We start from the raw sequence: 139,331 nt of genomic DNA, 5'->3' as shown, positions 1-139,331 counted from the left end.
ACAGGTTCGATCCCTGCTCCAGGAAGATCCCACATGCCACAGAGCAACTAAGCCCGTACACAACAACTATTGAACCTGTGCTTTAGAGTCCGTGAGCCACAACTACTGAGCCCATGTGCCACAACTACTGAAGCCCATGCACCTAGAGCCTGTGCTCCACAACAAGAGAAGCCACGTCAGTGAGGAGCCCACACACCGCAAAGAAGAGATGCCCCCACTCACCGCAACTAGAGAAAGCCCGTGTGCAGCAACGAAGACCCAACACGGCCAATAAATAAATAAATAAATAAATAAATAAATAAATAAATAAACTTATTTAAAAAAAAAGAAAATGTTAAAGGGCTCATCTAAGCAGACTCCTCCAGTTAATGACCGAGGTTCTGATAACAAGTGCAGTATGTTCCCTGCCCCCACCCACCGCATGCTGCCTCACATTGACTGGACAGGCCCTTAGGAGGCCAACTTCTGCATTCTGTGAGGAATAGTGTACACAAAATGTTAACATTTTACACTAATAGCTTCAAAAAAAGTCTTCATGCATTATGAAATTGGAAAAGCCAATTTGAATTTTCAAACAGGTAAGTGAAATTGTTCTAGAATAATCTAGACAAGTGTTTTTGATAAACTTCAGCTCATTTTTAGCCCTTAACTTTCCTGCCACTGTTCTTGTATATTTATACCATTCATTTTCCTCCTTGCTTGGTCAAGGCATAGACAAATGCTCCCTGAATTGGTCTCTTCCACCCATTCTGGCGTCTGACCCTTTTACTCATCAGGTTCTTGCTGCCCTAGGTAGTTAGCACTCAGCCCTTTGCTAGTTTCTAAACTGGTTACATACACCCTTGGGTGATGAAGCCCCAGCAGTTGCAGGTACCTTCCCTGGAGATTGCCACACACCTGTCCCTGTTACAACTTTCTCTTATTCCAAAGCCCTCATTCCCTCTGGGATCTCACACTGAGTTTCTCTATCTGATCTGAGAAACGCTTGTAATTCATTCATTTACAGAGCTGAAAGGATCGACTATCCTGAAATTAATGAATGACTGAGGCCTTCTCAGTTCACATACTCATTTCACCACGCCTCCATCACCCCTAAAATAGCCTAAATATGCAGCAGTAATATTTCCATCAAGAGAAGAAAAGCAAGGCATATCTATACTCTGTTGTCCCCTCCCTCACTTCCTCCGCCACCACTCTTTGCTGTTTTTTAAAAGCTAAAAAATTATTCTTTTATAGCCTCAGATCCTGGTTAGGATGGAGGTGGAAAATTTCAGGCGTGTTTAAATAAATCATTTCTTACTCCTAAAATGTTTTTCCTGCTCAACTTACAATTGATTTAAGATAGTTTTTGTCCGAAAAGTGTCCACAAGTAGTTTTGAATTAAATTCCTTATGCAATTGAATACTATAGGCCAATTTCAGACTTCCTTTTGCTGGTAGTTTAATAGCAATCTAAACAATAATGAATATTTAAACATCTTAACCTTGGTGCTTAGCTGCAAATGGCCTTCTTTTGCCACTATAATAATACCCTATTGGGTTTTTAGTGCTCCATCCATATTCTTTTGTCAAATTCTTATAATGAACTAAGGGTTAGGGGTTAGGGCAGATGTGGGCGGAAGTCTTGGGACTTTGCTAAGCCAACTGCCTTGACCTCATTCAAATCAAGTATCACAGACATAGCTCTGTAAAAAAGATGAGTTCTTTATGAAAATTGTAGTGATAATAGATTTTTTTTTAAACCTAGAAGATTAAAAAATATGGCTAACATTAAGAAAACTCGATGAATAGGAAATGCTTAAAGTTAGATATTTCATAAGACATACTAATATACATTATTATTATGCTAGAAAATTATTGCTGAATTCACGCTGGCAGTGTTTTCCCTTTATTTTGTGTGGCCCTCAGTATTTCCTAAAGCCAGAACCCCGTGTAGAATACCATGTGAATAAGCCTCTCCACTCCAGTCATATGGCAGAGTGCACTCTCTAAGAGATGCTACTGCAAAAAATGGGAAAGGAATTTTATACAGGTTAGAATACACAGGATACCAAAACAAAATCCAAATACCTTTGAGTGTTTTGCCTAGGATTAGTTTCTAAGGTCACAATGGAAATTACCAAATGCAAATGCAACATAAGAATCAAAGTCCACTGTCACATCTAGGATTAAAACCAGAGAAAGTTAACTAATAGGAAAGATCAGAGGAGTAACATCAGCAAGAGGGTAGACGGGAGGTTCCAGACCTTGTGCTCACCCCTCCCCCCCGCCCCCCACCACAGAAACATCAATTTAAAAACCATCCATGAATACCTTCATTAGAGTTCTGAAATCCAGTGAGAGGTCACAGCATCCTAGTGGCACACAGACAACAGGAAAGATGCACTGAGAGGGTGAGAATAACAGTTTCATTTCATGCATGTACCCCTCCCCCAGGCCAGCACAGCACAATACTGAAAGAGATCCCTTTGACTTGTGAGTCCACCATGGGGGAAAGAGAGCGCAAGGTGAGAGCCCAATTTCCCCTGCCTTTCAGGCTGCTACTTGGGAGGCCCTTTTCTGTCGTGCCTCACCCAGAATCCCGAGAGGATTGGCAAGGCTAGATCTTTGGGGTGTAGCTAAGAACAAAGAAAAGGGGTGGAATGATCTCATCAACCCCGTGCACAGATCTCAACAGCTGACTTGCAACCCCCAGGAGCAGACCACACTTGATTCCTTGGACCAGGCCCATCTGCCTGTGGACCCTGCCAGCTGGCCCACCTACGGACCCCATTAGCCAGCCCACGCAGAATCTCTGGCTGAGCTAACTGGTGGAGGGCTTTCCCAGACAACGTTAGTCTGTAAAGATTGGAAGAGGTGATGGCTTCTTTAAATACGCAGACACAAACGGAAGGCTGTAAGGATCATGAGCAAATACCACCAAAGGAACAAAATAAAGCTCCAGTAATTGACCTTAAAGAAATGGAGGTCTGTGAATCGCCTGACAGAGAATTCAAAACAATCCTAAAGAAGCTCAGTGAGCAAAAGAGAACACAGATAGACAACTAAATGAAATCTGTAAATCAATACATGAACAAAACAAAAAGTTAAACTAAGAGAAATCATAAAAAAGAATCAAACAGTAGTTCTAGAGCTGAAGAATACAATGGCTGAACTGAAAATTTCAATAGAGAGCTTCAACAGCAGACTCAATCAAGCAGAAGAAAGAATCAGAAAACTCAAAAACATGTCATTTGAAATTATCCAGTTAGAGGAACAAAAAGAAAAAAGAACAGAAAAGAGTGAGGAAAGCCTACAGGGCTCATGGCATATCTTTAAGTGAACCAATGTATGCATGGTGGAAGTCTCAGAAGGAAAAGAAAAAGAAAGGGGCAGAAAACTTATTTAATAAGAATAATGTCTGAGAACCCATTGATGAATGGATACAGAAAGGAGGGTATACATGTATGATGAAATATTATTCAGCTTTAAGCAAGAAAGAAATCCTGCCATTTCCTGCAACAATATGGATGAACTTTGAGGATATTATGCTATGTAAAATAAGCTGGACCTAGAGGACAAATACTACACAGTATTGGTAACATGAGGAGTCTAAAATAATCACTCATAGAAGCAGAGAGAATGGTGGTTTCTGGGGGCTGGTGAGGAGGGGGAGACAGGGAAGTATAAGTCAAAGGGTACAAAGTTTCATTTATATAAGATGAATAACTCCTAGAGATCTACTGTACAATTTAGAGCCTATATTAACAATACTTATTGTACTATATACTTACAATTTTGCTAAGAGGGTAAATGTTAAGGGTTCTTATCTCACACATACACAAATAATACTAAATAGGATGGGAGGAAACTTTTGGAGGTGATAGATGTATTTATGGCATAGATTGTGGTGTTGGTTTCATGGATGTATACTTACCTCTAAGATCATCAAGTTGTATTCATTACATATGCACAGCTTTTTGTATGTCAATCACACCTCATATTTTTTTTTTAAATAGGAAATATCCAATAGTTATCAGATCTAGTGATTCAGTGTGTTTGGGCTTCTTACAAAGATATGAAGTCCTAGCCCTGTGACTGTCTTTCACTGTTCGTAAGATCCAACTCTCCATGGTATGTGACACTGGCTTCCCACTATGGTGTTCTTTCCTGGAACTCTATGCCGGTTCTTCAGCCTAAGTAGTGGCTAGGCTTTGGACTTGTGGGAAGGTGGTAGTAGAAGAATCCCATATGTTTGAGGTATTGTACAAGTTGGCAGCAAATGTTCAGTTTCACTCTTTGCCCATTTTCCCAGCTCTCAATTCCCATCCACTAAATGCTGCAGTTGCTCTGATACTAGAGGGAGTCCTTGATCTCTTCACTATTCTGGATTATCTGCTTTTTGAGCCTAGTCTTTGGTAGATGAATATGTCATGAAACAAGGGCCACGTGTGGTACCAATAGACATAGTAGTGGGCCTTATGGGGCTCTTAATATGGGGCTAGAGGTAGGCAGGGGAGCATGTGTGGAGTGCTTGGTGCATGGATGTATAAACAGGGGCATGAGAAGTAGAGTGCTCTACAAAATAGCCATCAAATAGTGGTGACTTGCCTGCAAGACAATTGTTCTTCTGCCTACTTTATTTATTTTTAAAAAATATTTATTTAATTATTTGGCCACATTGGGTCTTAGTTGTGGCACGTGGGATCTTTGTTGCCACATGTGGAATCCTCATTGCGGAATGCAGGATCTTTTCATTGCAGCATGCAGGATCTTTTAGTTGCGGCATGCAGATTTCTTGGTTGCAGCATGAGGGATCTAGTTCCCTGACCAGGGATTGAACCCGGGTCTCCTGCATTAAATGTGAGTCTTAGCCACTGGACCACCAGGGAAGTCCCCTTCCACCTACTTTATTTTTTTATTTATTATTTTTTTGGGGGGTACACCAAGTTCAATCATCTGTTTTTATACACACATCCCCATATTCCCTCCCTCCCTCAACTACCCCCTCACCCTCCCTCGATTCCCCCCCACCTTCCCCATCCCAGTCCTCTAAGGCATCTTGCATCCTCGAGTTGGACTCCCTTTGTTATACAACAACTTCCCGCTGGCTATCTATTTAACAGTTGGTACTATATATATGTCTGTGCTACTCTCTCGCTTCATCTCAGCTTCCCCTTTACCCCCCGCCCCCCCCCCAACCTCGAGTTCTCCAGTCCATTCTCTGCACCTGCGTCCTTGTTCTTGTTACTGAGTTCATCAGTACCATTTTTAGATTCCGTATATGTGAGTTAGCATACAATATTTGTCTTTCTCTTTCTGACTTAGTTCACTCTGTATGACAGACTCTAGGTCTATCCACCTCATTACATATAGCTCCATCTCATCCCTTTTTATAGCTGAGAAATATTCCACTGTATATATATGCCACATCTTCTTTATCCAGTCATTTGTTGATGGGCATTTTGGTTGCTTCCATGTCCTGGCTATTGTAAATAGTGCTGCAATAAACATTATGGTACATGTTTCTTTTGGGATTATGGTTTTCTTTGGGTATATGCCCAGGAGTGGGATTACTGGATCATATGGTAGTTCTATTTGTAGTTTTTTAAGGAACCTCCAAATTGTTTTCCATAGTGGCTGTACCAACGTACATTCCCACCAACAGTGCAGGAGAGTTCCCTTTTCTCCACACCCTCTCCAACATTTGTTGTTTCCAGACTTTGTGATGATGGCCATTCTGATTGGTGTGAGGTGATACGTCATTGCCCTTCCACCTACTTTAAACAGAAATTGTTGCATCTGTTCATAGACTTGTACTTGGGCTTCTAGGAGGCAGCTGTTACAAATTCTAGACTTGTAGTCCAGAGGCCTGATCAAGTTCCAAGTCTCTTCTTTTAGTTGGAAACTAGACACACTGTGAATTAAAATCTGGGAGAATATCTGTTCTTCAGTGGCCTAATTTGCTGCCATGTGATTGGCTAGGAGTCTCCTTGAAAGAAATCCTCTGCTTCATAGCCAGGGATGGCAGGCAAAACACTGTGGTATACAAAATGGGATTCTGACTCTAGTGCATTTGCTAAACAGCTATTTCCCATTCTTTCTCAACCTTCTGAGTCTGGGCTAGTGGCTCGTCCTCCAGGAGCTCTCATAATACCTTGTGCTTCCCATGCCATATAATCTTTGTTCATTGGTCTGTGTGCCATTAGAGCAAAGCTCCTGAGAGCCTGGAGGTGTTCTTCATTTACACATAAAGATGTATGAACCAGCCTGTCGGAGTTTCCTCATATCTCGCAAGGTAAACATGGGTGGTGACGGTCATTTCTCATGTAACTATTGAACCATTCACCATTCCCCTTCTGAATGGCAATCTTTGGGCAGGTTGATGTGTTCTCATCCCCACCCTCACTGGCCCTCATGATCCAGCAGCCTGGTGGAGAATAATTGTTTAATGAATTTTGAACCTAACTTCAGGTTCCCTTGACACCCAGCTCTGCGTTTGCAGTACCAACAAAATTTGCGTGGCTGGAGCCCAAATTACGTTTTTTCAAGCAACAACACAAGACAAGACTCTTACCCCTACTTAGCTAAAATTACTTCCCGTTCAGGAAGGAGAACATATCCCTTATAATATGGAGAGGCACACAACTGAGGGGCCCCTCAGTGGACTTGGTGTCTGGTGACCAACCCCATCCCTCAGCCCCACTGCCACTTTTTAAGCAGCTCTGTCCCCAGTGTAAAAAGAAAAAGTAAATGATTCAAGGAGCTGATCATTCCTCAGGCCCCAAATTACTGGCACCTAATGATTAACTCCAGGCTGATTGTTATTAACCCCATCTGCTCTGGAAGGAATTCTTTAGAAACAGGAGAGTATGGAACTACGGGAATTGCATACAGCGTAGCTATTGTGTTTCAGGATTCCAGAAGAAACCTCTGATGGAGCTGATGACATAACAGTGCCTTTGACTGGGCTACAAAAATTTAACATGGTAGGATAGGCTTTTATACCTTGGCTCACCATGCTACTCCTACAGAGACTGGGCTTCTTCTGGAAAGACAGAAAACCTAGTTGATAGACTGCCTACCAAGCCCCAAGCTGCCTAGGAAGTTTGTTAGAAGATGTCATTCCTCCTCTTTAACTACTGAAATGTTTTGAAGTATAAGATATGTATAAAAAGCGTACAAATCATAAAAGTGCAATTCTGTGTTTTCATAGTGAACACGCCAACATCATAAAACAGAACCAAAACTCCAGAAGCCCTCTCCTTCTGCCTCAAAGAGCATCCACTATCCTGACCTCTAACTGCATAGACTAGGTTTGCCTGTTTTTAAACTCCATATACATGGAATCATGCAGAATGTATTCTTTTTTTTTTATCTCTGGTTTCTTTCCCTCAATATTATATTTGGGATTCATTGATGTTGACATAGGCAGCAGTACTTTATAATTCTTGTTGCAAATACATATGCATATAAGTTGCAAGTGTATAACATAATTTACTCATTTTATTTGTATTACTTTTGATGAACTTTTGGGTTACTTTCAGTTTGGGCTATATTAAATAATGCCTCTATGAACATTTGTGTACACCTCCTTTGGTAAACATCTCTCAACAGTGGAATTGCTGGATCTGAGAATGTCTGTGTTCACTTTTAGCACATACTACCAGTTTTCCAAAGTGGTTGTATCAATTTATACTCTGACCAGCAGTGTAAGAGAGTTCAAGTTGCTTAACATCTTCAGCCCGGCTTGGTATTTTATCTCTTTTTCATTTTAATGAGAATATAGTAGTATCTTGTAGTTTTAATTTGCATTTCCCGTGATGACTATTGAACTTGAGCACGTCTGCATATGTTTATTGGTAGTTTAGATAGGATATCCTCTTTTGTAAATTACCTGTTCAAGTTTTGACTCAGTTTTGTATTGAACTTAAAAAATACTGGTAGTCTTTTACTTATTAATTTATATGAGCTCTTTATATTTTCTGGGTAAGATTCCTGTGTTGGAGATAAACACATGTAGCAAGTATCTTCTTCCACTTTGTGCTTGCCTTGTTATTCTCTCAATAGTGCCTTTTGATAATTGGAAGTTCTTAATTTTAGTATAATCCTATTTATCAATTTTTTCTTTTCTACTTAGAGCTTTTTCTGAGAAGTGTATTTTTTTTTTGCCATGAATACATCTCACCTTGTTTATTGAATTTGTAATAAAGGAGGTGAGGGGAAGGAAGCACTTAAGAGTCAGGACCCACATTAGAGACTGGGGAGAGAAAAATTAAATTAAATCAACAAGGGGAACATGGCGGAGAGTCAGAGGGAGCCTTGCCCACCTTTCAACATCAAATCAAGAAATGTGGGGGAAAGCCAAAGGATTGGGAGAGAGGAGAGACAGACCTTGTCTTCAGTCCATCCTCCTCTCCCAGAGCTGGGAGTTGTGATGCTACTGAGGGAGCAGTTCGGAGCAAAGCGTCTCCCATCCTATGCACAGATGTCACTCCTCCTCCCCATACCCTCCTGGAAAGTGGCCAGGGTTGGCCTTAGCCAACAAAAATGGAGGGCTTGGAGGGGAGGGTCTGGGAGTAAGGAAGGGTCAGCAGAGACCCCCAATACTGATTCTCCTCTGGCTGGAGGTGGGCAGGAAGGAGACACAGCTCAAATACTGAGCAGCCAGAAAGAGAAGAAGATGGCGAGAAACAGGAAGAGGGAGTCCTGCCAGCTGGAGGCCGGGTGACCCTGTCCCAGATCCACACCCCTCTGCTCTCTGGAGCTGGTCGCTGGCCCTGGGGGCGGGGTGGGGTTTTGAATCTGGGATCCTGGGGCTCCCTCGCCCATAAAAGGGGACAACCTTTTCTCTGCTGATCCCAGCTTTACACGCTGGGCACTCTTGCCACTCTGACCATGTCTCCAGCCAAGGATGGAGACAGGGCCAACAGTACAGGTGGCCACACACACTGACCACAGCTTCCTGAGCAGTCTCCAGACATATATGACATTAGAAAGTCGTGCCTGCTCTTCCCCGCTTGTGGTATGGCCCTTCAGGGCCCGGTCCTCCTCCTCCGCCGCTGCCATGGCTGGTACTGTTTCGCCCCGCCCTCTCCCCCCCACCCCCCCCCCGCCCCCCCGCCCTTAATCCCGGAGAAAGTGTATTTTTAAATTAATTAATTAATTTATTTATTGGCTGTGTTGGGTCTTTGTTGCTGCACATAGGCTTTCATAGCTGCAGTGAGCAGAGGCTACTCTTCCTTGTGGTGCGTGGGCACCTCATTTTGGTGGCTTCTCTTGTTGCAGAGCACGTGGGCTCTGGGAACATGGGCTTCGGTAGTTATGTGACTCACATGGGCTCAACAGTTGGGGCGCAGGGGCTTAGTTGCTCCGAGGCATATGGGATCTTCCTGGAGCAGGGATCGACCCTGTGTCCCCTGCATTGGCAGGTGGATTCTTAACCACTGCGCCACCAGGGAAGCCCCTGAGAAGGTGTATTTTGAATAGCAAGTCCTTTCTGGTGCAACTTTCCACGCATCTGGGAGAGAGTTTTGTTTGGCTCTTGCCAAGCGTTAACATCAGTAGTTTTCCTGTGGCCGGTCAGCCACACCTCGTCACCCAGGAGTTTCTTCTTTCCTTGGCTTGACTTTTTTCACCCCATGTGCTTGCTCTGGTAATGTTTGACTTTGTTTCTGCTTAAGCCTGCTGACTAAACCTCATCTGGCCCTCAGGTTGGATTTCTTAGTCTCAGCTACAATCTGACTGACCAAACTTGCCAATTACTCGCTCTAATTAGCTAGTCTCAATATCCCTACCTCTAATTTTATCCTCAGTCTCTCTCCTGGTTATGGGTTTGCAACAGCTGTTGGCCTAGCTGTCCTCACCTCCGTCTGGTAGGGAATGTTCCCAGCTCTTCTTTAGAATGTGCCCTGGCTAGCTCTTCTTCTTTTTCTCCTCCTTCTCCTTTTTTTTTTTTTTTTTAACTTTGGCATGTCAAAGTTAGGTGAATTTAGAGGATTGGAGGCCCTGCCAAAGACTCTTCTGAACTGAACTAGTAGATTTCAGTGTAGATGACTTCTGGCTGAGAGAATGTGATAAGGGAACTCCCAGAAAACCTCAAGAACATGCCTTTGGTCAAAGCAGTAGCATCACCTTCATGTATTCAGGGAAGCATTATTGTTATTTTTATTTGGGCACAGGTTATTATTACTAGGTATAGTGCTAAAGAGAAGGAAATAAGAAGAAAAAACAGAACACAAAACCAAAAGTGAGAACAATAAAGGAGAAATGCCTATACCTGTTCTTGGAATGCTAAAGACAATTTTACTGAAATTTAGTAAGTCTGCATACTTTTCTTATTGCACACTGATCACGCTGTTTATTATTTAGGTCAATACACTAGAAAACAAATTTGAGTGCTTTTATGTGGTAGGTATTTTCTATGAAATTAGGTCCACATTGAATTCTATTCATGATAAGAGAAAATTAAAGTACTTATTCTGTTGGGCAAGTCAATTCTGAATAATAATAACTGACATTTATGAGATTTCTATGTGCTACGTACTGCTCTCTACGTGTCTCAACATATTTAATCCTCACAAAACACCATAAGGCCCAGTGTATTATTTTCACCACTTTTTAGAGCTGAGAAAACTGAGGCATAGAGAAACTTGTGCAAGGTAATTCATCGAGCAAGGGCCAGCGCCAGGATTTGACCCAGGACATCTGGCTTTAGCCGATGGTTTTAAAGGTTACACTCCGTTTATAGATATTACTAAATACTGGCCGTATTCCCCGTGTTGTACAGTATGTCCTTGCAGCCTCTCTTACACCCAGTAGCTTGGACTTCCTACTTCCTCACCCCTGTATTGTCCCTCCCCTCACTGGTAACCACTACTTTGTGCTCTATATCTGTGATATGCTCTCTTACTTTTGAAAACAACGCTGTGAAGTAAGTACTATTATTCCTAGATTAAAGATGAAGACACAGGCTTATAGAGATTTAGCAACTGCTTCCTGTAAGGGTACACAATAAGCCGAATGTCTGACTCTAGAGACTGTGCATTCTGTGTTACCACTATTGTATACCACCTCCCAAGATGAGAAAGTTTCTCAAATGAACTCTTTGGTATATAAACTCAAGAATATAATTTGATATGTTCTTTCTGGCTGGCTAAACCTGACAGAGAGGTAGCTGAAGAGGTGGAGGGACAGGCTTTGCTGTTATGATCTGATGGGCCCCATCTGAAAGATGAGATACATATTTATTGAGTGAATGAACATTATAAATAATCTGATAGTGCAGCTGACTGTAGTGGAGATAGGACAAGCTTTATACAAGGTTCTCAAGCTGGATTTCCAGTTCGTGAACTGTTTGGAGGGGGAAAAAAATAGATTTCCATGATTAAATACTTTGAAGAATTATCCCCTTCTAAGATAATTATAATGCCTAAAGAAGTTGTGCTAATATTAAAAATATTCTCTTTAGCTTCTTTTTTAACTAAGGAAACATTACTATTCTTTGTATGCAAAATTATAAGAATACTTGGCTTCACAGATAATAAATACTAAGATATTTTTACATTTTAGAGATTTTACATCTTTCACGACTTACACAGATTTACATACATTGAAGGAACATACAGTGATTGTTGCGGTCCCTGGAATATATGTTTTATCTATAGATACACGTACAATTCCATTAGATGCATATTGACTTAAAAAAATAGACCCAGGAGATATGTAATGTAGATACATTCTGTATGAAATCTGGACAACTTGGGGCTCAAGCAATGGAGTATGTATTTATTGTCAGTTGTCATATATGGACAACTTTACACTGAAATGATTTCCCTCCATGATTTTTATGGGTCAGAACCCACCTGCAACTGCATTTGCCTTCTCTATTTGTACTTATGGAACTCCCTGTTATTTGGACATATTTACGAATCTCTCGGCAGCTTAGATTCCTTTTGTTCGCCCCAAATCAGGTGCACATGTGTTCTTGTTGCTCATGTTTTGGTTTAATCAACTCATCTACACAGATCACTGACATTTTGTGAGTTCCTAGCCTTAGCTACATGCAGTTTCTTTTAAACCTCACTCATCAACCTTGTTTTTTGTTTTTTTTTAAAATGTCTTTCTTTTGCCTGCCTTTTGGTGTAACAAGATGTTAATTGGGATTTATTATCTTGGAATTCCAGGTGGAGCTCCAAAGACACAAGATGTTACCTTCACACTCTAAAGAGAGGAGCTAGGCTGTCTAAGTGGAACTTAATTAAAGATAACAGCCGGTCCAGAGAACTTCACCACCAACAGCCCAAGAGATTAAAAATTTGAAAGGAAATTCATAGAAGGGAATTCAAAATGTTAGAGTGCTTTGCTTTTCTACTCCTCTCTCTATGAGGAAGGAGGAGCTTCCCTTCCCAAAGCCAATTCAGGCTCCATTTGAACAGATAAAGGATTATTTTTTTTCTTACATAGCAGTAAGTCTGAGAGAGATAACTGATAACTTCAGTTATCTGCTATCTTCTTGACCCTTCTCCCATGGTCACAGGGCATGCCCCAGCTCAAGGTAGAAAAGAAGGAGAGGGCCTGTCTCAAGGGCATAATCACTTTAATAAGAGAAGCCACGTTGTTTTTACCCATGTATTTGTCTATTCTTTTACCAATACCACACTGTCTTGATTGCTATAGATGTATAGTAAGTCTTAAGATTGAGTAGTGGCAGTTCTTCAGCTTTGTTCTTCTTCATTTACTTATCTGAAGCATGTCAAACAGACTTCATTTTCACTTGCCAATATTCTAACACATGACCACCCGTTGATGAGAGGCTAGAAAAACATATTTAATGTTTTAACTCAACATGTAGAGTTGGATATGCCTTTTGGGTTAGCCATCTGATGGTATCTGCCATGACTGCAGGTGTTGGGAGACCTTGCTATGTAGAGGTCCATGGCATCATTGTGCAGCCTGCAAGCGTACCCCATAAATGAGTCAACATTGAGATCCTGCTGTAAAGAAGAATATCAATAGCAAAAAGAAAAACAAAAACTATAACAAACATTTGTGAACTAGAAGCCCTTTTGTTCTTTTTCTATAATTCTCCTACCTACTACCTTGACCCTGGAGGACACAGATGGTGCAAGGTGCAGAAGATGAGGAAATGTTGAAAGACCACCCCATGCCTCTTTCTCCTGCTGCAAGGCTCTGAACCAGGTAGACCTGAGCTGATGGAGTGGGAAAAGCTCTGAATTAGATGCAACATTGGCATTTTAACTGGATTGGACTTTTAATACTTTAGTATCTTAAATGAGGAGGAGGTAATGGGATCTGCTGAGATAAAGTTAAAGGATGGGAAGGGAAGATCTGACATAGGATCATAGTTGGGGACTTTGTCTGGAAGACGGTAAGTTCACTTCCTGACTGTGCCCCACTGAATTCAGCCTCTTCAACAAACTGGTTATGCTGGAAACTACAAACTCCTTTAATCCTGGCTGTTGACCCACAGCCCTGACTCCTAATAGGTCTGTCTGGCTCTCATCTGGTAGCCTTTTCATTGCTGTGGGGATGCTGGGTCTGTCAGTAAAAGGCAACTTTAGGAGAAATCTTCAGGTTGTGTGGGACTAGAGAAAGCCCAGTAGGGAGATTGATTGTAACAGGATAATAACACGTCCTGGTCTGTCACTGCCTGCCTTTGTGATCTCTCTCTAGCTCTGAGTTTCCTACTCTGAAATAAATGGTCTAAAGAAAATGATTGTAATAGACACCTCTTGTGATAGCTGCGTGGCTCCCTCCATTCTCAGGACATTGCCTCTGATACCTAGGGATGTGGCCCAGCATCTCTCCAGAGCTGATTAACCAGGAGAGGGAACCTGTCCCAGGCCAGGGCAGGCTCTCTTTCCTGGCAGTACTGAATAGGGGGACACAGAGACTGAACGATGTTAACAATCATTAGTAACTGAGAGCAGCCCATACCCACCTGCTGCCGCTGGGCTCAGAAATACCCAACTTCTTGCTCTTTTTGGGGATTGATGGCTGATTCCCTAGTAGCCTTACAGTAAATCCCTCACTTTGCTTAAGCTGCACAGAACTGTTTCATTTGATTTGCAATCCAAGTAACTTTTTTTTTTAAAGGGTCCATTCAACTTCCACAATTCTATTATTATTCCTTGATTTAATGGTAGCTGTTACTCTGGAACAGGGATGAATTGTAACTTTGAGTGTTGGTAACCATAGACACCTGGCAGCTGTGGTACTAGTGGGTGACTGCAGTTTTGGCAGTCCATATACTGATGAACACTAGACACATTCCTTTTAATAACTTCAGATTTTTAAGTAGGTAAGTTTGTACTTGTTACACATGGAGAATATTTTTAGTTTAATAGTTTATATTAGAGGTATAAGTGATGTTGATAGAAAAAGATTTTAGTTTCCAGTGCAAGAAATAAGTGAGCAAAGTTATATTTTCCAAGTCACCATATCAGTGTGTATTATTAGATACACACTGAGTCTAAAGAGTTGAGTATATAATTGAATTAGTTTATCACTTAAATCTCTTGTGCCAGCATCTCATTGTACTGATTGAATTCAGGGCAATTGATGCTCTTTAGTTAATCCTCTTTGATAACGCTGACCATTAAAAAGATAGGATTTAAATTAAACATTTTGTCTTAAATGTCATATATTACTACACTATAATTTGAAAAGGCATAGTTATCAAATCCCTATAAAAATAACTTTAGAATGAAAATGCCTAACCAGAATACTAAAGTTTAGAAGTGTTATTGGCTCCTCTAATATGAAACTTCCTCATCATGGACTCTTCCTGGTTTTTAAAAAGTTGTTATTGTTTTCCCAAAGTGAAAGGCGTGCCACTCAGTGGACAGAGAGCAGTACTGCAGAGAAGAAATAGCTAGGGTTACCTTTGTGGTACTGGGTTTTGGGATATTGCTAACTTGATCTAGGGGGGTGGATGATCAAGCTGAGACCAAGAAGGCTTATGTAGAATGAACTTGATGATTAGTATTAGATACATAATGATAATGTTTGTACAAATAGAGGAATATGCTGTCAAAAAATTTATTCATTTATAAAGTAGTTCTGAACTAGCGGCATTTCCCCCACCCCTGCCTCAGGAACATTTGGCAATGTTTGGAGACATTTTTGATTGTCATAATTGATGTGTGTGTGTGTGTGTGTGTGTGTGTGTGTGTGTGTGTATGTGCACACGGGTGTTACTGGCATCTAGTGGGTAGAGGCCAGGGATGCTGTTAAACATCCCATAACACATCCCATAAGACAACAAAGAACTGTTCAACCCAAAATGTCAATAGCATTGCTGTTGAAAAACCTGGTTTATAACAATTAGTTTCACATGTTTTTGTACTCAAAATGCTTTGAATATGTTCAGTCAAAACTCTTCCAGATGTTCATACAGTTAGACCAGCTTTGCTTTCTAATAGATAAGCAATACTTTATAATTTGATTTGTTTTATCTGCAATAATTATATAACTTTGTAAACCACTTCCAAAAGTTGGGGCAGGTTTTAATTTTCACACATAATTTCCCCAAATCTTGCCTTTCCCTGTTACCAATTCAAAGCCTTCCCTCCTTTCATTGCCCACTTCCCTCTGTTCGACCCATTTCATTAGACTAAACAACCGAAGCACTGACCAGAAGCAAATACAGTGAGCACAATTAACGTTTAGATAGCACTTGTCTTTTTGTGAGGTTATGATTTCATTTCCCTTAGATTAAAAAAAAATTCTTTAGGCTCTAGGCAGATGGGGATCCAGCTTATTTTCACAGTTTTGAAATGAAACAAATTTCAGATTATTTGTAGAATCTGAGATGATTAATTCTCTTCTGTTGGAATTAATATGTTTAGGGTAAGCAAAATGTTTGATTTATCTTTAAAAAAAAATTCTTATGCTTTTCACTATTGCCGTATTGGTGTTAACAATAATTTAATTATACCCCAGAATGATATTGGCATAGACTTATGATTTAGCAATGTTATAGGTTTTTTTTTTTTTTTTTAAGTCCAAGGACAAAACATATTTTGTGGTATCTAAGACTTTAAAACTGTAAAATCTTTTGGGAAATAACATCCAAGTTCTGCTCCTCAATTCACAAAGATAAAGAAATGTGTAAAAATTATGAAAGAATGAACTGAAACATCAAAGTATAAATATTCACGGGAGTTGCTTTTATTTATTTTTTTCTTTAGTTTGGCTAGAGGTCTAAAAGCCTTTCTCTCATAAGAGGTGCTTGCTTAGAAAACCACATATGAAATGTATCTTAGCAACTCTATTCTTTCTTGATAAGTAATGAAATGTAGAGATTTACTACAATTTTCCCCACATTTTGCACACTGAGTGTTTAGGGCAGGGCCTCTGACATCCAGCAAAATGCCTGGTACATAGCACGTATGCAAAAAGCACTTGTTAAGTGAATTAAAATGAACAGATAAATATTCAGATAAAAAAAAATCAGTGTACGTCTACCTTTGTAGTTCTTGCTCCCACGCAGCTCTTACCCATCTAGCAACTCATTATGCTATTTCCATTTTCCTGGTGTCAGCATGATCTGTTGACACATCAAATAAAAAATGTGCCAAACTAAGCTTGTTTTTTCTACCCAAGTCTTGTCATTCCTGTTGCCTATTTCTCTGAATGCAGCCATAATCCTCCTACTCACCCATTCCCCACATCCTTTTTTGACCGGTTGAGTTGACATCCAGACTGTTCTGGTTCTGCTGCGTCTCTCCCCATCCAGTTCCCTGCTCCTAGTGCCCTCAGCCTCCACTACCTTTTGTTTGGACCTGTGACTATCCTCCATTCTCACCTGTCTTTAGTCTCTTTTTTACCAAACTTTACTAGACTTGTTGCTTGACTACAACCCCCAGCTCCCCCCACCCCCCGCCCCCCCCAAAAAAGGAAAAGAAAAAAAGCACAGTTTAGCATAATGGTTAAGAGACTGAATTCCAGCTCTGATTTGTCTGAGCATAAAATGTAGTGATCAAGAACTTACACACTGGGGCCAAACTACTTGGTTTATGGTCTGCCATTCAAGTACTTCTTTTCTAAGCGAATTTCTCACTTTGTAGTCCAGCCAAAACACCTCCCTCCATCTTTCGCTTCGCTTTTAGAGATTAGTTTCCCTTACCACTTTCCTGAAATAGTCTTCCTCTCCTTGGAACTGCCCTACCACGGCACCTATACTCACTACTACCCGCTTTGTAATCTCCCTTGGGAAAAACACGTTTCTTGAGGGCAGGATATTATCATATTGTTTTTTATATCTCCAATAAGTCACGGTGTGATTTGCATACTGTGGTTCCTCGAGAAACATTAGGTGAATGACAGTTTACAGAAATAAATCCATCTCTGAGCGTCTCCCCTTGTACACTGCGTTTATCCAAAATCATAAAATGACGAATAAAATGTATGTAACTGAAACCTTTAAAAAAGCTGACTTGGAAAATTTCCTTGAGGATTCCAAAGAGTCCTGAAGACTTTAGGACTAATAGCATATTAGAAATAACTGAGAAACATTTAAAATAGTTCTTTATGTATTCGTGTTAAAAACAATAAATGCTCTATATGTTAAGAGAAATAATGCATTTTTTATTCATTATTTATGGTGTATTCATCTGCCCGTTCTCCGGGTCCCGCGCAGCTTGCAGCTTGGAGAAGATGCTCCGGCCCTGCGGGGGCAGCCGGCTCACCCCGCCCACCGGCCGACCGCTGGCGCGCCTGAGGCTCCCGGGACAGGCGGCCCCGCCCCTCCGCGCGCCGGCGCCGGGTGCCAGGGCGCACGCGCACAGCTCCTAGAGGCCCCGCTGGAGAGCGGGTGGCCGCGGCCGTCCCCTCCCCCACGCCTCGTCGCGCACGCGGGGAACCCGTCGCCGCAGCTGCTTCAGCTGCGGCGGTAGGTCGTCGCGATGGACTCTCCGTGGAATGAGCTGACCCTTGCCTTTTCTCGTACTTCCATGTTCCCCTTTTTTGACATCGCCCACTACCTGGTGTCGGTGATGGCGCTGAAGCGTCAGCCGGGTGAGTGCAGAGCGCCGAGGACCGGCCCCCTCAGTGGCCCCTCACCGCGAGGACGGCCTGAGCGGGGCAGCGGCCGAGCTGGCCCCCCGCCCCCCGCCCGGAGTCCTGGGGTCGAGCTGGGGGGGCCCCGAGAGGCGGCCCGTCCGACCCCGCGAGTACAGATGGGGACGATGAGGCTGGGGCGGTCCTGGCCCAGGGAGGCGCGGGGTCAGTGCGGGGGCGCCCCGCCGCCGCGGGCGGGACTCGCGGGACAGGTGGCGCGGCGGCCGCCCCCGCTGTCGGGAGCCCAGGACTGCCCGCGTCCGCCCGGTGAGCTGGGAACAAAGCTCCCGGAGACAGCACGTCTGGCTGCGTCGCTTGGGGCAGCGAATGGTTCTGGACAGCTCTCCGGTTGTGAAAGTTGTGTAAACACTGAAATAAAGAGCCTCAAGTGCGCACCCCCACATCCCCCTTCAGGCGGAGGTCTCCCACTTTGCTTAGCCTGTTGGACAGTGGGTGCTGGGAGTGCATTCCCATTTTGGGTCATATGAGTGACATCGTACAAGAAGAGCCATTTGGCGTAGTTTCCTTTAACTGTAGAATGGGGATGTGGTCTTAATACAGACTTTTGAGTTCTTTCGAGTATGCATACAAGGAGCAATATTTGTTTTTTCTTGTGTTTTATATTCAGGATTATGTTTGCTCCTGTATTGCTTTACTTTTGCAGTTATTCTACCTGCCTTTGCGTTTTCTGCTCTCTTCTTTTTTTGAGGTAAGGCATTTTCTTTGCCTTGCTTTCTCTACGTTCATGCTGCCTTTAATCTGCCTTGTTCTAGTCAGTGAGTGAGGGCTCAAGGATGATTCTGTACCTGTTATTTTTTTTTTTTTAAGCCCTTGGACCTCAGAAATATTTTTCATTTAAATTGAAATTTATAGCTCAGTGTAAATCATTGTTTGGTAGAAATTTTGACCTGGGTAAGTGTACTATTAGTGTATTAAGTCGGGACAGATAATCTGCATTGAGACTGCTTCCTTGATTTGAGAATAAGTACATTTTATTATTATGCCATATTCAGTATTTGGTATTTTCTTGTATAGGTTAAATCAGAGGTTCTCAAAGTGTGGTCCAGGAGCCCCTGGGGTTCCGGACACTTCCAGCTCAAAATTATTTTCATAGTAATATGCAGATGTTGTCTTTTTCACACTTATTTGCTCACAGGTATACAGTGGAGTTTTCCAGAGGCCACGTGACCAGGTTGAATGCAGAAGCAGATATGAGAATCTAGCTGTTTTCTATTTGAAGCAGACATAAAAGATATTTACTTGAAAAGTGTGTTTTCTCACTAAATATTTTTTGCTTTGGAAAATATTTTTCATGAAGAATATATTATTTGTTAACATTCAGTGCCTTTATTATTTAAAAAATGAATACCTAAAGAACTGTTTAAAAAATTTCTCATTTATTATTTCTAATATGCTAAACATTGATAACTTGTATAAACAAAAGCTCTTTAGAGGGTCTTCGAGAATTTTTTTAAGGACTTTTATTGAGATAAAATTGACATACAATAAACTGCATATATTTAAAGTGTACAATTTGATATTTTTTTCTTATTAGTAATGTATATATGGCAATCCCAATCTCCCAATTCATCCTGCCCCAACACCCATGCCCCTGCCCTCTCTGCTTTTCCCCCTTGGTGTCCATATGTTTGTTCTCTACATCTGTGTCTCTATTTCTGCATTGCAAAGCAGTTGATCTGTACCATTTTTTTTAGATTCCGTATATATGCGTTAATATATGATACTTGTTTTTCTCTTTCCGACTTAGTTCACTCTGTATGACAGTCTCTAGGTCCACCCATGTCTCTACAAATGTCTCAATTTCATTCCTTTTTATGGCTGAGTAATATTCCATTGTATATATGTACCACATCTTCTTTATCCATTCATCTGTTGATGGACATTTAGGTTGCTTCCATGTCCTGGCTGTTGTAAACAGTGGTGCAATGAACATTGGGATGCATGTGTCTTTTTGAATTATAGTGTTCTCTGGGTATATGCCCAGCAGTGGGATTGCTGGGTCATGTGGTAGTTCTATTTGTAGTTTTTCAAGGAACCTCCATACTGTTCTCCATAGTGGCTGTATGGATTTACATTCCTACCAACAGTGTAAGAGGGTTCCCTTTTCTCCACACCCTCTCCAGCATTTATTGTTTGTAGATTTTCTGATGATGCCCATTCTAACCCGTGTGAGATGATACCTCATTGTCGTTTTGATTTGCATTTCTCTAATAATTAGTGATGTTGAGCAGCTTTTCATTTGCCTCTTGGCCATCTATATATCTTCTTTGGAGAAGTGCCTATTTAGGTCTTCTGTGCATTTTTTGATTGGGTTGTTTGCTTTTTGATATTGAGCTGTGTGAACTGTTTATATATTTTGGAGGTTAATCCTTTGTCTCTTGATTTATTTGCAAATATTTTCTCCCATTCTGAAGGTTGTCTTTTTGTCTTGTTTATAGTTTGCTTTGCTGTGCAAAAGCTTTTAAGTTTCATTAGGTCCCACTTGTTTGTTTTTGTTTTTAAGAATTTTTTTTTTGGAGTCAGGCTTTTTAAAAGTTTAATTTACATGTATTATATTCACCCCTTTTTAGTATAAAGTTCTATGATTTTGGACAAACACAATCATGTGACTACCACCACAATCAAGATTTAGAAGAGTGTCATCACTCATTCCAAATTCCCTCCTACCCCTTTGTAGTCAGCCCTTCCTAAGCCCCTGGCAGCCATTCATCTGCTCACTAATTTTGGGAGGTGCAGAGGAGTACTGAGACCAAAAACCTTAAGAACCACTGGACTAATGGACTAGTACTTGTAAACATATAAAAATTATAGAGTTCACATGAAAGAGTGAATCTACTTTTACCAGAATTGTGTTAGACTGTCCTTCCACAGTATTGGCTGTTATCAGCCCTAAATAACCTGTCATTCTGGTGATGAGAAAACATAGTTTTCATTTGTATCTGTTGTAGTTACTAATGTTTACTGTCTGTTTGTATTTACACTTATATAAATCTGTTGAAATGATCATATTGTTTTTCCTATTTAAAATGTAATACATTTAAAAAAATGAATTATCCTTACCTTTTTGGAATAAGTTCTGCTTGTTTGATGTATTATTTTAATTCATTAGGGATTTTGATTTGCAAATACTTTACACAAAATTTTACTTAATTGGCCACTTTTTTCTATTCCCTAGGAACTGCTTCTATAGAATTCAGACCTGTGGTTCAATAAAACTACAATTCATATATGTACTACTGCCAGGCTTCTTCTTATCCTTCTCCCGTCAAGCATGTTACACCTTGAGACTCCTTGAGACTCTGACGTTTGTATTGTACTCTTATCACTGCCAGGTTCTCACTCCCCACTTTCTACAATTTGCATCTTATGACTTATAGAGTCTGCCTAGATCTTAAAAGACTCCTGGAGGCAAGAGACTAAAGGGGATTAACTCTTTCTGTCTGTGGTGTTGATAGGATGGCATCTTTTTTTTTTGTTTGGTTTAGGTTGTAGGCCTTCAAATCCAAGGAAGGGTGATTGTCCCCCCTTCCTTTTCCATGTGACTTGTGCTTCATAAGGGAGAACATCAGGAGGGTATTTAATACGTTGGATTCTTTTTTATTTCTTAGTTTACTTCCATGTGCCTCATATTTAACTTTAGTTCCTCCTGAACTACGGCATCTGATTGTCTGTAGCTTTTAGTTTTGGCTGGTAGTGTAGGGGTTTTTGTTCGTTCGTTTGTTTTCTTTTCCTGGGCATTTTCTTAGAAAGTTGGAAAATGCTGCTTTGGGAGCTGTTGGTCAGAAACCATTTTAAGAGAATGTTAATGTCATCAGTTTTAATCTCTACATTTTTAATCTGTGTTCTGTTTTTTTTCTTATTTAAAGCTTCATTAAAATGAACACAATTCTTCAATCCTGCATTCATATCTGATTGCCATTTTCTGTAAGACATCCTGAAAATGTAATCTACAGTGATCTCTACTTGGTTTTTGCACACAAAATCTGTTAATTTACTCTTAATTCTCTGACCACTATTTTGCTGACTTCCCTCAAATCATATGCAGTTCAATTAAGCAGATATTCACTATATTAGGTACTATATTAGATGTTGAGGTACCAAGATGAAAGATACTGTTATAGCCCTAAAAGAATACAACTGTATTATTGTCACTGTCATCTCCTCTGTCTCCCCCCTTCTCCTCCTCCTCTTTGCTTATAGTGTCACATAAGGGTGCACTGCCTTTCTTATACAACAATAATACTCATTCATTTCAGATACATGCAAAACATTTCACTGTCTTAATTCTCATCCTCATACATCTCTTTAGGTTGGTGTTATTGAACTCATTTTATAGATAAGGGATAAAATAACCTTACTTAAGTCACATAGTTTAGTAAATTATGCAGCTAGTTTTTGGGCTAATTTCAAAGTTCTCAACTATTCTCTACTCTCTCTTTGCAGATCCATTTAATATTCCTGGTTTCTCAGTATTTAGCAATTTTTCAATAAGTTATCATTTGAAATGGTTATTTTCTCCCATGATTTTGGTCATTTCCACATCACCAATCAGTTTCTTATTTGCTTTCAGGAATTAAATCCAGGAATAAAGTTTGTCATTGTTCCTTCCTCTAATCTGTGGGAGATGAAAGGATTAATAAGACAAGAATTTATCAGTTCTGGGGATTCTGGGAAGGTGGCAGCTTAATTTTGCTATCTTTATGAATTCCGACATAAACACATACAGAAAAGTGCAAAAATAATTGTAAATGTACAGCTCAATGAATTTTCAGAATGAGCACAACTATGTGAATCAACATCTAGATAGAAACAGAACATCCATGATACCCCCCAAAGCCTCCTTTGTTATAGCATGCTTTAAAAAGCCAGAGCAGATTCTGCCCAGTGTAGGGTGGAAAAGGATACCTCAGAAATGACAATCCGCAATTTATGTCAGTTCAGAGAATCTTACTTACATATCTTTAATATTTTTTTTAAGCTAAGGGAAAATTAGAATATTTGAGTGACCTGACAAAACATTGATTAGGGAGTGTGCTGTAGTAGAAAGAGTTCATAATGTCAGAAGTCGGAAGACCAGTGTTTAGTGCAAACTGTACCACTAACTAGGTGGCTTGGGATAAGAACTTAAAACTCAGTATTTATGCAGTGAGTGAAGTGGTCCAGAACACCAGCTGAGCAGTGCCCCCTCTTCAGGAGTCTCAGTCTTGACTCTAAAGAGCTCTTCCTCCAAGCTTGTAAGTTTTAGTAATTTCAACCTATCTTTTGTTTCCCCAGGAGCGGTCATAGCTTTCTGCAGTTGATACCTCTGTGACACCATAGCGTTTACTTTTTACCTTTTCAACAATCTAGTTAAGAATTTTATACCTTCTTACTTCTTTATATTAAATTCTCTCTGTTAATAAAACTTTGTATTTTCTGTTTCCTGACTGGACTCTGGTACAGAAACCTAGGAGTGGGGTTTAACTTCATGCTTTCTGCTTTTTGTATGTCATATTAAGATATCTAAAGTGCTGGCTACTTCCTATCCATAGATAGTCAGTATAATGCGTTCACTGTGGCAGGCCAGTGAGATGTTCTGTGGACTCTCAATATGATCAAAATCTCTGTGGACTTTTTTGGAGAGCAGGAGAGTTGACATAGATCTGAGACAAGACTGTGATAGTGTACTGTTAAACCTACCAGGTGAAAGCAAAGTGTTTCTGGGATTCTTTGCAAATTAATATGGAGAAAAAAGCATTTCTTTACCAGGTTACAGGGGTTAATGCTGATTTGTTCTAATAAAAATACTGTATTTTGAATACCAGCTGCAGTTGGAGGCACTACCAATCTACCTTTATGATAATCCACAGTTATTTTTCAAGATCCATCTGCTTTACATATAGCCGAGACAGGCAAGTTAAGTGGAATGTGATAGCTGTCATCATCTTTCATCTTTCATGTTTTTGGTTATGGCACTTATCTCTGTAATACTGCTTTTTAAAAATATTTTGCTGAGGAGGAGAAACTCTAGGGGCTTCTACTTGATCATGACCATAATGATTCATATTCCATGGATCAGAGAATCAGTATGGGGAGTGTGCCAGCTGCTAAGTATGTCTGTTCTAGTTATACATTAGGGAACTGGGGAAATAACCACAGGGTGGGTCTGTGAATTTACTTGACCTGCTATGATTCATGCTTGATCTAAAACTCCTTGAATTGTGTCACAGATAACTCTAAGCCTTTGTTGCCTACGTGATTATTTTAAAATAATTTTGATGAAAAAACACATTTGAGGCATATGAGATAGATTGTTGTTAATTTTTCTTTTTCTTTTTAAAGAGATAAATCTATAAATGGGAAAGACTAGGGCAAAAGTTTACTAATATGCATTTTTTTTTTTTGGCACACGGGCTTTGTTGCTCCTCGGCATGTGGGATCTTCCTGGAGCAGGGATTGAACCTGTGTCCTCTGCATTGGCAGATGGATTCTTAATCACTGCGCCACCTAGGAAGCCCAAAGATGCAATTTAAAAATACTTAACCTCTGGAGATGAGGCTTTAAGAAGGCTAGAGCATACCCTTGCTTCTTTCTGGAAGTCATATCAGCCACCAGCAAGCTGAATGCTAACTGTTTTGAAATAGCTACAGTGCAACTAGTTCTTAAAAGTAAATGGAGATACACCATAGAACTAAACTAGACTGAGTATACAAAATAAGAAGTCATGTGTGCAGTACTTTAAAAAATATCTTTCTAAACTTTAAGTCAATAAAACTGTTTTTAAACATAGTCTAATAATTCATTTGGTCAGAGAATGGGATTATTTTGTGGATGTGATTTTAAGTGAATTTAAGGGAGTAGAATGTGACTATTTCTCAGCTTTCATTTCGTAATGAATATATTTTGATGTTAAAGTCACCAGGTGATTATATGTACTTTAAATGTCTTAATACTTTGAATTAGATTCAGGTCTTGATGTGACAAATTTTGCTAAGAGTTTTGGGGGAAAGAATTCTATTGATAGCGTATCACAAGCATCTTAAAGTAGGACAGATAATTGTTTTTTTCTCTTTTAAATGTCAGTATGTTAAAAATAATGTATCTAAATTAACACAGCTTATTCATTAGCTAAAGGAATACACCTTTGTTTAAAACTGAAAAGAAGTTAAAGATGTCATATTAACCATTTTTTTCCTACTGAAAGTTACCAGGATGAGTCAAAAAGTATCCGCACTTTGGCTGTAGAATTTACAGAAGTTTTAATATAATTGGAGTGTGGATAATTTTGGACTCACCCTTGTATTTATATGCCCTGAAGATATACAGCTGTTTCTGGTTAATTTTCTCTCTCTCTGTGTGTGTGTGCGTGTGTGTGTGTGTGTATACATATATATATATGTATGTGTATGTATATATATTTTTAAATAAACTTTGAAAGCATCATACTTTTATTTTATTTATTTATTTATTGGCTACATCTCACCCATGCTGAATCTTAGTTCCCCAACCAGGCATCAAACCTGCACCCCCTGCAGTGGAAGCGCAGAATGTTAACCACAGGACCTCCAGGGAAGTCCCTGTGTTTTCATAGTTTAACTTCACATTAAACTAACTCTGGTGCCAGTATGATATATACAAAGGAACATAATACCCAAAGAACTTTGTCATAAGATTGCCTCATGCTGAAAAATGTATCCTAGGCTGTGTACTAAAGAAAGCTTTAAAGAAAGGCCTGTTTGAGTTAGAGAAATTTTTCTGGCTGACATAATTTTGAAAATTCGGCAAAAAAGACTGGTATGAGAGAGACCTTCCCTTCAACTCTGTTCTTTTCCTTTCTTTTTTGGTCTAATAAAATCTTAGTTTCATTGATTTAAGACTGTTGAGGTTATGAGTACCTTTTCAGTGTCATTCTCATCCCAGCCTTGCAGTAAGAACTAAAAAGAGTTATATGTTGGGCTCAGAGAATTGAGTCAGAAGCAGCCCAAGGGTTGCATTTTCTTTGCCTCTTTTCTCTCTTGTCAGTGGTCAATCCATTTAGCACGTAAATCAACAGAGTGTCTGACGTGTACTAGGTAGTAAATGTGTTTTTATGTATATTCTCTGATTTTAAATTCTTACAAGTTATGTATTATTCTCACTTTATGAAACTTGAAATTTAAGTCAAGAGAGGTTAGAGGTCCTACAAAGAGTCACAAAACTGTTATGCAATCACAGCTATCTCTGTGACTTGTGATAAAACTAAGGGATACTAATGGTAGTAAAATTGTCATACTTACACTCTTGAAATATTGCACATATATTTTTCTGTCGTACAATAAATATTTATAGAGCACCTACTTTATACTAAAGTTTCTTAGAGTCTCAAGGGGTAACAGTCTCATAGTGGAGCTAACACTTGTGAACAAAATCTAGAAAATATGTTTTAAGAGGAAAGGGTAAAATACTGTGACAGTTGAGGGAAAGGGAAGGTTATTTTGACAGACTTAAATAATTTGTGTGAAAGCATCAAATTTAGTACATTTGATTTGGATCGTTTTAATGGTCAAAGGAAAACTTTTTGGGTATATTTGCATTTGTCTGAGCCAACTTGTGTCAGACGGATGACAGTAATGCTCAGTCTTCCATTAGAAGAACACTAAGGGATACAGAGGATAGAGACATATTCCCTAATGGTGTGTTTTCGAGCAATAATCAGTTACCTTGGCATGTGCCTCCACAGTAACTGTGCAGTGATGGGCCTGTTGTAGCTCTCATTCAGTCAGAGCTCCCAGTTCCAGAATGTGGAAATTGCTACACTGGCGATTGACATCCTGTTTTTTAGTAAGTTTCTCAAAACTAGTTTTTCTTCCGTATTAGTACAGGTCTCCATTTCTTGAGGTGTCACCAGATGCATATCATTCAACCCTGCATCGCTTCACTTGATGATATGTATACACCGTCGAAAATTTACGTCCTCCAACTCACGTTCACTTCTGGGCACATTTTGTTGTGTGAAGTGGTGGGTTGCAATATTTAAATTTTCATCTCCCTCTTTTTTTTTTCCTCATGAGCATGTAGAGGTGGATTCCCATGTTAGTACAAGTATGATGATATTACTCTACTGAACTCACACATACATTTGTATAGTTTATTTTGTTGTTTGTTTTTGCATAAATGGGCCTCTGCCTAAGAGGTAACGACGGTTAACAATTTGGTTGGATATTCTTGCAGACCTTATCTTATGCATTAGCTGCCTGTGTACATCCCTATAGAAGTATATAGTTTTGTTTTCCCCCCATAAATAATTTCTTATTGTACGTATTGTTCATACACATATGGTTTTCTTTTTGTCATGTCAGTGCATGTAAAGCAGCTACATTGTTTTGAATAGATGCATTGTATTCCTCAGATTGGTTGTGACATAATTTGCTAAATTTTTAATTGTACAATTAATAAATATTTTATTTTAAAGAATTCAGATATAATTAAATAATATAATCAATATAATTAAGTAAATTTAAAGCCCCTTTGACCATCTTCCTTACTCCTAACCTTCTCTCAGGAGATAACAGTTAACATTTTGATGTATTGCAGACCCTTTTCTGTGCATTCCAGTAGATTTATGTACCTGTAGAAATGAATAGTGTTTGCATTTTTGCCCACAAATAATTACATGCTGTAATTTTTTTCAACATGATTGTATTTGGTTGTTTTTACTCAACAGCATGTCTTGGGGATCTTCCCATGTTGATGTTGATCTACCACACTCTTAAATTGCTCTTGTATAGTATTCTATAGTACACGTGATCATGGTTTAACTGTTCCTCTGATGATGGTCATTTAGATTGTTTTCATTTTTTTCACAGCATTATAAACAACACTGCTTTAATATTCTTGTCTGACACTCCTTGGGCACTTGAGTCAGTTTTAAATTTAAAATTTTAATTGATAACTGCCAAATTGTTTTTCAGAATGGCTTTACTTGTTTTTATTCTCACAAGAGTATGTGAATTTCTTCACACCTTTGCCAATTTATTAATATTAAGCTGTAATTTTTTTTTTGCCAATTGAAGGTATATGAAATAATATTTTTAAAATATGTTTTTCCTTGATTACTGATGAGGACTTTCCTTTGTTTATGTTTTTGGTATATTTGTAGTTTCTGCTTTGTGACTTGCCCATTTTTCTGTTGTGTTTGTTGTCTTTTTCTATTGATTTGCTGGAATTTGCCTTATTGGTTAAAAAAACACTTAATCTCAGTCCGTTGTTATATAGAAGTTTTAAATTTTGATGATGTTAGATTTGTAAATCTTTTCCTTCATGGCTTTTTTCCTATTCTTAGGTTGCTAGATTTTTTTAAAAGGAATGTTGAATTTTTATCAAGTGACCTTTTATTGCCTGTCTAAAGGAGTGATTATAATAATTTGTTAGTATAGTGAATGATTTTAGTGAATTTCTAAGTATTAAATCTTCCTTAAATTCTTTGGATAAAATCTACTTGGTTATGATATATTATCCTTTTGAAAAACTATTGATTTCAATTTGTTATTGATGTATTTGTGCACTATACTCATAAGTTAGAATTACTTCTTCCTCTCTTTTTCCTTTCCTCCCTCCTTTCCCTCCTCCCTTCCTCCTTGACTCTTTCCCTTCCTCCTTCCTCTCTCATTCTGTCTCTCTTCTTTCTTTTCTTTATAATTTTTTTGTTGTAGTTATGTTGTCTCATAGAATGATTTAAGTTTTTCTAAACTCTATAATGATTATATAACATAAAAATGAGGAATCAAAAATTATTTGGTAAGTGTTTTGCATCAATTTATCTGGGTCTAGCAACTTTCTTAGGATAGATCTTAGATTATCCTGTAATTTTTTTCCATAGTTATTTGTATGCTCATGTTTCTACCTGTTCTTAAGGGAATTTTGCTAATGTATATAGTTTTTTAGGAAAATTGTCCATTTCAACTATATCTTCACATTTATTAATTAAATACATGTTTTCTTATAATAAAAACTCTAAAATTATTTCCTTTTTTCCTTCTAATATTATGCATTATTTTCATTCTTTCCTTTCTCCCCTTCATTTTTCAGAGTTGCTGAACAATGTTCTGTTTTATTGGTCTTTTCCAAGAAAAGCTTTGGGTTGGCTTTATTGATTGCCTGTCTCTGTCTCCCTGTTTTAGCCTCTGATTAGTTTCTTTCATTTTTATAATTTGCTTCTATTTCTTTGGCTGCATTAAAAAAATTTTTTTTTTTACTTTTTCCTTTAGTAATTTCAGTTACAGAAAAGTTGCCAGATTAGGTCAAGGAACTTCCATATACTTTACCCAGAATCACCAACTACTGACATTTTGCCTCATTTATTTTTTTCCCCAGCTTTATTAACATATAATTGACAAAATTATATATATTTAAAGTGTACAATGTGATGATTTGGTATATATATACATTGTGAAGTGATTACCACAATCAAGTTAGTTAGCACATTCATCACCTCACAGTTACCGTGTGTGTGTGTGTGTGTGTGTCTGTGTGTGTGTGTGTGTGTGTGTGTGTGTGGTGACAACACTTAAAATCTACTCTCTTAGCAAATTTCAAGTATATAATGTAGTATTATACAGTATGATTAACTACAATCATTATGCTGTACATTAGATCCCAATAACATTCATCTTATAGCTAGAAGTTTGTACTTTACCATTTCTCTGAATGTTTTTGTCTATGCATAGTATTTTTTCAGAACCACTTCAGTGTAAATTGGAGACATTTTGCCCAGTTACTTCTGATCACTTAAGTGTGTTAATTTTAAGAACCATATGACAGTTATCAAAATCAGGAAGTTTAACAGTGATACAATACTGTTATCGAAGCCACAATCCATATTTAGATTTCGTCAGTTGTCCAGAAAGGTCTTTTATAAATATTCTTTCTCACTCCAGGATATGATCTAGGAAATGTATTGCATTTAGTTGCCCTTTAATGTCATTTAATCTGGAACATTTCATCAGACTTTTTTGTGTGTGTGTTCCTTGATATTGACATTGTTAAAATATAGGCTAGGTGTTTGTTGTTGTTTGTTTGTTTTTTCAGAATAACCCTCAATTTGAGTGTGTATAATTAAATTAGTTCAGGCTATACATTTTTGGTAGAAATACTACAGAAGTGATGATGTGTTCTTAGTGCATAATATCAGTAATCACCTGATATTGTTTGTTTACAGTGATGTCTGCAAGGTTCGTCCACTCTGAAGTTATTAATTCCCTCTGTAATTCATAAATAATTTGTTAGGAGAAATTTGAGACGATGTAACTACCTGTTCCTCATCAGCCTTTCACCTCTGGGTTTATTTTGTTATTCTGTTTCAAGCCTGTCATATTGAAATTCTGCTTTATTTATTTCAGGCTTTATTTTCTAAAGTACTTAAGATTATAAATTATTCTTAACATATAGCTTTGACATATTAACTGGCATACTTACACTAGGGTTGGGAATGAAAGGAGACAGTGGGTGGGGAGATTGTAACAATGTACTACTAGGAATCTGGCAATAAGACCTTGAACAGAGTATTTTAAAGGTGCCCCAAGTCACCCATGTCTTAACAAAATGTTTCCAGTGTTGATTTAAAGAGCAAGAGATATGGTTCATGAGGATCATGATTGTCATGCTTATAAATAGGTTCTAGGAAATTATGAAATTCAGAAGGGTGTTTCTTTAGTGCCAGTGGTACCTCAGGACTTGTTTAATATAGAACATCTCAGATGACATATTTACTTTGTCATTTCAGGAGCAGCGGCGTTGGCATGGAAGAATCCTCTGTCAAGCTGGTTTACTGCTATGCTGCACTGCTTTGGTGGAGGAATTTTATCCTGTGTACTGCTTGCAGAGCCTCCATTGAGGTTTCTTGCAAACAACACTAATGTATTACTGGCATCTTCAATCTGGTAAGCTGCCATTGCGGTGAACTATGAGACATTTAAAAAATTGTTCTGTAAATTGCTCGTAAATGGAATTTTTTTCTTTAAAAAATTCTTTATGTTCTTAAAAGTTAATGCATGTGCAAGAGAAGGAACCCAAATTTGCCAAAGATTTTAAGTGCGAAGTATGTCTCTTTCTCACCCTTCTCCCTTATCCTCTCCCAGAGGTAAGTATTGTTACCATTGTCTTATGTATCTTTAGTGGAAGCATTTTAAATATGAAAGGGCATCAAATATTTGACCCCTAACAGTTGATCTTGTGAACCTAACCTATACACACAGTTATACAACATGATAATCAAGACTGTGACCAACTACACAAAATGTCCAAGTGATTATGATATTTATGGTAATTGTTTTTGTCATACTCTTTGTTCAGTTTTTCAAAGCCTTATGAAATTTAACATTAATTTTATTTTGAATTTAGTTTTGAAGCGAAGAAAAAATTGTTAGTAGAAATTGCTTTGGATTCGTGCAAATTCAAGCTTCAGTTATCTTTAAGAGGAATGATACATCAAGTTAAAAAAAAGTATAATACAAATCAGAGAGCTTTGTTATACCCAAAGCAAAAACTGTGCTTGTGATTAAAAACCATATCAATGAAGTATGTAACATTAGGAGCACTTGAAGTTAATTTTTATTGTGATAATCTTTTTTTACATCTTTATTGGGTTATAATTGCTTTATAATGTTGTGTTAGTTTCTGTTGTACAACAAAGTGAATCAGCTATATGTATACATATGTCCCCTCCCTCTTGAGTCTCCCTCCCACCCTCCCCATCCCACCCCTCTAGGTCGTCACAGAGCACCGAGCTGATCTCCCTGTGCTGTACAGCAGCTTCCCACTAGCCATCTAAATTAACACATGGTGGTGTGTATCTGTCAGTGCTACTCTCTCCGTTCGTCCCAGCCTCCCCTTCCCTCCCTTGCTGTGATAACCATGAATGTACAAAAGGGAATATTATAAATGGTAGTAGCAATGGGGAGAAGAGCGGGAACCTGTGGCAGTAGGCACTGTTAGGAGCAGGACGGGACCTTTGATGGCTAGTATTTATTGAGTTGTTGCCGTATGGCAGCTCAGTTCTTTATATTCATTGTCATATTTAATCACAAGAGTCCAATGAAGTAGCTATTATTATTTCCACTTGAAAAGTGAGGAACTTTGCTAAAATTTTCATGTTTAGTAAGTGATTGAGCTAGGATCAAAACCAGGAATTTTGACTTTAGAGCCTTGACACTTAACAGCCACTGTCTCTCACTGATTTGTTTAACCATTTCTTAAAGTGTAGTCTTCCAGTTGCTATGTGTTTTAAAACACTTTCTCAAGGACTTTTATTTCTGTAGCAATATTTTAAAAGGATGTTAGCATTTGGGAGAATTTTTTTACATGTGTAGATGCCACAACTATATGAAAAGTAGGATATCCAGAATCTGACACTTTTCATCACTTCCATTTCTGCTCCTATATGCTAACTACGACTATTGCCTGGACTGTTGCAGTAGCTTCCTAAGTGGTCTAGCTGCTTCTTTCATTATCCCCCTGAGTCTTTTCTTCACATAGTAGGTAAAGTGATTATTTTAAAATAAGTTAGAACATATTACTCCTATGCTCAATAGTTTCTTATCTTACTAAGAGGAAAATTCAAAACTCTTAATGTAGCCTATAAGACCCTGTAAAATCTTCCCTTCCACTCTCTTTATGGTAATAGTCTTTCTACTGTACTCCTTCACAGTCTGAGCTAGCCACATTGGCTTTGCCATTTCTTGAACACAATGGTGTTCTTCTACCTCAGTGCCTTTGTGCTTGCTCTCTTTTCTCTTTTCCCAGAAGACTCACATTTTCTTTTTTTGGAGAGATATTCTCTGAAAAAAACACCTCCTCTCCCATGACTATGACATTATACTTCTTTTTCTTTTTTTTCCCTAGGTCTATTACTGTCTGATGTGTTGTCTGTTTCTTTTTATGTTGGTTTGTCTCACTCCACTAGAATCACAGCTTATCAGAGCAGGGACTTTGTTATGTTAACTGTATGCCAAATACTGTTCTAAGCTCAGTAAGTACATTGCTAAAGGAAAGGACTGCTTGTGTTATATTATATGGGAGTTCTCTAATTAGTAGCAAGAAGTTACAGATCTTGGTTAGTGATTCATTAAATGAAATAGAAGTGCTTGTCTATAAATATATACTTTCTTGGCTGCAATTAAAAGATATGATAGAAATGGAAAATAAGAAATGCATTTTTACGTAGTGAATTAATAGTATAGTATTTAATTATTTGTTAACTTGAGGTCTTTTATTACCCCCATTTTACATAAGAAGAAATTGAGGCTTGAAGAGTTGGTAAATGACAGAGTGTGGATTTCAACTTAGCATGATCTTAACCAAGAAGAGTTTTCATTATGAACAGTACGTGTTTTTGAATTTAAAAGTTTCAATTAATATTTGGTAGGTACAAAGGAATGTTTATAAAAATGTGCAGAGTATAAAGAATTGTGATATAATAAAAACTTCTATATCCATCATTTAGATTAAGAAAAAAATTGCCACTTACAAAAATATTTTATTATAAAATGAAAATTCAGAAAACCACAAAAACCAAATATATGGCCTAATGAATTATTGTTAGGTATATCCTTGAAACCATGACCCACGTCAAGAAATAAAGCTTTGCCATCTATCCCAGAAGTTGCTTCTGGGTGTCACATTCCAGCCACAGCCCCCTTCCCACCGTAAATAATCAGTATGATAACACAGCATTATCCTGACTTTCATGGTAATCACTTCTTTGTGTATTTTTATAATTTTATCATCCAGATGTTCATCCCAAGACAATATAATTTAGTTATGCCCATTAAAGAATTTTAATGTCTCTTAAGTCTCTCTTATTTTATAAGTTCCCCCTCCATCCCTTTTTTCCCTTATAGTTTATCTCTTGAAGAAGCAGAGCCATTTGACATGTAGACTCTTCCATAGTTGTGAGTTTGCTGATTGCATACTCAGTGGTGCAGATCATTATATTCCTCTATTCTCTGTGTTTCCTGACAATTGGCAGATTGATCCAGGATCCAAATCAGATTCAGGTTAGATCCCTTTATTTAGCAAGACCACAAGAGGCCCAAAATGTCTGATTAGCATTCTTTTTGTTGACATTAGCACTCTTTTACACTTGATGGCTCTCGTCTGTTAACTGAGAATTACAAAATGGCAATAGTCTGATTCTATCTTTTCTTATGTATTAGTTGGAATAGTATTATAAATAAATACTTCCCACTAATCATCTACTATTTGGTTACCCAGTCATATATTTCATATAGGAAAGGCAGGATAAATAGTTGATTCTTTCTCTTTATTTACCAGTTTTCAAGATTATGAATTGGTCCTCTGCTGTTCTCCAGAGGTGAACAGTTTTTTTTTTGTTTGTTTAAAAAAATTTTTTTAGTAAGTATAAACTCATGAATTTAAGCATACTTTATGGATTTTAATAAATTGGAATTTTCTCATTATTGAAGCTCAAATTGTTCCTTTGTTGGCCAGTGGGAATTTCTTCAGATTGGCTCTTGAGACTTTGATTAGCTTCCTTGCTACTTAATATAAGATTCATCTTATACTTTCTTCTGGAATTACTTATTTCTCTAAGAAGCTCTGGTTCCTTTTAGTGAGAAAAGGTATTTCAAGACCACAACCTAAGCACTAGACATGTTCATTATTCCTGAATTGGTTATTGTTTCTAGGTCTTTTCAGTGGACAGAGCTAGGGAAAATAAGGATAAAATAACTCATGAGTTCATTTGATATTTCTAATTCAAATTCAAGACCATAGAATTTTATTTAACTTTTCTCCATTACATATGTATCTTCTTTCTTCCACACTAAGAATTTTGATCCTTAAGGGCAGAAGACATGATAGAATTAGGATATTCCAACACTGCTCATTTATTCTGTATTGTTCATGAAATACACAATAGTTTTGAAGTAATAGTATGGATACCACCACTGATATGATTACTGAAAATATTGAGTTTTTTGCATATATACTTCTCATTCTCTTCCTATTTTTTAAATAGAGATACTGTTCTACACTGTCATAATAAGAGCTATTATGTACTGTACTCTTTCCTTTTTAATTCGCATTCAGTCTTAGTTTTATAGCTAACTGTATATTTAATGCTTATCACCAGTCGTTATGTCTGTGTCTAATAATTTTGGTTTTCTGAAGCTTTTTCTCTAGTAGATTCATCTGGAATAGTAGTTCCTGAATTCTCATATGTTGATAAGTTTGTTTGTGTCTTTTGTACTTGCAAGTCAGTTTTATTGATCATAATAAAGAGATCATACTTTCTATCTTTGAGTATTTTAAGTATGTTACTCAGTTTTCTTGTGTTATAAAGCATTGCTCTGAAAAAAATCTGATGATCATTTAATTTTCTTTCCCTTATAAGTCACATGTGCTTCTTTTCTAAATGCCCTCCAATTTTTTTTCATTGAAGTCTAGTAATTTAAATTAAATATTTCTAGGTTTTGGTCATTTGAGGTCAGTCTTCTTAGGTACATGGTCTGTTCTTTTTAGTAGCTACATGTGTTTTTTTATTTTTATTTTTTTAAGAACTTTTATTGAGATACAGTTAACATACAATAAACTGCATATATTTAGAGTGTACAATTTAGTATCCCAATCTCCCAATTCATTCCCCCCCCAACCCTCCCCGCTCTCCCCACTTGGTGTCCATATGTTTGTTCTCTACATCTGTGTCTCTATTTCCGCCTTGCAAACAGGTTGATTTATACCATTTTTCTGTATTCTGCATATATGTGTTAATATACAATATTTGTTTTTCTCTTTCTGACTCACTTCACTCTGTATGACAGTCTCCAGGTCCATCCATGTCTCTACAAATGTCGCAGTTTCATTGCTTTTTACAGCTGAGTAATATTCCATTGTACATATGTACCACATCTTTTTTATCCATTCATCTGTTGATGGACATTTAGGTTGCTTCCATGTCCTGGCTATTGTAAATAGTGCTGCAGTGAACATTGGGGTGCATGTGTCTTCTTGAATTATGGTATTCTCTGGGTATATGCCCAGCAGTGGGATTGCTGGGTCATATGGTAACTCTATTTGTAGTTTTTCAAGGAACCTCCATACTATTCATAGTGGCTGTACCAATTTACATTCCCACCAGAAGTGCAAGAGCATTCCCTTTTCTCCACACCCTCTCCAGCATTTACTGTTTATAGATTTTCTGATGATGCCCATTCTGACCGGTGTAGGTAATACCTCATTGTCATTTTGATTTGCATTTCTCTAATAATTAGTGATGTTGAACAGCTTTTCATGTGCCTCTTGGCCATCTGTATGTCTTCTTTGGAGAAATGCCTATTTTTTTTAAATTGAGAAAGTTATTTTAGTATTTGTACTCTTCTCTTGCTTTGGTTTTCTCCAGGAAACCTTTCTTCAAGAAACCTTTTTATGTCTTTTAAAAAAGTTTTAAATGTTTTACTTTTTACCTTTTTTTTTTGGCTGCACTGGGTCTTCCTTGCTGCCTGGGAGCTTTCTCTAGTTGTGGCAAGCGGGGGCTGCTCTTCGTTGCAGTGCATGGGCTTCTCATTGCAGTGGCTTCTCTTGTGATGTAGCATGGGCTCCAGGCTTGCGGGCTTCAATAGTTGCAGCACATGGGCTTGGTAGTTGTGGCTCGAGGGCTTAGTTATTCCACGGCACGTGGGATCTTCCCAGACCAGGGATTGAACCTGTGTCCCCAGCGTTGGTAGGTGGATTCTCAACCACTGCGACACCAGAGAAGTCCCTCCTTTTTAGCTTCTGTTTTTTTAGTTTGGTCTTCATTACTAAAATATTTTTTTCTTTATCTTTTTATTCTTCCTAAGTGTTGTATCTCAGTTTTTTAAATTCTTTTGTACATTGTTTGTTTATGTGTTGTATCACTTTTTTAATGTCTTTACCTTGTTTTGAAATAGGAGGTAGCAGTTTTGATCTGTTGTGTCACCCATTTTCCCGAGTGCTTTCATTGTAGGGACTGTTTTTCTCTTACAACAAATTCATATGGGGTTTGACCTTGATACTTTTCTGTTGGTCATTTTTATGTGGAATCAGGTTTCTTGAACTTTTATGGTAAAGTAGAATTCAGGAAAGATTTTCTGACTTTATAGAGCTCCTGTGTCTGTTGTTTTTAATGCAGTATCCAAAAGATGATAACCTGCTTTCTGAGATTTCCTGGGTCTTTTCCTCTTCCCCACTTTGGTCTGGACCTTCCCCTTCTTTTGTTGTTCTGTCCTGCTTAGTTTTGATTCTACATCAGCAGTTTCTTATTATGGGACTTGTTCTAGAAGGGCACCTGAGTGGATCACTTTTCAAAGTTCACGGGGACTGCATTGGTCCAACCCCTCTAGACCTTATGGTGGACCCTTTGTCTCACCTGGTATTGGAAATGTCAGAATCCTTCCAGTTTCAGCTGTTGTTTTCCAAACTGGCCTGCTGTGCTTTCTAGTGAATTCCTATTAGCTATTTTGAAGCTGTTTTGTTCTTAGGTCCATTAGTTGTCACTTTGCTGCTTTCTTCTTCCTGCCAAGCAGTTTAGTTCTGTGGTTGCTGGTGATTTGCCTCTACCTATTTGCATTTTGGGATTTGAAGGCTACCTTGTCACATACTTTTGTTGTAAGTGCTGTGGATGGGATTCTGGCTTTGCTATCCAGTTGCCCTGTCTGTTTTTATGTGGGGATTTGAAGAGATCAAAATTATGCAACTACTGCTACCACCAACTTCCCAGAACACTTGCTGTTAGTTTTGATGTCCCCTGTATGACCCTCCACCCCCAGCCCGATCCCATCTTCTCTCTTCCTTACTCACAGGTAACAGTTACCCTTAATTTTGTACCTTTCCTTCCTTTACTTTTCTGTGCACTTCTGGCATATATATTTCTAAACAATATAGTTTTTGAAAGTTTTATAAATGGAATCATATGTATATATTTTTCAGCGATTTGCCTTTTTTGTTCAGCCTCTGTTCCTGAGATTCAGTCTGATTGTGTATGGTTGTAATTTATTAATTTACTATTTTGTATAGCTTATCAGAATGAATTGTCATCATATATTCATCCATTTCTTTGTTGATATAGAGTTGTTTCTAGTTTTTTTTCTATTACAGTATTGCTAAGAACATGATGTACACGGGCACTATTTTCTCTTGATAGAGCTTGAGTAGATTTATTGAGTTAGAGGGAAACTGATTTTTAGGGCTCTAGTAGATAATGACAAATCGTTTCCCAAAATGGTTATACTAATTTACATCTCCACTGTATTGCACTTAACGTAAGAACTGGACTTTACCAATAACTTATATACTTATATTTCTCACTCCCATCCCATCTCTTTGCACTTTTTCCACAGATAACCTCTACCCTGTTTATGTTTATCTTTGTGTTTTTTTAGAAAGGTAAAAAAAAAAAAGGTGTATACCTTACATATGAATATATAAACAATAGTTTTTTTAGTTTTGTTTTTGGCCCTATTTTTTAAAAATACATTTCTTTTATTTATTATTATTAGTTTTTTGGCTGCGTTGGGTCTTCGTTGCTGTGCAGAGGCTACTCTTAGGTGCGGTGCATGGGCTTCTCATTGTTTTGGCTTCTCTTGTGGAGTATGGGCACTAGGGCAGGGGAATTTCAGTAGTTGCAGCACGTGGGCTCAGTAGTTGTGGCCCATGGGCTTACTTGCTCCGTGGCACGTGGGATCCTCCTGAACCAGGAATCTAACCCGTGTCCCCTGCATTGGCCAGCAGATTCTTAACCACTGCGGCATGTGTGATCTTCTCAGACTAGGGATCGAACCCGTATTCCCTGCACTGGCAGGTGGATTCTCAACCACCATGCCACCAGGGAAGTCCCTGGCCCAATTTTTTTTTTTTTTACTTTTATTTACTTTTTTTTCCCAATTTATTTTATTTTATTTTTCTTTTTAAGAACTTTTATTGAGGTACAGTTAACAGACAATAAAGTGCATATATTTAGAGTGTACAATTTGGTATTTTTTTTCTTATTAGTAATGTGTATATGGCAGTCCCAATCCCCCAATTCATTCCCCCCCAATCCTCCCCGCTTTCCCCACTTGGTGTCCATATGTTTGTTCTCTACATCTACGTCTCTGTTTCTGCCTTGCAAACTGGTTGATTTGTACCATTTTTCTATATTCCGCATATATATGTTAATATATGATATTTGTTTTTCTCTTTCTGACTCACCCTGGGGCTATTTTAAAATGGGGTATTATACTCTATATAGTTCTCTAGGACTTTTTTTCACTCAACATTATGCTACTAAGATTCATCTGTGTTTCCTTGTACCTGTAGTACATTCCTTCTCACTGCCTTATAATCTACAAGGGTGAGTCAAAAATTATCCGCACTCTGGTTATATTAAAACATCTGTTGACCGCACTATCTTATCAGCGCTTTCTGTTCAAGGCTACTGTCTTTCCAGTCGCTGCCATGAAGGTATGAACGTGTTACATCAGTTCATTTGTAGTTGCGGTGCAAGCAGAAATGGATGCCCCACTTGTGATTTGCACGAAAGAAGAGCAGCGTGCAGTGATTTGTTTATTGTGGTCTGAGGGTGTACCTGGTGCCATTATTTATTGAAGACTTTGTGTGCAGTATGGATAAAGTGTTTTGTTGCGAAGAAGTGTGTATGAATGGCTAGAGATGCTTATTGAAGAGCTGAAGCCTGAACTGGATTAAACGCAGAGGACTGCTGTCCAAGGGCGTTGTGATCTTGCATGACAATGCATGTCCACACATTTCTGCCCACACTGTTGACACTCTGCAAAAACTTCGTTTTGAGGTGTTTTTAAAGCATCCTCCCTATAGTCCTGATCTTGCTCCATCAGACTTTCCCCTGTTTGGTCCCCTGAAAACAGCACTATGAGGACAAAGATTCACTTCTGATGAAGAAGTGAAGACAGCAGTGCATTCGTGGTTTGCAGCTCAGCCTAAAACATTTTTAATGAGGGAATATGGGGAATGCTTGTTGACAGATGGACAAAGTGTATTGAAAAGCAAGGAGATTATGTTGAAAAATGATATATTTGTCTTTTCTAAAAGTTAATTAAAATAAATTCTATAGCCAGAATGCGGATAATTTTTGACTCACCCGCATATTATATTAATATATTAATATCTCTATATTATTTATTCTTCTAATGAGCATTTTTATTAATTCTAGTTGTTTTGTTGGGCATTACAAAACAACAAGAGCAGCCACTGATGTAGTACTTACTATGTTCCAGACACTTTTCTAAGTGCTTTACATTTATTATCTCATTTAACCTCACAAGAAACTGGTGAGGTAGGCTCTCTTTTATTTTCATTTAGTAGATGAGGGACCTGAGGCAAGAAAGGTTAAATAACTTGCCCAAAGAATCACAGATATCTAGGAGCTGGAGCCAGGATTCAAACCTAGGCCACCAAGTCATTTAGTCTGCACTTACGCAGTGCATTGTTTTGGACTTGGGAAATACTGACATTTTCTTTGTGCTCACAGACCCTTAAATATAAAAAATAATGCTTGCTTAAAGACAGCATATTTTACTCTTTTCTTTTTTAAGGTTTTAATGTTGAGAACAAATTGTGTATTCTTTGCTTCATTTGATTTTAATTTGGGAGATTAAAATGATGTTTGTAATGTACTTTAAACTCTAGCAAGCTAAACTAAGGGAGTATGTGAATGCATTTATTGGGAAATGTTCACATCTGGAGATTAGCACCATCTACTGGCAAAGGGAAACTATAACTTGGTATGTCCTGGTATGGTTAGTATTGTTTGGAAGACAGTGCACCCTTTCGTAGGATTTTTCTTTTTGAAAACTGTTTATGGAGGAGGAAATAAATATTTTGTAATTTTTCTGTACATTGCATTTTATGCCCCATTTTGTTTTCCTTTAACTTCAATTATCAGTTATATATTGCATATTTGCATAACTGAGACTGCATTTTTATGAGTAAAAATACAACAAAATGTGTAGCTTTATAGGTCTGTCATTCTGTAATAGTCATTTTCAAAGCTTATACATAAAATTATTAATTTGTTAGAGTAATAAGAACAGGAGCAAAGCTATTGTATTGGACTAATATGAACTGTATTTAGTTTATTGTTCTGTTTTGGCCTAGTTAAGTCATACTTTTCTGGTAGTTAGAGGAGGAAAATTAAGGGATGGTGGATACAGAGTTCTCAGTGACTGACTGTGGGAAGCTCAACTGTTGGTATTAACCTAAATTTTAATTTCTTCTTTCCTACTTAAATTGGTTTAGCTTTCATTTGTCAGTGGCCTTGCATCCTGCTTGTATCCAGCTTTAGACTGACTTCTGTTATTTAGCACTATTCTTTGTCATTTTTTTCTCTCTGTTAATCTAAGTGACTTAAAAATGTATGAGAAATAAATTGCCCTCTCATTCCATTTCATGTCTGTATGTTCCAGTCCTTCTTTTCTGATATGTTTTGTTTAAGCACTTTACAAGTTAAAAGTTTCTTAGATGTTACTGTTTTAGTTAAAGATGAAATTATAATCTTCACAGAAGGAGGGACATGATGATTTTTTAATTGATGAGTCATTAAAGGAATTTAAAAAAGCTAACTTGTGTTATAGAGCAGGAATGGCTATTTAGGGAGCCACTGGTCTGATTTGCTTACTTGTAAGTCTACTAAGCACAATAAACAATTGTTCTTTGGCCCTGTGGCTATTTAACACTTGAAACGAGAACTGTTTTGTGTTTAAAATATTAGCGTATTATAGGTATATTTTAGAAATACAGTAAGTCCCCTATATACAAACGAGTTCTGTTCTGAGAGCACGTTCGTAAGTCCAACTTGTTTGTAAGTCCAACACAGTTAGCCTAGGTACCCAACTAACAATTGGCTGTATAGTACTGTACTGTAATAGGTTTATAATACTTTTCACACAAATATTACATAAAAAACAAAAACAGAAAATAAAACATTTTTAATCTTAAGTACAGTACCTTGAAAAGTGCAGTAGTACAGTACAACAGCTGGCATGCAGGGGCTGGCATGGAGTGAACAGGCAAGAGGAGTTACTGACTGGAGGAGGGAGGGGAGGTGGGAGGTGGTCGAGCTGAAGGATTGTCAGCAATAGGAGATGGAGGGTGAGCTGCAGTTTCACTCACGCCTGGTGTTGATGGCGCAGGTTCTGGTTCCTTGCTGGATTCAGTTCTGTCTCTACCTCTTGAAAAAATGATCCAGTGATGTCTGGGTAGTAGCTCTTTTTTTTCTCACCGTGGATGACACAGTAGCACTGGATTGCATTCTGAACAGCGGCTGCAACCTTTGTGTGCTGTTCTGTGTTCGGGTCCTATGCCTCAGAAACTAACAGTGTCTCCTCAAATAAAGGAAGTCCACTTGCCATTTCCTTTGTCGTGAATCCCTTCAGTTCTTCAGTTACTGCTTCTTCTTTGTGTCTCTTTTGTCCTTTCTCTGGGCCTCCAGTTCCATCAGGTCTTCATTAGTAAGCTCCTCGTGTTGCACAGCAAGTAGTTCAACAAAGTCATCCACTTGCAGGTCTAGCTCCAGCTTCTCACGGAGGGTCACTAAGTTGCTGAAGACTTCTTTGGACTCCTTATCCACCTTCTCAAATCCACAAAAATTGTGAACAAACCGCAGGCAAAAGTTCTTCCAAACGCCCTTCATGGTGATGGCCATAACCTCAAGCCAAGCAAAGTCAGTGTTTTTTCATGGCCTCATAGATGTTATATAGTCCTTCCAAAATTGTTGCAGGGTTGTTCCTGATTCGTCACTCGCCTTTACTGCCAGATGAAAAGTGTGACGTAAATGTTATAATATTTCTTGAAAGTCACTATAGCTTCCTGGTCCACAGGTTGGATGAGTGACATGGTATTTGGTGGCAGATTCACTACTTTGACGTTGGGATGAAAGTCGTTCATGAATGGGGGGTGGCCTGGAGCATTTGGTTGAATGGGATGTCCTTTGCCAGGCAGTATTTCTCTACCTCCAGGATAAAGTGGTGGAAAAATCAGTCCTGGGAAATGGTCTGTGTAACTCAGGCTTTGGGGTTACCCTTCCACACAACAAGTAGAGATCCCTTGGCTATGTTTTTAAGGGCTTTTGGGTTCTCTGAGTGATAAGCTAAGAGAGGCTTCAGCTTTATGTATCGCCAGAAGCATTGCCACCAAACGACAGTGTTAGTCTATGTTTTGCTGCTTTATAGCCTGGCATTAACTTTTCCTCCTTAACTGTTGTAACTTCGGTCTGGCATCCTCTTCCAGTACAGTCCTGTCTCGTCCATATAAAAACCTTCTTGGGTAAATATGCGCCTTCATCAATAATTTCTCGAAGCATTTCAGGAAATTCCTGGGCAGCTACCATATCTGCACTTGCTGCCTCACCACTTACTTTTACGTTGTGAAGGTTGGCTCTACCTTAAACCGATGAAACCAGCCATGGCGGGCATTAAAAGGTGCGCCCTCTGATTCTTCTCTGTGTTTCTTCCTCAAGACTTCATAAAGGCTTTTAGCTTCTCTTGAATCAGCAGTAAGCTGAGTGGGACTCAACGCTGATGCTGATCCTGCATCCACACACTGAGAAGTCTCTCTGTCTTCTCCATCGCTTTTCCACGCTTCTTGCATATTATTGTCAACATCATCGGCACAGCAGAGTTCACATATTTCATGAGCTTGTCCTTATTCTTTAGAATCATGCCGTTGTTGAACAATTTGTGTTATAAGAATAAGCAGCGGAAGCAGAAAAGAAAAAAAAAAAAGAATAAGCAGCGTCTACCACCCTTTTGCCTCACTCTATTCTCAGTTTTTTTTACTTTTGTTTCCATCCTTATTGCTTGGCTCCTCTTAGGAGTACCAGCTACATCACTGCTGCTTTTACGCTTGCTTCTGGACATCCTGGGCTTGAAATAATAATACTGTACTACACTCTACAGTTCTGTACAGTAAAGTACACAAAAGCACAACCACTTGTAGAGGATGCACGGACATGACAGTGTACACCAGACACGTGAACTAACTTATGTGATTGGACATGGGAATACACATTTGCATCTTTAAAAGTTTGCAACTTGAAGCTTCATCTGTAGGGGACTTACTGTATCTGATTAAATGCAATAAAGATTTATTAGAAATAACAGTAATTACACATTTTAGACCATATGCCATAATGTCACACAGCTGAATATAAAAAGTCCAAGATTGGAACTTCCTTGGCGGTCCAGTGGTTAAGACTCCATGCATCCACTGCAGTGCGTGTAGGTTTGATCCCTAGTTGGGAAACTAAGATCCCACGTGCCCCGTGACACAGCCAAAAAAGAAAAAAAGAAAAAAAAAGTCCGAGATTGCTCTTGTAATAGTATAAGCTTTTAAGTCTTGGTGTAGAGAATGAAAATGGGATCATTTGTATTATTTTTGTTTTGTTGTTTTTTTGTTTGAGTGTTTTGAGCATACATTACTGCTAAAGTGAAACCAAATCACCCTATCTTAATCTAATCTACAAAGGATACCAGAATATTTTTATTTTACTTAAAAATACATTTAAAAATTGCTTACGTGTAACTCTTTTTTTTTTGCCCCTGGCACCTAAACAACTTCCTGGAAATTTGTTCCATATTTAAAGAGAGAATTATATTATAGAGGCTCTCAAAATATATTATGAACATGTAAAGTTTTTATATCATACCAGTTATTTTTGAAAAGCTTTTTGCTACTCTTGGATAATTTATTCTTTTTTTCAAACTCTTTTTTTTTAAAAAACAGAATTTATTTATTTATTTACTTATTTGTTGGCTGCACAGGCTTTCTCTAGTTGTGGCAAGCGGGGGCTACTCTTTGTAGAGGTGTGTGGGTTTCTCAGTGCAGTGGCTTCTTGTTGTGGAGCATGGGCTCTCAGTGTGTGGGCTTGAGTACTTGTGGCACTCAGGCTCAGTAGATGTGGTTCGAGTTGTGGCTCGCGTACTCTAGAGCACAGCCTCAGTAGCTGTGGTGCATGGGCTTAGTTGCTCCACAGCATGTGGGATCTTCCCGGACCAGGATCAAACCCGTGTTCTGTGCATTGGCAGGCAGATTCCTAACCACTGCACCACCAGGGAAGTCCCCTCAAACTCTTTAATTATCAAATGGTTCTTTGATTTGATATATTTTGTGTTTTGCCTCCTGCTAATTTATTAACTGCTAATAAATGATTTAACTCAGGGCTACTTTTTATTTTGCTGAGTTTTAGTTGAGGGGGGTAACAAGATGAATGTTTCCTGCCATATAAGGACTGTTACAATTTGAGTATTATAGCCTTTATGTATTATAAAGAAAAATATATAAAGAGCTATGTTGAAGTATAGGAAACAATTGTTTTAGTTGTATAGAACCATCAGAACTTAGTCTGAACTGAGAGTATTAAATAAAACAAAACTCACAAAGTCGTTGTATATGGTAGTATTTGAGTGGGATCTTGAAGAACAGGAATGAATTGGTAGGTGGAGCTGAAGAAGAGAGGGTGCTTCAGGCTGAACAAACCATTGTGTCTTGTATTGGGTCCCTGAAGCAGTGTTTTAGCAAACAGGTTTCATATTCCAAGAATACTTTTGGGAATTTGGACTTTATGAACCATGAATTACAATAAGATTAACAGCTTCTTTTAGAAGAGATAGAGTACTTGTTTTGTGTAGTGTATTCCGTATCAAGATAAATGTTCTGCTTTAAGCACAAAATTGTGTGCCAGAGAGTATTTTAGGAATGTGGGAAAACGTGCTGTTTTTTCCAGTCGACGCTACTGTTAAATTGTTGAACAGATGCTTAGAACAAATGAAACTTCAAAAAATAATTCACCTGAGGAGGAGTGAATTATTCTTAAATTAATGTCACAATTTAATTGGTTAAAACTTAAACTTACTCAACTAAACAAGAACAAGCTTCGTATTCTTTTAGCCATATGAAAATAAGTTTTTCCTTAACACGAAGGAATCAGTCTTCTTGAGAGCTGTGACTTGTCTCTGTATAGGTTGCAGGTTATGCACAGAGGGGCACAGAGGAAGATGTAAGTGGGGTGGGAATGCTGCCGCTTGCTCAGCTACCCAGGGCCCTTTTCTAATCCGTTTTCCAAAGACAAAGACACTCTACCAAGAGAAGCCCCAAACCAGAAGTGGTTATACATTTGCTTAATTTTGTTGGTAGATTCAGCACTTAGGTTCTAGAGTAGTGTAGGCACAAATTAGGCATTCACTGAATACTTTTTGCATATATAGAGTACTCAGAAGTCAAGAGTTGTATTCCCCTTTGATTATGACTTTTTGGTAGATTATTTTATGTGCTTCATGTGATTTAAAAAAATTGACTTTGGGACTTCCCCGGTGGTCTAGTGGTTAAGACTCTGCACGTCCACTGCATGGGTCACGGGTTCGATCCCTGGTCAGGGAACTAAGATCCCTCATGCTACACAGAGCAGCCAAAAAAAAAAAAAAAAAAGTCTTTACTCGATCTGTGGCCTTCTTGCAGTCAAATTCCATGTGTATATGGCTAATTCCATTTGTTGTTTTTATCAAATTGTTATTGCTGATATGCTGGATTTTTATTTTTGTTCTGATTTCACTCATATATTAAAATATTTAAATTTTAATTTCAGGTATATTATATTTTTTTGCCCATATGACCTAGTTTCCCAGGGATATTCATTTCTACCTGTTCGACTCTTGGCTGCGGGAATGAAGGAAGTGACCAGAACTTGGAAAATAGTAGGTGGAGTCACCCATGCTAGTAGCTATTACAAAAATGGCTGGATAGTCATGATAGCTGTTGGATGGGCCCGAGGTAATATTAACAGTATGTGTTCATAAATATTCTGTTATTGGTATACTACAACTACTCAACACTTCTCTAGTTAAATTAATGGGGACCATAAACTTTAATAACAGTCTTTTTGGAAGATGGAAGCCTTGTTTCTGTTGACTGGTGAAGAATTCAGAACTGGCATTATTCACTAGTACTAGTCATCAGCCATTATTTTGAACCTGATTGTCTTAAAAATAGAATATTTATTATTGGTTTGATTAGCAGCCATAACCAGAGGGGTTCATAGTTAATTAAGGTATAGCTGCCACCATAAATAAAACAAGTTTACATAAGAAATTATGTGGCACATGTAATTAAAAAAACTTTGCTCTGTTCCCCCCCACCCTGGGGGAACAGAGCAGTTTTTCACCCCGAATAACCTGAAATAGTAAATGTGGTTGATTATGGGTTCGTGTTCACTCTGCATTACCTACCTTTATTGTAAGTTGGAACTGAGTAAATTTCTCAGTCTGTTGTTATAGTGCACTGCAACTAAAACCAGAATCAGAGAAGGAAATGGTAAAGCAGAGGAGTTTATTTTTTCAGGTCAGAAACAAACCTCTCTGTCTGAGGCCTCAATTTTAACCTTAATTGTACTACAATAAACAGTTGCCATGAAAGTATTGCAGTTGTCTCAGTATCATAAATGTACATGGCAACTTTTTCTCCCTCCCAACTATCAGATTTTGGAGATCCTCTTGGAATTTTAAGTCAGGAGATAGAATTATGGCTTCATTTCATATACTTTCTCAAGAAAATTTGGTTAAGTATTCTTGTTTTATCTTGGTCTTTGTAGGTGCAGGCGGTACCATTATCACGAATTTTGAGCAGTTGGTCAAAGGATGTTGGAAACCGGAAGCTGATGAATGGCTGAAGATGTCCTAGTGAGTTGGTATAGACTATACTGAGACCTGGCTTTTTATCCTTAGATCTTACTAATTTATTTTTAAAAATGTTTTGGGGACTCTAAATGTGGATGAAACAAACAAATAAAATGATAATGGGAAGAAAACCAGGAAACCTAATTTTTTTCAAGAAGTCTGCTCTCTTAAATGTAGCTTTCAAAATAAATATGATTCCTTTTTCTACAGGTTCCTCCTCTTAGAAAATAAAACCAAACAAAAACTCTTGGATTGTTGTAGAATTGTAGGAAGAGTGTGTATTTATGGAGTGAGAACTACATAGGAACAGAATTCTCTGGAATCAATTGGAGGCTCTTGGCATTTTCATTAATTTTCACCCAGATTTCAAATTATTCATATTTCCTGGTAGTAAAATGTCAAGCTTTTGGGAACAGTCAATACATTATCACAAAGCCCTGTTAATTGCTTTAAAAATGAGAGTTGCATTTAACTATTGGGTTGGCCAAAAAGTGCCTTCAATTTTTAAGTAAAAATAAAAGATACATTTTTCAGTTTTACCAAGAACCTTATTGAACAAAATATTCACCCTTTTGTTCCACTACCTTCTGCCATTTTTCAGGCAACTTCATAATTCCATCCTCCCAAAACTTTTTATCTTTTTGAGCAAAGAACTGTTCCAGGTTCCTTTTACAGTCTTCCAGGGAACTGAAATTTTTTCCATTAAGAGAATTTTGTAAAGACCGAAATAAATTAAATCCAAAGGTGCAATGTCTGGTGAATGAGGTGGATGAATCAGAACTTCCCAGCCAACCTGTAACACTTTTTGCATGGTCATCAAAGAAGCGTGGTTTTGTGTTATCCTGATGGAAGATTATGTGTTTTCTGTTGACTGATTCTGGATGCTTTTCATTGAGTGCTGCTTTTAGTTCGTCTGCTTGGGAGCAGTACTTGTTGGAATTAATCATTTGGTCTTCCGGAAGAAGTTCATAATAGAGGACTCCCTTCCAATCCCACCATATACACAACATCACCTTCTTTGGATGAAGACCAGCCTTTGGTGTGATTGGTGGTGGTTCATGTTGCTTGCCCCATGATCTCTCCTGTTCCACATTATTGTACAGTATCCACTTTTCATCACCTGTCACAATTTGTTGTAAAAATGGAACCTTTTCATTATGTTTAAGTAGAGAATTGCATGTGGAAATACTGTCACTTCACTTATGTGGAACCCAAACACCAAAGCAATTAACATAACTAAGCTGGTGCAAATGATTTTTAACGCCTGATATGGATATTTTGAGTATGTCAGCTATCTACCGCGTGGTATAATGTTGGTTATTCTCAATTAATGTCTTGATTTGATCGCTGTCCACTTCAACTGGTCTGCCCGACTGTGGAGCATCGTCCAGCGAGAACTCTCCAGCACGAAACTTCGCAAACCACTTTTGACATGTTGAATCATTCACAGCACCTTCTCCATACACTGCACAAATCTTTTTTTGTGTGTTTTGGTTGCATTTTTACCTTTCTTGAAATAATAAAGCATAATATGCTGAAAACATTGATTTTTTTTCTTCCATCTTCAATATTAAAATGGGTACACAAAAATTCACCACTTTTGGTGGGTCTTTTTTTATTTTTTATTTTTATTTTTTATTTATTTATTTATTTTGGCACACGGGCTTAGTTGCTCTGCAGCATGTGGGATCTTCCTGGAGCAGGGATTGAACCCGTGTCCCCTGCATTGGCAAGCAGATTCTTAACCACTGTGCCACCTAGGAAGCCCAAGGTGGGTCTTTTTTTAAATGCACGCTGATACGACAACTGTCACATACAATCTAACAGAATTGTTTTGAATGAAGTTAAAGACAACTAAGTGCTACTAGAGCCATCTTATGGAAAAAGCCAAACCTTTTGGCCAACCCAATACATATGAAAATGAGAAAGAGATTAGAGGAAATAACCCATTCTGTGCTTGTACAATGCAGACTACCTTTTGCACCCGTTTAAGAGAATCTAATCATTAGATGGTCTCTAAAGACACTGACCCAATCTTAAGTCACAAATATATCCCTGATGCACCTGAAAATGAAATAGAGAAATATAGTTACTGTTCCCACAATTCAATAAGGAAAGACTTAGGATTTAGTGGCCATAATGAGCAAGGTGAGGAAGTCTTCTTGTGAAAATAAACTCATTAGAATGGATTTAAATTGGGGGTTGAGAAGCAGTATGAATGATGAAGTATATGTTTGAGTGGACCAGTAAATTTCAGGATGTTTAACTTGGAATGTACCCCTTAAAGCTTGAATGAGGTAGTTTAGAAATAGAACAAAGGAGGCTTTGATTGATAATAAGTTATAAATAAAGCATTAGTGATATTCAGGGGAAATTTTTCTCATTTCAAATATATGCCTTGGAACGTCTTCCATAAAACATTTCTTGGGGCTGTAAAGCTGAAGTGAAATTGTGATTCTTCTGTGTTCAGAACCTTGCAGTGACTCCTCCAAATGGTCTGTGTATGAGACCCTTCAAGATGTGCATCTCTTCCACACCCAATTTGCTTTGACTTCAGCTCTTACTATTCCCTCTCCCTTGCTCACTGCACTCTATCCTTGAATAAGCCAGGTGTTGTCTGGTTTAAAACTAACTTCTCTCTCTGCCTAGAATCTTTTTCCTCAGGTGGCCAACTGCCTTTTCTCAAAGGGATGCTCAAAGTATCTTCTCAAAGCTTACCTTCTCAATGACGACTACCCTGCTTAAAATTGCAGTACTTCCCTCTATTTCCCCCACAGTGTTTATCATATTTTATAATTTACTTATTCATTATGTTTCTCTCTCCCCTTGGCTTCCCCCCATGCTTCAAAGAATACAAGAGGCCAAATACAGGAATTTTGTCTTTTTTGATTGCTCTTATATCCCAAGCACCTACCACATACTAGATGGTCAGTAAATATTATGTGAGTGAATGAATGATTAACAATTTGTCAGGTGAGATCATTGGGGTCTGTTATGATATTTTGTGTGTGTGTGCGCACGCAGACACACACACACAGACACAGGTGAGTCAAAAATTATCCGCACTCTGGCTGTAGAATTTATTTTAATTAACTTTTAGAAAAGACAAATAACATCATTTTTCGACATAATCTCTTTGCTTTTCAATATACTTTGTCCATCTGTCAACAAGCTTTTGTATTCTCTCATTAAAAAATGTTTTAGGCTGAACTGTGAGCCATGAATGCACTGCTGTCTTCACTTCTTCATCAGAAGTGAATCTTCGTCCTCGTAGGGCTGCTTTCAGAGGACCAAACAGGTGAAAAGTCCAGTGGAGCAAGATCAAGACTATAGGTGACCTTCTTCATGACAAAACCTTCATCCGTACTGTGCACAAAGTCTTCGATGAATAACGGCAACCTCTGACCACAAAAAAGCAAATCACTGCACACTGCTCTTCTTTTGTGCAAGTCACTAGTGGGGCGTCCATTTTTGCTGCACCGCAGTTACAAATGAACTAATGTATCACTTTCACAACGGCACAGCAGGGACTGGGGAGACAGCAGCCTTGAACAGAAAGTGATGATAAGACGGTGTGACCAACAGAAGTATAACTGGAGTGCAGATAATTTTTGACTCACTCGTGTGTGTGTGTTTTCATATATTTATTACCAAATACTTTTGCATAGTGGAAAAAGCCTATATGGTCTTAGAGAATAGATATATTGTAATACACAGAATGTTGGTAGAAATATGAACATTAGAGGTTCTGGTGAGGTCTTAGAAGGGAATGAGAAACATGATACTGGAAACTGGAAGAAAGGTGATTTAGTTATATGTGCTATAGTTGTGTGGAAAGCATAATCTGTGAGCATTGAACTTGGATATTTAGTTGAGATTCAGAAGCAAAGTGTTCATGGTTTGAGTTGGTTTCTTGCTTCTTGCAATGAAGTGTGAGAGGAAGGAGTTGAATTGAGGGAATAACTGCTAAACAAAGAAACCAAGACTTGATGATTTGGGAAATTTTCAGCCTACCCAGATTGCAAAATAAAAATTAGGAGAGTCATTCTTAGGAAAAGCCTGCTGTGGAGAGACAGTTAAGGGTGTGACTGGACAACTTTTGCTAGTGTTAAAAGAGATTAGGTATGTGACGCATGGCTCCATTCCGCTATTATAGCAGAAGCCAGGAATAGAGATGAGATAATCCAGGAAAGATCTGTGGAGGACCACCTTGACTAATGGTGTGGATCTCCTGTGTCATGCATAGGAAACTCCCCAAAGTTTTGAAAATGTATCAGCAGAAACACCACCAGGTTGGACTGAAAGGGACAGAGACAAGATGAAATAAAAGAAGTCAGACTCCCAAAATTCTGCAGGTAGGAACAGGCTGATTAACACCTTTTAGCTGCAGACATGTAGTTCATGGAAAAAGAAGAATGGCTTTAAGGGGAGAGCTGTGGGCCTAGAAACCTGAGGACAGACCCATAGGCTAGAGTCACAGGTACAAAAGCCAGAGCCATGAAGGCAGAGATTAGAGCTGTAAACTCAGAGGATGGAGCCTCAGGCCACAGAGGATTATTCCTGGGCCTTGAAACCTAATGGAATTCACCCTGCTGAATTTTGAAATTCCGTAGGACTGTGATCACTTTCTTCCTTCCATTTTCTCCCTTTTGGGAGTGCCTATAGCTGTTATCCTGTGTTTAATCCACCATTGTAGTTTGGAAGCAGATATTTACTAGATCCACAGGAAACTAATATGATAAGTACAAGAACTTTCTAAATGCATTCTGATCTTCCTAACCAATCTCATTGACTTTCCCCTAAATCCTGGCCCTGCTCCAATCCCCTGCTTCAATTTATTGTTTACAGAATCCTTGCTCCTCAGATTCATTGCTTCTGAATTTATGCTCTAAGAGAGCAAAGTCGGAAGTAGAATGTGTATATGCTGAGATGCCCATGATGAGGCACTGTGGTTCAGAAACCAAACTATTATCAACTGAGTAGCAAAATGACATTAAGACAGTGTCTTAATGGAATTAACCATTTATTTTATTTTTATTTTTATTTTTAAGCTCTTTGTTGGAGTATAATTGCTTTACACTGTTGTGCCAGTTTTTGCTGTACAACAAAGTGAATCAGCTGTATTTATACATATATCCCCATATCCCCTCCCTCCCATGCCTCCTTCCCACCTTCCCTATCCCAGCCCTCTAAGTTATCACCCACAGTTGATCTCCCTGTGTTATGCAGCAGCTTCCCACTAGCTATCTGTTTTACATTTGGTAGTGTATATACGTCAGTGCTACTCTCTCACTTCATCCCAGCTTCCCCTTCGCCACCCCCCCCCGCCATTTGTCCTTAAGTCTGTTCTCTACATCTGCATCTAAAAAAAAAAGAACCATTTATTTTTTATCTCATCCTTTCAAAAGTCAGTTTGGTGTGCATTTTATGATACAGTTGTACATGTGCATAATTTATAAATTAATTGATAGATATTTATTAAGGAGTGTTTTAATACACTTTTACCACTAGAGATGCACAATCAAAAAGTTTGTGAACCACTGTTCTAAACAGGTACACTGCCCAGTTATTGGTAAGCGAGATCCAAACCCCTGTTACCCAAACCTAACTGTGTTTTAAACTCAATCCTTGGCTTGTACTAATTAAACAAACTACTTATTTTTCATAAAGTGGCTTATAAGGGCTTTTAAATTTGTCATATTTTGCACTATGACACTCTAAGAGTTTTATTATTTATCTTTCTCTAGTTGTAAGCATAAAGAGCTAGAAAATGATCTGAGTATACTGAAATATACTTTAAGTATATGGCAAATATATGACATGAAAGTAGTGCTTGTTATTTGTTAATAGATTAACATCTTATTATAGACTTTACATTTTAAGATATTGGCTAATGTTAATATTTTGTGCTGGAGTTAGCTAAGTAACATGCTGGAGCTGGCTCATACTGTTTTATGAGAGCCATTTCACACAGCAGCCTCAAGTGGGCTGTGGGAGTACAGTTGGCCCTCTGTTATCCATGGTTTCTGCATTTGTGAATTAACCAACTGTGGATCAAAAATATTAGAAAAAAAATTCCAGAAAGTTCCAGAAAGCAAATCTTGAATTTGCCATGTGCTGACTACTGTTTGCATAGTAGTTATATTGTATTTATACCTATTTACGTAGCATTTATATTATATTAGGTATTATAAATAATCTAGAGATAAAGTATGTGGGAAGATGTGCATAGGTTATATGCAAATACTGCATCATTTTATATAATGGACTTGAGTGGATTTTAGTAAATGTGGGGGGTCCTGGAACCAATTCCCTGTGAATACCGAGGGGTGACTGTATTTGCACCGTGGAAAAGAGGAAATGCTACACATCAGGGCTTTCTTTTCCATCCCCCATCCCACCCAAGGAGCTTGGTTAGCACTGTAAAGTTCTTTAGGACTAACATACTGTCCCCAAATCATGCTGTGGAATGTAGGACTTTCAAATCTTTTGTGAAAAAGTGTTGTATGGTCAATTCAGAAATATTATATATAGAAATGTACTCTCTTTATCAGAAAGTCACAGTATGTATGAACATTCTAAACTCTGATACTTTATGCTGTGAAGAAAGGTATTTAACTTTATGTAACTCAGCATTTCGAAAAATTTGTATTTACAGAACTCATTTTTGTGTTACATCTATTAATAACTCATTAAGTTAATATTTTGAGAATACTTTTTGAGAACTATAGAGATAAATCATGTTTATGACTTACTGAGTTGAAATGTATTTTATTTTCAGCCCTGCCAAGGTAACCCTGCTGGGGTCAGTTATCTTCACATTCCAGCAAACCAAGCATCTGGAAATATCAAGGCATAATCTTATGTTCCTCTATACTATGTTTCTTGTGGCCACAAAGGTAAGAGTTCAAAGTAGCAATAAATGAGTATTACAAATTTTGTATAACCAAAATTCTGCATAAGGCAAGTATCAGAAAAACTTATTTTTTATTATAGTCTAAAAATACCAGTTTGGGGGAGTTATTCAGCACATCCATGACTTACTGAAACATAGCTCTTATATGATTCCTCATTTAATTTATGCTGAGGCTCTCAGGAAAGATTTGCAGATAGCCTTGTAGTATTTACATTGGAGGCCAGAGAGTAGTGGAAATAGCCAAGGCTGATCAGAGACAACAAAGTATTGTATCATTTGTAAAATGAGGTACTTGGAGTAGATGTTCTCTGAGGTTCCTTTAAACTTAAAAATTTTGATATCTTTATATTAGGACATATTTGTGGTCAGTCTCTTTAATTACTATTGTCTGGTTAGATGCTTTATCCCTTCTTGAAGATAGGAAATAGTATAAGATGGTATAAGATCATAGGTTTAGAGACAGGCAGTCTTAAATTCAAATCTTAGCATTGCTGTCTAATCCTTGAATAGACAAATTACTTAATGTCTCTGAATCGTGATCTCCTCGTCTTCATTGTGCTGATTGTTGGTAGGATTGGAGATGACGTATATCATTCTATGACTGTGGCACAACTTATGAATTTTATTTGCAGCTGTATGATGAGACTAATTCTGATTATTCTTCCTCTTAAAATTTTCATATATTGTTCACTATTCTCAAGTAGACAATTCTAAAATATTATTATTTAAGCCTAGAGAAATTTTATAGATGACTCTATCTCAGCCTAAATATTTTTTGCTAAAAATTTGCCTATGAGATGCTTAGAAGGAAAACAATATGTATTATATAATTTTATATCTTAGAAAGAACCAGATCACTCCAGGAATCATTTACTTTTATTTCAGTAGTCTCTGCAGTGGAAGTGATCTGTGGTTGTTGTACTTCAGGTATCTGAGGCAAAATCTCTTCATATGTGCCCTCTTCTTCCAGTCATCATATTTTGAGCTGTATTTTTTTGTAACACCTTAACTAGGATATATTTTACACACCATGCAATTCATCCATTTAAAGTGTACAATTCAGTATTTTTTAGTATATTCACAGAGATGTGCAGCTGTTACCATAGTTGACATTAGAACATTTTCATCACCCCAAAATCAACCTCATACCCATTAGCAGTCACTTCACATTTTCCCTCAGTGCCCTCAACTGTAGGCAACCATTGATCTACTTGCCTATTGTAACATTTCATGTAAGTGGAATCATACAATATATGGCCTGTAACTGGTTTCTTTCACTTAGCATGATGTTTTTGATGTTCATCAATGTTGTAGTATGTATTAGTGCGTTATTCCTTTTATTGCCAAATGATATTCCATTGTATGGATATACCACATTTTATTTTTCTATCGGTTGATGGATTTGGGGCTGTTTTACTTTTTGGCTGATATGAATAATGAGCTATATGAACATTCACATACATGTTTTTGTGTGGACATATATTAATTTTTCTTAGGTGTATCATATAGGAATGGAATTATTAGATCATATAGTAATTCAACATTTAATCTTTTGAGGAACGAACAGACTGTTTTCCAAAGTGGTTTCATCATTTTACATTCCTGCCAGCAATGTGTGTGAGAGTTCTAATTTCACCACATCCCTAACCAATGCATATCTTTTTTATAGAGCCATCCTAGTGGGTGTGAGGAGGCAATTCATTGTGATTTTGATTTCTAGTTCCTTCATGGCTAATGATATTGAGCATTTTTTTCATGTGCTTGTTGGCCATTTGTATATTTTCTTTGGAAAAATATCTATTCAGATCATTTGCCCTTTTTAAATCATGTCATTTGTCTTTTTAATGTTGAATTGTAAGATTTCCTTATGTATTCTGGATACTGGACCCTTATTAGATTTCTGGTTTGCAAATGTTTTCTCCTATTCTGTGGGTTGTCTTTTCACTTTCTTGATAGTGTCTTTGGAAGCACAAAATTTAAAAATTTTGATAAAGTCCAATTTGCATATTTTCTCTTGCTGTATATGCTTTTGGTGTCATATGTAAGAAATCATTGCCAAATATAAGGTCAAAAAGATTTACTTCTGTGTGTTCTTCTAAGAGATTTATAGTTTTAGCTCTTATATTTAGCTCTGTGATTTGTTTTAATTTTTGTATGTGGGATATCTGGTTGTTCAAGCGCCATTTATTGAAGACTATTCTTTCCCTCATTGAATTGTTTTGGCAACCTTATAGCAAATCAGCTGACTGTAAATGTAAGAGTTTATTTCTGGACTCTCATTTTTATTCCATTCATCTATATGCCTATCTTTATGCTTGTACCATGCTATCTTAATTATTTTAGCTTTGTAGTAAGTTTTGAAGTGTGAGTCTTCCAGGTTTGTTCTTCTTTCTCAGGATTGTTTTGACCATTCTAGGTCATTTGAATTTCCATATGAATTTTAGAATTAACTTGACAATTTCTGCAAAGAAGGCAAGCTTATATTTTCATAGGACTTACATTGAATCTGCAAATCACCTTGGGAAGTACTGCCATCTTAACAATATTAGGTCTTATAATCCATCAACATGGATTTTAAAAATTTATTTAGGTCTTCCTTAATTTTTTTCAGTGATGTTTTCAGTGTATAAGCCTTATACTTCTGTTGTTAAATTTATTCCTAAGTATTTTACTCTTTTTGATACTATAGTAAATGGGATTTTTTTAAATTAATTTTTATTTTGTTATTTTTGGCTGCGTTGGTTCCTCGTTGCTGTGCGAGAGCTTCCTCTAGTTGTGGCGAGTGGGGGCTACTCTTCGTTGTGGTGTGCGGCCTTCTTGTTGTGGAGCATGGGCTCTAGGTGTGCGGACTTCAGTAGTTGCAGCAGGTGGGCTCTAGAGCACAGGCTCAGTAGTTGTGGCACACAGGCTTAGTTGCTACACGGCATGTGAGGTCTTCCTGGATCAGGGAATTGAACCCGTGTCCCTGGCATTGGCAGGCAGATTCTTAAATCACTGAGCCACCAGGGAAGTCCCTGGGATTGTTTTTTAAATATCATTTTCAGACTGTACATTGAAAATGTGTAGAAACAAAATTGATTTTTTTATATGATCTTGTATCCTGTAACCTAGCTGAACTTATTTATTAGCTCTAATAGTTTTTTTTTAATGGATTCCTTAGGGTTTTCTACAAGATCATGTCATTTGCAAATAGAAATAATTTTCTTTCTTCCTTTTCAATCTCCATGCCTTTTATCTGATTTTCTTGCCAAGTTGCCCTATCTAGAACCTCCAGTGTAATGTTGAATAGAAATAGAGAGAATGAACATCCTTATCTTCTCTTTGACCTTAGGGAGAAAGGATTCAGTCTTTCGCTAACAAGTATGATATTAGCTGAGAGTGTTTTGTAGATGCCCTTTATCGGATTGAGTAAGTTATTTCCCTTCTCCTCCTAGTTTGTTGAGTGTTTTTATCATGAAGGAGTGTTGGGATCTGTATAATTTTTGAGAGTTTCTAACTTTTTAAATTATTATTATTTTATTATTGTTTATTTTTGGCTGCATTGGGTCTTCGTTGCTACATGTGGGCTTTCTCTAGTTGTGGCAAGCAGGGGCTATTCTTTGTGGTGCACAGGCTTCTCAGTGTGGTGGCTTCTCTTGTTGTGGAGCGTGGGCTCTAGGCGTGTGGGCTTCAGTACTTAGGACACATGGGCTCAGTAGTTGTGGCTCGCGAGCTCTAGAGCACAGGCTCAGTAGTTGTGGCACACGGGCTTAGTTGCGCTGGGGCATGTGGGATCTTCCCGGCCCAGGGATTGAACCCGTGTCCACTGAATTGGCAGGTGGATTCTTAACCACTGCACCATCAGGGAAGTCCCGAGAGTTTCTAACTTTAATCCTTAGAGAAAATGAATGAGTATTGCAGGTTTAGTTAGATTAACTAGTACTGGTATCTGTTAAAGTTTTTGAATTGCAAGTATCGTTTTTGTTGAGGGCATAATTTGTGGAATAAAAACGATGGTTTAAAAAACAAACAGACAAAAAAAAGATAGTTTTTTTTACAGTTATTACCAGACATATAGTTGTTTATTATAGCACCTAAACTTAAATACCATATTGCAAATTGATAATTAAAAAGGTATTTTAAAGTAGAATAACATACAATATTGAACCTTTTTCATAGTATTCCTCAAATGTTCCTAATTAAAATATTATTTCCCTAATTAGAATAATATTCCCTGCCATTTTCCTAAACATCCACCAACTTCTAAACAGAATATTCATTTTTAACTCACCCATTTGCTCAGATTCCCTTTAGAGTTATACTGATTTTTAAATGGCTTATGATTTGTTTGAATAGCTACTGTAGTTTTTCATTTCTTAGATATAAAATGATGAATGGACAGAATATACAGAGAAAAATTTGGCACTAATTATTTTTCTTTAGTTTGCTTTACTTGTATTATTTATGTCGTTAGGAAATTTGCGTTGTGTTTGTTTTGGATAATAATCCAATAGTTTTGACATATACAAAGATGCTAACAAATATGATTTCTCTTTTCAAAGAGTATATCTCCCCAAAGTAAGACAAGGGCACAGGTAACTATAAAACAAGTATAAAAATAGTAACAGAAAGTAAATGCCACCAGTATTGCTCAACCTCTAGTATTTCTGTTGTCATCGCACCCACTAGAAGCTGCTCTGTGGTAAAACTCAGGTAGTCTCACTCTTGACATGTGCAGCCTACCTGTGGACTTGTGGCACCATCCCATGTAGATGTGAGGAGTCTCCTCTCCCCTGCCCCATGCCTGCCTGTCTTCCTCCCGTCTGACACCCTACCCTGAGGATTCCAGTTCGTTCAGCTGCACCTAATGTCAGTCTCTGTTGTCTCAGTTTCAGTTCTAGCTCTCTGTTTCTGCTTGAGAAATTGTCCTGAAACACGTGAGGGTAAGTGTGGGGATCACTTCATCAGTTTCCCTTTTCTCATGGATCAGTCTTACACTGTCTGTTGTCCATCGCTTGAAAATAGTTGCCTCGTGTATTTGTCAAGTGTATGGTTTTTATGCCTGGAGGGCTAGTCTAGAAACAGTTATTCTGTTATAGCGCAGGAGGAAGTTCCTCTATTCTTTCTTGGTCAGTCTTGTCAGGGGTTTATCAGTGTGTAGTTAATCTTGTCAGAGGACCAACTTTTGGTTTTGTTGTTCCTCTCAGTCATACTATTTTACATTGCTGTCTCACATCACATGTTTTGATGTATATGTTTTTATTGTCATTCAGTTTAAATTCCTCCTGCTTCACAATTTCTTCTTTGACACCGAAATGTTTACATGTGTGTTTTGAAATTTCAAGCATTAAAAAAAAAACCTTTTAAAAATGATTTCTCCTGTCACTGCATTTTGGACAGTGTATGTGGTTATTATATAACTGTATGTTATTCTTTGATATTTGATGAGACTTCATTTCTCTACTATTATTGATGAGATTTTGTACTTATTATTTGTATGTGTGGGAAGTAAATATATTCTTTATTTTGGAGCCTACATTTATTTATAGGGAGTCTACATTTATCTACATATATGCTTGTTCATTATGTTTCAAATATAGTATATAGTTACTTTTTCCCGTCTGATCTTTTAATTTTCTTCCTTCTGAAGAGGAGTATGTTAAATTTATCCTTTCTTCTCCTCTTGTTTTTTCCCCCTCTTTCCTTCCCTCCTGTCTTCGTATCCTCCTTCCCTTCCTTTCTTCCATAGCTCAGGCAAGCTGAACATTCCTTGAAGATTCAGTCCTTGTGGGACCACAGTTTCTTTCAAGGAAGGCTTAATTCTGCTTTTCAAAATCTCATATGTCCTTTGTGATTGTTAAAACCCAACTCTCAGAGGAAAAAAATGTGTGCCAACTGAGACTCTTGGTAGAGGGGAAAGCAAAAAATGAACTTAACCAAGCAGGTAAAAGACTCACACTCTGAAAACTATAAAACAATGATGAAGAAATTTGAAAATGATACAAAGAAGTGGATCTGTTTTTGTTTTGTATATGTTTCATTTGTATCATTTTTTTTAGATTCCACATATGTGATATGATATTTGTCTTTCTCTTATTTCACTTAATGTAATAATCTCTAGGTCCATGTTGCTGCATATGGCATTATTTCATTCTTTTTTATGGCTGAGTAATATTCCATTGTATATATGTACCACATTGTCTTTATTCATTCATCTGTTGATGGACATTTAGGTTGCTTCCATGTCTTGGTTATTGTAAACAGTGCTGCAGTGAACATTGGTGTGCATGTATTGTTTCAAACCATGCTTTTCTCCAAATATATGCTGAGGTGTGGGTTTGCAGGATCATATGGTAGCCCTGTTTTAGTTTTTTTTTTTTTTTTTTTTTTATTATTATTATTTTATTTTATTTTTTTTTGGGGGTACACCAGGTTCAATCAACTGTTTTTATACACATATCCCCATATTCCCTCCCTTGCTTGACGCTCCCCCCTCGATTCCCCCCCACCCTCCCTGCCCCAGTCCTCTAAGGCATCTTCCATCCTCGAGTTGGACTCCCTTTGTTATACAACAACTTCCCACTGACTATTTTACAGTTGGTAGTATATATATGTCTGTACTACTCTCCCGCTTCTTCTCAGTTTCCCCTTCACCCCCCACCCCCTCCCATACCTCGAGTTCTCCAGTCCATTCTCTGTATCTGCTTCCCTGTTCTTGTCACTGAGTTCATCAGTACCATTTTTAGATTCCGTATATGTGAGTTAGCATACAATATTTGTCTTTCTCTTTCTGACTTACTTCACTCTGTATGACAGATTGTAGTTCTATCCACCTCATGACATATAGCTCCATCTCATCCCTTTTTATAGCTGAGTAATATTCCATTGTATATATATGCCACATCTTCTGTATCCATTCATTTGTTGATGGGCATTTAGGTTGCTTCCATGTCCTGGCTATTGTAAATAGTGCTGCAATAAACATTATGGTACAAGTTTCTTTTGGGATTATGGTTTTCTTTGGGTATATGCCCAGGAGTGGGATTACTGGATCATATGGTAGTTCTATTTGTAGTTTTTTAAGGAACCTCCAAATTGTTTTCCATAGTGGCTGTACCAACTTACAGTCCCACCAACAGTGCAGAAGAGTTCCCTTTTCTCCACACCCTCTCCAACATTTGTTGTTTCCAGACTTTGTGATGATGGCCATTCTGATTGGCGTGAGGTGATACCTCATTGTGGCTTTGACTTGCATTTCTCTGATGATGAGTGATGTTGAGCATCTTTTCATGTGTTTGTTGGCCATCTATATGTCTTCTTTGGAGAAATGTCTATTTAGGTCTTCTGCCCATTTGTGGATTGGGTTATTTGCTTTTTTGGTATGAAGCTGCATGAGCTGCTTGTATATTTTGGAGGTTAATCCTTTGTCCGTTGTTTCATAGGCAATTATTTTTTCCCATTCTGAGGGTTGCCTTTTAGTCTTGTTTATGGTTTCTTTTGCTGTGCAAAAGCTTTTAAGTTTCATGAGGTCCCATTTGTTTATTCTTGATTTTATTTCCATGATTCTAGGAGGTGGGTCAAAAAGGATGTTGCTTTGATGTATGTCAAAGAGTGTTCTGCCTATGTTTTCCTCTAGGAGTTTGATAGTGTCTGGCCTTACATGTAGGTCTTGAATCCATTTGGAGTTTATTTTTGTGTATGGTGTTAGGAAGTGTTCTAATTTCATTCTTTTACATGTTGCTGTCCAATTTTCCCAGCACCACTTATTGAAGAGGCTGTCTTTTTTCCATTGTATACTCGTTCCTCCTTTGTCAAAGATAAGGTGCCCATATGTGTTTGGGCTTACTTCTGAGTTCTCTATTCTGTTCCATTGATCTTCCTTTCTATTTTTGTGCCAGTACCATACTGTCTTGATCACTATGGCCTTGTAGTATAGTTTGAAGTCAGGAAGCCTGATTCCACCAACTCCATTTTTCCTTCTCAAGATTGCTTTGGCTATTCGGGGTCTTTTGCGTTTCCATACAGATCGTAAGATTTCTTGCTCTAGTTCTGTGAAAAATGCCATTGGTAATCTGATCGGGATTGCATTGAATCTGTAAATTGCTTTGGGTAGTACAGTCATTTTCACGATGTTGATTCTTCCAATCCAGGAACATGGTATATCCCTCCATCTGTTTATGTCATCTTTGATTTCTTTCATCAATGTCTTAAAGTTTTCTGCATACAGATCTTTTGCCTCCTTAGGCAGGTTTATTCCTAGGTATTTGATTCTTTTTGTTGCAATGGTGAATGGGAGAGTTTCCTTAATTTCTCTTTCTGCTCTTCCGTTGTTAGTGTATAGGAATGCAAGAGATTTCTGTGCATTAATTTTGTATCCTGCTACTTTACTAAACTCATCAATGAGTGCTAGCAGTTTTCTGGTAGAGTCTTTAGGGTTTTCTATATATAGTATCATGTCATCTGCAAAGAGTGATAATTTTACTTCTTCTTTTCCAATTTGGATTCCTTTAATTTCTTTTTCTTCTCTGATTGCTGTGGCTAACACTTCCAAAACTATGTTGAATAACAGTGGTGAGAGTGGACACCCTTGTCTTGTTCCTGTTCTTAGAGGGAATTCTTCCAGTTTTTCTCCATTGAGAACAATGTTGGCTTTTGGTTTGTCATATATGGCTTTTATGATGTTGAGGTAATTTCCTTCTATGCCCATTTTCTGGAGAGCTTTTATCATAAATGGATGTTGAACTTTGTCAAAAGCTTTTTCTGCATCTATTGAAATGATCATATGGTTTTTATCCTTCAATTTGTTGATATGATGTATCACGTTGATTGATTTGCGTATATTGAAGAATCCTTGCATCCCAGGGATAAACCCCACTTGATCGTGGTGTATGATTTTTTTAATGTGCTGTTGCAGTCTGTTAGCTAGTATTTTGTTGAGGATTTTTGCATCTATATTCATCAGTGATATTGGTCTGTAGTTTTCTTTTTTTGTGACATCTTTGCCTGGTTTTGGTATCAGGGTGATGGTAGCCTCATAGAATGAGTTTGGGAGTGCTCCGCCTTCTGCAATATTTTGGAAGAGTTTGAGAAGGATAGGTGTTAACTCTGCTCGAAATGTTTGATAGAATTCGCCTGTGAATCCATCTGGTCCTGGGCTTTTGTGTGTTGGGAGATTTTTAATCACTGCCTCAATTTCTGTACTTGTGATTGGTCTGTTCATGGTTTCTATTTCTTCCTGGTTCAGTCTTGGAAGATTGTATTTTTCTAAGAATGTATCCATTTCTTCCAGGTTATCCAATTGATTGGCATATAGTTGCTTGTAGTAGTCTCTCATGATGTTTTGTATTTCTGAGGTGTCCGTTGTGACTTCTCCTTTTTCATTTCTAATTCTGTTGATTTGCATCTTCTCTCTTTTTTTCTTGATGAGTCTGGCTAATGGTTTATCAATTTTGTTAATCTTCTCAAAGAACCAGCTTTTAGTTTTATTTATTTTTCTTATGGTTTCTTTCCTTTCTTTTTCATTTATTTCTGCTCTGATCTTTACGATTTCTTTCCTTCTGCTCATTTTGGGGTTTCTTTGTTCTTCTTTCTCTAGTTGTTTTAGGTGTAAGGTTAGGTTGTTTATTCGATCATTTTCTTGTTTCTTAAGGTAGGACTGTATTGCTATAAACTTCCCTCTTAGAACTGCTTTTGCTGCGTCCCATAGGTTTTGGGTTGTTGTGTTTTCGTTGTCATTTGTTTCTAGATACTTTTTGATTTCCTCTTTGATTTCTGTAGTGATTCCTTGGTTGTTTAATAGTGAATTGTTTAGCCTCCATGTGTTTGTATTTTTTGCAGTTTTTTTCCTGTAATTGATATCTAGTCTCATGGCGTTGTGGTCTGAGAAGATGCTTGATATGATTTCAATTTTCTTGAATTTGCTGAGGTTTGATTTGTGACCCAAGATGTGATCTATCCTGGAAAATGTTCCGTGTGCACTTGAGAAGAAAGTGTAGTCTGTCGTTTTTGGATGGAATGTCCTATAAATATCAATTAAGTCGAGATGGTCTAATGTGTCATTTAAAGCTTGTGTGTCTTTATTTATTTTCTGTTTGGATGATCTGTCCATTGATGTAAGTGGGGTGTTCAAGTCTCCCACTATAATTGTGTTCCTGTCAATGTCCCCTTTTATAGCTGTTAGCATTTGCCTTATGTACTGAGGTGCTCCTATATTGGGGGCATAGATATTTACCATTGTGATATGTTCTTCTTGGATGGATCCCTTGATCATTATGTAGTGCCCTTCCTTGTCTCTTTTAATAGTCTTTACTTTCAAGTCTAATTTGTCTGATATGAGTATTGCTACTCCAGCTTTCTTTTGACTTCCATTTGCATGGAATATCTTTTTCCATCCCTTCACTTTCAGTCTATATGTATCCCTTGGTCTGAAGTGGGTTTCTTGTAGGCAGCATATAGAAGGGTCTTGTTTTTGTATCCATTCAGCCAGTCTGTGTCTTTTGGTTGGAGCATTTAATCCATTTACATTTAAAGTGATTATTGACATGTGTGTTCCAATTACCATTTTCTTAATTGTTTTGGGTTTGTATTTGTAGGTGTTTTCCTTTTCTTGTGTTTCCTACTTAGAGAAGTTCCTTTAGCACTTGTTGTAAGGCTGGTTTGGTGGTGCTGAATTCTCTTAACTTTTGCTTGTCTGGAAAGCTTTTGATTTCTCCCTCAAATCTGAATGAGATTCTTGCTGGGTAAAGTATTCTTGGCTGTAGGTTTCTCTCTTTCAGGACTTTCAGTATATCCTGCCATTCCCTTCTGGCCTGCAGAGTTTCTGTAGAAAGGTCAGCTGTTATCCTGATGGGTTTTCCCTTATATGTTGTTTGTTGCTTTTCTCTTGCTGCTTTTAATATTTTTTCTTTGTGTTGAATTGTCATTAGTTTGATTAATATGTGTCTTGGTGTATTTCTCCTTCGGTTTATTCTGTATGGGACTCTCTGTGCTTCTTGGACTTGGTTCATTATTTCCTTTCCCATGTTGGGGAAGTTTTCCACTAGAACCTCTTCAAATATTTTCACAGACCCTTTCTTGTTTTCTTCTTCTTCTGGGATGCCTATAATTCGAATGTTGGTACGTTTAAGGTTATCACTGAGGTCTCTGAGGCTGTCTTCTAGTCTTTTTATTTTTTTATCTTTTTCCTGCTCTGTGGCGTTTATTTCTTCCATTCTATCTTCCAACTCACTTATTCGTTCTTCTGCCTCAGTCATTCTGCTGGTTAGAGCATCTAGAGTATTTTTAATTTCAGTTATTTTGTTATCCATTGCTGTTTGTTTTTCTGAGTTCTTATGAACTGTTTCTTGTACTTTCTCTAATTTGTTATCGAGATTTTGTATCATTTTTACTATCATTACTCTAAATTCTTTTTCAGGCATTTTTCCTATTTCCTCCTCATTTATTTGGTCTTGTGGGTTTTTTTCCTGCTCCTTTGCCTGCATGGTGTTTCTTTGTTTCCTCATGGTTGTCCAAGCTTTTGGGGTTGCTTGTCCTGGTGATAGAGGTGTTTATAGAAGACTGTCCAAGCCTCAGACTAATGTCCAAGTATTGGATTAGACGAATATTCAGTCTAGGAAGCACATACATGTATAAGACACACAATTATTGAATCCGTTAGGACATAAGGCTCTAGAAAGACCTGACAGAACCCCAGTGTGCTATCAGATATTCAGAGAGAAACCCAGCAGAAATTGACAACTGAAACAGAACAAATCAGAGACAAAAGCAAAAGCAAACAAACAACAAATAACACCCTACACATACAAACATCAATCCAGGGAGATTTTGTAAGCTAGGATCAAATATAGAAATGAGCTGGAGTACCACCAGAGAGAATGGAGATTCTCAGAATGTAATTAGACAACTGTACTAAGAACTAAGATAAAGACAAAAGCCTAATATTAATACCAAGGCAGTGCATCATCTGGAGAATAGAGCAAGGAGTCTGAGCAGACCGATAGTGTTGCTTATAAGTATGTTAAGATAAAATACACTTAAAATGGCTGGAAGAAAGGGGAACAGAGGAGCGTAATGTGGTTGGAAATATGCAAAGAAAAAGAAAGGAATAGAAGTGTATAAAAGAAAGGGATGAAAGGAAAGTATGAGAGATATTTTGTCCGTACTACCAAAAACTTAGCTAGATATAGAAGTATTTTAAAAGGCAAAAAAAAAAAAAAAAAAAAAAGAGTAAAAAATATCCTTATAAAATTATGTTGTAAAACTTGTAGATCCCTTAGGGCTAAGATCGTATTTAATAAATCAAAAAAAAAAAAAAAAATCCAGAACTGATCCCCGAATGGACCAGTTCAATAGGTATTGATACTACTATTTCTGTTTCCTTAGCGTCTCAGCTGTAAGTGTCCTTTTCCTTGCCTTGGGTTTTTTTTTTTTTTTGCGTTATTCTGTGACCAGCAGAGGTTCCTTTATTGTTCGTCTGTAAGCCTCGGTGTGTGGGGAGGGAGAGGGTGCAATAGTGGCTCCTTCTCCTGGGAGGGAGTGAGCAGTGGCGCACTGTTGCTTCAGTCAGGCTTGGAGGTGCCTGTTGCAGAGGGCGCTGGTGGCTCAGGCGTACACAGAAAGTCTTAGAGTTGGGCCTCTCTCGGGGTTTTTTCTTTTTGATGCTGGTTTTTTTTTTTTTTTTTCTCTCGGCAGCCTCCCTGCTGCTGGCGTTGCAAGGAGTTTTAATCTAGCCCCGCCCGAGCGCCTGAGGGTGCTTGTTATCCCTGAGCGCCTTATGTGGCCCCGCAGGGCATCTCTCCGCTGCCTGTTGCAGAGGCGCAGAAAGAGAGAGAGAGGCTATGCGCGCGGCTCCTCCCCCCCGCCCGGGAGCCTGCAGCCTCCAGCCGCCATCATGGCCGGGCAGCTCTCAGGGATCGGCACTCCTCTCCGCGGACCTCCTCCCTCCTGTCCTCTCGGTCCGTCACCCTACCGGCAACAATGTTTCTCCCCCTGAACCAGCTCTCCGGTTCCCACGCTCCCGCTCCTGGACCCTCCGTTCAGCCGCGGATCGATGTCTCGGTCCGGGAACGCTGAGCTGCGCTGCGGACCCTCCGTATGTTTCTCACTCCCTCCCGTCTGCCACAGCTCCGCCGCTTCACCCTCTTTGAGCCCTCGTAGATGCCTCCCTACCGGCTATGTCAGGTTCTCCGCAGCCCTTTCCGGTGTCCGAGGCTGTCTGCTGGTGTTCAGCTGGTTCTCTGTGGGAATGACTGCGTCCTTCCGTGCATTCCCAATGCATCTGTGGAGAGGGATGCACTCCACGTCTCTCTACTTCGCCGCCATCTTTTTCTCCTCCCTGTTTTTAGTTTTTAATGAACCTCCATACTGCTCTCCATAGTAGCTGTACCAATTTACATTTGCACCAACAGTGTAGGACAGTTCCTTTTTCTCCACACCCTCTCCAGCATTTATTATTTGGTGGACTTTTTGATGCTAGCCATTATGAGTGGTGTGAGATGATACCTCATTGTAGTTTTGATTTGCATTTCTCTGATAATTAGCGTTGTGGAACGTTTTTTCATGTGCCCGTTGGCCATCTGTATGTCGTCTTTGGAGAAATGTCTATTTAGATCTTATGCCTATTTTTTGATTGGGTTGTTTGTTTTTCTGATATTGAGCTGTATGAGCTGTTTGAATATTTTGGAGATGAATCCCTTGTCAGTGCATTGTTTGCAAATATTTTCTCTCTGTTCGTAGGTTGTCTTTTTGTTTTGTTTATGGTTTTCTTTGCTGTGCAAAAACTTTTAAGTTTAACATGTGTACACTACTATATATAAAATAGATAACCATCAAGGACTTACTGTATAGCACAGGGAACTATACCCAGTATTTTGTAATACTTGTAAGAGAAAAGAATATGAAAAATAATCAATATATATATTTATATATATATATATATATAAACTGAATCACTGTGCTGTACACCTGAGGCTAACATGACATTGTAAATCAACTATACTTGAATAAAAAATAAATTAAAAAAACCCTCTATTCCAAATACTTTGTATCACTAAAAAATATTTCATAACAAGATTTTAGCCTTAAAAAATATCTCTAGTAGAACCCTAGAGGGGTTCTTGAACAGCAGTTCATAAACATTCTTGAACAGTTAAAAAAATTAAGGGATAAAGGATTAAAAACCTAATAGAAAAATTAAAAGAAATTTATCAACAGACAATTCACATAGAAAAGATATGAAGACGTCCCTTAAACATATGAAAACGTGAAACTCACTCCTTTGGGAATATATTAATGAAAATTACATTCAGATATCATTTCTCATTTGTCAGATTGGCAAAAATTAAAGTCTGGCTGCATATTCTGTTTACAGAGAGAATTGGGCATTTTTTCAGTCTTTTCTGGATATTGTGGCATGTTCGTTTATTTTCAGTTTTTTCCCAGCTTTTTTTGCATATTGATGTGAACTTTGATGGCAGTTTGTCTAACTCCATAATAAAATTTGTTGTTATTTTTATTGAGGTTGTATTCAGTTTATAAATTAATTTAGGAATGCAGTTATATTACATAGGGCCAAAAGCATAGAGTGAGACAGGAGAGAGGACAGAGTCATGAGATTTTCTAATAATTAGAGAAGGAAAATCCAGAATGAGAAACTGGAAAGAAGCTGCTAAAAACCAGGAGATGAAATTAAGAAGGATGGCCTGGCCAGTTATGCTGAATGCTGTTGAGAGGTATATTCAGGTAGTATGGTATATTCTTGAATACATGAATGAGCGACAATGGTATTTGGCCCTTTGGGGAATACAAATGGACATGTAAACTTTGAATAAGACACAGACTCTGTCTTCAAGATGTTACTGTCTAGAAAGAAATATGAGGCATTGTATGTTTAAACTTTGTGAGGATAGGGGCTAAGCTTGTTTTATTCATCACCGTATCCCTAGCGTTGTGTCTGGTGCATGTAGTAGATATTTAATATATATTTGTTGACTGACTGATAATGACCAAAATGCTCTTTCATAGCTCTCTCTGTATTTAATTCTCTCATACTTATTTATCTAAGGCTGTACTACCAGATGAACGATTTATTTAACTAGCTTATTGAAGAAATTTATAAAAATGAGGATCTGAAGATTTATTTGACAGTCATTCAGGTTAATAATGGTTAATGTCTGAGTGAATGATATCACTCAGTGAAGAAAGCATAGAGTGACCAGAAAACCTGGTGGAATATGCCGTGTACCAGAAGTTTATTATAGGGCAAGGTGATTTTCATTGGAGGGCATTGGGGAAGGTTTAATGGAGTAGGCACTTTGCAGTTGCACTGCAAAGGATTGTTTGGATTTGGGCAGATAGAAACAGGAAGAAGTATGTTCTGGGTGGAGAGAAGGATTAATTATGCAAATTTTGCTTATAAGGACATATTGTAATAGTCTGAATTATTCATGTGAGGTAGAAGTTATGTTTATTGATTGTACTCTCATTGCTATGCACTATAGAGGATATAAAACTACATGAGTACTATTTGTGCCTTAGAGGAACTTATATTTTAGGTCACATTTTTCTGGGCATATTTTGAAATGATATAACATGAGAAATTATGTAAAGAATGTGGCAGAGCTTAAACAATTTCTTTACTGGAATTAATTTATATTTTAGGATATGTTTAAATATCAGATTATCTTTAGGGCTTCTACATTCTTTGGTTTCTTTCCCTTTTTAAGCAAGAAACTGTGAAGTCAAATGCTATTTAATTTAGGTATTATGCTTTTTCTTTTAATAGCTTGCTAAATAAGGAGACAGTTTTATATTTTACTTATAGGAGAATAAGGGTTCGTTCCATTTGTCACTATTATATTTGTGTCAGCTTGCTGAATCAAGCCCTAAGAAGAGGCTGAATTCACAGAAATCCATCTATGAACCTCTTATGTCTAATTTCAGCAGTAATTTCTGATGCCAGTAGTACTCCTCAGTTGAGTGATGTGTGTACTGGGAGTGGAGATTGTATTAAAACTCGACTTTGAAAAATATTTACTGTAGTTCACGTTCTCAGGAAGTACTTTAGATCCTGACACTCCTCTCTTTTGGATTTTGTAAAAAGACATTGCTGTTTTCCTGATAGTGGGCCATTGTTTGATCTGAACTCTTGTTTTTTGTTGGCAGTCCGTGAAGTCAAGCTATGACCAGGATAATTATGCTAATACATCTCATTGTAACTATTTATTCTAAAGAATAATTTAATGTAAAGAAATTCTTCTTAGATCTTAACCAGAAATGGCATGAACTTGGAGGTTAACATTATATTTGGACTCTTCTCACTCTGTATTCTCTCCAGGTGGTTACATTCATATTCATGCCTTTACCTTTTACTTGTATGGTAATGATTTCTAAATCCATATCCCTTACTTAATGTTTCTGGGCAATCCTCCATTACTGCACTTACTCTTTACTGTTTTGTAATTACTGATTTACATGGCTGTCTCTGACTAGTCTGTTAGGTCTTTGAGGGCAGGGATTACATTCAACATCCTTTTCAGCAGCCAGGTGTAACACACAAGCAGATTATTTTAATCCTGTTGATTTTAGGCTTTGTTAGTGGTATTTTATTTCAGATTTGCCATTCTAGAACGCGACCCTTTTGGGGTCTCAATTTAAACCTGAGTTGTATCCCTGGGTAGGTCCACCTTGCCTGGCTTTGAATTCCATCCTGTCTTCTGAGCATCAAGCAGCGGGCTGGTCAACTCTTTGGCCTTCCAGCTGTAGTCCTCTGCTAGGTTTTTGAAGTTTATTTTTATGTCTGCACAGTTTAGCATTGGTAAACTCCTCCAGGACAGATTACACATGGATTTGGGGGTGTACTTAATGTGGTTCCTTCCACTTTGATCTGCTATTGCCCTCAAGTCCTAGATGCTTTGGCCTTCTCAGACTCTAGCCTCTGTCTCTGTAGCCTGTTAGGGACTTCTGCATTTCATTTCCCTATGCTTTGAATGGACAGATATGCTTAAAAGAAAAAGCCAGAAAATGTGGAATTCACTTAGTTCAGCTTCTTTTCCTTTAGGAATCATAACCCACCAGGGTTGTTCTCCCGTGCCTTTTAACAGTTGTTTTATGTATTTGTGTCTTTTATATTGATTTTGTTGAGATACTGCGTCTTATATAAGCTATTTAGTCATGACTGGCCTGTAGTTTTTGTACATGCATTAAAAAAAAGTTTATTTTTTGTTTATTTTTATTTAGGTCAAACTGGCATAACAAAATCAACTATTTAAAAGTATACAGTTCAGTGGTGTGTAGTACATTCACAATGCTGTGTGTGCATGCATTTTAAAATTTATATAAATGATAGTACATTATAGCTTTTGTTCTTTGTCTCATTTTCACCTGAGTATATTTTAAGAAATTTTCCATATAACCTTACGATTTATTACTTTTAACAATTACACAGTATACATTTCATTTATCCATTCCTCTTTTGATGGATACCTACTTTGTCTCCAACTCCTCACTACTTAGACTATATTGCAGATAATAAGATTTACTCTTGATTCCATTGTCCTCAAGAAAGCTGATTATGTAGGGACCTCTTGTGAAAATTTAATTCCAGAAATATCTAGTTTGATTCATTATCTGAGATCTGCTGGAGAAATTGACTCTTGGAAATTCATGGGTTTTTTGCAACCATTCTAGTCCATAAAGTTCTCCCAGATTCATTTTGGCACCAGTATAATTTCTTGAGCAAATCTAAGCATCTCTGAACACTATACATTTTGCCAGAAAAAAGATTGGTAGCACTCTCCATTCTACCTCTCAGTGTCTCGGTTGCTTATATGTATAAATACATATGGAAAAAATTGGATGGCCAGAGACTTACCACAGTCCCTCCTACTGGCAGTATTCTACAATTTACGGAAAGTCTGTGACTTTAGGTAATGATAGACTACTGTGTATTTAGTGAATGAACTCAAAATCTGAGTGTTCCAAACTGCCTTACTACTTATTAGCTCTGTGACTTTGAGCAAATTACTTAACCTGTCAGAACCTCAATTCCATATCTCTATGATGAGAGTAATAACAGAGTATTAGTTTTTGAATTACATTTAAAGAGAATAAGGTAATATAAAACACTTATCACAGTTCTGGCACATGTTAAGTGCTTAGTAATAATAGCTATTCTTGGTCATTTGGTGTCGATGGTAAATGATATTTTATCTTCTTATTTCCTTTCAATACTAAATGTATTTTTTTGCTTATGTTGCTCATTTGGCACTCAAAAATATGGTATCTTGTATTACTGTTAATGAGTTATCTTCTTTTCCATTAATTAAGTATAAACTTATAGAGAACAGATTTTTTCCAGAACCTAACATAATTTGCTTCTGCTGAAGATTAAGAATGCAGTATTGAACACAGTGAGAAGTTCAACAAAGAAGGAAATATAAGAGAGTACTAGTTAGATTACTAATAAGAAAAAAGAAATCAAATTGTACACTTTATTTTATTTTATTTTTTACTATTTTATTTTATTATTTTTTTTTAAATTTTTTTAAAATTTTTTTATTTTTTATTTTTTGGGGGTACACCAGTTTCAATCATCTGTTTTTTTTTTTTTTTTCTATTGAAGGTTTTATTTTTATTTTTTTTAATTTTTTTTGGGGGGGTACACCAGGTTCAATCATCTGCTTTTATACACATATCCCCATATTCCCTCCCTTCCTTGACTCCCCCCCCCTCAAGTCCCCCCCACCCTCCCCGCCCCAGTCCTCTAAGACATATTCTATCCTCGAGTTGGACTCCCTTTGTTATACAATAACTTCCCACTGACTATTTTACAGTAGGTAGTATATATATGTCTGTGCTACTCTCTCGCTTCGTCTCAGTTTCCCCTTCACCCCCCGCCCCCTCCCATACCTCGAGTTCTCCAGTCCATTCTCTGTATCTACATCCTTGTTCTTGTCACTGAGTTCATCAGTACCATTTTTAGATTCCGTATATGTGAGTTAGCATACAATATTTGTCCTTCTCTTTCTGACTTACTTCACTCTGTATGACAGATTGTAGTTCTATCCACCTCATTACATATAGCTCCATCTCATCCCTTTTTATAGCTGAGTAATATTCCATTGTATATATATGCCACATCTTCTGTATCCATTCATTCGTTGATGGGCATTTCGGTTGCGTCCATGTCCTGGCTATTGTAAATAGTGCTGCAATAAACATTATGGTACACGTTTCTTTTGGGATGATGGTTTTCTTTGGGTATATGCCCAGGAGTGGGATTACTGGATCATATGGTAGTTCTATTTGTAGTTTTTTAAGGAACCTCCAAATTGTTTTCCATAGTGGCTGTACCAACTTACAGTCCCACCAACAGTGCAGGAGAGTTCCCTTTTCTCCATACCCTCTCCAACATTTGTGGTTTCCAGATTTTGTGATGATGGCCATTCTGATTAGTGTGAGGTGATCCCTCATTGTGGCTTTGACTTGCATTTCTCTGATGATGAGTGATGTTGAGCATCTTTTCATGTGTTTGTTGGCCATCTGTATGTCTTCTTTGGAGAAATGTCTATTTAGGTCTTCTGCCCATTTGTGGATTGGGTTATTTGCTTTTTTGGTATGAAGCTTCACGAGCTGCTTGTATATTTTGGAGATTAATCCTTTGTCCATTGTTTCATAGGCAATTATTTTTTCCTATTCTGAGGGTTGCCTTTTAGTCTTGTTTATGGTTTCTTTTGCTGTGCAAAAGCTTTTAAGTTTCATGAGGTCCCATTTGTTTATTCTTGATTTTATTTCCATGATTCTAGGAGGTGGGTCAAAAAGGATGTTGCTTTGATGTATGTCAAAGAGTGTTCTGCCTATGTTTTCCTCTAGGAGTTTGATAGTGTCTGGCCTTACATGTAGGTCTTTAATCCATTTGGAGTTTATTTTTGTGTATGGTGTTAGGAAGTGTTCTAATTTCATTCTTTTACATGTAGCTGTCCAATTTTCCCAGCACCACTTATGGAAGAGTCTGTCTTTTTTCCATTGTATATTCTTGCCTCCTTTGTCAAAGATAAGGTGCCCATATGTGTTTGGGCTTACTTCTGAGTTCTCTATTCTATTCCATTGATCTTTCTTTTTATTTTTGTGCCAGTACCATACTGTCTTGATCACTATGGCCTTGTAGTATAGTTTGAAGTCAGGAAGCCTGATTCCACCAACTCCATTTTTTATTCTCAAGATTGCTTTGGCTATTCGGGGTCTTTTGCGTTTCCATACAGATCGTAAGATTTCTTGCTCTAGTTCTGTGAAAAATGCCATTGGTAATTTGATCGGGATTGCATTGAATCTGTAAATTGCTTTGGGTAATACAGTCATTTTCACTATGTTGATTCTTCCAATCCAGGAACATGGTATGTCCCTCCATCTGTTTGTGTCGTCTTTGATTTCTTTCATCAATGTCTTAAAGTTTTCTGCATATAGATCTTTTGCCTCCTTAGGCAGGTTTATTCCTAGGTATTTTATTCTTTTGGTTGCAATGGTGAATGGGAGAGTTCCCTTAATTTCTCTTTCTGCTCTTCCGTTGTTAGTGTATAGGAATGCAAGAGATTTCTGTGCATTAATTTTGTATCCTGCTACTTTACTAAACTCTTCAATTAGTGCTAGCAGTTTTCTGGTAGAGTCTTTAGGGTTTTCTATATATAATATCATGTCATCTGCAAAGAGTGACAATTTTACTTCTTCTTTTCCAATTTGGATTCCTTTTATTTCTTTTTCTTCTCTGATTGCTGTGGCTAAAACTTCCAAAACTATGTTGAATAATAGTGGTGAGAGTGGACACCCTTGTCTTGTTCCTGTTCTTAGAGGGAATTCTTCCAGTTTTTCCCCATTGAGAACGATGTTGGCTTTTGGTTTTTCATATATGGCTTTTATTATGTTGAGGTAATTTCCTCCTATGCCCATTTTCTGGAGAGCTTTTATCATAAATGGATGTTGAACTTTGTCAAAAGCTTTTTCTGCATCTATTGAAATGATCATATGGTTTTTATCCTTCAATTTGTTGATATGATGTATCACGTTGATTGATTTGTGTATATTGAAGAATCCTTGCATCCCAGGGATAAACCCCACTTGATCGTGGTGTATGATTTTTTTAATGTGCTGTTGGAGTCTGTTAGCTAGTATTTTGTTGAGGATTTTTGCATCTATATTCATCAGTGATATTGGTCTGTAGTTTTCTTTTTTTGTGACATCTTTGCCTGGTTTTGGTATCAGGGTGATGGTAGCCTCATAGAATGAGTTTGAGAGTGCTCCGCCTTCTGCAATATTTTGGAAGAGTTTGAGAAGGATAGGTGTTAACTCTTCTCGAAATGTTTGATAGAATTCGCCTGTGAACCCATCTGGTCCTGGGCTTTTGTGTGTTGGGAGATTTTTAATCACTGCCTCAATTTCCGTACTTGTGATTGGTGTGTTCATGGTTTCTATTTCTTCCTGGTTCAGTCTTGGAAGATTGTATTTTTCTAAGAATGTATCCATTTCTTCCAGGTTATCCAATTGATTGGCATATAGTTGCTTGTAGTAGTCTCTCATGATGTTTTGTATTTCTGAGGTGTCCGTTGTTACTTCTCCCATCTGATACCATCAGACCCATCTGATACCAGGAGAAGAACTATAGTTGCCTGGCCCTGACTCCAGCTGCCGGCTCTCCATCCTTATCTTGTGCCTACTTCCTGGCTTTTGCTGTCTGTTTGGAAGTCCGGCGCCTGCAGATTACCTACTCTTGTACTAGGAAGGCCTTCCAGGACTTAATATTCATTTAATCCAATACTTGGACATTAGTCTGAGGCTTGGACAGTCTTCTGTAAACAATTCTATCGCCAGGACAAGCAACCCCAAAAGTTTGGACAACCATGAGGAAACAAAGAAACACCATGCAGGCAAAGGAGCAGGAAAAAAACCCACAAGACCAAATAAATGAGGAGGAAATAGGAAAAATGCCTGAAAAAGAATTCAGAGTAATGATAGTAAAAATGATACAAAATCTCGATAACAAAATAGAGAAAGTACAAGAAACAGTTCATAAGAACTCAGAAAAACAAACAGCAATGGATAACAAAATAACTGAAATTAAAAATACTCTAGATGCTATAACCAGCAGAATGACTGAGGCAGAAGAACGAATAAGTGAGTTGGAAGATAGAATGGGGGAAATAAACGCCACAGAGCAGGAAAAAGAAAAAAGAATAAAAAGATTAGAAGACAGTCTCAGAGACCTCAGTGATAACATGAAGCATACCAACATTCGAATTATAGGCACCCCAGAAGAAGAAGAAAACAAGAAAGGGTCTGAGAAAATATTTGAAGAGGTTGTAGTGGAAAACTTCCCCAACACGGGAAAGGAAATAATTCACCAAGTCCAAGAAGCACAGAGAGTCCCATACAGAATAAACCCAAGGAGAAATACACCAAGACACATATTAATCAAACTAATGACAATTAAACACAAAGAAAAAATATTAAAAGCAGAAAGAGAAAAGCAACAAACAACATATAAGGGAAAACCCATCAGGATAACAGCTGACCTTTCTACAGAAACTCTGCAGGCCAGAAGGGAATGGCAGGATGTACTGAAAGTCCTGAAAGAGAGAAACCTACAGCCAAGAATACTCTACCCAGCAAGAATCTCATTCAGATTTGAGGGAGAAATCAAGAGCTTTCCAGACAAGCAAAAGTTAAGAGAATTCAGCACCACCAAACCAGCCTTACTACAAGTGCTAAAGGAACTTCTCTAAGTAGGAAACACAAGAAAAGGAAAACACCTACAAATACAAACCCAAAACAATTAGGAAAATGGTAATCAGAACACACATGTCAATAATCACTTTAAATGTAAATGGATTAAATGCTCCAACCAAAAGACACAGACTGGCTGAATGGATACAAAAACAAGACCCTTCTATATGCTGCCTATAAGAAACCCACTTCAGACCAAGGGATACATATAGACTTGAAAGTAAAGGGATGGAAAAAGATATTCCATGCAAGTGGAAGTCAAAAGAAAGCTGGAGTAGCAATACTCATATCAGACAAATTAGACTTTAAAGTAAAGACTATTACAAGAGACAAGGAAGGGCACTACATAATGATCAAGGGATCCATTCAAGAAGAACATATCACAATGGTAAATATCTGTGCCCCCAATATAGGAGCACCTCAACACATAAGGCAAATGCTAACAGCTATAAAAGGGGACATCGACAGGAACACAATAATAGTGGGAGACTTGAACACCCCACTTACATCAATGGACAGATCATCCAAACAGAAAATAAACAAAGACACACAAGCTTTAAATGACACATTAGACCATCTCGACTTAATTGATATTTATAGGACATTCCATCCAAAAACGACAGACTACACTTTCTTCTCAAGTGCACACGAAACATTTTCCAGGATAGATCACATTTTGGGTCACAAATCAAACCTCGGCAAATTCAAGAAAATTGAAATCATATCAAGCATCTTCTCAGACCACAATGCCATGAGACTAGATATCAATTACAGGAAAAAAACTGCAAAAAATACAAACACATGGAGGCTAAACAATTCACTCCTAAACAACCAAGGAATCACTACAGAAATCAAAGAGGAAATCAAAAAATATCTAGAAACAAATGACAATGAAAACACAACAACCCAAAACCTATGGGACGCAGCAAAAGCAGTTCTAAGAGGGAAGTTTATAGCAATACAGGCCTACCTTAAGAAACAAGAAAATGATCGAATAAACAACCTAACCTTACACCTCAAACAACTAGAGAAAGAAGAACAAAGAAACCCCAAAGTGAGCAGAAGGAAAGAAATCATAAAGATCAGAGCAGAAATAAATGAAAAAGAAAGGAAAGAAACCATAAGAAAAATAAATAAAACTAAAAGCTGGTTCTTTGAGAAGATTAACAAAATTGATAAACCATTAGCCAGACTCATCAAGAAAAAAAGGGAGAAGATGCAAATCAACAGAATTAGAAATGAAAAAGGAGATGTACACTTTAAATATATGCAGTTTATTGTATGTCACTTGTATCTCAATAAAGGTTCCTAAAGGAAAATAAATAAATAAATAAAGGTTCATACATGGCCCCAAAAAAGTGCTAGTTAGAAGTCACAGAGCTGAAGAACATAATAACTGAGCTAAAAAATTTACCAGAGGGGTTCAACAGCAGAGTATCTGAAGCCAAAAGGATCAGTGAACTTGAAGACCAGGCAGTGGAACTCACCCAGTCAGAGCTGCAGAAAGGAAAAAGAAACAAAAAAAGTGAAGATAGCTTAAGGAACTTACCGGATAACATCAGGAGAATTAGCATTCACATAATGGCTCCCAGAAGGAAATAAGAGAGAGAAATAGAAAGCGGCAGAAAAATTATTTGAGGAGGTAATGGCTGAAAACTTCCCTAATCTGGGGGAAGAAGACAGACATGCAGATGCAGGAAGCCCAGAGAGTTCCACATAAGGGGACCCCAAAGAAACCCCACCAAGACACATTATAGTTAAAAATGTCAAAAGTTTAAGACAGAGAGATTTTTAAAAGCAGCAAGAGAAAAACAATGTGTTATATATAAAGGAACCCCATAAGACTATGAGCAGACTTTCCCAGTAGAAACTTTTTGTAGGCCAGAAGTGAGTGGCATGATACATTCAAAGTACTGAAGGAAAAAAGCGTACAATCTAGATGACCCTCCCTGGCAGAGTTACATTCATAATTAGAGGAGAGAGAGAGAATTTTTCTAGGCAAGCAAAAGCTAAATTGGCCTTACAGGAAATGTTAAAGGGACATCTTTAGGCTGAAAGGAAAGGATGCTCATTAGTAACAAGAAAACATATGAAAATATAAATCTCACTGGTAAGGGTTAATATACAGTACAGGTACTGGATTAATCACTTATAAAGCTAGTATGAATGTTAGAAGATAAAAGTAATTAAAATAACTGCAATAATTAAGGGATACCCACAAGATAAAAAGATGTAAAATGTAGCATCAAAAACAAAAAACATTGAGGGGGAGCATAAAAATATAGAGCTTTAAAATGCATTTATACTTGTTATTATCAACTTAAAATGGAGTTATTAACATAAGTTGTTACATGAAAGCCTCATGGTAAACTATAAAGCAAAAACCTGTAGTATATATACAAGAAGATGATGGGAAAGCAATCTAAGCAAGCCACTAAAGAAAGTCAGTCAAGCTACAATGGAGGAGAGCAAGGGGAGAAGAAAGAACCAGAGAGGAACTACAAAACAGCCAGAAAACAATTAACAAAGTGATAATAAGTACATACTTATTAATTACTTTAAATGTAAATTGACTAAATTCTCTACTTCTAAGTGGCTGAATGGATAAAAAAAATCAAGGCTCATCTATATGCTGCCTGCAAGAGACTCACTGCAGATATAAAGTGAAGGGATGGAAAAATACATTCCATGCAAATAGAAGCCCAAAGAAAGTTGGGGTAGCTATACTTATATCAGACAAAATAGACTTTAAAACAAAGACTAATTAGAGAGAAGGGCTTACAAAGCTAGTATGATATCATTTTATATAATGATAGAGGGGTCAGTCTAATAAGAGGATGTATAACATTTGTAAATATTTATGTACCAACATAGATATATAAAGCAGATATTAACAGACCTAAAGAGAGGAATAGATAGTTAATGAGAACCTACTGTATAGCACAGGGAGCTCTACTCAGTGTTCTGTGGTGACGTAAATGAGAAGGAAATCCAAAAAAGAGGGGATATATGTATATGTATAGCTGATTCACTTTGCTCTACAGTATAAGCTGGGACTTCCCTGGTGGTGCAGTAAAGTATCTGCCTGCCAATGCAGGGGGACACGGTTTCCATCCTTGGGCTGGGAAGATCCCACATGCTGCGGAGCAGCTAAGCCCATGTGCCACAACTACTGAGCCTGCGCTCTAGAACCTGCAGGTCACAACATTTCAGCCTGTGTGCCACGACTACTGAAGCCCACGCGCCTAGAGCCCATTCTCTGCAACAAGTGAAGCTACTGCGATGAGAAGCCCTTGCACCGCAATGAAGAGTAGCCCCCACTCGCCACAACTAGAGAAAGTCCATGTGCAGCAAGGAAGACCCAATGCAGCCAAAAATAAATAAATAAAAAATAAATAATAAATAAAAAAATACAGTATAAACTAACACAATATTGTAAAGCAACTATACTCCAATAAAAAAAGACAAAAAAAGAGAAATAGCAAAACAATAATAGTGAACTTATTAAAGTCCCTTCACTTACTACAATGGATAGATCACTAGACAGAAAATCAAGAAGGAAACATTGCCCCAAAGGACATATTAGACTAGATAGATTTAACTAAACATATAGACAGGATATTCCATCCAAAAACAACAGAATACTTATTTTTCTCAAGCACACATGGAATATTCTCCAGGATTCATCATATTTTAGTTCATAAAACAAGTCTTAATAAATTTCATAGATGAAAATCATATCAAGAATCTTTTTCAATTAGAATAGTATGAAACTAGAAATCATTTACTAAGAAGAAAACTGGAAAAATTACAAACGTGGGAATTAAATGTCATGTTATAGAACAACCAGTGGGTCAATGAAGAAATCAACAGAGAAATCAAAAAATACCTTGAGACAAAAATGGAAATACAACATAACAATCTTATGGGATATAGCAAAGGCAGTTTTAAGAAGGAAGTTCATAGCAATAAATGCCTCCCTCAAGAAATGAGAAAAATCTCAAACAACCTAACTTTATACCTCAAGGAACTAGAAAAAGAAGAACAAATGAAGCCCAAAGTTAATGGAAGGAAGGAAATAACATAGAGCAGAAATAAATGAAATACAGACTAAAAGGACAATAGAAAAGATCAAACTAAGAGTTGGTTCTTTGAAAAGATAAACAAAATTAAGAAACCTTTAGTTAGACTCACCAAGAAAGAAAAAGAGAGAACTCAAGTGGATAAAATCAGAAATGAAAGAGGAGATGTTACAACTGATACCACGAAAATACAGGGGATTGTGAAGGACTTCTGTGAACACTTACATGCCAACAGTGTGGACAACCTAGAAGAAATGGACATATTTCTAGAAACATACAACCTACCAAGGCTGAATCACAAAGAAATAGAAAATCTGAATAGACCAGTTACTAGTAAGGAGATTGTATCAGTAATCAGAAACCTCCCAACAAATAAAAGTCCAGGACTAGAGAGTTTTGCTGGTGAATTCTACTAAACGTTACAAGAATTAATACCAGTCCTTCTCAAACTCTTCCAAAAATAAAAGATGACAGAATGCTTCCAAACTGATTTTACAAGGCCAGCGTTACCCTGAAATCAAAACCAAACAAGGATGCCACAAGAAAAGAAAATTACAGGGCAACATCCCTGATGAGCATAGTTGTAAACCTCCCCGACAAAATATTAGCAAACCAAATTCAACAATACGGTAAAAGGGTTATACACTGTGATCAAGTGGGATTGATTCCAGGGATGCAAGGATGGTTCATCATCTGCAAATCAGTCAGTGTGATACATAACATTAACAAAATGAAGGATAAAAATCATATAATTATCTCAATAGATGCAGGAAAAGCATTTGACAATTCAGCATTCGCTTACAATAAAAACTCTCAACAAAGTGGATATAGAGAGAATGCACCTCAACGTAATAGAGGCTACATATGACAAGTCCACAGCTAACATCATGACAGGGCATTATGCCCGGGGAAAAAAAATGAGACAAATACAGTATGATCTCATTTATATGTGGAATCTAAAATTTAAAAAAACCCAAGCTCCTAGATACAGAGAACAGATTAGTGGTTACCAGAAGTGGGGGTGGGGTGGGAAGGGAGTGATAAGGCTTGGTGAAATGGGTTAAAAGGAGTCAAAAGGTACAAACTTCCAGTTATAAACAAATAAGTCATCAGTATGTAACGTATAGCATGGTAACTATTGTAATGCTGTATTGCATATTTGAAAGTTACTAAGAGAGTAGATCTTAAAAATTCTCATCACATAAAACATGTTTGTGTGCTGTGTATGGTGATGTATATTAACTAGACTTATAGTGGTGATGATTTCACAATATATACAGATACTGAATCTTTATACTGTACACCTGAAATTAGTATGTTTTATGTCAATTACACCTCAATTGAAAAAATGCGTTTTGAATCTTTGCTTCTTTTTCACTTTCCCCTCTCAGTTTTAGGAAACAGAAAACATTTGTATTTAAATTCAAAATTGAACTTTTTTTTCCAGGTAACCATGATGATTACAGAGACTGCTGTTATGCCTTTTGCCTGTTTTGAGGATACATTGAGTCGGATGCTGTTTGGCTGGCAGCGGCAGTTTGTATCATTTGAAAAGAGAAGTGAAACAAAATCATCTTTCAATGGTACTGGTTCATCAACCTCAAAACCTGTAGTTGACGCTTCAGATAAAATTAAAAAGAAACATACTAAGAAGACTGAGTAAATTTACTTGATGAGCTGTAGAAGACAAAAAATTTTCTTCTTATCTACCTATTAGATTGTGATAAATATTTCTATGTAAATGATGTAAAATAAAGATTATATATAAGAATTGGAGATGACAAAAAGAAAGAACTTTTTGTTTCAGGGAGACTGTCCCTTTCTGGATTGTAATTTCCTGAGTGTTATAAGTGTATCATGTGGAATTGTTTTTCTAAGTTATATATAAAAGATTCTGTTGTGATTCTTAAAATAGTTTTATATTGATAAAAGAAGGCTAGATTTTTTTAAATGTTAGAAAAAGTAAACCTACTGTCATTGCAAAATAACAAAAATTAAAATTTTATTGTTTAATATAGATTTTTCATACATATTTTTTATTTGAATCTATTTGAGCTTCAGGCTAGCAAAATTCAACTTTTATTTCACATTACTATTATAATTCCTGTATGGAAAACAATTCCTGTTTAATTTTGAGTACTGGGAAGAATAAACTTTACCTAAATCACTTTATATTATGAATGAAAATAAATTATTAGCTTATATTTCAGAAATAAACATTGTATTTTTTGCCCACATTAAATGGAAATACCTGAAATTTTATTTAAGTTTTTTCTAGTAGTATTTTTCATTGAGAACAGAATATTATTAGTCTTAATCTTAAGTGTTGTTTCTTGCCCTTGTTAATACCATTTTCTCAAAAGAAAATCGGGGGTATAATTTTTAATGTTACTAGGCCCATGTTTTGCTTTGTAAGTTTTGAGGAACTTATTTTTTTCTCTCTTCTTAAAACACACTTGTTTTAACTGTAGGAGAGATTATTCTTAGCATTTCATATATTCTTAACTATAATTTCAATTTAAAAATTTCACCTTTATGTCTCCTTTCTAATGGGTACTTTTCAGTTTTCTAGTTGAGTGTCTCTTACTATTTTACTTATGTTTGTTATATTTTAATGTATATGTACATATATTTTTAATTTTAATTTAAATTAAAGCTAATTACCCTTATGTGAAAATGCTCAGCTCTAATGAGAATGGTCCGTGGGCATTTGATTGCAACCAGCTAATTAAGAAGAAACAACCTAAAATCTCATATGGTACTAGCCTATTTGAATGAAGATTGATGACGTTAAATTTGGTATCTTATTGGCAAAAATATTATGAAGAAGAAGAAGAAGAAGAAGAAGAAAAGGTACTAAATAGTGTTAGATTTTCTTGCTTTATTCTGTAGTTTAAAAGTTCAGTTATAATTTTAAAACTCTGTGACTGACATGATTTCTTCTACCAAGACCATGAGCCTGCAAAGAATTAGTATGTTATCAGGCATTTTTGGATGGCATAGAAATATTCAAATCATATTCAAGTTAGAAGTATTGGTTTTTAAAAATTTTAACAAATGTAAACACCGGCAGGGACTATATTTTTACTTGCTAAAATTTTTTTTGGAGGGGAAGGAACTTTGATAGCCTTGGGATGCTAAGAAGTTTATTTTTAATATTCTGACGGAGGGCATGAAGTATTTAAGAGTTCTGTATTACATTTGATACTCTTGTAGTTAGAAACTTTTCACAGTTAACATGTTGCTAATTACTGACTTAGTTTTGAAGTTTGGGTTTAACTGTAGTTGAAATGTTAGGAATCTTATTTTACACATGTATTAAAGACAAATTTATTAAAATAAGTTATTTAGCCCCAATGGAGTATTATTTTTTTTTCTTTTTTTCTTGATATAGGAATTTATAACTCTGTTGGCCTTTTGACTGATATATGGTATATATTCAGTGATTACTGTCAGAATGGGATGTACAACCTTTATGGAACAAACTTTATTACTCTATGCAAGTATCCTATAGCCTTTAATTCAAGGTTCTTAGGAAAAAGCTGTACTGGAGGACATAGCTTAGGCTTGAAAGCTCCCACTCTTGCTACCTGCAGAGACTTGACTGGATTTGCAAAGCAGATTGTTAGAGTCCTTACCCAACATACAGCATAAATGAAGCCTGTGGGCCTGCTGCACACAGCCAGCCATAGGTGGCACTGAGAAAGTCAGGATCTGGTAGGTATCCTAAATAAAAGGAGACAAGAAGCAGGCAAGAACATGGGCTGCCTCAACTCAGTGATCTCACCTTCTAGTAAAATATGGCCAAATTAGTATCAAACTCTGATTTATCAGATTGGTCACTCTTCCTTGCTGAGGGTGTAAGGGCTGGAGAGGGACCAGATAATGTAGAGTGAGTGGATTTCAGTGGAAATTCCAGCTTTCCTGTAGGCAGAGACCGAAAAATGGAGAGAAGAGGGGAGACATTCCTTCTTTAGTGTATTTTTTTTTCCTATTCCTTTAAGGCTTACATCATTCCATTAAAATCTACCTCAAATCACAAATTGATTGCGATTGAGTGATGTTAGAAATGCAATAACGTGTCCAAGAATACCTTCTCTCCCCCCACTGCTTTCTTGTTGTTTACATTTTACTGGTGGTGAGACATAAAATAAGCAAACAGATGTGTTCTTGTGGTAATGCTAAAGGTTATGAATATATATTAAGCAGGACACAAGGGTAGGAAGTGAGAGAGCTGGGGGTACTTGTTAGGAGTTAGAAAAGGCCTTTCTGTTAAAATTGTGTTTTACCGGAGACCTGAAGCAAGTAGGGGAGCAACTGGGCAGACATCTTGTTAAGTGCAAGTGTCGTTCAGTTTCTTCGTATGCTTGAGTTACATTATGTATTTTTTCCCAAAAATTATTGAGTTTATTTTTCTTATTTAGTACAATTTCACACTTGTAGTTTTTAAACAGACATATTTCTTTGATAGAATTTATTTTTGTTTTCACAGTTTGTTCTTTTTTTAAGGTAAAATTCACTTACAATGAAATGCATGGGTGTTAAGTGCATATTTGAAGAGTTAGCAAATGCATACAACAATACAGCCTAAACTCCTATCAAGATACCATTACCAGTGCCTCAGGAAGTTCCTTACCCCCCTCAACTGAGTAGAAGTAAAATCATGCAGTGTATTCTCTTTGGCACAAGACTTGTTTCAAACAGCATAATGTTTTTGAAATTCATTCATCTTGTTGCATTTATCAGTAGTTCATTCCTTTTTAATTGCTTGGTAGCATTGTACTCTGTGAATATGTCCAGTTTGTTTATCCTATTGATGCTCCTCAGGGCTGTTTCTGGTTTGGGATGTTCTGAATAAGCTACTGTGAACACTTTTGTACAGTTCTTTTGGGGAACATATGTTTTTATTTCTCTTGAGCAAACACATAGGAGTAGAATTATGTTTAGTTTTATAAAAGACCACAAGACTTCTTTTCCAAAGTGGTTGTACCATCTTATACTTCACAACAATGTGTGAGAGTTCCAGTTGCTCTACATTCTTACCAAGGATCATTGTCAAGCATTTAAATTTTGTCCATTTCCAATGGGTGGTTTGTAGTTTTTATGGTTTTAATTTGTATTTCCCTAATGAGTAGTGATGTAGAGCATTTTTTTGTGTGTGTTCTTATTGGCCATTTGTATATTTCCCTTTGTTAAGTGCCTCTTCAGACCTTTCACCCATATTTTATTGGATTTGTCTTTTTATTATTAAGTAGTAAGAGTTCTTCATGTATTTCGGATATCCATTCCTTGTTAAATAGGTGTGTTGTACATTTTTTTTTTCTGGGCTGTGAACTACCTCTTGATTTTTATAATGATGTTGTTTAATGAGCACACGTTTTTAATTTCAAAGAAGTCTAATTTCTCAGAATTTTATTTCATAGTTAATGTTTTCTATGTCTTACAAAAAAAGAGAAACTTTTGCCTAACTCCAAGTCATAAATGTATTTGCCCATCTGAGGAACCCCAAATAAACAAGTGCCTAGCTTTTATTCTGAGAAACACTTAAAAGAGAAACACTTTATGGTATTATGTAAAGTAATGATTCTGTTACTTAGCAAGTCACTTGAGGCCTAATTTTTTGTTCTGCTTCTCAAAAATCACTGCACATCTTATATATGTGGTCACTTTTTCTGTGCTTGTGCTAAAGGTTATACGTTATAGGAATTTAAGACTTTTTTTATGTATGTCTATTTACAGAGTTTCTGTATGTAGGCTTGCCCTTTGTTTATCATAACTCTGATATTTAGAAGAGATGGTGAATAAGAATGTAACAATAGAAAATATTTTTAGAATGAAATAAAAAGTCCTCTAAGCTCAGTCTAGGTATGGGATTGGTTGGGAAGGTAGTGGTCCATATTGAAATATATAATCCAAGTGCATCTTTGTGATGACAAAATGTGGACCAGTGATCTGGTATGAAAATCAGTACAGCTTAATTTACATGGCTGACTGTCCGATAATCCGTGACAATACCAAGTGGCACACTGAACTGAAGTTGAAAACGATTGCTTTCTTCCTACATTTAATAAAGAGAATTAAGATTTAATTGGGATAAAAAAATAAGCAATTCGTGTGGTGGGATTATAGTTTGGTATGGGGGAAAGGAAGTGGGGGACTCCTGCCAGACAAAATAACTTCAGATGTATTGTTACCCCTGTAGAATTGTATTAGTAAAGAAAACAAAGTTGATAGTGAATATTTGTATTTTTATAAATATTTTGTGTAATCATGTAAAGTTTGACTTAAAAATTCAGTCTAATCTCAGTAAAAGTAAACTGTAGACTGAAACCTTTCTTGAGAATAATATGAAGTGAGAGGAATAAGCTACAACGGCTGATAAGCAACATTGTTATATTGACATCTTAATAAGATGTGAGAAGCAGTACATAATGTCTTGATTAATTTGCAAAGGACATTTGGTATTATGAAAGGCTGTGTTAAGTGACAGGAAAAATTCAAAGGACTAATAATATGCTTGGAAAACGCTTCAGCTTAAAAATGTTGAAGTATACAGCTGGGGAGAATTATATAAGGCCCAAACCTAAGGAAAAATACATGCATTTTGTAAAAACATGAATAACCAAAATTAACGAAACAGCATGTTAATAGTCTTTATTTTGAGCAGTGATATTTTGGGGGTCATATTACCGAGGAAGAGCGAGAATTCACGTTAAGACAAATAACTGTCTTTGCCATGACTGCTTACCTTAAAGGACTGTTTTGAAAATAAAATAGTGTATATGAAAATGTGTTTAAAACATTGTGTCACAGAGAAGAGTCTAGTTAATTTACAGATAAAACCAGAGTTCTGCAGTTTGGAGTGGAGAATAATGTTTCCCAGTCATTTCCTACATATAACATTTAAATACTACAAGCCAATAAGACAGGAAGTTCAGACGTTTATTCTCCTCATTACACCGCTACTGTGTTTTATTTTACTGTTGTGATGCTGTGGTGATATAATGGTATTATAATGGAGGAGCTGAGTCACTCACTGTGTATGGTGTTCTGACTCATTCACTTAAGTAATTCTATCATTGCTCTCACTGCCCTGCTAGGCCAGTTCTCACATTCACCATCTGTGTCTGATCTTTCATGTTCTCAGTTGAATACAAGCCCTCAGAAGCTCACGTTGTACTTCCCTCTGATTGAGACTATGTATTGTGATAAATTTTGTGGTAATTAAATCCATTTGAACACAATCTTTTAAAACCCTTCTCTCTCCCTCTAGAGTGGTTATGTGTTCAAGAGGCTTCAGGTTTGGTCCTGCCTCCTTATCTTGAGCAATCTTATTTACTTATTTATTTTGGCTGTGCCAGGTCTTAGTTGCAGCATGCGTGGGGGATCTAGTTACCCGACCAGGGAGCGAACCTGGGCCCCCTGCGTCGGAAGCACGGAGTCTTACCTGCTGGACCACCAGGGAAGTTCCCTCGAGCAATGTTATTGATGTTGCTCTTTGTAAAGGAGATTTGAAGACCAAACTGTCCAGAATTTTAAATTTCCAATCCCTGTCTGAACCAAATCTATGGGATTCTAGGCCAGCACAGGGCAGTGGGAATGGTACAAGTTGAGTTGATGGTCACTCCTCAGAGGTGGCCATGATCTGGGTGGTTGGGGCAAAGCAGCTGAGAAACGTTGGGACAGAAGGTGTGGGCAGCAGGAATAAGGATGAGTATTTCCTAGCAAGATGAGACTCCTCAAAAAAGTCTCTAGGGGAACAAGTGTTTCTTTTTTTGTTTTTTGTTTTGTTTTTTTTTTTTCAAATTTTAAATTCTTTTATTTTGAAGGAAATCTTTTTTTTTTTTTACGATTTGATATTTTTTTTTCTTATTAGTAATGTATATATGGGAATCCCAATCTCCCAATTCATCCCACCCCAACCCCCCTCGCTTTCCCTACTTGGTGTCTGTATGTTGGGGAACAAGTGTTTTTTTGTGCTGGCACAGTTACCCCCAAGTATCAGTTCTGAAATAAGGTGGCAGAGGCTAAATCTCTAGCTGCCAGCAAGACCACCCATGTGAAGTTCTTTCACAGCAGTTGTTTAAAGAAGGACAATCATCCTGTTTCACATGCCACTGGGGTGTTTTAATCTCTAACAGACCTCTTAGCAGTCGATTCTGTGTTTCACTTATTAGTACCTTCTAGCACACAAACCTAGAACCCTTATTCCTGCTACCTTCTTGGTGACTAACTGCCTCCACAAGAGATCATACTTAATGTCATTCAAAATACTGTTAGTTTTGGTAAGCCTCTATCCAAGGACAGGAACCTACTGAAGAGATTCTTTGCAGAAAAAGGAAGATTTGCTTCAAGGTGACTTTTAGTCCTTGACTATATCAAAATGCAGCTGAAGCCCACTGTAGAAGAGAGATGAAAACACGTGACTGGATACTTCCCTCAGAAGGCGCTCCACTACCTAAAGGAGACAGAAGTGCAGCTCAGGCAAGGATGAAAGCAAACTAGCAAGGCAAGTAACTTTTATTAGAAACAGTAATATTTCTTCAAAGTAACATCAGATTTGCATTTACATTTTTTAATTGGTATGTAACATTTAGAAAAGTGCACAAATCATGTTTGCCTTGTTAAATGATCACAAAGAGAACATAGCCATGTAACCGCAACCCAGCTCAAGAAGTGAAACATTAGCATTTTTCCTTTTCTAGTCATTACTCTTCCCTTTTCCTCAAAGGTAACCAATATGTTGACTTCTAATACCAGATGTTTGTTTTGACTGGTTTTAAATTTTATATAATTGGAATTAGACTGCGTTTTTCCTGGTGTCTGTCTTATTTTCTACATATTATGTTTGCAAGGTTCATCTAAGTTACTTTGTATAGCTTGTACTTCACTCATTTTCATTGCTAGTATTGCATTGTATGACTATATATACTCAATTTTTGTATCCAGTCCATTATGTTGATAGAAATTTGATTGTTTTTAGTTTGAGGCTATGAAAATATTCTCTTGCATGTCTTGGTGCCCAGGTGCACATATTTTTGTTCCTTACATTTTTAGGAGTTAAAGTGCTGGCTCATGGGGTATGAACACATTCAGCTTTGTAGATAGTTCCAAAAAGTTTTCCAGAATGGTTGGTTTAATTTACACTCCCACCAGGAGTGTATGCGAGTTCCACTTTCCCCACTTCCTTACCAATATGGGGTATTCTCTATCTTTTTAAATTTAACAATTCTGGTGGGATTATAGTAGAATATTGTGTTTTAAAGTTTGTTTTCCCCTGATAACTAGTGAAGCTGAACACTTTTCAAATAAGCTTATTGGCCATTTGGGTGTCCTCTTTTGCTAAGTGTCTGTTCCAGTTTCTTGCCCATATTTTTCTATTGGGTTGTCCTTGTGTTTGCATGTTGGGTCATGTGTCTGTGGTTGTGTGTATGTGTGTGTGTGTGTGTGTGTGTACTTTGAATATGAACTCTTTGGCAGTTTCCTGGATTGCAAATATGTTCTTACACTCTGTCAGCTTGCATTTTCACTCTCTTAATAGTTTAGTACCATGAACAGAAATATGAATTTTAATGCAGTCCAATTTAACAATGTTCCCTTTATGATTGATTAATGCCTTTTTTATGAGTTCATAATTGTAATTTTATTTATTTATTATTTTAATTTATTGACGTATAGACATTGTACAATATTTTACATGTTACAGATATGTAATATAGTGATTCACAATTTTTAACCTTTATACTCTATTTATAGTTGTTATAAAGTATTGGCTATATTCCCCAAGTTGCAGTTGTATCCTTGTAGCTTATTTTTTTTTTTTTTGTACTCTATTTTTTTTTATTTTTTTAATTTTTTTTTGGGGGGGTACATCAGGTTCAATCATCTGTTTTTATACACATATCCCCGTATTCCCTCCCTTCCTTGACTCCCCCCCCGATTAATGCCTTTTTTAATCTTAAGAAACCTTTTCCTATCCCAAGGTCATAAAGATATTTTCCTATATTATCTCCTAGAAGCTGTATTAATCTTTTATCCTAAGATCTATATTCCTCCTGGAAATTTATTTTTTTGGTATGATGTGAGCAAGGGGTCAGTGTTTCTTTTTTCTTTTCTGTATGGATATCAAGTTGGTCCACCATCATTTATTGAAAAGTACCACTTGGTCATAAATCAGAGATCCATATGTGCGTTAAAATGCTTTGGACCATGTTTGTTATAGTATTCTATTTGTCTATCTTTATGCTATATTGCATATGTACTCTACATGCACTGGCTTAACTACAGTAGCTATATAAATCTTAATGTCCAGTAGAATAAATACTCCCATTTTAATCTTTTTTCGCAGTTTTCTTGTCTATCCTTGGCCCCTTTTGCTTCCATATAAAGTTTGGAATTATCTCATCAATTTCTACAAAAATAACTTGCTGGAATATTTGTTGAAATTAAGAAAATTAGGATTTAAACAAATTTATTGGGATTTAAATTTTATTTTCACTTATTCCTTCTTGAATGCTTCTCCTTTCTTTATATAGATTGAGTTATTGACCTGTATTATTTCCTTCTCCCTAGAGAAGTTATTTTAACATTTCTTGCAAGGCAGATCTACTGGCAACAAATTTTCTCAATTTTTGTTCATCTAAGAAATTATTTTCCTTTACTTCTGAAGGAAATTTTTCAGGGTACAGAAGTGTCCAGGTTGGTGTTTTGTTTTGTTTTTTTCCTCTCAACATTTAAATATTTCACTCCACTGTCTTTTGCTTACCTAGTTCTGAGAAGTCAGATGTAATTCTAATCTTTGTTTCTCTATAGTTAAGGTGTTTTCCCCCTCTGGCCTCTGAGGATTCTTTCTTTAGCTTTGATTTTCTTTATTTTGAAAATGATATGCCTATTCTAGGGGTTCTTTTGTTTGTATGCGTGTTTTTTTTTGAGGGCTTTTTTTTTTTTTTTTTTTGCATTTAGCTGGTGTTCTCTGATCTTCCTGAGTCTATGGTTTGGTGTGTGACATTAACTTGAGTAAATTTTCAGTAATTATTACTTCAAATATTTCTTCTGTCCTTTTTTCTCTTTCTTCTCCTTCTGGTATTCCCATTACGTGTATATTATAACTTTTGTGGTTTTCCCACAGGCTTTGGATATTCTGTTCCTTTTTTTCTCTTTGCTTTTTGGTTTTTGAGGATTCTATTGATATACCTGCTAACTTGGAGATTCTTTCCTCAGCCATGCCCAGTCTTCTAAGTAAGCTCTTCAAAGGCAGTCTTCATTTCTGTTATAGTGTTTTTGATCTCTAGCATTTTTGTTGTTGTTGTTGTTCTTTCTTAGATTTTTATATCTCTGCTTACATCACTTGCCCATCAGTTCTTGCATTCTGTCAACTTTATCCATTATAACCCTTAGCATGTTAATCATAGTTATTTTAAATTCCCAGTCTAATAATTTCTACCTCCTTTCCATGTCTGGTTTTTATGCTTGCTCTGTTTCTTCAAATTGTGTTTTTTGACTTTTGGTATGCCTTTTAATTTTTTCTTAATAGCCAGACATCATGTACCAAGTAAAAGGAACTGCTATAAATAGGCTTTTAGTAATGGGGTGGTGAGGTGTGGGGTGTGGGGAAGCATTTTAGAGATTTATGATTAGTGAGCCTGTGCCTCAGGACTGTGAACTTCATAAGTGTTTCTCAGTTTGATAGGATGGCTAAAGGGGGCTGAAATTGAGTATTTCCCTTCCCCAGGTCAGTTAGGCTCTGATGATACCCCATAAGTTTAGGCTCTGGTTAACTATATTCCTCTAGGGCAGGTCTTGTTAATGAAAGAGTGCTCTTATTTCAGAATACTTCCTTTTCCCTCCCCCTGCTGGAAGCCCAAGGGGACTTTTCTCCAATATTTACTATGGGAATCTAATCGAGGTTCTGCAGGTAAATCTCACAATATCGTGGGGGCCCACTTATGACTAGGTCCCTCTGCAGTTTTTAACTCTCAGAGTTGTCTACACTCAGCCTTCAGCAATTCATCAATTACAGTTCAGGATTTCCTACCTGGCACTGGTTTAATGCTCTTTTCCGCTGGTGAGTCTCTACTCCCATGTACTGCAAGTCCCCCCCATTCGTCTATCTGTCTCTGCATTCTTGGGGGCAGCAGTTTACCCTATGTCTTCCCCTCTCATGGGTCCAAGAAGAATTTTTGATTTTTCAGTCTATTCAGCTTTTTACTTGTTAGGACAGAATGGTGACTTCCAACCTCCTTACATCTGTAACTGGAAATTGGAATTCTCTCATTTTTAACAATTGTGGTAAAGTACACAAAACATAATATTTACCATCTTAGCCATTTTAAATTGTACAGTTCAGCGGTATTAAATACATTAACAATGTGCAATTATCACCACCATCTGTCTTCATAACTTGTAAAACTGTAAAACTGAAATTCTATACCCATTAAACAATGATTCCCTATTCCCCTCTTTCCTAGTCCCTGGCAGCCACGATTCTACTTTCTGTCTCTGTGATTTTGTTTGCTCTAAGTACCTTATATAAATGGAATCACATAGTATTTGTCTTTTTGTGACTGGCTTATTTCACTTAGTGTAATGTCCTCAAGGTTAATCTATGTGGAAGCATATATCAGAATTTCCTGTCATTCTATCCAGTTGGTGTATATGTCTGTCTTTCTGCTAGTATCACACTCTTTTGATTACTGTAGCTTTGTAGCAAGTTTTGAAATCAATAGGTGTGTTCTTTTTCAAAATTGTTTTGGCTATTTGGGGTTGCTTGAGATTCCATATGAATTTTAGGATGAGTTTTTCTATTTTTGCAAAAAAAAAAATTAAGATTTGACAGGTATTGCATTGAATTTGTAGATCACTGAATAGTATTGACATCTTAACAATATTAAAACTTCTAATCATGAACATGAGATGTGTTTCCATTTATTTATGTCAACTTTAACTTCTTTCAGCAATATATTATAGTTTTTAGTGTATAAGTCTTTCACCCTCTTGGTTAAGCTAAGTCCTAAACATTGGCTATAGTAAATGAAATTGTTTTCATTTCCTTTTAAGATTGTTCTTTTTTGTGCATAGAAATGCTACTGATTTTTGTGTGTTTACTTTTTATCCTATTTTGATGAATTCATTATTTTAAACTTTTTTTGTTGTAATATTTAGGGTTTTCTACATATAACACCATCAGCAAACAGAGACAATTTTACTTCTTTTCCATTTTGAATGCCTTTTATTTTTTTTTCTTTCCTAATTGCTTTGGCTAGGAATTTTTTCCAGTATTATGTTTAAAAGAAGTGGAAAAAGCAAACATCTTTGTCTTGTTCCTGATCGTTGGTGGAAAAACTTTCAGTCTTTCACCATTGAGTATGATATTCTCTGTATGTTTTTCATATATGGCTTTTATTATGTTGAGGTAGTTTCCTCCGATTCCTAGTTTATTGAATGTTTTTGTCATGAAAGTGTGTTAAATTTTGCCAAATGCTTTTTCTGCATCTGTTGAGGTGATCATGCCTGGTTTTTCTCCTTTATTCTGTTTATGTGGTGTATTATATTGATCAGTTTCATATGTTCAGCCATCCTTGCATTCCAAGAAGAAATCTCAGTTGGTTATGGTATATAATCATTTTAATATACTGTTGAATTTGGTTTGGGAGTATTTTATTCAAGATTTTTGCATCAATGTTCATAAGGGATATTGGTCTGTAGTTTTGTTTTGTTTTTCTTGTAGTCTTGTTGCCTGACATTGGTATCAGGATAATGCTGGCCTCATAGAATGAGTTAGGAAGTGTTCCCTCCTCTTCAATTTTTTGGAAAAATATGAAAAGGATTAGTATTAGTTCTTTTTAAAATGTTTGGTGGAATACACTAGTGAAGTCATTGGATCTAGGGCTTTCTTTGTTGGGGGAGTTTTTTTTTAATTACTCCTAGTTACAGTTCTTCTCAGATTTTATATTTTTTTGTGATTTAGTCTTGGTAGGTTTTGTGTTTCTAGGAATTTGTCCATTTCATTTAGGTTATCCAATTTGTTGGTATACAGTTCCTTATAATCCTTTTTTATTCCTTTAGAATTGTTAGTAATGTCCTGCCTTTCATTTCTGATTTTGGTAATTTGAGTCTTCTCTTTTTTTCTTAGTCCATCTAGCTAAAGGCTTGTCAATTTGTTCTCATTGCTTTTTGTTATCGTTTTTCTGTTCTCTATTTCATTTATTGCTACTACAATCTTTATTATTTCCTTCCTTCTGCTAGCTTTGGATTTAGTTTATTCTTTTTATAGTTTCTTAAGTTGTAAAGTTAGGTTGTTGATTTGAAATCTTTCTTATTTTGAATGTAACCATTTATAGCTATAAAATTTTCTCTTTGCTTTACTTTCACTGTGTCCCATAAGTTTTGGTATGTTGTATTTTGTTTTCCTTTATCACTATTTTCTAATTTCTCTTGTGTTCAGTCTTTGATCTGTTGGCTGTTCAAGAATGTATTGTTTAATTTCCACAAATTTATGGTTTTTCCAATTTAATTCTGTTACTGATTTTTAACTTCATCCTGTTGTAGTTGGAGGAGAGACATTGCATAATATCTATCTTTCTGACTCTGTTGAGACTAAAATTTGTGACTTAAGATATGGTCTATCCTGGAAAATGTCCCATATGCTCTTGAGAAGAATGTGTATACTATTGTTGGGTAGGGTATTCTGTAGATGTCTGTTAGATCTAGTGGTTTATTGTGTTGTTTAAGTTTTCTATTTCCTTACCTTCTTATTGGTTGTTCTATCTATTATTACGAGTGGGGTATTGAAGTCTCCAACTATTATTATAGAACTGTCTATTTCTCCTTTCAGTTTTGTCAGTTTTTACTTTATGTATTTTGATGGCCTAGTATTAGGTGTAAGTATATTGAATACAATAATGATTGTTGTATCTTCATGCTATATTGAACCTTGCATAATGTATAATTATTAATGTATAATGCCCTTCTGTCTCATAACCTTTTTGATTTAAAGTTATTTTGTCATTCTCTGTTTTGATTACTATTTGCATTATATATGTTTTTTCATCCTTTCACTTTCAATCTATTTGTGTCTTTGGATCTAAAGTGAGTCTTTTGTAGAGGGCATATGGTTGGATCATTTTTAAAAATCCATTCTACCAATCTCTGTCTTTTGATTGGGGAGTTTAATCCATTTACGTTTAAAGTACAGGCATACTTCAGAGATACTGTGGGTTCAGTTCACAGAGTACCACAATAAAGTGAATATCACAATAAAGTGAGTTATATGAAGTTTTTGATTTCCCAGTGCATATAAAAGTTATGTCTACACTATACTGTAGTCTATTAAGTACAATAGCATTATGTCTAAAAAACAATGCACATACTTTAATTAAAAAATACTTTATTGCCAAAAAATGCTATCATCTGAAACTTTAGAAAGTTATAGTCTTTTTGCAATAGTAACACCATAGATCGCTGATCACAGATCACCATAACATATAAAAATGAAAAAGTTTGAAATATTGTGAGAATTACCAAAATGTGACATAGAGACACAAAGTGAGCAAATGCTCTTGGGAAAATGCCCTGACAGACGTATTTATGCAGAGTTACCACCAAACTTCAATTTGTAAAAAAATACAATATCTGTGAAGTGCAATAAAAGGTATGCCTTTAAATAGTGATACAAAGGGAGTTACTCTTTTCACTTTCTATTTGTTTCCTCTATGCCACATAGCTTTTTTATCCCTCATTTCCTACATTGTTGTCTTCTTTTGTGTTTAGTTGATTTTTTATCATGAAACATTTAAATTCCTTTCTCATTTCCTTTTATGTGTATTCTACAGCTATTTTCTTTCTGGATATCATGAAAATTGCATTTAATATCCATAAGTTATAACATCCTAATTTGAATTTATGCTGTCTAAAGTTCAATAACATAAAAACTCTGCTCTATTAACAGCTCTGTTCCTATCCCTTTTGGTTGTTGATGTCACAAGATTATATCATTATACATTGTGTGCCCCAAAATGTAAACTAATAATTATTTTAAATGCATTAGCTTCTTAAGTTATGTAGAAAAGAAAATGTGGAGTTACAAACCATAGTTACAATAATACTAGCTTTTAGACTAATACATTTTTTAAAAAATTAAAAAAATGTATTAGTCTCTTAAATCACATGGAAAGCAAAATGTGGACTTATCAACCATTGTTACGATAATATTGGCTTTTATGATTGCACATGTATTTACCTTTTTTAAATCTTTATTTCTTTATATTGCTTCAAGTTACTGTCTAATGTCCTTTCATTTCACATGGCAACTCACTTGAGTATTTCTTTTAGGGAAGATTTAGTGGTAATGAACTCTCTTAACTTTTCTTTATTTGAGAATGTCTTAATTTCTCCCTCACTTTTGAAGCACAGTTTTGCTGGGTGTAAGATTCTTGGTTGACGGTTTTTTTCTTTTAGTACTTGGAGTATATTGGCCTACTCTCTTCTGGTCTCCAAAATTTCTGATGAGAAATCTGCTGATAATATAATTGAGTATTCCTTATATGTGATGAGTCACTTCTCTCTTGCTGCTTTCAAGATTCTCTTTGTCTTTTGAAAGTTTGATTATAATGTATCTTGGTGTGAGTGTCTTTGAGTTAATCTTACTTGTAGTTCATTGAGCTTCTTGGATGCTTATATTTATGTATTTCATCAAATTTGGGAAGTTTTCAGCCATTTTTTTCTTCAAATATTTTCTCTTCATCTTTCTTGCCCTCTTTTCCTTCTGGGACTCCTACAGTGTGGATGCTGTTCTGCTAGATGGTAGTCCACAGATCACTTAGGCTCTGTTCACTTTTTTCCAATCTTTTTTCTTTCTGTTCCTCTGACTTAATAATTTCATTGTCCTATCTTCAATTTTGCTGATTATTTCTTCTGCCTGCTCAAATTTGACTTTGAACCACTCTAGTAAATTTTATTTATTTATTTAGCAAAGATTTTATTTTATTTTTAAAACTTTTATTGGAGTATAGTTGATCTACAATGTTGTGTTAGTTTCTGCTGTATAGTAAAGTGAATTAGTTATACATATACATATATCCACTCTTTTTTAGATTCTTTTCCCATAATAGGTCATTACAGAGTACTGAGTAGAGTTCCCTGTGCTATGCAGTAGGTCCTTATTAATTATCTATTTTATATACAATAGTGTGTTTATGTTAATCTCAATCTCCCAATTTACCTCTCCCCATAAGATTGTTTTCTACATCTATGACTTTTTGCTTTGTAAATAAGTTCATTTGTACCATTTTTTTAGGTTCCACGTATAAGTGATATCATACAATATTTGTTCTTCTCTGTCTGACTTACTTCACTCAGTATGACCATATCTAGGTCCATCCATGTTGCTGCAAATGGCATTGTTTCACTCTGTTTTATGGCAGAGTAATATTCCATTGTATTGTATATATGTACCACATCTTCTTTACCTATTCCTCTGTCAATGGACATGTAGGTTGCTTCCATGTCCTGGATATTGTAAATAGAGCTGCAGTGAACATTAGGGTGCATGTGTCTTTTCAAATTATGATTTTCTCCAGGTATATGCCCAGGAGTGGGATTGTTGGATCATATGGTAGCTCAAGTTTTAGTTTTTTAAGGAACATCTCTACTGTCTTCCATAGTGGCTGTACTAATTTACATTCCCACCAACAGTGTAGAAGGGTTCCCTTTTCTTCACAACCTCTCCACCGTTTATTGTTTATAGATTTTTGTTGATGGCTGTGCTGACCCATGTGAGGTGATACCTCACTGTAGTTTTGATTCGCATTTCTCTAATAATTAGTGAAGTTGAGCATCTTTTCATGTGCTTTTTGGCTATCTGTATATCTTCTTTGGAGAAATGTCTATTTACATCTTCTGTCCATTTTTTGATTGGGTTGTTTATATTTTTGATATAGAGCTGCATGAGCTGTTTGTATATTTTGGAGATTAATCCCTTGTCAGTCACTTTATTTGCAAATATTTTCTCCCATTCTGTGGGTTGTTTTTTAATTTTGTTTATGGTTTCCTTTGCTGTGCAAAAGCTTTTAAATTTAATTAGGTCCCATTTGTTTATTTTTGTTTTTATTTTCTTTAGGAGGTGGATCAAAAATGATATTGCTGTGATTTATGTCAGAGAGTGTTCTACCTATGTTTTCCTCTAAGAGTCTTACAGTATTGGCCTTACGTTTAGGTCTTTAATCCATTTTGAGTTTATTTTTGTGTATGGTGTTAAAGAGTGTTCTAATTTCATTCTTTTACATGTATCTGTCCAGTTTTCCCAGCACCACTTTTTGCAGAGATCATCTTTTCTCCATTGTATATTCTTGCCCTTTTCATCATAGATTAGTTGACCATAGGTATGTGGTTTATCTCTGGACTTTCTACCCTGTTCCGTCTATATTTCTGTTCTTGTGCCTGTAACCAAACTGTTTTGATTACTGTAGCTTTGTAGTATAGTCTGAAGTAAGGGAGACCAATTCCTTCAGCTCTGTTTTTCTTCTCAAGATTGCTTTGGCTATTTGGGGTCTTTTGTGTTTCCATACAAATTGTAAATTTTTTTTTTTCAAATTCTGTGAAAAATTCCATTGTAATTTGATAGGTATTGCATTGAATCTGTAGACTGTTTTAAGTAGTATAGTCATTTTTACAATATTGATTCTTCCAATCCAAGAACTTGATATATCTCTCCATCTGTTTATGTCATCTTTGATTTCTTTCTTCAGCATCTTATAGTTTTCTAAGTAGTGGTCTTTTGCCTCCTTAGGTAGGTTTATTCCTAGGTATTTTATTCTTTTTGATACAATGGTAAGTGGGATTGTTTCCTTTTCTTTCTGATCTTTTGTTAATGTATAGGAATGCAAGAGATTTCTGTTTTAATTTTGTATCCTGCAGTTTTACCAGATTCATTGATGAGCACTAGTAGTTTTCTGGTAGCATCTTTAGGATTTCTTTTTCTTTTTTTCTTTTTAATTAATTAATTTATTGCCTCTGTTGGGTCTTTGTTACTGTGTGTGGACTTTCTCTAGTTGCAGAGAGTGGGGCTACTCTTCATTGTGGTGCACTGGCTTCTCATTGTGGTGGCTTCTTTTGTTGTGGAGCACAGGCTGTAGGTGTGCAGGCTTCAGTAATTGTGGCACATGGGCTCAATAGTTGTGGTTCTTGGGCTCTAGAGCACAGGCTCAGTAATTGTGGCACATGGGCTTAATTGCTCCGTGGCATGTGGGATCTTCCCAGCCCAGGGATCGAACCTGTGTCCCCTGCATTGGCAGGCAGATTCTTAACCACTGCACTACCAGGGAAGTCCCAGGATTTTCTTGTCATGTGTAAACAGTGACAATTATACTTCTTTTCCAATTTGGATTCCTTTTATTTCTTTTTCTTCTCTGATTGCTGTGGCTAGAACTTCCAAAACTGTGTTGAATAGAAGTGGTGAGAGTGGACATCCTTTTCTTTTTCTTGATCTTAGAGAAAATGCTTTCAGCTTTTCACTGTTGAGAATGATGTTAGCTGTGGGTTTGTCATATATGGCCTTTATCATGTTGAGGTAGGTTTCCTCTATGCCAAGTTTCTGGAGAGGTTTTTTTTTCTTTTTTAAATCAAAAATGGGTTTTAAACTTTATCAAAAGCCTTTTCTGCATCTATTGAGATGATTGTATGGTTTTATTCTTCAGTTTGTTGATGTGTATCACATTGATTTATTTGCATATATTGAAGAATCCTTGCATCCCTGGGATAAATTCCACTTGATTATGGTGTATAATCCTTTTAATATGTTGTTGAGTTTGATTTGCTAGTATTTTGTTGAGGATTTTTGCATCTATGTTCACCAGTGATATTGGCCTGTAATTTTCTGTTTTTCTTTCTTTTTTTTCTTTTTGTGGTATCTTTCTCTGGTTTTGGTATCAGGGTGATGGTGGCCTCATAGAATGAGCTTGGGAGTGTTCCTTCCTCTGCAATTTTTTGGAAGAGTTTTAGAAAGATAGGTGTTAACTCTTCTCTAACTGATAGAATTTGCCTGTGTAGCCATCTGGACCTGGACTTGTTTGTTGGAAGTTTTTAAATCACAGTTTCAATTTCAGTACTTGTGATTGGCCTGTTCATATTTTCTATTTCTTCCTGGTTCTTGGGAGGTTGTACCTTTTTAAGAATTTGTCCATTTCTTCTAGGTTGTACATTTTATTGGTGTATAGGTGCTTGTAATAGTCTCTTATGATCCTTCATATATCTGTGGTGTGACTTGTAACTTCTCCTTATTCATTTCTAATTTTATTGATTAGAGCCCTCTCCCTTTTTCTCCAGATGAGTCTAGCTTAAGGTTTATCCATTTTGTTTATCTTTTCAAAGAATCAGCTTTTAATTTCATTGATCTTTTCTATTTTTTTCTTTGTCTCTATATCATTCATTTCTGCTCTGATCTTTATGATTTCTTTCCTTCTACTAAGTTGGGTTTTGTTTGTTCTTCTCTCTCTAGTTGCTTTAAGTGTAAGGTTAGGTTTTTATTTGAGATTTTGCTTGTTTCCTGAGGTAAGTGTTCACTTTTCTTCAATCTTTTTTCTATCTATTCCTCTGACTTAATAATTTCATTGCCCTGTCTTCAATTTGGCTGATTAAATGTCTTCTGCCTTCTCAAATTTGTCTTTGAACCTCTCTAGTAAATTTTAAATTTCATTTATTGTACTTTTCTGCTTTAGAATTTCTTTTCTGTTTTTGTTTTTTAGGTTTTCCATCTCTTTATTGATATTTTCTTTTTTTTCACACATTGTTGTCTTGGCTTTCTCCACATCTCTTAGTTTTTTGAGCATCTTTAAGACTGTTGTTTTCAAGTCTTCATCTAGTAGATCTGCCACCAGCTCTTTTTCAGGGACAGTTTCTGTTTATTTTTTCCTTTGAATGAATCATACTTTTTCTTTTGTGAAGTTTGTTGACAGCTGGACATTTGTAATAATGTTGTAAATGCAAAGGTTCTCCCCTTTCCCTAGGGTTTGCTGATTTATAAAAAATTGTTTTTATTTATTATTTTGTTTTGTCTTTTGTTTGTTTCAGGTTATTTTTGTGTCAAGAAGTAGCCTGAGGTATAAATGTAAGGTCTTCTCATGTCTGTTTTCAGCCTGTGCTGTTTCTTGGGCATGTAGAGTCACATTCTCATTTCCTCCATAGATGCAATTGTTTTCGATGTCCTAGTCTTTGATGTTGGCTCCCAAAAGGGAAAAAAGAGAAAAATGAAGGGAGGGAAAGGGGCACTGGTTCTTCATATCCCTTGGAAGTCATTTAATCTAGAGGGGGAGGGGCTTCCAACAGTGGGGGGGTGGTGCAAAAAAATGGCTGCCTACCTCTTTGTCTGCACCTTTGTAATCAAAAGCATCAATCAGCAATCAAAGCACAGATCCCTGATAACTGGAGGATAGGGTCTGTCTGTCTGTCTGTCTGTCTGTCTCCTCTCTCTTTCTCTCTCTTTTTTTCCAACCCTGGCTCCTGCAAGTTGTGTGTCAGATGTTCCTGGAATACATACACAGCTGCCTGCCAGAGGGCTAGGGGTGGGGGAATGAATAGCTGCTACTATGCTAAGAGCTGAAACTGACCAAAATTAACCATAAAAAGAAACAATATGTGAATTATTGGAGTCCCAGAAGAAGAAGAGAGGTAGAAGAGGGAAGAAGGTTTATTTAAAGAAATAATGGATGAAAATGTCCCAAATCTGGGGAGAGATTTGGATATTCAAGTTCATGAAGCTCATAGGTCACCAAACAATCTCAAATTTAAGTGATATTCTCCAAGACACATTATAATAAAGCTGTCAAATATTAAAGACAAAAAGGGAATCTTAAAAGCAGCAAGAGAGAAGAAAGTTGTAACTTACAAGGGAACTCCCATAAGCCTAACAGCAGAATTCTCAGCAGAAACCTTGCAGGCTAGGAGAGAGTAATATGATATATTCAAAGTGAAATATATACAACTGAAAGAAAAAGCTGCCAACCAATAATATCTAACTGGCAAAACTATCTTTCAAAAATCAGGGAGATAGGGAGTTCCCTAGTAATGCAGTGGTTAAGAATCCACCTGCCAATGCAGGGGACCTGGGTTCAATCCCTGGTCCAGGAAGATCCCACATGCTGTGGAGCAAGTGAGCCTGCACTCTAGAGCCCGTGAGCCATAACTATTGATCCTGAGTGCCACAACTACTGAAGCCTGTGTGCCTAGAGCTCTGCAACAAGAGAAGCCACTGCAATGAGAAGTCCACGCACCACAACAAAGAGTAGCCCCTGCTCACAACTAGAGAAAGCCCACACACAGCAATGAAGATGCAATGCAGCCAATAAATAAATAAATAAATAAATAAATTTATTTAAAAAAATCAAAGAGATATAAACACTTTCCCAGACAAAAGCTGGATGGAGTTGTAAGAAGTTCTGAAAGAAGTTATTCAAGCTGAAATGAAAAGATGCTAATTAATAATTAGTAGCATGAAAACATGAAAAGGTTAAATATATAGTCAAAATCAGAGTTCTCTAATACTGTAATATAGTGGTATGTTAACCACTTAACTCTAGCATAAATGTTGAAGGGCAAAGATATTAAAAATAATTGTAGCTATAATAACTTATGAATATACAATATAGAAAGAGGTAAATTGTGATATCAAAAACATAAAAACATAAAAGGGGAGAGTAAAAGGGTGGAGTTTTTGTATGTGATTGAAGATAAGTCATTATCAGTATAAAATAGATTGCTATATCTATAAAATGTTTTATGTAAACCTCATGGTAACTGCAAAACAGAAACCTACAGTCGATACACAAAAGGTAAAGAGAAGAGAAAGCATATCAAAATGAAAAATTATCAGTCCACAAGGGAAGGTAGCAAGAGAAGAGGCGAGGAATAAGGGAACTACAAAACAGCCAGAAAACAATAATGTCATTAGTAAGTCCTCACTTGATTAGTAACTCATCAAAAAATTACTTGTAAATGGATTAAATTATCCAATGGAAAGTCATAGAGTGGCTAGGTGGATGAGAAAACAAGACCTATCTTTATGTTGCAAGAGATTCACTTAAACTTTAAGGACACACATATGCTGAAAGTGAAGAGGTGGAAAACAGATATTTCATGTAAGTGGAAACCAAGAGAGCAGGGGTAACTATACTTAGACAGAACAGACTTTAAGTCAAAAACAGCAACAAGAGACAAGGTCATTAACTAATGATAAATGGGTCAATTCATTAAGAAGATATAACAATTGTAAATATATATGCAGCCAACATCAGAGCACCTAGATATATGAAGCAAATACTAACAGATTTGAAGGATGTAAGAAACACTACAATAATAGTAGGAACTTCATTTCTTTACTTTCAACAATGTATAGATCATCCAGACAGAAAATCAAGAAGAAAACAGTGGGTTTGGACAACATTATAGACCAAATAGGCCTAACAGACGTATACAGGATATTCCATCTAACAGCAGCAGACCATAATTCTCAAAGGCATATGGAACATCATAGATCATACATTAGGCCACAAAACAATTTTCAACAAATTTAAGAAGATACCAAACGTTGATGAAAGAAATTAAAGGAGACCCAAATAAATGCAAAAATATCCCATGTTCATGCATTGGCAGTATGTTCCAAAGCCATCTACAAATTCAACACAATCCCTATAAAAGTTCCAATAATTTTTTTTTTGGAAAAAAATACAGAAAGGCTGATGCTAAATTCATATGGAAGTTATGTATGAACTCAACAACATGGACTGCTCACCAAAGCCAACTTGGCTATAGCTCCTGCTGAGTGCCCAATCTGCCAGCAGTAGAGAGCCTCCAATATGGCATGGGTTTGATTACATTGGACTGCTTCCATCTTGGAAGGGGCAGCATTTTGTTCTTATCGGAATAGACACTTTGGACATGCATTTGATTTCCCTGAATGCAACGCTTCTGCCCAAACTATCATCCTTGGGCTTACAAAATGCCTTATATACCATCATAGTATTCCACATAGCATTTCTTCTGATCAAAGAACTCCCTTCACAGCAAATAAAGTGCAACAATTGGTCCATGCTTTTGATAACTCACTGGTCTTACTATGTTCTTGTGTCTTATCTCTGCCCTCTGCTGGTTCAAGGGTTCAAGTTCTAAGCCTCTCTTAAACATTGCAAGAAGAGCACATATCACATAGGGACCCAGAACACCCTTAACAGTGCTTATAAACTGAGTTAACAGAAGTTCCACCTGGTTTCAGAAGTGCCTAATTACCCTGAAGAAGGCGATTTCCACATCTCCCATCACAAGAACCAATGAAAAAAAATCTACTCCAGAAAAGCAAGGGAAGTGAGTAATATATTGATTGGCATTCTTTTGGATCCTGTCATCTCCTCACAGAGTGACCCTGAAGTTACAGGCTTACATTCCCTCACTGAGGGACACCATTCAAGCCACCCTTGGATGAGCAGACTAAGAGAAACAGGCTCAGGGCTGTGCATGTGTACACTCCCTCACCTCCTGGCCATAAATCCAGCTTTTTCCATCCCTGAGTTCATAGAGTGCTGTGCTTATTTAGATGGGATTGGCAGATAAGAAGCTGGGATCTCAGCCATGCAGGGTGGGAGAAACCAGCAAGCTGAGACTGAGTACAGGGCTAGGGAGGTTAACACATCAGTGAGGAGGGTCCTCGTGGATGATTCTCTAAAGGGTGTTAGTGGACTGGGGCTTGCTCCACTTGTATTAGTTGGATAGGCCAACTGTAGCAACCAAAGTCTCCAGATTGTATAATGGCTTAAATACATTCAAGTTTATTTTCACTGACAAGATTTCAAGACATTTCAAGTTGGTGGGGAACTATTCTCTGCACAGGCATTCAGGGAACCAGGCTGATAGGCTTTGTGATTTAAAAAAATTGAAGTGTAGTTGATTTACAATGTTGTGTTAGTTTCAGGTGTACAGCCAAGTGATTCGGTTATTTTTTTCAGGTTATATTCCATTATGTGTTATTAAAAAAATGGACTGCTTCATGAATTTGTATGTCATCCTTGTGCAGGGGTCCATGCTAATCTTCTCTAAATCAGTCCAATTTTAGTATACGTGCTGCTGAAGTGAGCATGACTTTGCCATTTTTAATAAATGACTTTCAAGGTTTATTAAACCTTGGAAAGAGGCACATATGAGGGGAAGGGGAAAGAGGCACATATGAGGTTTTTATGGGCTAAACTCGGAATACCACTTCTCACCTCCCTTTGATAAAACCAAATCATATGGTCACATCTAAATGCAAGAGAGCCCGGGCTATGAGCCCAAGAAGAGGAAATGAATTTGGTGAGGACTAGCAATGTTGGACACAGCATCTGTATCCAGGGGACAGTGTTGTTGTGTCTGGAGCAGGGCAGCAGGAGCTAAAGCCAAGATTCTGCTGGAATTCAGACAGGAGGTAGCATTCTGTTTTCACTGTTCTGCCCAGTTGAAAGTAAGGTGTTAGCCAAATGCAGGTGTGGAGATGGTTTTGCTGGTGGGACTGTTACAGATGCTAGTGTCCCGGCCCTGGGAAAAGGGGGCTCCAGGAATCAAGTAGGGTGAGATTCTCAGACCCGAACTGCAAGAACTGAGATTCAAGTCCAAACTCTAGGGCTGTATTAAAGTCCAATAATATGGACAGAGATTTGGGAGAAGGCTTACATGTACAGGCTTACCTTGGTAATAACTTTGCCTATGACAGCAAAACTTAATTTCAGGTACCCTCTGCTGGTGGGCCTTGGACTGTTTGGGTCAGGCTTGGTTCCGGGATAGTTTGGGGAGGGTCCTCCTCCTGAAATTTTCTTTAGGACTGTCTTTTCCAGAAGAGCACTCACAAATGCACTTCAAAGAGCTTCATAGCCTCAGAACTTCCTCAAGCAGCCATACTCGTACTCTCCAGCTTTAGGAATTTACGTTAGAATAACCTTGGGACACAGGTCACAAATTTCTGATGTTCTATGGTGTCATAGGGCACATTCTGTCTCACAGTTTTAGGCATGTAACCTAGGGGCTAAATAACTACTCGATACTAAATAACCACAAGATACTAAATAACCGATAGATTGTATATAGAGAACTGGAACGTGAATTCTTCGCTTTGTTTGCTTTCCTCTTTGGAGGTGGCCAAAAAAATCTTAACAATTGCTCAGGGCTTTCTGAACATTGTCTTTTAAGGATGATACTGCATGTACTGTCTAGAGATGTTGTTGGAACAGATGCTGTGAGAGGCTCTTACACTCTAATATGCTGAGAATGCCCATGTATCCCCCAGGCGTCATCGCAGAAAATCCTCAAACACATTCATAGCACTACAGGGCGTTGCCTTCCACTTGACCCTTCCGTTCTCTTGATTGTTCAATGCACAAGGGTTATTAAGAAGCTGAAAGATGATTATTACACTCCATTGTGGTTGCCAGCTATGTGCTGGCAGATTTTTGAAAACAGATTCAGGAAACCACTGTAGGTTCATGACATAATAGGATATGGAAAATTCTGGTCTTGTTCTATGAAATAGCTAGCCTATTTCATAGAATGAAATATGGGATGGTAAAGGATACAGTATACTATAGTATTTGAGTGTAGACTAGTAAATCTGCCATTTAATGGCAACTTGACCTTGGGCTAATTTTAACTACTTCAATGCCTAAGTACTTAGTGCCTCATTTCTCAGTGCCTTGAGAAATGGGAATTCTAATGGTACTCACTTCCATACGATTATTGATAGAACTAAGTAAATGAGACAGTGTATGGGAAATACTTAGCATGATGCCTGGCAGATAGTTGGCCTTCAAAAAAATATGTTACCTATTATTATAGGCTAAGGTTCCTAAAACACCTGTCATTTGAGTAAGAAAAAATGGGAGATTTATCAGCCACCAAATACAAACACTTGTTCGTAATGGTTAGAACTGGATCCTTGAAATTCTGCTGGTAAAAGGGTACATTTTTGATCATCTCCACCTGTATCAGTCCTTTTAGTTACCAACTCAGAGAAAATCTCAGATCAAGTAGGGGAAAATAGCCTAAAGTCTAGAGCAGAGGTTTTTGTGGTGTGAGCTCCAGGTCAGTCGTATCAGCACCACAGAAATTTGCTAGAAATACAAATTCTTGGGCTGGGGACCCCAGACCAACTAAATCTGAGACTCTGGGGTGAGGCCCAGAAATCTGTGTTTTAACAAGCCCTGTAGGGGATTCCTAAGCTCAGGTTTGTGGACCCGGGTGTAGAGCCTCCAGAGATAAATTTGTCGATAAAATGCAGCCGACAGTCCTTGCAGAGAACTTAACAGAGTTAATGAGCCCAGACTTACATTTGCAGCTGCCTTCTGTGGTCACTGCCTGAGCCATTCATCCCCTTGCCCTGCCTCCTCCTGTGGCATCTTGGTTAATAGTCCCATCATCCACCCAGTTGCCTACTCTTCTAGATTCTTTTACTCTCTCACTTTTCATCCAGCTAGGTACGAGGAACCTGTTGATTTCCCTTGCTGAATGCCTATGTCTGTCTGTTCCTCTCTCCCACTGCCTCTTATTGGGTTTAGGATGATAGTGCCATATTTTTGTTGTTTCTGACCTTTGCTCTTCAGTTTTCCCACTCTCCTCTCCACTCTGCCACAGCATGACTTTACTGAAACATGGATGCACTGGTCCTTCCAAGGCTTCAGAATCTTCAAACACTGCAGACACATCCTTACCATGATATTCCAGCTCATCACAATCTGACCAGAGACTACGTTTCCAGCCTCCCCATCTTCCTAGCCACCTCGTACCATATACTTTTGGCACTCTGCCTTCTATTCTGTCGATTCCAAGCTCTTTCCTACCCCCTTGCCCTGCATAACTATTTGTCCCCTGCTTTGCATGCTCTTCTTCATTATCAGCTTAACAGCTCAGTTCCCACATCGCCGACCCTGGAAACCATCCTTGGCTCGTCTAAGGAGATCTGGAGTCTTTCTTTTTGGTTCCCCAGCTGTACTCCACTTTAAAAGACATTTGCCACTCGTGTTGATGGTTTTCCTACTAGACTGTGAGCTTCTTCAGGGCCAGAGAACTTATTGTCTTGTTCATCTTTGCACTCCAGCACTCCGCACCATGCTTAGCACTCATTAAGTAGCTGCTTAATAAATGTCTGCCCAAGGAATGAAGGAATGAGAGTAAGTGTGTCGTTACAAGAGGATTTTCCTTTTAAGGAACAAAACCTCAACTGCACAGGCATAGAGTGCTGCCTTTGAGAGAGTATTTATGTTCTGGATCTCGGCAGCCGTGGTAGAGGAATACGCCTCTCAGGGGAAGCCATGGGGGAGTCTGGGCAGGTGAAATGTAATTATCCAAGCTGGCCCAGGGCCAAGGCTTCTCAGCGCTGCAGCGAGGCCAGGGCTAAACACAAATGGGTACGACCTTCATCTCACATCCCTTCTGAAGAGCTGCTCTTCCGGCAGCCCCGAGCCCCCTAACAGCTTGCCGGGGCCTGGGGTCAGTCTCACTCACAGGGAAGGGGCAGCCGAGCCCTGTGACCCCGCTGAGCTGGCTGCTTGGCTCTCGGCTGCCTTTGGTCTGAGCACATAGTCTGGTGTGGAAACGGAAGCTGGCCTGTGATCTCTCATACATTCCTTTTGGCCGCACTGCTGCATTCCTTCCAGCTGAAGTTAGAACGTGTGCTTGCCTTTGAGGACGCAAGACCCCGGCACGTAACAATAATGTGACCTCGAGTTACTGGCAGCTGATTTCCTCACCTTGTGTGTGCGCGCGTGTGTGTGTTTATGTTTATGTTTATTTCTAAAAACAACAAATTCTCCTACCCAAATCACCAGGCAACCTATGCACAAATGCACAAAACTGAAACACCTTTTTGCAGATGACCTTAAATCCTTTATGGAAAAAAAATGCAGGTTAACCAAAAAGTGGCTGAGCTGAGATTTAAACTCAGGAAATCTGACTCCATAGTCTGAGCTCTGAGACCCCCCTACTTTGTGTAGTTTGGCCTCTCAGAAGATCTAACTGTTACACATGAAGCTAATGTAATATTGTAAATCAACTATACCTCACTTAAAAAAAAAAAGATCCACTTGGGAGGGGTGGGGGTAGCCTAGGCCAACACACATAGCCAGGACTCCCAGGCCCTTGTTTTTTAATATAACTAAAACCATAGAGCCTTGGTACTTCCACAAGTAAATGACCTTGGATGTGGCCACAGGAGACAGGCAGAAGAATGCAGAGTAAAGAACGAGGCACGTCCTTTATACAAAGCAATCTCACGTTCAGTCAGTATTGCGCCTCTCAGCCATTCTCCAGACAGGATTTTATGCCCAGAACAGAGACTTTCCCCTAAACAGCAATATTCCTGTATGTTCTACTTTTCATTTCCTTGATTCTCCCTCCAAAGGTCTCCAAGCAATTTACAAACTGTAGGTCGTGTTTGCAATTTGGACCCTTAAAGTTTATCTATCTTTCTCTCCCCTCTCACTTTTCCTTTGTCTTTTATGATTGTGATTGAAGAAGAGGAAGAGTTGGGAGACCAAAGCTCATGAATGTATATGAAGCTATTACATCTGCCGGGTGAGATGTGTGCACAGGCACTGTTTTGTAAATGGTTGTCTCCTCCTCGCCAGAACTGCTTTAGAGCTTTTTCCTCCAATTGCACAAATTCATTATTTACTCTTTTACTGCATCTATTTATAAGTCCACATGGACCCTCTGGGAGCCCCAGTTCGAGCCTCAGAGCTCTGGTAATGAAGCCTGGCTCACTCTACTTTGATATATCTCCCTGCTACTGCTGCTTGGGGGATAGAGAGTGTGCCCACCTGTTTTTTTGGAAGGTCAGCCTGACGGAGGACAAAGGATTTTAAATTGTGCTCTGTGGAATCCTGGAATCCTGAGTAGGCTGCCTAGAGTTCTAGGAAATAACGATAATAAAATCAGCCATGGACATTCTTTTATTTTTCAAGGCACTAGAATTTTGGTTTGGTTGTTAAACTTTTTCTGGGGTTAAAATAAATATCTAGTGCAAGCAGACTTTGTCGTCAGAGTTAACCACAGGCTTGGACTGAGTGTGTATGGAGGAGCTGATTGGTTACTGGGGATGTTCTGTGGTTGTGACTTGTCCCAGATAGAGAGTTGTCACTTGACTAGGATGTCACCCTAGTCACTTGACTAGGATGTCACCCGAGAGTATCTGGTGATAGTAATATTTGTGGGATGAATGAATAATGAATATTCTGACCAGTCTGAGTCCTCTGGTGGCCCCACTTGCAGGCTTCATTCTGCTGCAGATCTTGTACCCATTTCAACCAAGGGCAGCTTTGCTCTAGGGGCCTCACGTGCTTAGAGTCAGGACCCTCAGGCCTGACTGGGACCAAGTAACTCCATCGTGACTCATTGGCTGACCTCATCATAGCTGCCCTGGTCTCCTTTCCTGCATAAGACTTGCTCCCAAGGGAATTCCTGGGTGCTTGGCTCGCCTTTGGTCCTAGCTCTTCCCTCTCCCTTCCAGTGATGGCTCAGGTGGTAATTCTGGTCCCTGTTCTTTAGTTCCTCTGACTCAAGGACAGAAGCTCTTCGGTCCTGTCCCTCTTGGGTTTTTCTCCAAATAAGTCCCTATTCTAACTCTAGTCTTGGTCACCAGCTGAGATAACCAGGCCCCTGGAACCGAAAGCTTTGTAGCCTGGCTGTTTCTAGAATATACTCCTTTAGGTAGCCAGACTTCCCTAACAGAGAGCTGAGCAGCTGAGTTATGGGTGCGGGGCTGTCAGGGCCTGACTCAGTTTCTCTTCTAGAGTGACCCCTAGTGCTTCAGTCCCCCAGCCGCCAAACTCTCCAGAACAGTCAAGCTTCTCAAACTAGAGCGTAGAGGGAAGGGAGGTCTCTAACGTCTACCCTATTGGTCATAAGTCAGTTAACAACATTACAATTGCCTCAACTAACAAACACATATAGTGACTCCTTGCGAAAATTTTGGGGCCCCTGGCCTATTTGCTCTCTGAGGTTGCATTTGGACAAATGGACAAATGCAATTTGTCAAACGGACAAAATTATTACAAAAAAACTTCTTTGTTACAATTACCTTGGGAAGCGTACTCAGGGTGAGAGAACCTTGCTTCTCAGAGGACTCGGCCTGCTTCCCTCCACAGGGCGCCATCCTAGTGTGGCTCGGAGGTGGTGGACGCAGGAGTCCTGGCAGTGAGAGTTGGTGAATATATGGGCAGATTGGCCCATGAGGAAGGCAAATAGAGAACCTACGTGGACAAGACACTTGGGGAAGGTCCAGGGAGAGACATGGAGGTGAAGGTTTTAGAGGAAGCAGCTGCTGGAATCTTAAGAATTAAGGGCAGAAAGGGAAATTTGAAGACATTTTGCTTGGATGATGATTACAATCTTCTTTAGCGGTTTTAAGACCATAACAACAGGTTCACATTATTTCTGGCTGCTGGGTTAGCTTGCTTGAAGGAGACACCATGCTGGACGCGAACTGCTTGGGAACCAGGGATTTCATTCCATAAATAGTGCGTGCTGACTACTGGGGTTACAGCAGTAGATGAAACAGAGCCCAAAGCCCAGTTCCTCACGGAACTGATGGAAAAAGAGAGAAAGTAAATACAACACGTAAAGTATATCATCTATTGTAAAGCTGGAGAGGGAGGTAGGGAATTTCACGTTGCAAATTTTGAATATGGTGGTCAGGGAAACACTCCACGAGAAAATGTCATGGGAGCAAATGGTGGAAGGCTGTGATGGGGCGAGCCAGGCAACATCCCAGAAGAGTTAGAGCCGGGGTGTGTCTGCAGGACACCGAGGAGGCCAGTGTGGCTGGAGTGGAGTGATGGAGGAAAAGTGTGGTGCATGAGATCAGAGGACCTGACCACACGGGGGTTTGTAAACCATTTCAAAGCTCTGGCTTTACCTCCAGAAAGCTGTGAGCAGAGGAACGATAACTACTATGCCTTAAGTTTTAAAAGGAGGAAAGATGGAAGGGGAGGCAAATGTAAGGAGAACATTTACGAATTATCACAAAAACCCAGATGACAGAGATGGTGGCAGTGAGTATAGTGGGAAGTGTGTGCATTTGTTAGCACTGCACATCCGTTTATTAATTAATTTAATAAAGCATGTAATAAATGGCTTAATAAATATTTATTGAGTCCTCACAGAGATTACATCTGAAATGCAAGACAAATAATTATCATAAGTGCATCCAGCTCCAGAGTTCTAGGAGCCTAAGGAACCAGAGGAGACAGCATTGCTCCTTCCTGTTGTAGACTATATTCAGAAGCATAAAGAAGTGTTTGGCAGGTGACATTCCTGTTTTGGGTGGACAGAGGACGGAGCAAGGGCAGAGGCCTGGAGCCAGGGGAAAGCTGAGGAATGCGGTGTTGGTGCCTGGTCTATGAGAGAGTGTGGCTGCTGGTTATGCCCCAAAGGCAGGTGGGAGGCAGTAGTGGAGGACACAGTGATGAGAAAGCTGCAGGCTAGGTTGGGGTCGGTGGTGGGACTCCCCTTGGCAACAGCCACCACAGTCCCAAGGGGACCAGCTTCTCAGTTTCACTTGTTCTGGGGGAAGGAGACAGCTAGGGTGCCTGCAGCCAGATGGGTTGCTGAGGCTGAGGGTACGAGCCAGAAGAGCCCTCAGAGATCACCCAGCCACATCCTCTCATTATCCAGAGGATGTGTGGAGGCTCAGGGAGTGGGGCAGATTTCCAGGTTCACCAGTTAGAAAAGAGCAGAGCTGAGCTCTTAAGCCTGGGCAGAGTTCTCTCGTATTGCGCATGAATAGGTCGGGTTTTTTTCAGTCTCTCCTTTCTCTCCTTTAGTCAGTGGAGTATGACCCTTTCTCTTTGACATCAGGACCCATCTCTGCTGAGGAGCTGGTTTCTGTCTTGGTAGGCAAATCGTGGACGGCACAGACTTTGCCTCAGAGTCACACTGGCCTTGGGTTCTTTCTCAGGAATTTTCACCTGTGGCCCTTTCTGCACCTCCGGTCATCTGCCCAGATTCACTGCTATCTTTTGCTTGTATGAATGATCCTCCCTACACGTCTGAGGCTGTGCCCAGTTAGGTTCTCTAGATCAGTCTCCCATACAATGCAACTATACCAAAGCCTCATTTCCCTCCCACTCCAAATTCCAAACCCAGCCTCTAAGGTCTCTCTGCATGTCAGCATACATTCTTTTCTCGTTCTTACTTCTTTCCCTTTCTGTTTTAAATCCTGGGATCTTCTCCCTCCTCTTGCATTCTCTCTCTTGTCGATTGCCCCTCTATTCATAAAAATGTCTAGGGACGGCTTGGATAATTGGCAAGAAATAATCCTTTTGGGAGTGAGGAGTAAGGAGGGAAAGAGGCTGTGAATAGTCGTACTTTGTTATTATTTGTCACAACTGTGCTTCTCATAACAAATAGGGGCCTGACTTTTAGGTTTGACCTGGACTGTGTAGAGTAGAGCTGTTAGGTCTCTGCTCCCTCCTCTCCTCTGCTTTTTCCTCCTCCTCCTTCTTCTCACCGTGTATTTTCACACAACGGACAAAGATTATTTCCATTCTTCAGATTGTGACTTCAGACTGCCATCAGTGTGAGCTTCCTCATCTTTCTTTTACCTGCTGTCACAAAGCCATGTCATCTTGGTTTGCTTATTGGAATCCCATTGTGTCATTTTCCATGGTTCCAAGTTTCAATTGACCTATAACTTAAAATATTACCTCTATTCCGATGGCTAACAATTTTGTACCTCCAGCCCAAATATCTCTCTAGATTGAAGACCTTTTCGATTGTCACGAAACTATCACTCTCTCATTGCTGTTATAAGTTTAGTGTGGAGTCCCAGTCCCATTATACTCTGGCTATCACCTAAGGTAAGTTCCTTAGCTTTTGAGCTCCTTTTTCCTCTGCTGAAAATAGGAAAGAATATGAATAGCCACTTGCCAAAGCTGGTGGGAAGATAAAATGAGATAATGGATGTAGAATTGTCTTGTAACTTGTAATCAGATGTTAAAAAGCCCTATACGAATCTTCATTGCTTTGTGAGTTGTGTTTGCAACTTCAGCAGATACCAGCTTAATTTAGAAATTGCCCCTGCAATAGACACATATTGCCACCAGGTGGCAGGAGACATCTGTGATGCAATCAAGGAAGAAAAATGAAATAAATTGTGATTGTTAAGAGCAGTCAACTCTTTAGTGATTATTAAATAAACAAAAAAGCTTATTTATTAATCACAGCATCCATGAATAAACCAAATATAAACCTTATAATATAATGTGTTTCAAACAGTTTTTTAGGCAACGGTGATCAATTTTCAGATGAAATCTTATACAAAACCTCAGATACATGATGAAATAGATGGGAGTGGCAGAAATGGGACAGTTTCATTTTTTAAATTATTATTATTTAAAACATTTATTTATTTATTTATCTTTTTACCAAATGGTTCTTTATAAGAAAATAGTTTCATTTAAATTTCAGGCACTATCTCAGGTTATTTGCATAAATTACAGGTTATATCTATTAAACGTAATCTATAATAACCCTTTTTTACCCCCACCCCTCTATTGCCCCTTTGCCCTCCCTCTCTCTACTGGTGACCACTGGTTTGTTCCTCACATCTTTGAGTCTGCTTCTTTTGTGCTATATTCAATAGTTTGTTGTATTATTTTAGATTCTGCATATGTGATATCATACAGTATTTGTCTTTCTCTGACATAACTTATTTTTTTGAGCTTTAATTGACATACAACATTATATTAGTTTCAGGTGTACAACAATGATTCAGTATTTGTGTAGATTGTGAAATAATCATTATGATAAGTCTAGTTGACATCTGTCACCATACATAGTTTCAGAGTTTTGGGGATAGAATTTTAAATCACTATTCTGATAAGTATATTTTTCCAACACACTCTTAAAACATTCTTTTATAATTGTGAAAAAGTATATGATACTTTAAAAAACATAGACAAATATTTTACATAAAATGTAAATTATAAATATGTAAAACATAAACGTAAATTATAAAACATAGAATTTATAGAATAAGCATATAGAATTTTTATAGAGTATATAGGATTATGACACATATATATAAATTTTTAAATTTTGGAATAAAATATATTATTTTGAGGCACTTAAGGAAAGTACCTTAAAATAATATTCTTTTTAAAAAAATTATTTTATTGAAGTAAATTTGATTTACAATGTTGCATTAATTTCTGTTGTGCAGGAAAGTGATTCAATTATACATATATACTTTCTTTTTCATATTCTTTTCCATTATAGTTATTAATGGATTTTGAATATAGTTCCCTGTGCTATACAGTAGGACCTTGCTGTTTATCCATTCTATATACAATGGTTTGCATCTGCTAATCCCAAGCTCCCAACACATCCCTCCCCCACCCCACTTCCCCCTTGGCAACCACAAGTCTGTTCTCTATGTGAGTCTGCTTCTGTTTTGTAGATAAGTTCATTTGTGTCACATTTTAGACTCCACATATAAGTGATATTATATAGTATTTGTCTTTTTCTTACTTCACTTAGTATAATAACTTCTAGGTTCATTCATGTTGTTGCAAATGGCATTATTTCATTCTTTTTTATGGCTGAATAGTATTCCATTTATATATGTCACATCTTTATCCATTCCTCTGTCGATGGACATTTATGTTGTTTCCATGTGATGGCTACTGTAATTAGTGCTGCTATGAACATAGGGGTGCATGTGTCTTTTCGAATTTTAGTTTTGTCTGGTTATATGCCCAGGAGTGGGATTGCTGGATCATGTGGCAACTCTGTTTTTAGTTTTTTGAGGAACCTCCATACTGTTCACCATAGTGGCTGCACCAATTTACATTAAGGTAATATTCTTACTATTTTCTGCAGCTCTCCACCACTTAGGTTAATTGTTGGAAATTTTCTACCTAGCTTTCAGTTCAAGATGGTGGACTGAGCACAACATTCTTTCATCCTTAAGAGTATCAACATGAATAAATTAGTTCAATGTAAAGAAGTAATAAAATAAGTCGACTCATTAAAATGAGAAAGTGGTGTGGCACATTAGAACATCAAATATTTTGAAGAATTTCTAGAATATAGAAGGTAGATTGAGTTTAAACTTGTGGGCAAGCCAGAGTGGAGAGGGCCATGACTCAGTCTTGCCCTGGAGAAAGCGGCAGAGCAGAGGAGAGGCAGGTTTCATTGGGAGGGAGAGCCTCCCCACCTGACAAAGTCCACAGTATGGGGATGATGAACAAGTTATCTGTAGGATGGTTGCCTTGCTTAACTTTTCAAGCTTCCCTCTTTATTTTCCTCCTCAAATTCCCCTGAAGAATGGGTGTCCTTTCCATCGAAGGCTGAAGAGAGAGGAATATTTTCTAAAGAAATCAAGAAATCTGTATGCAAGAGGTCAGGCCCCACAAAAGGACTATTGTAACCCAGAATGCAGTCTTCTTTATATAGATATTGGGGCCAGCAGGCATTGGGGCTGGTGCTGCCTACTCTCACACCCTGAAGAGATGCTTCCTAGTGAACACACTCCACCTGCAGACTGAGAGCCCATGGTCACTCATCTCACTCCAGGTGGACACTGGTAACGGCTGAGCAAACATACACCCCTCTCTCTATTAATCAACCTAGTCCTTTCTTTAGCAGTGTGACTGGACAACCACTCATCACCAAACTCATGAAGAGAAGAAGCAAAAAATGAGAATGAACTAATAGAACTGACCCCAGAGAAAACAGGGATAATCCAGGGGAAAGAAGAAAATTTGAGTTTGGTGGTCAGGCACCTGGATTCAAGTGTAGACTGTGTCACAGCTGGGGAGATGCCTTGACTTCTCTGGATGTTAGTTTCCTTCTGGTTCTGAAATATTGTGGGACCAGGAATGTACCCAGTGAGGGCACAGCATGAGCTCTTTTCTTGTCTTCGATGTTACAGATGTTAACTCCAGAGGTGGCTCTGTTTAATCTCTAGGGTGTTTAATCTCTGCATTTATAACCTATTGCAACTTTTTTCTCCTTTGGCTTTGAACCAAGGAAAGTGAAGGAGTTGGGAGCGCACCCTCTTTTACTACTCATCACCCAAACTCTGACTAGTTCTGAAGCAATTCTTTCTCGGTAATGCTTCAATCCTGGAAAAGTATATATCTCCTTCATAAAGATGACAACAGAGAAAAATCAATATAAGGTTTATGGAAAAATTCTCAGCACAAGAGAAGCATAGTAATGTAATGTGACTAATCAAATTCACTTTTCTTTGAAATAAGATTTCTTACAAGAAACCAAAAATACAGTTTAAAAAAAAATCAGTTCCTAACAACATATATAGGGTACTTGCTTCTGTTTAACTGACCAGGCTGTGATGGGAAGGGAAAGGAGTAAGAAAATAAAAGGATGCATACAGATGAACAAATAAAGTAGCTAAAATAAAATCCATATAGGACTCAAGATAGTAGAGGCCATATACTATAAAAAAAGCAATTAAGGGAAGTGGAAGACAAACTTTAGATGTTCTTAGAATGCAGAAAAAAAGGGCAACGATATTAAAGAAATATCAAAGAAGATGACAGTGGGGCTTTCCTGGTGGCACAGTGGTTAAGAATCTGCCTGCCTAATATATACACAATGGAATATTACTCAGCTATAAAAAGGGATGAGATGGAGCTATATGTAATGAGATGGATAGAACTACAATCTGTCATACAGAGTGAAGTAAGTCAGAAAGAGAAGGACAAATATTATATGCTAACTCACATATACGGAATCTGAAAATGGTACTGATGAACTCAGTGACAAGAACAAGGATGCAGATACAGAGAATGGACTGGAGAACTCGAGGTATGGGAGGGGGCGGGGGGTGAAGGGGAAACTGAGATGAAGCGAGAGAGTAGCACAGACATATATATACTACCAACTGTAAAATAGTCAGTGGGAAGTTGTTGTATAACAAAGGGAGCCCAACTCGAGGATGGAAGATGCCTTAGAGGACTGGGGCGGGGAGGGTGGGGGGGACTCAAGTGGGGGGAGTCAAGGAAGGGAGGGAATACGGGGATATGTGTGTAAAAACAGATGATTGAACCTGGTGTACCCCCCCAAAAATAAAAATAAATAAATAAATTAAAAAAAAAAAAAAAAAAAAAGAATCTCTCTGCGTAGAGAATAAACATATGGACATCAAGTGGAGAAAGCAGGGAGGGTTGGGGGGGAATGAATCGGGAGATCAGGATACCAAATTGTACACTCTAAATATATGCAGTTTATTGTATGTTAACTGTATCTCAATAAAAGTTCTAAAAAAAAAATGCCATTGTTCTACTTTTCTCAATTGAGAGGAAATAATCAACCCACCCCCCAAAAAAAATCTGCCTGCCAATGCAGGGGACACAGTTTCGACCCCAGTCTGGGAAGATCCCACATGCCGTAGAGCAATTAAGCCCGTGCACCACAACTACTGAGCCTGCAATCTAGAGCCCATGAGCCACAACTACTGAGCCCACATGCTGCAGCTACTGAAGCCTGTGTGCCTAGAGCCTGTGCTCCACAACAAGAGAAGCCACCACAATGAAAAGCCTGCACACCACAACGAAGAGGAGCCCCTGCTCGCTGCAACTAGAGAAAGCCTGCACTCAGCAATGAAGACCCAATGCAGCCAAAAATAAATAAATGCATAATAAAATAAATCTTAAAAAAAAGACAACAGCTATAAGCAATAGAAATCAGAAATTAGTTTCATGATTAATAGGCATTCTAGAAAAAGAATCCAGAACAAATGGAGTAGAGGAGATTAAAAAAAAGGAAAATATGAAAAAAAGGATTTCTGGGTATAAAAAACTTAAATTTAAAAATTGGATTTTAAAGAAAGAGAAATAATCCTGCAAGCATCCTGATAAGAAAGGAAAAAACCCAATTCTGACAAATAAGCAAAAAGTAGATTGATGTTAGAATTCTTGGCAACACTTAATGCCAGAAAACAATGTAGTAGTGTATGTAGAGCTTATTGGAGAAGATTGTGGCTCCCATGTGAAGAGAATAGGAGGACACTGTCAGGTATGTTTGGTGCTGGAGAAATGTTTTTCAGCAAATTAGCAACAAGGTGTCTAGATCATTGAGACATGTATTATACTGCACTGAGCATTGAATATATTAATTTAAATAATAGTGATAGGTGTAGTTGCACAGAAGGCAAAGGACTGTATATTAAGAAATTATACATATTACATATATTTAAAAGAGAAAATAATATCTCAATTCAAAATAAAGAAGAAAGAAAAGAATAGAAGTCAGGGGAAAATGCAACAGCTAATTTTCATGTTTTTAATAGATTACAGTAAAATTATGATCTTTGATAAATAGATATAGATTTGAGAGTGCTTTTGAAAGTTTTACATGCAATTTACTAGAATTTCAAATATTTTTAGAAGAGTAAAATAAAGTTTAATCTGTAGAAAACTAGAACAGAAAGGAAACATCAAAGAAACAAAACCTAGAAAGCATAAAATGGCATTAGATAGACCAAATATAATAAGTATGAGAATAGATGTAAACAGTTTAAAATTTCTCATTTAAGAAAAGTTAAAATTTCTGAAATTTGATCACAAAATAAAATTCAGTGGTTTGCTATGTTCAACAATAAAATAAAAGGCAAAAATATGTCAGGAAAACAGAAACAAAAAAGAAAGTAGAGTGCTTACAGTGATCATTAACTGAGTCATTTAGAACCATCTTGCACTGCTAGAAGAGCTGGTATAGATCAGTGGTTCTCTGACTGTAAGGTGCATCAGAATCACCTGGAGGGTCTGTTAATAAGCAGATCCCTGGGCCCACCCACAGAGTTTCTGATTCATTAAGTTCGGGTTGGGGCATGAGGATTTGCATTTCTGACAGATTCCCAGGTAAGGCTGGTGCTGCCAGTCGATGAGGAACACTGACTGGAAGTGGAGATGCAGTAGTAACAAAAATGTATGTGCTAAGGAAGCATCACAATATACAGAGTAAGAAACATTGAAAATACATGAAAAAATAACAAATTTCAACACAGTATTAACCTTAAACAGAAGTAATTTAAAAAGGGATGAAATTATTTAAATATTTTAGTTAACATTATTATATTAATACTATACAAATAAAAAACATATCCTTTCAAGGATCCATGGAATATTAGATTTAACTACAAATTAATGTACCCTTACAGAGCTTTATAAATAATCTATTTATAAAGATTGATGTAGAAAAAATATATATTTACAGTTTTTGGAAAAAATATTAATTTTTTTACACCAGGGAGCTAGAAAAAGCATAACTTAAAAACTTTAAAAAGTTTAAAACTCCCTAACTTAAAGAAGGCATAAATAGGGCAGTTATAAAGAAATACACTTAAAAGTAGAAGACAGTGGAATTTGTCAATAATTATCAGAGCAGTTTCTTTAAAAGAAGACAAACCTCGAAATTTTAATCACAACAGGAGAAATAGAGAAACTATGTAAATAAAACTATGCACAGAACAGTAATACAATAACAGATATGCAGAATATTGAGAACTTAAAAGTCAATAATATGGACAATTGGAACAGAGTAACTTAGAAATGGATGGTTTCCTGGGGAGGGGGAAATGATCAAAATCGATTCTAAGAAATAGCCTGAATGCATGATAATCAAGGAAAAAATAGAAATAAAATTATTAAATCTCAAAAGAAAAAAAAAGAGAACACACTCTAGGCTGGAGGTAATTGTGGGAGGTAATTGTGGATAATTCTTCTCCATTTGACAAGAACTGGAAAATTTCCATATCATTTGTACTGTTCTAGAATATGGAACCTGATGAGTTTAAAGCCAATCAAAAAGTAGCATAATCTAGATATTCTCAACAGAGGTGGATTAAAAGGAATTTTGTAGACCATTCTTAAGAATCTGAAATCTTAAAAAGAAAAAGTGAGTGGAAAATGGCACAAAAGAACCAAATAGGGTTTATTCCATAAAGGAAAGGAATACTTTCAGGACTTCATTATAATAAGACATCATATCCACAGAGTCACAGGGAGATCCCTAAAAAAAAGATAAAATGTTGGGCTTCCTAGGTGGTGCAGTGGTTGGGAATCTGCCTGCCAATGCAGGGGACATGGGTTCGATCCCTGCTCCAGGAAGATCCCACATGCCATGGAGCAACTAAGCCCGTGTGCCACAACTATTGAGCCTGTGCTTTAGAGCCTGTGAGCCACAACTATTGAGCACATGTCCTGCAACTACTGAAGCCCACACACCTAGAACCCGAGCTCCACAACAAGAGAGGCCATGGCAATGAGGAGCCTGCGCACCACAACGAAGAGTAGCCCCCACTCACCACAACTACAGAAAGCCCGCGCATAGCAAAAAAGATCCAACACAGCCAATAAAATAAATAAATAAAATAAATACATAAATAAATTAATTAAAAAAAGATAAAATGTTATACCCATTTACTAGAAAATTTAGCATTATTAACAGTATCTGTCTAACCCAAAATCATCCTTAGCATGATCAACTGTAGTGATCAAGAGTTCCCATTAATCTCACAGCATTAGTGGGGGCACTTACATTTCCCAAAATAGAGGATTCACTGGGTTCAGTTTGCCCTCATGTGTATGGAGGACACCTCTAAAGCAGTGTCTGTATCAGGCCATCTCAAAAGTTCCTGGCATTCTTCATACCTTTGCAACTGCTCCCTGGTGCCATCAGCTATGGCTGGGGTGGCAAGGTTATATATGTGACACGCATGGCTCCAGCCATGGTATGCTTGTGGGAGGGAGCTGCTTGGGATCCTTTTTCTCAGGAGGAAAGTAAACTGGAAGGCATTCTTCGGATATCTTTTGCAATGTGTGCAGTTCATGGGTGTCTACTTTCTGAGCCACACAGCATCTGTGATAGAAAAAACTCAGGAGCAAGAGTTTGGAAAGAGAGATGATGAAGCATGACACATTTCTCCAGCAGGAATCCTTAAAAATAGTGGTGATAGAACTGAAGTTCCTGCAGCTACGAGGGTTGAGATTTTGAGTTATTTCTCTTGGCTATTAAAGAACACAGAGACTCAAAAGACTAGAAGTGGTGCTGGGACAACTTGATATCCAGATGGGAAATAATGAAGTGGAACCCTAATTGCACTCAATATAGGAAAATTAACTCAAAATGGATTAATGATCTAAATGTAAGAGGTACTACTATAGGATTCCTAAAGAAAACGTAAATCTTCATGATCTCAGATGTGGCAATGGTTTCTTTTATATGGCAACAGAAGGCATCAAAAGGAAAAATAGTAAATTGGACTTCATCAACTTCCTTCAAAAGTTTTCAAAGAACACCATCAATAAAATGAAAAGATAATCCACAAAGTGGAAGAAAATATTTGCAAATCATATATTTGATAAAGGATTTATATCTAGAATATTTAAAGAATTCTTACAATTCAATACTAAAAAGACAACATAACAATAGGCAAAGGAGCTGAATAGATATTTCTCCAAAGAGTATACACCAATGGCCAAGAAGCACAGGAAAAGATGCTCAACATCATTAGTGGGTTAAAGAAAATGCAAATCAAAATCACAGTGAGACACCACTTTATATCCACTAGCATGGCTATAATTAAAAAAACAGATAATAACAAGTGTTGACAAGGAGGTAAAGAAATTAGAACACTCATATACTGCTAGTAGGAACGTAAAATGGTTCAGTTGCCTTGGAAAACAGCCTGTCAATTGCTCAAAATTTAAACATAAAGTCATCATGTGACCCAGCAGTTCTGCCAAAACCAAACAGACAAAAAAACCAAACTTGTATGTAAATGTTCATAGCAGCATTATTCATAATAGCCAAAAGGTGAAAACAATCCAAATGTCCATTATTGGGTCATGAAAAGTATTGAATGAAGTATTGAATGGAATGAATATCAAAAATATGCTATGTGAAAGAAGCCAGCCACAGATGACCACATATTTTATGATTCCACTTATATAAAATATCCAGATAGGCAAATCCATAGGGACAGAAAGTATATTATTGGTTGCCTATACTAGTGGCTGATGGGGAATGAGTTTAGGGGCTCTTACGGGGTATGGAGTTTCATTTTTGGGTTGATGAAAATATTCTAAAATTGATTGTGACAATGGTTGCACATCTCTGTAAATATACTAGAAACCATTGAGTTGTGCACTTTGATGAATTATATGGTAGGTGAGTTATATCTCAATAAAGCTATTACAAAAGTTAGAGTATTGCAGACATTAGGGTTATACATAGTCTGAATCTCCTCAATATATCGTCCATGTTTTCTTACATTTAAAAAAATATTTATTTTTCTACTTTTCTCTTCCTTTTCAACAATCTGATTTTCTGCAGTATCTATTTGCTTCTACTACAGCTTTAATTTCGCAGTTTTGTTTTTATCTCTATCCTGTCTTTCTTGGTGTCAAATTATTACTTCTTTATGACTGTTTTAGTTTCATAGATGCAATATGTTCTTGAATCTTGCTGAGAGTATGACATAAATGCTTCAAAATTTCTCCTGTTACTTGTAAATCTCATTCATAAGAGGATTTAAAAAAAAGATTTTCTTTTCCTTTGACCTTCAGTTTTATTTATTTCATAAATATGATTTCACAGTTTCTCCACTTGCAGCATCCCATCTCCAAGATTCAGCACTGTTAGTGTTCCACAATTAACATTAATTAGCTGTTTGCTAAATGTTGTACATGCCCTGCAGTAATGCCAATCTTAGTGATCTTCACTGGGGTCAGTCTACAAATTGCTAACGGAGTGTTGATTAAAGTTTGTTTGGTATTTTCATGGAAATTTGGGGGTGGGGAATCAAATATTTGTTATAAATCAAATATCTGCTATATTAGCCAGTCCGCTTTCTGGTCAACTTTATCTGCTAAAAAGTTTAATACTGAGTTACCGCTACATAATTTAGGAATATTGAGAGTCATAGATGTATTGGTAGGAATTCAAATAATAGGAAAAGCGTTTGGAAAACCTCAACTTTGAGAGAATGCCTTATCTTGTGATAGTAATTGCGGGAAGAGGCAATAAGAAGGCTTTTGTCAGAAATAGCGTTAGCCAGACCAGCGGCTCTAAAACTTGATTACTACCATACTCAAAATGAATTCCAGATGGATTCAAGAGTTTTAAGAATGTATAGTAAGAAAACAAACTAAAGTAAAATAGAGTTGTTACTGTTTTTTTCCCCCTGCAGCAGAATATCTTACCAAGCACTGAGGTTATGGAAAAATAACCATTAAAAAAAAGTGTCGAGTTTGGGTCCATAAAATGCAAAAACTTCTGTCCATCAACAAAAGCCACAAAAAATTGAAAGGCAAACAAATTTTGAATGTATTTGTGATGATAATGGCAAAGTCATGATCCTAGCATTTCTTATCTGCATGGAACCTTAGGAATTACTTTGGTCACCTTCCTAAGTGCACTGAGATAGGAGATCCATTCTGGACTTGCGGCTAACTTGCTATGGGAAGGCCATGGAGTCAGCGTACCGGTTAAGAGCATGGCCTCTGGGGTCTCTAGGCCTGAGTGTGAGTTTCAGGTTTACTACCTACTAGCTGTGTTACCTTGGGGAACCCCTTTCCCTCCGAGCCTCAGTCTCATACCTGTAACACGGAGGACAACGATCATCTCTACCTCACCAGGTTGTAGCGAGAATAAGGTGAGATAAAGGATTTAAAACACCTATCAATGCCTACCACGTGGAAAGGGCTCAAAAAATGGTACTGCAGTGTTTATCATCACTGTCATCCCCATCCTCATCATAGGTAATTACCGTCATCCCCATCCTCATCAATCTTCGTCCTCATCATCGTGATCTATGTTTGAATCTTCAGTCAGCTTTTCTGAGGGTCAGAAGCATAGATGGATGAGATGTAATGAGGTCAGATGGGCAGAACATCACATGTCCCTGCTGCTGTTCTGCCCTGGTTCCTCTCTTTCCTCCACTGCTTTCCTGGCTTGGCACTACTCCCTCGAACCCAGACACACCATCCCCTGGCCAGTCCTGAAGTGTCAGGGTCCCGTGTGATGCTTGGAATGTTATAAAGCTTTTCTTTTCCAGTGTCCTCACTTGAAAGATGGGAATAACAATTTTACATTCCAGTTGTAAGGAGGATGTTTAAAAGTGCAGGATGATGAAATTAGCATAGTAGCAGACATATTGTAGTTCCTCCCAAACTCTTAATTAATTTTGAGAGAGGGTGACTTGCTCAATGTCACATATCTTATTGAACCAAGGAATGCCCTTGGGCACCGTGTCGAACTATTGTTAGATTTATGGCCTAGTCTCATGTTAAATATGGAAGGACAGGCTGTTGCTTGGATGTGCTGTGCTTGACCCAGTTCCCTCTAAGCTCTGCTTTCATCCACTTCTGAAATTCCTACAGTGGCTTTTCCTTACTCAGTAGTAATAGCCTTTCGGCTTTCTGTGATAGCTTACTTTTTCTTTTTTCTTTTCAAATTACTTATGACCACTTGTTTTTTTATACATAATTTAAAGAACCGAAGCTAACACCCCTCCCCCATGTAACAGTTGGCAAGAACACTAAAAATATGCCAAACCTTAATTTTATGTGTGTACTTTTTTTTTTTACCCCCTAAGAAATAATAAAAAAAAATTATACTTGCAAAACATGTAGTGTGGATCTTGAATCAAGTAATCAAGTTACTTCTGCCAGATGCCTCTGACAGCACCCAAGAAGGTCTAGATTTCTGGGAATTACATTCCCCTGGGTACCCGTCCACCTGTCTGTACCTTGGGTGTGTGTAAGGTGTAGGCTGGCTGCAGCCCACCCTCCCCACCCCCCAGGACACAATTCCTGGTGTTAAAAGGCGATACTAAGGACATATTGGGGGGTTTCAAACAGCATATTTTTGTCTCAACAGTCTGATGCTGAAGCAGACCTCCTCTGGAAAAGCAAGTCTGTTTCTTGTGCAATTTATCCCCAGCCCCCTCCCGCCCTAGCCATATGCTTTTTCTATCTAACTCCCATCTCTTGGATGCCATAAGGTTTGGCAGAATCTTGGCATGGGGCTCAGAGATCTGAAATTCTGTTGGGTGTGATGTCTGACCACCCTCTCCTTGTCTGTCCAGCTTTACTTTCCGTGGTAATATGGATATGCACGGTGATAAGGGTTTTGATGTGTCCCTCTGGCAGTTGGAACCAATTGCATCTCATTGATATTGACATGCTGATTTAAACACTGCCTTTTAATTGAAAGAATTTTATTGGGAAGGTGTACTTAGCATATGTTCCCAAATGACATTATTCTGCGGTAGCTGTAATTCAGTGGGAACTAGATCCAGTAGAAGCTGGATCATTGCCCCTTGGATGTGATTCCTCTACCTAGAAGATGTAGTGCCACAGTGCTGGGCATCACTGATGAATGGTCGTCCTTGTGTTATTTAATACAGAAAATGTACTCGCGTTGTTATGGCCCTTATGCTGTAAACACTTCAGGGTCACTTGTGAAACACTCTAGAAAGACCACGATAGTAGCTGCCGTCTTGCTTCCCTGACCTCTGCCTTCCCAACAATTTCCCACTGGGTTCCTTGACATCTTGCATCTATAGGGTTCCTCTTCCTCGAGTTCTGAGCTCATCGTGATCGAGAAAGCTCCTGTACTCCTTTCCCTTAACACCATGGTCCTGAAAAGGAATTCAGCCTCCACCCCAGATTCAGGGTCCAGCAGCTAGCCACCTCACTCAGCTTCTTTGACCCACCCCCTAACCTGCATACGAAAGTCTGTTTGGTGCTAACCAAATTTCAGCTCTATGCACCACCAGGGGCTAGTTCAAGGTACCTATGAAGGTAGCTCTTCATTCATTCATTCGTTCATTTACTCACTCACTCATGAAACACTTGCTGAATCCCTGCTCTCAGACAGACTCTCTGCAGGCCCTGTGAAGGAGACAGAAAAGTAAGGGGACAATTACACAATAGTATGACAAAGGATAAATTAGAGGGAAGCCCAGGATGCTATGAAACAAAGAAGCGATTTTTAACCCAGTCAGGGGCTGAGCAGAGATCAGAGCGGGGGACTGTATGGAGACATTTCCCTGGAAGCAAATTCATGGAAGAGTCTGCAAATAGCCAGCCCTTCTGCCTCGGTTCATGGGACTCATTTCTGCCTTAGTTCTCTGCCTCGTACTTCACTGGTTGCCCTTTCTAATTCTTCAGTCCCAACTTTGGGTGGAAGTCCCTCCCTGAACCTCAGTGAATTTGGTTAGAGCCCATGTACCACGCTTAACTCCCGCTGGCACTCCCCTCCCCTCCAGGTGATGGAGTGTGCCTGGCCCCACCCATTGCCTGCGACCTTCCAGAGCCAGGTCCACCCCCTCCTGGCTCCTGAGTGTTTGACCTCTGAGCCTTGGATTCCCATTGCTGCATCATCTTCCTAAGTAGACAGACTGTCCAACACAGGTATGTGGAAAACCAGACTTTGGGAATTTCACATACTAGTCCACACCAGCCTGGTCCCGAGCCAGGTTAGCTTTCCCAGACCCATACTCTTTGGGCCCATCTTCTAGATTCTCCTCCCAGCTCAGAGTCCACATTTAACCCCCATCTCCTGCAAGGGTCTAGCATACCTTATATCTGAGCACAACTGAACTACAAGTGTAACTTACCTGTATGTTGAATGGGCTGAATGTGGTAGAGTAAAATCCAAAAATAATTTTTTCCCCAACCAAATACTCTTTAAACCAGCTCTATTAGGAACCCCTTTCCTACTTGTGGATAGTATCTCAAACAAATATATTAGCTTTTCTGGCAATTTCAGGTATCAGAACAGACTCATTTTTTAGAGTATAAAACGTTCAGTTTGATTTAAATTAAAATTTCACTCTCTTACCCAGTTCTCTTTGTCCTCGCACCCCCAGCTCAGGGCAGACTCAGGCTCAGCCTCCTGCCTTGGAGAAGCGAGGGGAGGTCTGTTTTTTCACCCTGCCTCCCAGCTCTTGCTCTCTCCTCGCCATTCACCTACTGCTTCTGGGGAGGAGGAATTAGAGGCAAATATTAACTCTTGTTTGCCCGTTGCTGGCATAATTGGGTCTTGATGTTCTCAGTGTGGCAGACACCCAAATGCTCAAGGAGAGATTCTGCGAGTCTCTGAAGCCCCAGCCACCCCCGCACCCCCCGGGGTTTCTGGCGTGGATGATGCAGCCTCTGGCTGGCTAACAACCTCCCCGCAGCTCTGGCTCTGGGGGAATAGCTCCAGACCCTTCCTGCTGGCCTCCCTTCAGCCTGCAGGCAGTCCTCCTGTAGGGGTCCTTCCAAGATGGCCCCAGCTTACGTACTCTCGGTGGAGCCCATGTAACCCATGGGAAACCTCTGCCCGCCCGTGCCTCACCGTCTCTCCCTCCACTCTGCAGTTGCAGGAGGTTCCCTGGGGGTTGGGGTGGGGTGAGCACACCCCCCACTTCCTTCCTTTGTGGAGAGAGGACAGGGAAGTCACACACTTCCTGCCAGGTGGGCAGCTCTGGTCCAAAAACCCTTACTCTGACTCTCTGAAGCTCGTCTAGGCCGAAGGTGGGTGACGCGCGAAGGGACCCACGACCCATGTGTGGCCACCTGTGAGCTTAGGGCTTCGAAGAAAATTCTGAGACACCAGCGAAATTCCCATTTCACAGAGACACGCTATGGATTGTTTTATTTGAGAAAATGTACCAGACAGGAATAGGCCGGTCTTGGAGGAACGTGAACTTGAACTGTCTGGATTCATGTACTAAGACTCCCTCACTCCGCAGGGAAGCTCCCGCAGCTGCAGCTGGTGTGTCCTGGGCCGCTTCCTGCAGCTGCCATGAGTCTCTGTCAGCACATTTTGAGCCATAGGATCTGGAGGGAAACACGTGGAGAGCAGGGATCGAAAGGTGAGGATGCGAGGTAGATGAACCTGCCGCCCACCGCCCGCTGTGGGCCCGCAATGAAGAGGAAACCAGCTCTTGACAAAAGCTGGTCACGGTGACTGGAAACATGTGTGGCACCTGGAGACGGGGGACTGGCTTCACCTCTTGCCTGAGCCTCAGCCTGTGATGGTCATGAGCATGTGCAGAGAGGAGAGATGGGGAGAGGGAGTGCGGGCTGAGAGTTAGCGTGCTTAAGGGAAACCCCACTGGAAGAGATGTGAATCAGGAGGGGAGGGGAGAGGGGAGGGAGGGAGGAAAAGGTGGGAGGGAGAGGAAAGCATGTGAGAGTGAGGGAGAGAGAAAGAGAATGCAAGCCAGAGCAAGCAAGCCAGAAAGCAGGTGAAGATGACCTGGGCTCTGGCCACCTTGCGGGCCCCCCCATGGGTGTCTAGAGCCCGTTCTGCCACTTCAGTGACCGCTCAGTCCTGAGCTACAGGGCTGTATGGGGCCTCCCGCTCAACCCTCGTGGGACTTACAGTCTAAGTGGCAAAGAACATTAACGAGAGAGGTTCAAAGCCACCAGACTTCAAGAGGAGTGCAGACAAGGGCTTCCTGGAGGGTAAGGTATTCGGCCTGGGGTGTGAGGAAATGGGGATGCGGTGACTGGGGAAGGAGGCGTTCAGGAGGAGGTAGCAGCAGCTGCAGTGGGGGCACGTGGTGGGAAACAGACACCCTCACTCACACCCAGCAGCAGCGCAGATGGGACAGAGGCCGAGAGTTGGGTCGGAGGGTCAAGGGTCACCGATACTTTGGCCGACCTCTGTGAACTCGGTTGCTTGCCATCTCTGACCTTGAATAATTTCCAGGCCGCCCAGTGTAGTTGGAGTTCAGGCTCAAGCTCCTCCTGATCAGCCCCCGGTGTTACAGTCTCCTGTAGCTCCGCCCAGCCCCCCAGCCGCCGCCCCAGCTGCATCTTTGCCCTCCCCTCGCCTGCACCTGCCCGGCCCCGCCCCACCCCGCCCCACGTGATTGGGCTGTCCGCGAAGATCCCGGCTTCTTTAGTCAGCGTGGCCTGCCTTCCCATCGTGCCTCAGTCCCTACCCAGCACACCCTTGGCAGGTAGAAGGCTTTTGATGAAGATTCACTGAATGAAGGAATGCAGGGTAGGGAAGACGCAAGAGTGTGGCTGACTCTGGAGTCAGAAAGCCAGACTTTATCGTCAACTTCATCACTTTCTCCCGGACAAGTTTAAGTAAGTCACTTACCTTCTTTGCTTCCGATTTCCGCTTAACCCGCCAGGTGATTACAGAAGTCAAATGCTGCTAAGAAATGCACAAATACCAGCTGTTTAACAAAACTCTAAGGCAATGGTGTTAAACTCTGCATAGAATTGTGTTTTCTGGCTAAGAAACTTTCAGAAATTATTTATCACGGCCGTATGCGTTGTTTCAGAGTTTTTCAACGTTTCTCGAAGGTAAGAATTACCTGGAACTCTGCTTAGAAATACAGATTGCTGGGCTTCTTCCCAGAACCAGAACTTCCAGGGGAGAGGCCCGGTGACCTCACAGGTAGCAAGCATTCCAGATGATTCACGTGAGCAGCCAGGTTTGGAGAATTGGGCTCTGTGGTGTTATGTAATCCTCAGGTGCTGGGAATCCACAGAGGAGGGGAGAGGGAGAAAGGGAGGTTGAGGGTGGGAAGAGAGAGGCAGTCAGTAAGTTATTAGAGGTGAGTACCGGAGCCTTATTTTTAAAGTGTTGGGCATTACAGTTATTGTTATTAGTCCTGGCTGTGAATCGGGGTCAGGAACCTCTGCACCGAGGCTGCCCTTCTGATACTCTCATCCTGAAGATTAACAGCCCTGTTCTGCAGCAGCTGCACCTGTGGGAGGAAGGCCAGGGCACTGAAAACATGAAGACAAGGAAGGACATGAACCTTCCACGTTAGCAGTTGCTGGGCTCCTGCCTGCGGGAAAGGAGTCTGATGATGGGCAGCATGCTTTGGGCAAGGCGGGCTTCTGCTTGAAGCCACGCTCGTGCAGCCCCTCCCTCTCCCTTGTGGGTAGAGAACTGCACTGCTCTGTAATGCAGGACTGACCATCAAAGAGAGAACCCCCCCCCCCCCCCCCCCCGCCCCGCCTGCCTTCTCCCAGACAGCTGGGCTGGAGGCAATTGCCCTCCTCTTGACTCCTTTATCACACTCTACTCACCTCTTAGGAAGCAACACCCACTCAGTTGCTTCTCTAGCAGGGCCTGGCTATGTGACTATCAATGCATGTGTGCTTCCTAGGAACCTGTGGGTGGAAACGACATTTGCCACATCCAGGCCTGGCCGTTACGATTTCTCTGCAATGTTCTTGGCTCTCTTTCTCCTGTGGAGAAAAGGAACTCTTTACACTGTTGATGGAAGTGTAAATTGGTATAGCCATGATGGAAAACAGTACGGAGATTCCTCAAAACATTAAAAATAAAACTACCACATCATCCAGCAATGCATTTCTGGGTGTATATCCAAAGGAAATCAAATTAGAATCTTGAAGAGATTCACGATCCCATGTTCTCTGCAGCAGTATTCACAGTAGCCAAGATATGGAAACAACTTAATTGTCTGTTGACAGACGAATGGATAAAGAAATTGTGATACACACACACACACATGCAACACACACGGTGGAATACTATTCAACCTCAGAAAAAGAAGGAATCTCGCCATTTCCAACAACATGGATGAACCTAGAAGACATTACGCTGAATTAAATAAGCAGTGAAAGAAAAATACCACGTGATCTCACTTATATGTGGAATCCAAAAAAGTCAAATTCATAGGAGCAGGGAGTAGAATGGCGGTTATCAGAGCCAGGGGGAAGGGTGGAGAAAAAGAGGAAATGTCGGTCAAAGGGTATGAAATTTCACTTTTGCAGGATGAATAAGTTATAGAGATCTAAGGTGATCACAGCATGGTGACTATAGTTAATAATACTGTACTACATACTTGAGATTAGAGTAGATCTTAAGTGTTCTCACTACAAAAAAAGGGTAACTGAGGTGATACATTAATTAACTTGGCTGTAGTAATCATTTCATATTGTGTGTGTATATCAAGACATCATGTTGTCCACTTTATATACATACAATTTTTATAGAAAGATAAAAATAAAAAATTGAGATTTCCCAGCACTGATAACAGTTTCAGATTCCTAGTAGGCCCTTAAAAACTGCTGAGTGAATGAATGACTGGTAGATGGAGGCCCAGAGTCATTTTGTGATGGCCAGGAGCTCATCCTATCCTGGGACAATCCCTAGCAAAGGGTGTGCTGGGCAGACAACCCAGTTGTGTCTTCCCAGGGTTGCTGTTTTCGATGGCAGTAATGACAGCCACCATTGACTGATCATGTACCACTTACCAGGCATTGCACAAAGTGCTTCACTACAGGCTGTGAGGCAGGTACTACTGGTATCACCACGACGCCCTCTTCACAGAGGAAGCTCAGAGAGGATAAGTAAATTCTTAAGGATCCACAGCTAGTGGGAGGGGACCTGGGATTTGAACCCAGGCAGTCTGACTCTAGTGCTGGAGTTATTAACTGTGACACTTAACCACATCTCAGGCATCGTGTGAGTTACTGGATGCCTTTTACTAGAGGAATCAGGTTGGTTCCTCAGGTTGCAATTTTAAATGTTACTTTGCAGACAGCGCAAGAGGGTGGAGGCAGGGAGACCAGTCAAGAGACCAGGGCCAAGATGAGGAGGTCTGGATCAGGACTGAGGCCAGGGGGCTGGAGTGGAGACCCTGGGGTGTGGGCGGCAGGCATCCAACCTCACATCCACCTTCTGGCCCCACAGCCCTGCACGTCTGTCTCTGATTTATGGTCTTCAGGCCCAGGGCACCACATTTGGTGTGATGACCCTTCGGTCACCCTGTAGGTTGGCTGCACTCCTTGTGCTCTTGGGGCTGGCACCTGGTGAGGGATAATAGGAATATTTTCCCTCCTGCTAAGGACCTTTTAGTGTTGGGTCTGCCCTGACAAGCTTTAACCCTAGTGCAGCTTTCAAGATTTATGAGGCTAATTTGCAGCCACTGGTCACTTTCGCTTTCTGAATTCTCTAATGCCCTCTCTCTTGATTTCTGCTGAAGAGACCTCATCGTTTTCTTCTGTCAATAGTTATATTTTATTCTGCTTGATTCAGAACAATTGCCCCCTTCATGGCATTCCTTCCCAGAAATCCCTTCCCTCTAGTCCAATATTGCCTGTTAAAGCAGCTCCAAGTGTTGAAAGAACCAGGAACCTGCGATCTGAAAAACCGAGCGTCCAGGGACAATTTGATAATTAGCTTGAGCTTTGGTTTCCTTGACTGTAGAGTGAGGATCATTTACTTCCCAGAATTCTTCCAAAGGTTAAATGAGAAGATGTTTGTATAAAGGACTCTGTAAATCCTATGACATTATGTAAATGTTCATTAACTTTGTTTAGTTCAGTTGTTCATAATTTCTTCCCCTTCAGTCATTTCCTTCTGTGTTCTTGTGATTCTTTCTGGCTTGATGGCAGGAGTTACGTGCAAAATGCCTACCTGGGTGCAGGTAGGACCTGATTGAAATCACCTGGTCAAAGAGACGCACTGGATCACTTTCTCTGCTCAAACTGGACTTCTCTCCGATGCAGTTAGAAGACTTTCCTCACTGCTCAGGGAGACAGACAGTTTTCATTTTGTACCATCTTTTCTGAAATTAATTATAGCAGTACTTTCTTTATTAAAAGTTAATTGTTAGTCACGTTGGGGAATTGTTTAATGATTTGGTAGTTGCATTGCCCAAAATACCTGAGGCCAAAATTAGTGGACTCATGGGGAGGTGAAACATCTTGAAATTTGCAAGTTGGGTTTGAATAGTATTTTCCTAATTTGCCTGGTTTTAAGAATAACTTGGAATGCTCATGAAGGCAGAGATTTCTTGTCCCTACCACAGAGGGAATGAATCAGCTTCCCAAGTGATTCTTTCTTTTTTTTTTTTTTATTTAATTTTTTGAAATTTAATTTTTATTTTATATTGGAGTATAGTTGATTTATAATGCTTTGTTAGTTTCAGGTGTACAGCAAAGTGATCCTGTATATATCCATTTTTTTCAGGTTCTTTTTCAACATGATTTTTTTAAAAATTTATTTATTTATTTTGGCTGTGACAGGACTTAGTTGTGGCATGTGGGATCTTAGTTGCAGCATGTGTGTGGGATCTAGTTCCCTGACCAGGTATCAAACCTGGGCCCCCTCCATTGGAGTCTTACCCACTGGACCACCCAGGAAGTCCTCCCAGGTGATTCTTAGCACCAGGCAACTCTGGAAAGCACTGATTTTGCACATCTGGGAGATATTTTTGACACCTGTATTAGGATTCCTGCATTAATCCCAAATAATAGTCAATTTTAAAAGCTAACACGCTCAACATATATATTATTTTAACAAATCCAGTGTGTGCATTTTTTTTTTTTTTGGCATATCCCCTACATACTCACCCACAACAACAGTTAAACACATTCTCCAGTAGGTAAAAAAACCAAATTTATAATATTGGGTTATGAAGTTAGTTCAGTTTCTACTGTCTTTCTGTTTATTCTTAACTTGCAAAAGGAAAGATGAACTCCCTTCCTTTCTTAAATCCCCAAAAGAATTTGTTGAAAGAAATATTTCCTTGCAGCTACAGAAGTAGCCATGGCTATTAGAAGTTAGGTTATCACATTAATGGTTTCCAACTGTAAGCGCTTTTCAAACTCTTTGAGTAGGACTGATTTGAAGACTCAGATTAAAAAATAGGCACTATGCTGGGTGCTTTCCCATATACAATCTCATTTAATCTACATAGCAATTTTGCAAAGTATTATGATTACCGTTTTGCAGGTGAGCAAATAAAGGCTCCGAGAGTTAGGGAATTCACCCCCGAGTTACATTGCTAGTAACAGCTGTGACTTTCTTGAAACCCTCATTATCAAGAATCACACTTATCCTTGAAATGAATTGCTCTTGAGCCTAGAGAGTTGACTTTGGATGTGCTTTTTTGAGAGATTAATGATTAACCTTAGTATTGAGAATAACAGCAGGAATATTGGTAACATACAAGAACATGTTTGCTGTAATGGAAAGAGAACAGGGTTTCACAGTCAGAAAAGATGCCATTTAGGAGTTTTGTGACCTTGAACAAGTTACTGAACTTTCCTGAAATTTGGTCTCTGAAAAATGAAGACAATGAGTGCCTAATTCACTTTTCAGAGAGGGTTGTGACAAGTGAATGAGGCTGTGGATTTAAAGAGTCTAAGAGTGTCTGTCACATGGTTAGTGTTTAATAAAGTTGAATTCTTTCTTCCTTCCTCCTTCTGGTCACAATTTGAATATCTGCAATTTAACCCTGTCATTATACATTTTCTTCTCACGCTTTCTACCAACGCTTTTCTAACTGTAATAGGATTCTTAAGAATAATATTTAAATGTATCCATAGTAACTAACATTTATTGTTTTACGTGCATTATCTTTGAATTCTCCCCACAGCTTTTGGAGGGAGATAGTATTATTATCACTTTCCGTTTACAAATGAGGAACTGGGCTGAGAGAGGGAAGTGGTTGTCCAAGGACACACGTAGTAAATGACAGAGATGAGATGGGACCAGATCTGCCTTGTGTTCTTAGCTACCATGTTCTGCTGCTTCCATAAAGATAACTACCTGCCAATTTTTCCTAGTCTGGAGAGAGAGGTCCCTGGGGGGTCAGCATTAGTCTCTGGTTTTCCTGAGGCCAGGACTGTCAACTTTGGTTCTGAAGGATAAGTTGACTTGTTCATGTCTTTCTTTGGGATGGTTAAGCTTAAGTTTCGACTAGACTAGACCATGCGGTGCCCAGAATAGACGCTAATTTCTGGTTGTGTCTGTGAGAGTGTTTCTGGATGTGACGAGCATTTGATCAGTGGACTCAGTAAAGCAGATTGCCTTCCCCAATGGGCATCATCCAGTCCACTGAGGGCCTGAAAAGAACAAAGAGGTGGAGGAACGGGGAAGTTCTCTCCCTCTGCCCACGGGCTGGGACTTGTACCACCTGTGCTCTCGTTTCTCAGACCTTTGGAATTGGATGGGAACTTACGCCATTGGCTTTGCTAGGTTGGTGTTTAGTTTGAGATGGCAGGTTGTGGGGCTTCTCAGCCTCCCTAATCACATGAGCCAATTCCTCATCACCTCTCTCTCTCTCTTTGCTATTGGCTCTGTGTCTGGAGGACCTGAACTAATGCCCATCTAATCAGACCAGCTTCTAGGATGATGCTTAATTTCCTATCATGATTTCCCCTGAGTTTTCTTATAACTTTTCTGAATGGCAGCAGTAGCGATGGCAGCAGTAGCGATGGCAGCAGAACCAGCAATAAAGTGGTTTTGATCAAGTATGTACAGTTTCTACAGCTTTCTCCAATGATTCTAGAGCACCAAAAGGACTTGTCAGATGAAGGCTGCATCTCTATTACTAATGCTGATGTTTGGCACTGATTTCCTTTAATCTCTCATAAGTTTATTTTCCCTGACAGAGCTGTCTCTCATATCCTTCAGCTTTCTTTATCATTTGTTCTAGTAGCCCTGCTACCTCTTCTGTATGCCTTCTTGGTGAGTAAGAACAGTAGCTGGTGTGAATGGAGCCCTTTAGACTTTATAAAGCACTTTCGACTGTATAATCTCATCTTGTCCCCACACTGTCATTGCCCCTGCAGTGCCTTCCATCTATAACATTCTACCCCTTTTAGGTCTGGCAGAGTCCTATTCATCCTGTGAGACCTAGATCAAATGTCCTCTGTTTGAGTCTTCTGAACTTCCCAAAATTCTGCCACTCTGACAGCTTTGAACATGCCAAGCATATCCAGCTTAGGACCTTTGCATTGGCTGTTCTCTTGGGTTGGAGACTTCTTTTCCCAGGTTTCTGCGTGACTTTTCGTTTCATTTCAGACTTTGCTCAGAACTCACCTCCTCCGAGAGGCCTTCATGACCATGTGTTTAAAAAGAAATCCTTTGTAGACATTACCCTGTTACTAATGTTCACAAATATTGATTAATTTAGCTCAATAGTGCTAGGGAAAAAAAAGAAGAAAACAATATTGGTTTGTCCTCAAGTTCTGTGGGCTCAAAAGAACTGTCATTTAGGTGTGGCTGCTGACTTGTTCTGGCCGGTGAGCTTGGAGTGGAAGTGCCACGTGTGACAGTGAATTGTTGGTGTCTGCCTCTCGGGTTCTCGCCTCACCTGCCCTGGTGGACCCTGGATCTTCGTGGTGAGGCTGGCAGCACTGGAAGTTGGTGGACCCTGAGCAGGATTGTGGGGCAGCACACAGTGGGGGCTTCCAACCCAGATGCTGGAACAGGGAAGACTGGAGAAAATGAGTCCAGAAGGCTGAGCAGGAACCAGACATTCAAGCCTTGCTAGTCCACAGCCACAGCAGACCCCATGAGAACAAAACATACACGTAGGTCATGCAAAGCCCCTGAGATGCTGGCATTGTTTGTTTCTGCAGTGCAAGCTCAATGTATTCTGACTGGTCCAACCACCCCCGCCCCTGCCATTCTCTGATTCCTTATCCTGCTCTATTTTTCTCCATGCCACTTAATACTACCTAGATCCCATGAGACTTTGTTTTGTCCATTCCTGTATTCCTATGGTCTGGTCTAGTATAGTGGCTGGCACAGAGTAGATGCTCAGTAAATAATTTTGAACCGATGACTGAATAAATGAATGGCTATCCATGCTGGCACACACGTACCTCACAGCTGTATGGTGCTTTTACTTACATTTATCCATTTGAAAGATATTTCTTGTGCATACCTGTTACACACCAAACAGGCCCTGGGGAGACAGAGCAGGAAATCTCTCAGGAAATTATATGTCTGTCTCCCCTGCAATGAGCTCTGGAAGCCCAGAGACTGTATTTTTTGTGTTTGTGACCCCAGT

The 139,331-nt window shown here is 38.2% G+C and overlaps 1 protein-coding gene, 1 non-coding gene and 1 pseudogene across 3 annotated transcripts; 1 reads left to right on the top strand and 2 right to left on the bottom strand.

The window, feature by feature from the left end:
- Positions 1-8,232: 8,232 nt before the first annotated feature.
- On the bottom strand, positions 8,233-9,047 carry LOC130846290 (E3 ubiquitin-protein ligase RNF5-like; annotated as a pseudogene).
- An 8,744-nt stretch (positions 9,048-17,791) lies between these two features.
- On the top strand, positions 17,792-83,711 carry TMEM38B (transmembrane protein 38B). Of its 2 annotated transcripts, none has more exons than XM_057723043.1 (6): positions 17,792-18,020; positions 30,823-30,979; positions 46,701-46,777; positions 47,671-47,758; positions 54,537-54,654; positions 82,950-83,711. In XM_057723043.1, the coding sequence occupies exons 1-6, from the start codon at positions 17,909-17,911 to the stop codon at positions 83,163-83,165; spliced, it is 768 nt and encodes a 255-aa protein (XP_057579026.1). In that variant the 5' UTR covers positions 17,792-17,908; the 3' UTR covers positions 83,166-83,711. The 2 variants fall into 2 exon arrangements, with proteins under 2 accessions (XP_057579026.1, XP_057579024.1); XM_057723041.1 differs by having other exon boundaries at positions 17,795-18,020; positions 46,669-46,853.
- A 22,800-nt stretch (positions 83,712-106,511) lies between these two features.
- LOC130847294 (U6 spliceosomal RNA) lies at positions 106,512-106,619 on the bottom strand. Its single transcript, XR_009052070.1, has one exon. It is a non-coding gene; the product is annotated as a U6 spliceosomal RNA (small nuclear RNA).
- Between the last annotated feature and the right edge of the window lie 32,712 nt (positions 106,620-139,331).

The sequence above is a fragment of the Hippopotamus amphibius genome, chromosome 2, assembly GCF_030028045.1.
Source record: "Hippopotamus amphibius kiboko isolate mHipAmp2 chromosome 2, mHipAmp2.hap2, whole genome shotgun sequence".
Taxonomy (NCBI): Eukaryota; Metazoa; Chordata; class Mammalia; order Artiodactyla; family Hippopotamidae; genus Hippopotamus; species Hippopotamus amphibius.
Note: the sequence above shows the minus strand (reverse complement) of the source record. Positions and strands in the feature narration are given on the sequence as shown.

Excerpts from the sequence above, each read along its gene's own strand:
- TMEM38B (XM_057723041.1), top strand. The coding sequence starts at position 17,909 with ATGGACTCTCCGTGGAATGAGCTGACCCTTGCCTTTTCTCGTACTTCC. Across the intron at positions 30,980-46,668 it reads TTACTGGCATCTTCAATCTG|GTATATTATATTTTTTTGCC; the intron begins GTAAGCTGCCAT and ends TTTTAATTTCAG. Across the intron at positions 47,759-54,536 it reads GAATGGCTGAAGATGTCCTA|CCCTGCCAAGGTAACCCTGC; the intron begins GTGAGTTGGTAT and ends TTTTATTTTCAG.